Source organism: Rattus rattus, chromosome 3, assembly GCF_011064425.1.
Source record: "Rattus rattus isolate New Zealand chromosome 3, Rrattus_CSIRO_v1, whole genome shotgun sequence".
Classification (NCBI taxonomy): Eukaryota; Metazoa; Chordata; class Mammalia; order Rodentia; family Muridae; genus Rattus; species Rattus rattus.
The window spans coordinates 52,326,590-52,470,768 of record NC_046156.1 but is presented as its reverse complement, the minus strand read 5'-3'; the positions used below and the strand labels follow the sequence as shown (position 1 = coordinate 52,470,768).

The 144,179-nt window shown below is 42.5% G+C and overlaps 5 protein-coding genes across 7 annotated transcripts in view; 2 read left to right on the top strand and 3 right to left on the bottom strand.

Annotated features, from left to right (window-relative positions):
- The window catches only part of Kcnd3 (potassium voltage-gated channel subfamily D member 3), a 215,700-nt gene extending 203,092 nt beyond the window's left edge, over positions 1-12,608 (top strand). The window contains exons 4-8 of one of the 2 annotated variants that reach the window (XM_032897565.1): positions 3,695-3,796; positions 4,134-4,223; positions 5,644-5,700; positions 6,782-7,029; positions 7,688-12,608. In XM_032897565.1, coding sequence (XP_032753456.1) covers positions 3,695-3,796; positions 4,134-4,223; positions 5,644-5,700; positions 6,782-7,029; positions 7,688-7,889 — 699 coding nt within the window. In that variant the 3' untranslated portion in view covers positions 7,890-12,608. The remainder of the gene's footprint in view (positions 1-3,694; positions 3,797-4,133; positions 4,224-5,643; positions 5,701-6,781; positions 7,030-7,687) is intronic. The other variant, XM_032897566.1, reaches the window with a different exon arrangement.
- A 3,420-nt stretch (positions 12,609-16,028) lies between these two features.
- Positions 16,029-24,145, bottom strand: Ddx20 (DEAD-box helicase 20). The gene is made up of 11 exons (XM_032897564.1): positions 23,770-24,145; positions 23,286-23,380; positions 21,530-21,698; positions 20,856-20,970; positions 20,597-20,739; positions 20,334-20,472; positions 20,183-20,241; positions 18,628-18,710; positions 18,228-18,333; positions 18,024-18,125; positions 16,029-17,468 (listed from the first exon to the last, which is right to left on the bottom strand). The coding sequence occupies exons 1-11, from the start codon at positions 24,068-24,070 to the stop codon at positions 16,306-16,308; spliced, it is 2,475 nt and encodes an 824-aa protein (XP_032753455.1). The 5' UTR covers positions 24,071-24,145; the 3' UTR covers positions 16,029-16,305.
- An 18,534-nt stretch (positions 24,146-42,679) lies between these two features.
- Positions 42,680-56,097, top strand: Inka2 (inka box actin regulator 2). Its single transcript, XM_032897563.1, has 2 exons — positions 42,680-42,846; positions 54,806-56,097. The coding sequence occupies exons 1-2, from the start codon at positions 42,790-42,792 to the stop codon at positions 55,646-55,648; spliced, it is 900 nt and encodes a 299-aa protein (XP_032753454.1). The 5' UTR covers positions 42,680-42,789; the 3' UTR covers positions 55,649-56,097.
- An 11,103-nt stretch (positions 56,098-67,200) lies between these two features.
- Rap1a (RAP1A, member of RAS oncogene family) lies at positions 67,201-143,488 on the bottom strand. Of its 2 annotated transcripts, XM_032897559.1 has the most exons (8): positions 143,399-143,488; positions 86,946-87,028; positions 82,815-82,883; positions 80,031-80,087; positions 78,140-78,280; positions 75,991-76,134; positions 70,889-71,004; positions 67,201-67,883 (listed from the first exon to the last, which is right to left on the bottom strand). In XM_032897559.1, the coding sequence occupies exons 2-7, from the start codon at positions 87,000-87,002 to the stop codon at positions 70,918-70,920; spliced, it is 555 nt and encodes a 184-aa protein (XP_032753450.1). In that variant the 5' UTR covers positions 87,003-87,028; positions 143,399-143,488; the 3' UTR covers positions 67,201-67,883; positions 70,889-70,917. The 2 variants fall into 2 exon arrangements, with proteins under 2 accessions (XP_032753450.1, XP_032753451.1); XM_032897560.1 differs by lacking the exon at positions 82,815-82,883 and having other exon boundaries at positions 143,399-143,418.
- On the bottom strand, positions 97,315-99,509 carry LOC116896417 (60S ribosomal protein L21-like). Its single transcript, XM_032897561.1, has one exon. The coding sequence runs from the start codon at positions 97,828-97,830 to the stop codon at positions 97,402-97,404; it is 429 nt and encodes a 142-aa protein (XP_032753452.1). The 5' UTR covers positions 97,831-99,509; the 3' UTR covers positions 97,315-97,401.
- Positions 143,489-144,179: the final 691 nt, after the last annotated feature.

The window sequence follows — 144,179 nt, the reverse complement described above, 5'->3', positions numbered from 1 at the left end:
TTCTGACATTTTTACTTTTGTTGTACTGGGGGTTAAAACCCAGGGCCTTGTTCTCAGTAGGCAAATGTTCTATCCTTTAACTACACCCCCAGTACCACATCATTTATTTCTCAAGGAATATTTTATTGGAATAATTATAGATTCACACATAGTTCCATAAATAGACCTTTTATGTACTTTGGCCAGTTTTTGTCTAAAGCTAACGTCTTATAAAACTATACAGTACACACATGGCATGAGGCAACCTCACTCACCCGTCTTTAGACTGGCCCGGGGGTTTGGGTTTGGGTTGTGTTGTTGTTGTTGTTGCTGGTGGTGGTGGTGGTGGTGGTGGTGGTGGTGGTGGTGTGTGCGTGCATGCGTGTGTGTGTGTGTGTTTCAGTTTCTTCACCCATGCAGTTCCTGGAGACCCAGAAGCAGCATGACTGTGAGAACATACTCTTACTATGCCTTCCCTTTTCCTCTACTCCTGGGAACTATTTGTCTGATCTGCACCTATAAAATGCTTCCATTTCCAAGGAGTTGCATATGTGTACTCATTCGGCAAGTAACCTTTAAGAACTGGCCTTTTTCATTCATATAATTCCCATACAGTAATTCAAATTGTATCACTAATCCCTTAGTCCAGGTCTAATGGTACAGGCCTGTAATCCCAGATACTCAGAAGGCCGAAATGGGAGAATCATAAGTTCAAGGCCAACCTGGGCTACATCATTCAAAGCCAGCCTGGTTAACTCAATAAGATTCTGTCTGGAAAAAAAATTTTTTTATTTAAAATCCATTCACCAAAAATGTCCTTTCAGTTTTCCCCCTCAGTAGTGTTCCACTGGATGGTTCTGTTGAAGAACATCTAGGATAGCAATGGTTTCCAGTTATTACAAACAAGAGTGGCGAGCATTCCTGTGTTTATGTCAACATGTCTCAATGACTCTCTGATAAATGTCTAAGTGTACAACTGCCTGTGTGTCCATTTCTCTCTTGTCTTCCTTCTGCCCCTCTCAGGGCAAGATATACAAAGACTCATGTGCAGGCTGTCCCTGCCAGCTGCCAGCTAGAAAGTCTCAGTTGTTACAGGTTCCTCGGGGTCACCAAATGATCTTGATCAGTAGTGGTGCCTGGCTGAGTCCAGGGTTGACAGTGTTGTACCAGATCTCTCTCCTCCAACCCCAAAGTTCCATTTGTACCTGTTGAAGATTCAGCGTCCTTGGCTTTGGTCTGGAAAGTTAGAAACGTACCAGGATGAAGATGAGCTCGGGGAAGAAGGGGAAAGACACTTTGAGAAAGATGCTGTATTTGGCTTCCTAGTTAGAAGACATGAGCTGAATCCTTTCTAGTTCATTCTCTTAGCTTGGCTGAGTGGCTTGCCCCAATGCACTCCATGTTTTTTTTTTAAATCAATTCATTGTTAATCGGTTGGCCTTCGAAATAGCCCACATGGCCTCTACATTCTCTTATCTTCCATGGCGTCCTTATGGTCGCGGAGAAGAGTAGAAGCTGACCAATGCACACAGAGACTGGGTCCATTTACAATAGCTTTATAAGCAGACTTCCAGCCAACCGTGCTTGCTCTTCCTCCTTTGGCTACCACAAGCTTTGCTTGAACTCCTGCTCGGTGTTGAGCCTGCACTGGATGCTGGCAATAGAAGAATGTGCACAAGCCCAAGGCTCTGACCGTCAGGAACACAAAACCAAGCAGAGAGCACCACCCCGTTTTACATGGAAGGATACTGTTCTGCAAACATGCCTCAAACCTCTGAATCCCGCTTGGGAATGATTAAATGATACGCTATGTTTGATGTGACAATCTTCTACTTTAATAGAATCCAGAGTGAGATAAGATTAAAAGAAGTGCCACAGAGGAGGACAGGAGAACCTTTCATCTCCGGAAAGTAATAAAGACAGAGCCTACATATGAGAAAGGTCTGGCTGTAAGTGGCAATCAGATTATATAAGGCTATAATGAGCTTTACACAATTGGATTTCCATATGCAGCCTCAATACCTCGCCTTCCCCCAAAGTGACGGCAGCCAACTCCATGAGCTGTGAGGAAGTCACTTGACTATCAGCATCTACCATGGGAGGGAGGCAGCGGAGTTACTAGGCAGACTCATCCTAGACATGGAGTGAATGAATGAATGAATAAATGGTTCTCAGAGATGGGGAGTGACAGGAGCAGCCCATGGGCCTTTCTTTTGTATGTCTTCCTCTTCATTCTCTCCGTGAGAGCAGCCGTCCTTGGATTTATAGGAAGACCTTCCAAACTTAGTTCTAGCCCCTTCCCTACATTCAAAGACCAAGGAAAAGAGTTAAATTGTCCCTGCAAGGAGATGCTAGACAGTGGGAGAGTTGCCAGGAAACAGGGAACAGTTCATGGCCTCCTCTTAGCATGTGAACCAACCAAGGCAGGATAGTTGGGAGAGGACAACAAGAAATGAAAATTGCCACAACTCCCCAGTCTCCTTCTTTCAGAGTCCAGGTACATGTCATTGTACCCAGAGGCAGGAAGAGGATCATCCACTCCAGAGTAGGACTACAAATCTCATGGGCTCTTTTTCATCTTATAGCACTATCTTAGAGCTGGTTCTAGACCTACAGAGCCCAAGCTATGTACTTTAAGCCAAAGGACTTTCCTCCAGTCCCAGACTAGATGTTTGGTGCTCTGTTTTTTGCTATACTGTTGTTATGGCTAATGGTCATTAATGGAAAAAAAAGAGCAGCCAGCATATATCATATGCCCAGCCTTTCCTATTCCCTCAGCAATCAAGATGAGCTTGGCCCAAGATGCTATCAGCCCTTCTATGGGGTGGGGGTCAGGGGATTGTCTGTTGAGGGCTTTCCCAGGAAGGGTTCCAGTCATGGTAGGTAAAGCCAAAGTGATATACTGGAATACGTTTCTTTTTGCACATGCACACCAGCCCACCTCTATATACAGTATATCCTTCCCACTTCTGTGCACAGCATAGATGTATATTGATACATCCATTGATGTATCTACTAATAACTTCCAAAGTCAGTCGTGCACCTATAAATACACTTCTTAACTTTAAAAAGATCAAGAGCCTCCTGGTAACAAAGAAGGCAAACCACCTGCCCTCGAGAGCTTACGTTCTACCACAGGAGAGAAACTGTAGCAAGACAAGCAGGTATGCTGCCTTAGTAGTAAGTGCTAGGAGGAAACGGACAAGGCAGTTAAGAGGTGTGGCTGGTACCATTGCTCTCTTCACTTTTTTCATAATTATTCGGGAACCTAAAGCATGTGAGGAACAAACCACACTGGAACCCAGGAGAGAATCAGGACAGCTAGCACACACAGTCCTCTAGGGACTGTACAGTCTCATTAGGGACAGGAGATAATCGAATGGCATAAGCCATTGTGAAATACTGATTGGGAAAGGTAACAAATGCTTCAGGAGAGACAACTTGAAACTGTGGTATTCCTTCTACCAAGACTCTACCCAGGCTGAATGTTTGTGAAGATTCCTGGAGTCCTGACCATGGCTAAATTGCAAAAGTAGGTACACGGGTCTCAGATCCATTCTAGCATCTTATAGAGATGCATAAGGTGAGACCACAGGAGCTCATTTTCCCTTCTCAGACAATGCTGGGGCAGCTCAGTGGGCAGCTGCTGTCATGGGCTCTGCCAGGCTCGCTCTTCTCGTATCTTATTGTCTCTCTTATTGTCTGCCAATCACAGAAGGCCCGCCTTGCCAGAATCCGTGTGGCCAAAACAGGGAGCTCCAATGCCTACCTGCACAGCAAGCGCAATGGACTCCTCAATGAAGCTCTGGAGCTGACGGTAAGTGTCCAGAAGACCTGGCAGAGTAGATAAAATAGAAACGTGTTTTCTCATCCACACATACCAGCACTCCCCAGAAAGCTTCAATCTAGACTCTGACAGAGACATGTTTCCAAATGTTCCCACCAACATATCTCTCCCAGAAAATATCACTGCAGCCCATAAACCCACTGTTGACAAGGGCCCCCAGCCCAAGACCAGTATGTTTTATGGTGATAAGTCCTAGTATGGCTTATCAAGATTTTTCCATGTCCTTCTATCTTCTATGAGGAAATGGAGAGGCTGGAGAGAGGAGACGACATCAGCCACATCCTTGATCTTTTTTTTTTCTCACTAGGGCACCCCAGAAGAGGAGCACATGGGCAAGACCACGTCACTCATCGAGAGCCAGCACCACCACCTGCTACACTGCTTAGAAAAGACCACTGTGAGTTCCAGCCTACTGCCCCCTCAGGCCTCATCCCTGCCCTCCAAGACTGTATGCACATTATCATCCTAGGCCAGATAGTTTAATCCATTCCCTTCCTATCCAAAACCATAGTCTCTCAGCCTCTAGGATGAAAACCCTAAGAGGTGAGGCAAGGTCACCAGAGTGAGAGATCAGCTGTGTCCTACAGCTCTAGAGAAGAAGCCATTCCCATAGCCTTCCCATTCCCCTGTAATACCAACATGTGTTTTGATTACTGAAGACTAACTTTTGTTTTTCATCCCTTAGTTCTAATGGACATCACCCTCAAAGACTCAAGCTGAGCCTGAGGGTAGATTTTCATCCCACCCCTGTAGCTGAGTTGATGCAATCCATGGGCCCCTTTCATGCCTACATTAATGAAGGAGGCAGAATATATATTCTTTAGCCAAGAATTTATCATTCCCAACCCCACTTAGTAACTTGGCAGTTTTGTATGGAGTTCGGATTGTGAAAGGCCAATTGCTAAGGGGATCATGGCATAGGGTGCCCCAGCTGGAATGGGAATGATGCTTGTGCCTTATTGACAGCCTGAGAGGAAGGGCAGTAGGGCCAACCCTGAACCCTTGGCAAAAGGTGCTAGGAACCATAGGGTGGGAGAAGTCAGAAGAGAAAGCTGAAGTGAACATCCTCCTGCTCCTTTCCAGAAGTTCCCTGGACCCTAGAGTCAGGGCTCAGCACACTCTGGAAAGGAACTTCGTTAATTCCTAGTAGCTCATAACCTGGCCTCCCAGATGCTAGATACCCCTTACTCAGAGCCAAAAATGGATACCATGGATGACAGTTGAAACCCTATGAGATCTTCTGAATGGAAAGTGCTCTGTAAACACAGGTCCCAACATCTATGGTCAAAAACCATCTATGCATATCTAGAAGTTCTGAGGAAACTGAGCTTGCCAATGGGATAGGCCCAGACCCCACTGCCCATTCCAAGTTGCATGTGCTGGGTGGAATGTATACATTAAAAGGACATGGGTGAAAACCTTGGGGTTCGAAGGGCTGGAATGTTGGCATTGGGAGTTTAAGAGATGGAATGCTGGGGTTGGAGGGATGGAATGCTGATCTGGGAGAATGCTGGATGATTGCAGGGATGGGATATTGGAATGCCAGGTTTCAGGGAAGGAATGTGGGACCCCTGGGTGGAATGTTGAGATAGGAAGAGAAGAATGTTGGTGTGGAAAGAGTGAATGTTGGGTTAAGCAGGCTCCTATCAGAACCAAGGGGTGAAATGTTGGGACAAGAGCAGAATGCTGGCAACAGGGGCTGGAATGTTGAACTTGGAGGGTGGAATGCTGGGATTGAGAAATTGAATGTCAAGACTGGAATGCTGGAATGTACAACCAATGGTGTTTCTATCTTCTGTTGGCATGTTGTCCTGTAGGGGTTATCCTATCTTGTGGATGATCCCCTGTTATCTGTACGAACCTCCACCATCAAGGTATAACTTTATAAATTCATTTGTTCTTCTCTCTGACTCTTGAGTCTGTGGATCTACTCTGCTTACCCCTAGCCTGGTTTTCTGCATGTGCAGCTGATTCTTCCTGGGCTTGTGCTGTCTCTGCTGTCACACCCAGTACCAGCTCAGGCTCCCAGTGGTTTTGCACCCAAACTACCCAATTTCCTTTCCTATTCTTCCCTTTGACCTTCCCAGGGGCTAAGAGGGGAGAGTGGGATTCAGCTTCAAGGTTTCCTCTTGAATGCCAAGCTCTATGCTACCTCCCAAGTTTCCTGGAAACTCCTGGTATTGGCTGACAGGGGACTCTTTTATCTGAACTGTTCTTACACTTCTCTTTCTCCCTATTCTGACAGTCTTAGCCTCACTACCAATGCCACAGAGCTTTAATAACCTTAGCCAAGCAGCAACTTTCAAATTGTCCTGGCTTTAGCTACATACAAGCCACACTTGTGGCCTCCAGTCAAGACCCTGTTAATATTCTCTTCCCATGCTTACACTAGGGAATCCCTAGGACCTAGGGAATCCTGTACTGCCAGGTAGTTAAGAATCTGTATGCTATAACTAGAGGGAAAGAAAAAGATTTTTAAAAAAAATCTTAGCCCTGGCAATTTGACCCCTTTGCATTCAAGAACAATGTTCCTCCAACTCTATGAAAGGTCCAAAACATTTACAAACTTAGGTCACACCTGTAAGTCACCAGATGTGTAAAGATGAACTAGAAAACTCAGATTCAGTGACTTCTGAGCTTACTGAAAAAAATCGATTCCAGCTCTTATGATACCACTAGGTCTCTTCTCGTCCTTCTTCTCAAAGCTGTAGATGGAGTATATGAAACACAATGATTGAACAACTGTGTCCCTGCCCAATCTAATGCCCAGGGAGGCCAATCTGATTCTTTTGACGTTGACACCTGTGGAAATGGAACCCCTCCCAAACACTTCTCTGTAATCCAGGCATCTGGCACCCTTCATGAAAGGCCCCAAGCAGGCAGGCAGCCAGACAGAGACTGGAGCTCGGCCCTTCCTCCTTTCTTCTTTTTCACTTTCTCTCCTTCCTCCCACAGAACCACGAGTTTATTGATGAGCAGATGTTTGAGCAGAACTGCATGGAGAGCTCAATGCAGAACTACCCATCCACCAGAAGCCCTTCTCTGTCCAGCCACTCGGGCCTCACCACCACCTGCTGCTCCCGCCGTAGCAAGAAGACCACGCACCTGCCCAACTCCAACCTGCCGGCCACCCGCCTGCGCAGCATGCAAGAGCTCAGCACCATCCACATCCAGGGCAGTGAGCAGCCCTCCCTCACCACTAGGTGGGTGGCTTCCATTCCTGCCACCCCCAAAGTCTTGAGTCATTCCCTTTCCAGAATTAAACAAGCTCAGCATTAGAACCTCGGGGATCCCCTAGTGGCTCCCTTTATCTACTGCATGGGCCCCCTCTGTTTTCCTCCCCCACTTACCTTCTCCTGCACTAACGTTAATCCAGTGGTCTCCGTAGGCTATAGGATGATACTGTAGCAGTGTAGGTCAAAAGTGGGTTTAAGTGGTGGGGGTGGGGGACTCAGAACGAATTCAAAACTTGAATGATCATTTTCCTAAGAAAATACTTTTCTCGGCTGTGTGGTATATACGGCTAATCCCAAGCTGAATGTGAGTCACAAGTGGAGCTTTCCTTCTCTGTTTGTATTTAAGCCATTCCCCATTAATCCAAATAAGTTAGAGAGTTCAGAAAACGTAAAGATCATAGCATCACAAGTGATAAGTCCACTGGGCTGGGAATAAGTACTATCTGCATGATTTGGTAATTGTTAATAATAGTTAGAATGGCAATTAAAGGCTGATTATTAAAGGGAGAGATCAAGGGCCATTGAGTTCCTTGATAGAACATAGAGCAAAAACAGTGCAGGGAATCAAGGGAGAACTGGGTGCCTATAGCAGGAACCATTTTCACTTCACTCTTTTCTATCCCAGTCGCTCCAGCCTTAATTTGAAAGCAGACGACGGACTGAGACCAAACTGCAAAACATCCCAGATTACAACAGCCATCATCAGCATCCCTACTCCCCCAGCTCTAACCCCAGAGGGAGAAAGTCGGCCACCCCCTGCCAGCCCAGGTCCCAACACGAACATTCCTTCCATAACCAGCAACGTTGTCAAGGTCTCTGCCTTGTAAAAACACTGGACAGAGGGCCTGAGGGGGTAGTGGGGAGTAAAGGGGGCTGGCATGTTGGTGGGTGGCCACTGGGACCACTCCCTCCCACTATTTCTGCCTGCCCCATTGCACCTCCAGCACTGAGACCTGTGCCTGGAAGGGAAAGGAAACAGCAAAGGGTACCCAAGGATCCCCCTGCTGGAGTGGACATAGCCCTGTGACATTGCATCTTACTGGGGCCAGAGGAAGGGAGGGGGTGGGTAGGGGATTGGCCATTAGGGGGTGCAGGCTGCTTGCCTGGACAGGGCCTGGTGGGGGTACCTCAGACCAAATAACAGTTGTTTCTGGAGACCCCAGTGAGGAAAACACAAGACCAAGAGCAGCCCAGAGGCCGAGTCGTCACATGCAAACAGGAAGAAATTATAACACTGTGTATTTAAGCACCTTTTTCAAGGATCTTAATGGATAATATTTATTCATGGGAAAAGGTGGAAAACAAAATCATCAATGGATTTTCGTGAAATGTTTTTCTCCACGAACCCAACACCTTTAAACCAAAACAATGCATTTTGTGAGGTTGGTTTTTATTTTTCTTCTTTTATAGCAAAAGCTTTTAGGCTCAAAGTCAGTTACTGCTGAGTTCTCTCCCCATTCCCTGGATGGGTGAGGTCACCTTAGCCGGGCCCTCACTGCCCAGCTGACCTGCACAGAACTGTCAAGCAACCACACAGCAAACCTTCTGCTCCGTTGGTCCGTCCGTCTCCTTTGTCTCTGTACCTATCTGCTTCACCTTGGCTGTTTCTGTGTCCAACCATCTGTCTCGCCGTGGACAGTAAATCCTTCTCCGTCACTGCCAAGTACTGCAGACTTGTGCCTGGAGTCAGGCCGAGTGAATTCAATACAGAAAAGAAAGGAAGCCAGTGGGCTGAGTTTAAGGGTGAGGTAAGTCTATATTATGAACAGAGGTGCTTCCCTTTTAATTGGAACCACTTATCTTTGCAGTTTAGGTGGGGGTGGTGGTCTTGAAATTGAAATCAGCAACCTCAGAAAGCAGTTGTTTCTGCTATGCCCCAATGAAGACAGAAGCACCAAGAAGCTCCCACAGTTCCAGAGCGCCTTGCTGTGTACCCTCCTTTAGGATCCACCATGAAGTCCATGCGGAGCTCTGCCAAGAGGCTTCATGAGCATCTTCAAGTGAGGAGGATGGGAGGAGACCCTGGCTTACCACCCAAGGCAGTTCCTAAATAGAACTGTGAAAGTTAAGCCTGTGTATCTCATGAAGAATGTTTCAAAGCAAGAAAGCAAGAGGCTCTAGATGATCATTGCCTGGTCTGAACGATGCCTTGAGGTCTGAGCCCTCATCTCTGAAGATAGCTGATGTGAGGAACCACTGATGACCTCCACACAAATGAGGGAGTAGAGATTATATCCTGAAAATGTGGATATGTTTGCTCAAGTTATTTGCACGGTAGTGGGCCTGGGAACAGTGTTTCTGGAATCTTCCTAATCATTTTCACCACTTCACAGCAGAGCAAGTGAGCCTCAGGATTAGTGACAAGAGTCCTTTCCTGCCCTTCTCAACCCCAAATACTCTACTGCAGTCTCTGAAGCCTAGGATCTGAGGCACATGAGCTGTTTGGAATTTCTTACCCATTCTACAGCTGTTTAAAATAAAGATAAGCTGTTCATTTACAGCTCAAACTCCCTCTACCCACTACAGCCATCTAGATGAGTTTTAACTAGCCAGCGGTTAACCTGAGGACACTCCTGAGCCCCAGTGACCCTGAACGCAGAGGAGTCCTGGTGTTTTGAAGCGGTACAAAACCAGAAAGTGGCGTGAAGGGTGGAGAAAGGGGCCCTCCCTTCCGTGTCTGTCTCCCTGTCTTCATTCTCAGTGGCCCGACAGTCCTTTCTCCTGGACCTGGCCTCAAGACTTCCCCTTATCATAGGAGTGGAGTGGTTCTTCCAATCTAGTAACTTCAGACATATTTTAGCAGCCAAGGCATAGAGCCAAGCTAGACCCAATTTTAGCAGGTAGGCCAACTAGTAGAAAAGGATCTTCCTTTTGAAGGGTGGATCATGGAACAAAGGAATGTCTAGTTGCATGATAAGCCCTAAGAACTGAGTGGAATAAGGATAAGAGTTGAAAAGGAACACTTGAATTCTCATACAAACCACCGTTCTATTACAGAACAAGTCGTTAGAGATAGAATAATGACTGCTTCAACCAAGTATCTCCATGTCACTTGAACAGTGCACCAACACAGCATACTGTGCTTCTCATGAAAAGAAATATATTTTAAAACCTGCACCTCCAAAATTCCATTTTTATTGACTTCAGGGAACTGAATCTTGTGTTGTTTCTATTTCATCTCCAAAGCCCATATCATGCCAGCTCCTAAAAATAATCATTAAACTGTCTGCATTTTCATTCCCCCATTTTAGTCTTGACAAGAGATAAGGAACCCAACTCACCTATGCTCAAAGATACCAACCCAAGAAAACAGCTCACAGCCATATCTGCTAAAGTGTATTCACGGGGAAGCACAGGGCCAAAACTTGGATCAACTTAGTAAATCTGATTCATCAGCTGGTAAGGCAACAACCAGGATACCACGTTCTTCTGGAGACCAAGAGCTCTCTGATGCAATGACTCACGGTGTACAAACCATGTTAGGATATCAGTAAATTCCCCACTCCACCACTCCATTCAACCTTATTTAGCATTGGGGATGAAAAAAAGGACAAAAAAAAAAAAGACTAAGACTACACTCAAATAATAAATGAAAATAACTTGGAAACACAGTATTGAGCATATGAGAAATTAAAAGACTAATTCATTTTACAGTGTAGAAAGCTGAGATGCAGAGAACTTGACACCCTCAAGGCAATATAGTCTTTAAGGATAGAATAGGGACCAGAGCACAAGACTCTTTGGCTACTAGTCTAATGTGGTTTGGTTTGGTTTGGAGGTTTTGCATCACACCTCTTGCCTCACAGAGCTACTATGTTGGAGAAGAACCATCAAAGGTGCCATGTCATAAGGAGACACTCGTGTGTAAATGTCAACATGACTTGATATAGCTCTTGGAAATCACCTGACTGGACTAGTACAAATTATAAACTTAGAAACAGTGTTTCTTGTGTAGAGCCAGCCGTGGGTGATCACTTCTCTAAGTAGATAAACAAGGGAATGCCCAAGATCTTTCAGGCAAACGTTTGACTTTCTCAATGAGGAGGAGGCTTGGACGATGACATTTCAAAGCATACTATTGCTTCTCACTACAATCTGTGAGGTAGTCACCTTAGTAAATTTTTGACTCAGAGAGAAGAAATGGGCACGAAGAAGCTGGATGCCACAATCAAGGTTTCACGGCACACGAGTGGCAAAATTATGATTTGATCCAGGACTTAGATCCTGTCTTCTATATCCTGCTCCATGGCTCTAAGGCTTGCTCATTTTTAAAAGCCGGATTTCAAGAGTGTTGATTAGGGGAAGGAAGCATTCCTGAATTAGCAGGACCTCCTGAAATACACCATTATTCTGTCCTCATTCCCAGTTTTCCTAACTAGTCTCAAGCTCAGGACTAACTGTACAGAACCTCTTTCAAAAGACCAGTAGATAGTCTCAACAGTTGAACATTCCTAGTGTATGACCACATTGAGCAGATGTTAAGGAAGTGGTGGAAGATGTCAACTCTGCAGTTGACAGAAGTCACATACAGAACTGCGGAGGACTTTATACAGTTGTTTTGATTTCTCTGCAGTTCAGGATCATGACCTTTTCTTGTCCGAAAGCAAGTAGGGAAAGTACCTGGAAGCATTATATACCTAGACCATTTTCCTTGTCTTTTTAAAAATAGCAGTAGTGACTGAAATTGAGCTAGCATTAGATTTGAAATTGTTAATGGATTCTAGTGATTCAGGCTCCCTCATTTCAATTACTAGGTAACTAAGTAAGGCAGAAGGATCCCAATACTGTTCATTTGAAGTAATAGCTTCCCTTTCATGCTAGCTAGCATGGTAACCACCATAAGAGGAACAGGAGACACTTTTATATTTCCTCTAAAGAATTCTCATTACTTGCAAAGCTTTAAAGTGATGGGATAAAGGAAAAACAGTCATGACCCATGACACTTGGAGGCCAAACAGCATCAGGAAAAGCATTAGAACCAAGGGAAAGTGGCTTTGAAACAAAATGGCTTTTTAAAGGGGTTCCTTGTGGGTCTTGTTTTTTATTCAGGATATTCTACGTTTCTCATCAAATGTTGGAATGACATTTATCTTAGCAGGTTCTTAAACTGTGCTGGCTGATAACACATTAGCCAGTGCAGGGCACAGACCCAAGTCCTAGGGGACTCCTTGGACCAATGGACTATTTTACAAACCAGGGAGGTGGGAGGGATGGTATATTTTTGATAACCAGACATTCCAATGTTTTCCTTAGAGGTCATGCGCTCCCATTAATGTTCTTGTGGAAAACATCAAGTGTGTTCTTTTCTATTTTCGTATAATTATTGGGCTTTGCTTACCAACATCACACTGGCAAAGAAATACATTGTATAAAACTGCAGAAAGACAAATGTGAAAACTTTCTGTGGGGAAAAAGCTCTTAAGTTTCTTGTCTTCTTTGAAACTGTAGTGCAAATGTTATAACATGCATATCATTTACAGTATTGAGTCCTGTGCCACTGCTGTACCTGATGTATCCAACCTGGATTAAACAAACTATGTGCCACATGCTTTCAAGTCAGGTTTGCCTTTTTAACACCAGTGTTTTCCTTTCCAAAAGTACTGCCTCGCACCAGCCAGCTTTCCAGGCTGCTAGAGCAGGGACATAACCTTAGGTGTAAAGGCCTCGTCAACCAGCCCTGCCCCTCTTCTCCTTCCACGTAAGCAACTCTATTACAACTTCCTGGCGCTTCTTGCCTTCCTACATGCCTCAGACAAGTTCACTGTTTTAACAGCACAACACTGGGCTGAATTTGTTTACAGCTCTCTCTTAAGGACCAGTTACTAAACAAAAAGGTTTTTATATGTCCTCTAATACTTGTTCCACTTAGACCAAGGTCTCAAACAAACCCATCTCCCTCTCCCCCTCTCCCTCTAAGACCTGATGGGCAACAGAAGCACGAGCTCAGACTTGTCATATGTCTTCGACTCCCTATCAGTCACTTTTTAACTTCTTCCCTTCAGTTTCTGTCTTGATTTTAAAGGGGTTGGATGGGGACAGGGAGTAGTTAAGAATCTTAAAGATCTGCTTTAACCTTAACAATTCTGTTTATGTGAGAGAAGCAGCATTTTCATGTTCTGCCATCCGACGACACACATTTAAATCCTTTCATTCTCCACAAACAGATCCCAATGAAAACTGTAAAAGTGGGAGAATACAGTATGCCCAAGTCGACTATGAAATTCATTCTAAGCACTCTATTTCATTCTAAGCATTCTAATGCTCACATCCTTACCACCCACTAGGTGTCACTAAAGACCCATAGCTCAATAAGCTGGGCAAAACCTGGAAACTGTATTCAGCAACTCTCTGAGTGACATCAGCAATTCTTTTTCATTAAAAAGCATTCAGTGTGGGACCTGAAGATGGTTCAGTGCATAAAGCCCTTGGTTTGATGCTGAGTTTTGATACCCAGATTTACAGAGTAGGAGGAGAGAACTGACTTCTGTTACCCTCTGACCTCTACCCATGCACCATGACATGTAGGCACATACACAATTAAAATATAATAAAACTGTTTACTATGTAGCTCTGACTCTCCTTGAACTCAGAGATCGGCTTGCCTTTGCCTCTTGAGTGCTGGGATTAAAAGGCACGTGCATCTTTATGCCCATCTCCTAACAAAATGTTTAAAGCATTAAATGTCAAGTATCAAGAAGTGTACATGCACTTATTCAAAAAATACAAAATAAACACATTCTGCCCCAATAAGAGTCTTGTGACATTGTGTCAGCAATGGCCAGGAAAATTATATTTAAAGGGAAATGGAAAAAGCCCTTAAAAACTTCCCTTCCAAACCACTCTTTTATCTTAGACAAGACCACAGTAAGATCATTCTTCAATTATTTTAAGTATTCTGGAACTCAAGTTTACCTTGAAGATAGATACTTTTAAAAAAAAAAAAATAGTCACTAAAGAAGTAACCTGTGATCTCTTATGTTCTCATCATTATCCAGAGGGCTGGAGTGACAGCCCACTGGTTAAGAGCACTCACTGTTCTTCAGAGGACCCGAGTTCCATTCCCAGCACCCATGTTGAATAGCTCATGACTGTCTGAACTCCAGTTCTAGGGGCTCCAACACCTTTTTCTAGCCTCCATTGGTGTATGTGAGTACACAAATAAAAGAAAAAAAATTAAAAAAAGGAAAGGGGAACTAGCCTAAGAAGGTTTCACCAAGATCTCTATGTAATAATGAACACCTAATTCCAGCTTAACCTTGTTACAAGTCATGAATGGTCTGAAGATTTTGAAAATTCAGAAATTCCCTTGATTTATATAAAGACTCATTTACAAATTTGAATTATCCTCACAAAAGTTTCTCATTATGAATCATATAAAAATTAAATCTTACAAGGGACCCAAAAGTCTGCTCCAAAGTCTCATTTGATTGAGAAGGCTGGATTCCGAGAGGGTAGGTAACTAAAGTAATTTTCTAGCAAAAGAAAAAAGGGGAAGGGGAGCAAACAGAAAACAAACCCAGAGAGATCCAATTAATTTCTAGTCTAAAGGGTAGCCTCATCCCTAATTAAGATGCTGTGGTATCCTAATTAAAATCCCCTAGCAATGACAAACTGTGAAGTTGACTCTTGTGGGGGGGAGTAGTAGGGAAGAGTAGAAAGAGGTTAAGTTCAATTACATAGTAATGACAGGACCTTATTTAAGTGTGCAATTAAAAATCTCTGAAGCTTAGTGATACATTGGATCTAATCTAGGTTTGTTAAATTATTTCATGTAACTTCACAATACGTGTATAGTATTGATATGTCTGAATATGACCATGCCAAATCATGGAAGTCAAAGCTGAGCAGTTTAAGACTATATCATATTAAATGACAATGGCTATGGGTATTTGCTGACAACACTATGATAGTCTACACTGCTAAGTATGTACACAATGAAGAACTTTCCTTTTTAAAAGTGAATAGATTGCTCAATACATAAAGGAATCACTCACCTAAATGCCAGTTCACAGCAAGATCCCAGACTGACAAAAGAACACTTAGCTCCTAAATATAACTTTTCTAAATCCTAATTTTAGAGGCCCCACCATCTCAGAAAAATGGTAGATCTCCTTAGATCCTAGTATTCAAGAAAAAAAAAAAAAAAAGGAAAAAAACAGAAAATTCTCTAAGACGGATCAACATGATTAGGATATACTATGGTAAAAGTCAGAGCAGAATGAGCTCATCTTCCGTCAAACACTGAACACTCAGAGGTATAACCCTCCATTAGTCTACCAGCAACACAGTAGCACAGGTCTGAGCTATGCGACCCAGGTCAAGTCTCCACCAGGATGGCATAGATCCACCTCGGAAGGCCTATGAGCCCTCTGAAATGCTGTTTACAATCCCACTAAGGAATGAGAAATTTTCTGGGGTCAACCTATCTATAGCTTCTAAAAAGTTTAAAACCCAAGACACAAGAGGACAAGCTACCCCTTACATAAGCAGAAGGTAGCAACAGACGATGCTGGCCCACTTAACATAGTGAAATGTGGGCGTCTTCACAGCTTCATCAGGAAGACGGATGGAATGCATTCAGTGCATTTACCTAAATCTGTTTTCATGGCTAATAAAACTACCACTGGAAGCAGAGAATATTAAAAAAATTCCTTCCTGCCAAAACATCAAAGATCTACTATGACAAAATTTCCACAACAATGCAGCAATACAGAAATGTAATGCAAGTCCTTGAGAAATGGCTCAGGGGTTAAGAGTACTGGCTGCTCTTTCAGAGCAAAGTTCAATTCCCAGCAATCATATGGTGGCTTGTAACTATCTATGAGGAGATCTGGTGCCCTCTTCTGGTCTGCAGGATACATACAGGAAGAATGCTCTCTATATAATAAATCTTTACCAAAAAAAAAAAAAAAAAAAAAAAAGGAAATGTAGTGTAATCCTTTTGTAAGAAACTTGATGCCATTAAATTCAAATTTTAACTGTTTTTATTTTGTTTTTTAAGTAAGGAGTGGCATATGTCACCTTTTTAAAGGTTTCTTTTGGGACCAGCCTACATGAAGTGGCACCTTGGGGGGGTCTTTAGAGCCAAGTTCTAAAAATAATCTGAAAAATAATTGTGTCCCAGTAGAAAGCCTCAAGTCCTCTCAAGTTCCTCCAAAATGCCACTGAATCCTACTTGCTCTAGGTGAAGAATGTGTATCTAATGATCTGTTGACAGTCAACAGTCTCAGGCACATGCTAACCTCACTGGTTACCACGCATCATTTCTTGTAGATAAACTGTATTCATATGGTAGGCAGCCATCCAGCTCGGATGTCTCTGAGCATTCCAATAGTATGAATGGGAAGCAGCAGCATAATATTCTTGCCATGCCCTGTAATACGCTCTCCAGTACTCCTCATAATCCTGGTAGGGATCTGAAGAACTCGCGTTTGTTTCCCTGTGACAGTCATGCCAACCCTCTTCCTGGGCTTCTGTCTGTACTCGGTAGGAGGAGCGCCGTGGTGGGTTTCTCCGACTTGGTTTAGACCTTTGGTTAGCACCTTCTTTATGCCTTGCCTTTACCTGGGTTTCAGGGGATTCTTGATACTCCACTTGAGTCGGGATATCATTTCCATTCTGAATTTGTTCCAAAGACAGAGGGCCACCCACAGAAGTACATTCAGAGTCTTTCAACTGAGTGTCAGAAGAGCCTTCCAAGTAAGACTTATTGCCTTTGCTCTGGGAAGAAGTCCTGGAGCTGCAAGAGTCGCTCTCACTCTCTGAGTCTCCAGACTGGCTACTACTCACCAACATCTGCACTCTGTCTGCAGAAACTCTGTTTCTCACAAAACCATTCTGAGGATTCACAGTCTGAGCCCCAGGTCCTGTGTAGTGCCGGATAATTTCCACAGGTTTCTCTAAGCCCTCTTTAATATAGTGTTCATAATCTTCTACCAGTTCTGCAAAAGTCAAAGCACTCGGCTGATGGACTTTAAAGGAAGACAGACAAGGAATCTTAGGGAGTGACCCAGGTGAGGTCTCTTTGGCCTGGTGCTGGCTGGTACTGGAGGAGTCCTCAGCAGAGGTCTGAACAGAGTTCTTAACTTGCTCTTCTGGATGTGTGGTACAGCCCAACTCCTGTGGTGGAGCTGCCTTTTCTAGGATCCCACACTCTGAGTGGCTTTTCACAGGAAGCTTTTGTTTGCCATGCTTTGATTTGGCTGACAGTGTAGATACAGAAGTGTTTCTGGGGGAAGGCATATGGCTACCAGGAGTTCTTTGAGACTGGAAGGCTCGCTCTGGTTTTTGAACTTGCTTTTTTGGGGACTGGGTAGATATACTTGGTGAGCTGTAAGTGTGCATCGCAGCTTTAACTTCCACATCGCAATCCAAGCATTCTTCCATCAAGCCAGCAGGAATAGGATCTACATAAAGGAGAATGAGAAATTCTCAGCCCAGGCATGGTGGTGCACACCTTAAATCCCAGCACTAGAGGCAGATGAATCTGAGTTAGAAGCCACTCAAAAATAAAATAAAACTGCAAAAACCTGTATACAGTAGAATATTTTTCACGTGTCAAGTAGTTAGCTTTTAATCTCTACTTATCAGTTAACACTTTTACTTAACGTATATGTTAAGGTATGCCCAAATGTCCTAATCTACAAGACCCAGATTAGCAACACTATGTACTTCACAGGTTTGTGGTAAAAATTAATGAACATATAATTTTTATTATGTCTGTATTATCATTACAACTGTAAGAATGTCAAAACTTTTGACTAATGGGCATGGTGGTATATACCTTTAATCCCAGCACTCAGGAGACAGAGGGAGGCAGATCTCTGTGAGTTCAAGGCCAATCTAGTCTACATAGTGGGTTCTAGGATAGTCAGAGCTACATAAAGAGATCCTGCCTCAAAATAAATAAATAAAACAATAATATTATAATAAAAGAATGTCAAAAGGAAACAAACATATACCTGGTAAAGGGAGAAGGTTGATATTACATTTCTGGGCAATTTTCATCATCATATTTTCTTCTTCCCCTCTACAACAGTAGGTCACTGTCAGTCCCAATGTGCCTAAGAGTAAAGCATGACATAGTAACTCATTTCTACAGAAACAACAGTCTAAGTACCTTTCACATCAGTCTTGTTAAAGCACTAATCTTCCTTTGTCCTTACCAAAACGGCCAGCTCTGCCAATCCGATGCATGTAAGTCTCCCAGTCTAACGGCACATCCAGATTTACAACTAGATTCACCTTCTCCGCATCAATCCCACGGGAAGTCTTAAAGATAAATGTTTGTATTAGTTACAGCATGGCTACCAATGCACACTATGCTCTTCTGATATAACCCAAAGCCATATTTAAAATGGGCAAATATTTAGGATTCAGAGGAAAAGAAATCTATTTCCAATGAGTAAGTAGAACTAAACTTATTAAACACATTTTTATGAAAGCACTTTCCCCAGAACCTAAAAGATGATTCTTATTTCTGGTACCTGTTAGGTACCTACATGAAATAGGACAGCAGCCTGATAACAACACATGCTAAGACCAACAGTCACCCAGGAGCTTTACCAAATCTGTAGAAATGAGGACTCTGCAATGAAACTGCTTCAGTTTAGCCATAGCATCAAGGCGCTGATTCTGATTCATGTTACCTAGAAAGACCCCATCCCCAAAAACATTACTTAAAACACCTAAGCAAGCCAGGTGTAGTGGTACACATTTGTTGTCATCCTAACATTTAAGAGTTCAAGGCCAGCCTAAACTCTGTAGGATCCCATCTCAAGAACATCAACAAAAACTTTAAGATATATTTATCAAACCCACAATAAGATTCATAATTTTCAGTCTTCCCTCCCCCACCCCCCACAGAGCTGGGGACCGAACCCAGGGCCTTGTGCTTGCTAGGCAAGCGCTCTACCACTGAGCTAAATCCCCAACCCCATAATTTTCAGTCTTAATGTTTTACAGGAATATACCAGCCAATTAGTTAATTCTGTCTTGTGCAAATTTGAGTGCTAAAATCTAAAGTTGATATTTTTCAAAGTATGATTTAGGTTATCAATTTGAAAATCAAAAATCAATTTTAAATGGTAACATTACAAAGTCTAACAAATACTTAGGGGAAACATATTCTTCCCAACTATTTACAAATCTTGGTTTTAAGATCTGTGAGTTTGTGTGTGCTTGTGTCTCTGTGTCTGACTGTATGCAGCTGCCTGTGCCTATGCACGCAGAGGCCAGGAGAGGGCATCAGATCCCCAGGAGTAAGAATACTACCTGGCTTGTCATGTGGGTGTTGAGATCCAAATTCTGTGCACAGGATGGCACAGAGGGCTTTTAACACTGATTCCTCTTTACAGCCCACAAATCTGGTTTTGAAATGTGACCCAGAGTTAAGTAAGCTATCAGCCTACTAAGAAATAGTCTAACATACTGAGCATGCTCCAGCTAACAAGTTAAAAATTACACTACAACATATAAAACTGAAAGGATCTCACTGACCAAAAACTCTTTAAATCTTTTCTATTAATCCAGCAATTAATAAACCCTGTGGGTGAAGTGAGTTACTTCTGCCTTCCACAGACCATTAAGGCAAATCACAGCCAAGGTACAGCTCAGCAGAAGAGCACTTACATATAAAAGACCAAGTGTGATGGTGGGGGGAGAAGATGGATCAAAACCCAGCTAGTCTTGCCATGTTTATTTTCTATGCAGTCTATACTGACCAAAAACATAACAGGCAAATATGGCCTTACGCCCATGACCTTCCTGCCTCTGTTTCTTGAGCACATGCAACACCATATACCGTGTTTAATTTTTAGCATTTTAATAATGATTTGATTATATTGAAGAAACAAAATATGTCTCAAGACAATGAGGTGTATTTTATAGTACTAAATTCTTCACAAATATAATTCAGAGATTTTAATTAAAATGTTAAGTATTTCCAAACCCTGATTTTTCTAAGTTGTTACTATACACCAAGTTACTCCTTCAAAACAAAAGACACACACAAACACGCACACACAAAGAAAATAGGAGACTGACTTCACACACACATGTTTTTTCTCTCTTGACATGGAAGGCTTCAATATATTAAACAAAAACAAAGCGCTGAACTTGCCTGAAATGCATTCAGTAGGAAAACCTTTAGAAGAGAGGATATCAGCCAAGTGTTGAGCTCTACAAAAAAAAGAAAAAGGTTTACAACTTTCAACTACTGCCCCATGCCTGTTCTTTAGTTTTTTAAAGTTCCCTAGACTAAGTTATATTACCTGCTATGCAAATTAGAAAACACCAAAGCTTGATTAAATGGGATTTTACTAAAAAGTTCCTGTAAGTGCTGAGTCTTTTCCTCAAAAATCTTATGAGCCAAAGGGTAAGAGTTGACAACTTGGTAGTACTGCTTCAAACCTATAAAGAAGTCAAGAGTCCCAGTTAAAACAAATACATCTGGTAAATTCCAATAACAACTAGCCAATTAGACGAGGGAAAGCTCTAGAACATCAAAAACTGATAATGTAAAATCTATACATACCTATCAGACTTGGATCACTGGGATTCAATCTTACAAAAGTGGGATCTCTCATATACCTTGTCAAAGCATTAGCCAAAATTTCAGGGTAAGTAGCAGACACTGCCAACATTTGTTTACTGGCAGGCAAAGAGGAGTAAATCCAACTGTTAAAATATAGGAAAACACATACCGTGAAAATTATGCAGACAGCAAACACTCCCTGGAAAAGCTAGACAGATGCTTCGGTACAGCGTTTTTGTATTCAGGTTAGTTTTCTTACTTTATTTGCTCCTGGAAACTGCCTTCTTCTAAAAGCTTATCTGCTTCATCAAGAATAAAGAGACGGATACTGCCTGGATTCAGGTAGTCAAGTTCTATGAGCTGTTTAATTCTACCTATATGGCAGGAAAACAACAAAACCTGAAATATTTATGACATATCAAGTCTGTACAAACCTCAGGAGTGCTTTACTCTATTTATCCACAGGTTACACTGCTCAGTGTCCTCAGTGTAGTCACATACTCCCTCAGGATCTTAGTAATCTTAAATTCTCATCTTGTTTGAACCCATTCTTTTCCCCTCACTTGTCATCACAACAAACATGGAAAATAAACATGACTACTATCAAAATGCTTGGATCCTAGATTCTGATTCTGAGTGGTTTATGAGCAGATTACCAGAGGGAATAACAAAAGAAACTTCAATCCATGGCTTAAACAGGCTTCCTAAAGTCACTTCAGGTCTCAGAAACCGACCCATGTGTCTTCTCCCACACTCTTTGGAATGGAGATGAGTAGGTCCTGTTGATAACCCAGCCATGTGTCTCACTGGTCTAATGCTCCCCATTATGCTGAAGGTAATGATCCCCATCACCAAAGACGCCCATTTGCTATTGCCATGTTCACTGTTCTATCCTTCAAGAGCATTGGCTACCAACAGCTATTAGTGACTTACCAGGAGAGCCAACAGCAATATGACACTTTTTAAGTCTGGTTTTATCTTGCGATAATGGAGTCCCTCCAATAAAGACATGACATTCTAATCCTTCCATTTTTATTCCAATGGCTGTGATAACAGAATGTATCTGAACAGCAATTTCTCTTGTGGGAGCCAATATCAAAATCTAATCAGAAAACAATATTTTAACAAGTCAGAGGAATACATTTGAGTGATGCAATCATTGTGATGGTCTACTTTTCATTTTAAGACAAAAGAAAATATCCCATGTATTTATTCAGTTAACAACTATTAAGGGTGGTGGTACATGCCTTTAATCCCAGGACCTGAGAAGCAGAGGCACTTTGGATCTCTGAGTCCCAGGCCAGGCTGAACTACAAAGGTAGGTTCCAGGGCAGCCAGAGCTATTATACAGAGAAACCTGCCTCAAAAACAAAACAAAACAAACAAATAAATATATATAGGAGTGTTGGTATGCACAGGTGATTCTACTACTTGGAAGCAGAAATAGGATTGCCTCAAGTTGAAGACCGGTCTATTCCAGATTTCAGACCAACTAGGACAAGCCTGCCTCAAACAAAAAGATTTTAAGAGCCCTATAAGGAAGTAACATTTGAGAAGAAACCTCAATATCCGGCATAGAGCTAGTTGTGGAACACACTAATGCTTCAAGAGAGAAAAAGCAAACTCAAAGGTAGTAAGATACACATGAAGAACAGCAGGAAGGCCTGTGTACTCCTGCAAGGTAACTATTGGAAATAACATACTGCTTAAAAGGAAAAAATAGGAATAAGACTTTTTTAAAAAGTCCCTTAACTCTAGGTATACATGATAGATTTGGGGTTTTGGTACTTTATTCTCTTTTTCTTAATTCTGATTTTTCCCAATTATAAAAAATTATGTACTATTACTTTGTTACACACACACACACACACAGCCACTCATTATTTTAACAATATAAAGACCCTAGTTAAAAACACGAAATTTACTCAACTTTGGAATTTCATCTGCTGCCAACTACCACAAAGCCAAAACTTTCAAACACACTCTAATTTGCAAACAGGCTAGCCAATGTCCTTAAAAAGTATACTCAGTATCCCTCAGGATTTGGTGTATATAGAACTCAGATACTAGACAACAAATACAAGAATCCTGGGTTTAAAGGAACTATTATTGAAGATCCATCATCATAAAAGCCACTTCTTGAACTTAAAATGAAGTCAGCCATCACTACAACACTCCAGACAGTGTTAGGATCACATCTAATTCACTGTTTAACCCCTAGTGCCTACGATACCATTCATATGTAACACTGGCCGAACAAAGCTTTTTAATGACCCAAATCTACTAATTTCAGTAGGGTAATCTTAAAACCATCAGAGGCAACCTAGAAAATGAGAGATCAATACAACACACTAGCAAGGCTTTGAGAATAATCCGAAATTTCTGCCCTATCATAGCATATGATCCAGAACTTCTACCTTCTATGTCTAATCCCAATCCAGTCAGTAACAGAATTTTTAATTGTGTAATGATTCCAATTGACAAACAGTCAAGATGTACTTATTACAGAAAATTACAAGTTTAAAATACTAATAATGATATTCTTGGCCACCTCGATTACTTCTGTAACTTTCATGTGCTTTGGTTCCCGTTCATAAAACTCACCATCTGTAGGAGCTACTAGTTTTTCATGACTCTCAATAGAGTCCACGTGCTACACACAATCTTCTGGATCCTGAGTTAAACTCACCTGAGTACTATAGTTTTCAAGAATAAGAGAGTCCAGAGCAATGGTGGAGAATACACAAGTTTTTCCAGTGCCAGATTTAGCTTGAACAATTAAATCTGTTCGGAAGAAAAGAATTATATATGTATCATTACCGAGATTCACTGAAGCCACCAGATACCAGGTACCAAATAGGGGAAAAGAGAACGAACAGGTTCTTTCGTATGAGCACCTAGTTGCCACCTGTATTTTAGTTGACTCTCACACGTGCAGGAGGCGTGCTTGATACCTCAATCTCTTAACCACCGAGCTATTTCTCCTGCCCCTTGCCCCCTGAATCTCTACCGCTGATCTTCTCCAACTTGGACTCCAGGCTAGAAATAAGCATCTTAAGCATCTTCAAATTCAATTGCGCGCCTACAGCCTGGTCTGAGCCCTGCAATGGCGCGGACCGGGAGCTCTCTGGGGCCACGCCGCCACCTTGCCTCCGGCTGGCCCTGGTCCTCACCGAGCCCGCAGCGCCCCAGCGGGATGGCCTTGAGCTGCACGGGAGAGGGCCTCTCGAAGCCGGCCGCCCGCAGCCCCTCCAGCACCGGCCGCGACAGCAGCAAGGACTCGAAGTCCGCAGGCTCCGCCAGCACCACGTCCCCCGTACGTGTGCGCGGCCCGCCGATGTCGTGAGCGGTCCGCAGGTTCCACGGGGAGGCGGGAGTTGGCTCCGCAGCCGGAACCGGCACGGCCTCAAGCTCCGCCGCCATAGCGGACTCGGAGGTTGTAGAGGCCGGTAGAGCTTCAAACGCCGCCGCCATGGTAGCCGCGCCTCCAGATCTCGCGATATTTACAGTTGAGGCGGGGCCCCTGGGAGCGAGAAGGAGAAAAACTTTATTGGCTGTTTCCCCGAGAAGACACGGACACACCTGGAAGTGGAGGGGAAGAACGGAAGTCGGAGGCTGACACTCTAGCGGGAGAAAAAAAAATGTAGCCTGAGGAAGAAGCGGGAAGAGCGAGGGAAGATTAGGCTACCAGTGTGTTGCCGCCCGCGGCCTGCAGAGGGCGTCGCGTGCCCTTGGTGGGCGCGCCGCCCACCTCCCGCGGCTCTGAGGGACAGGCCGCGCCGCGCTGCTCCAGAATCGAGCGTCCACTAGACGCTTTGTGACGCAGCTCGCGAGTTGGTCGCCGCCCGGGCTGGAGTCGGCTCCCTGGGTCGAGCTCGACTGTAAGCCAGGCCGTCTTCGCTCTCCATAACCTTTCTCATGGTCCCTGTGGTCTCAGACAGCGCCCGGAAACGACGGCATTTACCACGCCAGCACAGCCCTGTCACGTAGGTGCCCCCGGCGCTTAGCACAGTGCGGAGCGCGTGACCGGAGTCGCCTAGTATTTAAGTGGAAGCCTGAACTGGATGCCAACCCCTAGGGTCTGCTTGATCGCTCGCTCGAAACCCTAGGCTAATAGACGTCTCGGGTTCAACGGGTCTTTTGTGTGCCCTTCTTCCGTTCTCGGGTGGGCAACTAGCACACCATTTACCCTTCCTCTAGACCCGCTCATGTCCTACCCTGTCAAAGAGGCCTTTCTTGAAATATTAAGTCGCTTCCATCCTGACTGCTTCTTGGGCTTTCCCATTATTCCCACCACTAACCCCATGTTTGATTATTTGGTTTGATTAGCATAGTTGGTGGGTTTGTTTTCTAAATCAGAGTCTCCCTATGCCGGCTCAGGCTGGCCTCACATTGGAAATCCTCCTGGCTCAACTTTTCAAATACTGAGATGACAGGTGTGTGCCACCATACCTGTCAGTTTCTTCATGATAACTACCTATGTTGATTGTCTCCCCCACTTTCCACGAGGACAGAAAGCTGTTCTGATTTGTTCTCTTCTGTCTGGTAAGAGAAACATAATCTGACACGTACTAAACAATACTGTTTTTTGAAAGAACTCTTAGAACAAAGCTTTAGTTAGGCTTCCAAATTTAAGCATATCTATTACTTTTCTCATTGACGATGATGGACTGAGCCTCAGAACCTGTAAACCAACCCCAGTAAATGTCCTTTAAAAAGTTGCCTTGGTTATGGTGTCTCTTTACAGCAATGGAAACACTAAGACAGATGCTGATGCTTAGAAATTAACAAAGCACCAAGCAAGCATCCTCTATCCACATGAAGAAGAACTAAAGATTTCAAGGTTCCTCTTAGTTACCCACATCTGTCACACACCTAATCCACAAATGACAAATCTGAGAAATCCTTTTTGCTTTGCCCTCACCCTCTTTTGTCTCCAAATGTTTCATCCACTCCTTTTCAATCTCCATAGTATCTACCTTGGTCTTTTGGTCATCCTAACTATTGCAAAACCCTTCTAGATTGGCCTTCCTATCCAGACTCTTTTCTGTCCAGACCACAAACCTCAGAGCCATAGAAATGACTTCTTTCCTCTTTCTTTTTCCTAAGAGTTAAACCCAGGATGTTGGCATACTAACTTTACTGTTTAACCACATTCCCAGTTCAAGAGTAAAACTCACTTCTCCCTTCCTCTCTTAATTTCTTTTCCTGATTCGGTGACAAAAGCAACTTTAGGGAAAAGGGTTTTGTTTTTGGTTTTCTGCACCATGGTTCAAGATATAGTCCTTTACGGTGGGAGAGTGAAGGCAGTAGGAACTTGAAGCAGCTGGTCACGTTACATCTACTTTCAGGAAGCAGAAGACAGTGAGTGTTTGCTAGTGTGAAGCTGCTTTCTTCAGTTTATACATGCCAGGATCCCATACCAGAGAATGGTCCTGCCCACGTAGGATGTCTTCCCACATCAATCAACCCAAGAGAGACAATCACCCAAGGGCTGCTCAAAGGCCCTCCTCCAGGACACTCTCGATCCTGTCAAGTGGATGGTTAATACTAACCGTTATATTTCCTTTCTCTTTTCAAGATATTGTCCCACGTAGATTTATAGAATCATCAGAAACAAGCTTTTTAAGGTGATGAACTGATAAATAGAGTGGAAGTTACAGTGGGGTAGTAAGCAGCTTTATAAAGGAAGGAAATTCAGGCAAATGCTATGGATGAACCTTGAGGACCTTCTGCCAAATAAGTTAGCCAGTTAGAGGAGAACTACTCTACGCACCCTCGTCTTATGTGAGGCTGTTGAGTGAATCAGATTTATAGATGTAGAAAATAGAATGGTTGTTAAAAGTAGGAAGAAAAACAAAAGAGTTATTTAATGGGTTCAGAGTTTGAGATTTGCAAGACAAAAATCCTGTTTCTCATCAATGTAAGTTAGCATTGGAACTGTACACTTAAAAATGACCAAGATACTAAACTTGGCAAGTGATTTGACCACAACTTTTTAAAAACATGGCTTTTAAAATTTTACAAAATTATGGAAGATGGCTCGTGAGATAAAGGTGCATGCTTCTAAGCCTGACTACTCAAGAAATCCACATGGTGGAAGGATAGAATTGACTCCTGCAAGTGATCTCTCTCTCTCTCTCTCTCTCTCTCTCTCTCTCTCACACACACACACACACACACACACACACACACACACACACACACACACACACACAGGCATATGCACATACCCACACAAATATTACATACATACATACATACATACATACATACATACATACATACATACGGTACTTTTTTTTAAATGTGTGTAATGAAAAGTACCCAGAAGAACGTATACTGTAGTAATAAAGGCATTTAACCCTAAGAAGTGGGAGGAGAGGATTCTAGTATTCATTTTTGTCTACTTTTATATTATTTGGCATTTTCAGAAGAAAAGACATTTTGAATGTAGTTTTTAAAACCACAAAAATGAGGTTAACTGTTTAACAGCTTGAATGGGCAGTGAAACAACATGTAGACAAGGCAGCTTGTACTTTCTAGTCTAGCACTTGAGAATCTGAGGCAAGAGGATTAGCACAAGTTTGAGGTTAGCCTAGGCCATATAATGAGTTCTAGACTAGCCTGGGCTACAGAGTAAATACATATCTGGGAAGGGTCATTGATAACGTCTTTGAAAAGATCATTGCTTGTGTCTTCAGGTATTCAGTCTGTGCCCTGTGCTTCAGAATTTTAACCCCAGAAAGCAAAACAGAGAAATGGGGTCCTATAAGCATGAATTTTGAAGTTCTGGTGGGATGCTCTGTAGAGAGAAGCAAAGCAAAGAGAACAGAGAAAGCAAATAAGAAAGGAGATGCCAGAGCGGTTGATGCTGGTGGAGGGTGATTATGATGGGATAAATGAGATGGTCATGATGATGGTGGCTGTGGTGACAGCTAACATCTATTAGACTCGCATTCCCTGAGGAGCTCCCTCCTCCAAGAGATGGGTCCTATCGTCTCCATCTTAAAGTTCAAGAAGGTAAGGCACTTACCCACCTGACACACCTATGACTCACAGCAGTGTTACGGCAGGATATCCATAAAGACACAATAGTGCCACTCCCATCACCGTGGTAACTCACAGCTGTCTGATTGGACTGAAGGCCCACGCAACAGGAGCAGAACCACATCTGGTACTAGAACCTAGCTCGACTTCCTGGGGCTAGTGAGGCGATGGATCTTAGAAGAGAACCTCCTAACACTGCTTTGCTAGACCAGCATAGTCCCTAGCTGCATTTCTAAATCTTATTCTTTAACTCATAGGCAAGTGTAGTTTTATTAAAGAAGCTTCTCTTAGCAGGATGGCAGTGGTGCATGTCTTTAATTCCAACACCCAGGAGGCAGAAGCAGGCAGATCTCTGAGCAAAAGAGATCTGAAAAAAGAGATCAAAAAAGAGTCTGAGACAACAATGACATCCTGAAGAAGAAATGGACTTCGTAGACCTGTGCTCGGCAATGGCTCAGAGACACTGGGAGAAGTCCTCAGCAGCCAGACAAATGCTCCAGCCTTCCAGTAGTCACAGGGCTCTGTCATCATGGAGGTAGGGAAGGACGCAGGCTGTTCTCCAAACAGGCCCAAGGATTTACTAGGCCTGCAATAGCTTTGGGACAGATAATGCTCACATCCTGGCTGTGCTCCATGCAAGGAGTGGCGATCAAGGGGGGTCCGAAAGATGGGAGACTTTTCCAAAAACTTGTTGGGTTGTTGTGGTCCAACCTCAGATGCTGCTCCTGCTGCCCTTTAAACACTACCTCAGACTTCACTCTGGAAACAGACCTAGTCCTGCCACGTGAATTGTTTACATTTTCTGCCTCACAATAAACTATCAACTTCTCAAGGAATTTTGTCACCCTAAGCTCTCCATCCCAGCACCAGCCTCAGGCTTTGGGAGACCTAGGAAATACTGAATGACTGACACATTCCTGCTGAAAGTTCTCTTCTGGACCTTGTGCATTTAGCAATAGTTCTGTGAAACTCATGCCAATCACAGTCAAAGAACCTGGCTCTTAACATTTTACACTTTTATAGACATTCTGTTAGTACATTTGTTGTTTATGATGTTTTACAGGTACAAATATTGCAATTCTGTTATTTGGGTTAAATTGTATTATATTTAAAAACAAGGGCTGGAGAGATGGCTCAGAGGATAAGAGCACTGACTGCTCTTCCAGAGGTCTTGAGTTCAATTCCCAGCAACCACGTGGTGGTTCATAACCATCTGTAATGGGATCTGATGCCCTCTTCTGGTGTGTCTGTAGACAGATGCAATGTACTGATATAAATAAATCTTTAAGTTTTTTTTTTTTCTTTTCTTTTTTTCGGAGCTGGGGACCGAACCCAGGACCTTGCGCTTGCTAGGCAAGCGCTCTACCACTGAGCTAAATCCCCAACCCATAAATAAATCTTTAAAAACAAGACAAAACAAAAAAAAATCCTTCAGGAGTTGAAATTTGCAGCAATGTTATGTCTTAAACACAAGTGCTCTAAGATAAAGCACAAAGGCAAAAGATAGTTGGAATGCAGATGGGATGTGAGGGTGACACAGTTAATGGGTAGATTGTGTCAGTCTCCTGGCCTCTGGCAGGGTCTCTAACTATCTGGGCTTCTCAATGGCATTGAAGTCTACCTACCTCCTGCAACCAGACCTAAATCTTTAATGTCTCGTAACTTGTAATGTCTCTGGTACTTTGTCCATGCCATGCCAGTAAAGACTCTCTAGGAACCCTGAGAGGGAGAGACATCTGTGAACTGAAGAAGTAAGAGAGTAAGAGTGAGACTTGGGCCCAGAATAGGTACAGAGATTCATGGTGACTTCTTCTAAGCCAAAGAAGAGGCTAAAAGGATCTCTCTGGTAGGATGCTAAGGAAGGCTGGTGTTGAAGCTGCCCCGGCATTTAAGGATCACTGGGGGAATGTGGTAAGCAGAGAAGAAAACTGAATTATTACAGCCACTTCTACTCATTTGACCCTCAAACCAACTGCAATATATTTGGATTAATCCACGCATAGTTTTTCATTCATCCACACAAATCTTCTAACACCTCCTACTAAGTATTCAAATGCTGAAGATGGAAAAAACAGAACAAAACAATTAGAGCCAATGACCTCAATGACAACAGATGATCTCTTTCCACTGGAAGTACAGGGTACTACAGAAGTCAAGACTAACCAGCTAACCAAGGTGTGGAGAGTTAGGAAGACCTAAGGGTCAAAATTAGGACTGATTGAAAATGAGCCAAGTTAGAAACCTTGGTCGGTAGAAGTTCATTCCTCCCTAATAGAGAAGTCCTGTGTCAAAGTAACATGATAGAACAAGTCCACAAATTTCGCATGTACCCAAGCTTCTATCCTGCTAACCAAATGATTGCTCTCGCTCCAACCGTGATATCTGCATTCCAGACGTTAGGATGAAGGAAGTGTCAAAATAGAAAGATAGAGGTCTTTATGCCAGGTGCCCCCTTACACTTATTTATTTTGTTTTATGAATATGACTGTTCTGCTTATATGTATGTTTGGATGCACCACATATGTGACCACTGTCCTGGAATAGTGGTCATATATTGGTTGTGAGCCGCCATGTAGTGTTGGGAGTCGAATCTAGGGCCTCTTCAAGGACAGTCTTTTAACTGCTGAGCCATCTCTCCAGCCTGAGAAAGCCCTCTTTTAAGAAGGAGTGTTCTCAGAAAGCTACTACACTTCTACACGAATTTCAGTGACCAGAACTGGCTTCAAGGGAGACTGGGAATTATATTTGTAGGAATCACTTCTTTCTCTCCATTGTGTGAGTTCTGGAAATTGAATTCAGATCATCAGACTTGGCAGTAAGCACTTTTGCCCAAGGAGACTTCTTGCTGGGCCCATGGGAAATATATTTTTCCCCAACAATCCATGCTCGTCTAACTGCAGGTTAGAAAGGAGTCTATGACTACAGAAGGGGATGGGGGATAACGTATGAGGCAACTGAGAGTTTTCCACCTCTTCCAAGAGTTTGTGTAATCTATAAAACTCCAGAGAATGAACAGAAGCTGTTGATCTTATCACAGGAAAAACCAGAGGCCTTAAGATTCAGAAGGCCACAGCACAACACACTTCTAATTTTCATGTTTACTGTGGTGTGTGTGTGTGTGTGTGTGTGTGTGTGTGAGAGAGAGAGAGAGAGAGAGAGAGAGAGAGAGAGAGAGAGAGAGAGAGAGAGAATGAGTGGGTGTTTTGCCTGAATGAGTATCTGCATTTGTGTTCCTGGTGCCCGAGGAGACCAGAACATGGTGTCACATCCCCTGTAACTGGAGTAACAGAGTTGCGAGCTGCCATGTGGATTCTGGACATTGAACTTGAGCAGTTCATGTCTTTAACCACTGAGACATCTCTCCAGACCCCAGAGCACACTCTAAAATGTCTTAGAATGAGAATGGAAGGAGAGTGAGTATTAGTTGCTTTTCTCATTGCTGGGACCTGACAGAAGTAATTCAGTGAGCTGAGATTTACTTCACAAATCCAGAGGGCGCTGTCTGTCCTGACCTGGGAGGCATGGTGTCTGGGGTAGTTGGAGCAGCTTTGTCTGGGGCATCAGGAGCTGTTGCTGCTCTATTTTTTCACATCTTGGCAAACCAGAAAGCACGCAGTAAGACCAGGAGAAGGACTGAGCCACCATCCCCAAGGTCCATTCTCAGCATCCCACATCCCCTCCCTACACAGGCCTCACGTCCCCCACCTCTCCAGAACTACACCACAAGCTGAGGACCAAGTGCTCAAATACATGAGCCTGTTGGAGACATCTCACATTTAAACTATAACAGAATGAGCTTTAAGAAGACAAGAGGGATGAGCTGAAGGCCAGGTTTTATTACCCAAAGAGACTTTTAATGCAATGGAAAGGAACTCCTTACTACCCTGTGGTAACCCCTCAGAAGAGAGTAACCTCGTCAGGATCCCAGAGCTTAGGCTTAGATCTGCCTAGCAGCAAAGCCCAGGACTCCTACTTCTGCTTGTCCTAAAAGAGCTGGCAGCCCAGCCAGGGGAAAAGATCAAGCATGAAACATGCAGGTAGCACAAGCTGGTGTGAAATCATATGCACCACTGACATTTGTCAGGTCCTCCGTTGCTCTGTGTGGCTGTCATGTGGGAGTGAGAAGTTCTTAGAAACTGAGGGAGACAGCATTGGGTATTCAGAGCAGCGACTTCCTTGTTCCCCCATCCTTCTCATCCTCGCACCAAGTCCAAGTGCTTTAAAGGATACATGAAACTCTGAGGAAAACTGTGCCCTTGACCCATTTCCCTATGCCCCGCGCTGAGGGGGTGGCATCAGTACCTGGAGTTGAAGCTGGTGTCCCTGAAAGGTGGGGCTGATCTTCTCTACTTCTCCTGTGGAATGAAGCTTCTCCCCCCAACTCCTCCTCAGGCAGTGGGGGTGGCAGGAGAGCTTAGGAGGCAGGCTGGAAGCTATTCTGGGTACTGGAACAGTCTGTGTAGGGGTGTGGAAACATGAAGAACCTCAATAGCTTAAAGAAGGTGAGTCCTTCAGTGTGAACGGAGGCTGGGGCGGCAGCAGTTCCGGGAAGTGAGGCTAGAAGGGATGTTTTGACTCCATCTTATGGAACGCCTTGTTTGCCACCACAAGGAATATAAAATGAGCATGTCATGGAGGGAGGGGAGTGTTATATAACAGTGAAGAGAAACGAGGTTGAGAATGAAAATGGGACTTGAGTCACAATAAACTGGAGGGGTTAGAACTTAGTTTGCAGGTCTGCATGCATCACTGAGGTTGCTGTCTGTTAAGGCAGATAACAGCAAGGCCAGTATGCACCTGGGTTGCATACCTGCTGGCTCCTGGGTCTTTCCACGTCCCAGCACTGCTTGTGTGCTGCTTACCCTGAACCTCAAGGCAGAGTTTTTCTAGCTTCTTTCCCCAGACTTCTCCACTTTTTTCTGTCTTATTCTTCAGTTCATGTGCAGTAGAGGAGCACAACTTTGCCTCAAGAAACATCACGTGCTCTCAAGGCACAAAATGTTTTGTGACCCCGTTCAATCCTGGATGTCATTTCCTAATATGGAGAATTAGCTTTTGACAAGTGCCCTATGGCCACATAAATGGCATTCTCAGTACTTCCTCAGAATGGAACTGGGGATGGTGATATATCCCAAAGGTCTAAGCCCCTGCATTCGGAATAGCCACCTCTGGCTATGGGAATTTACACGGCTGGCTTCAGGATTGAGGCTCTAGGCAAGCCTCCCACATATACCACATATACACGTACCAGATTCTCCTCTGTTCACGGCCTGAGCTGATTGATTGCCCCACTTAACACCACTGCCCCAATCTTTAGAGAGGAAGGCAGAATGTTTGCTCTTCTTCTGAGAAAGGGGCCCAATTCATTCTTGTCCCAGCAGCATAATAAATAACCTGTCCCTTTTGGCAGGGAGTTTATTAGAGACTGATGGGACATTTAACAATAACTGGGGGCCTGTGATTTATTAGCTAGGGAGATTTGTGGTGTCTCTAAAGACTGGGATGTGGAATTTAATTGATAAAGCGCCTGTCAGCCACTGTGAGATGTGCTCAATAGAATATGCATTGGAAGGGATTCTCTCTGGAGATGTCAGGAAGGGTTTCTGCTGGCCATATTCATCTCCCATGCATTGTGAGTTCTGCTAGATATCTGAGCGAGAGATAAACAGCTCAGAGACGAGCCTGGAAGGGGCCTAGAGATGGGTGTACCTGTCAGTTGCTGGGTCAATGGAAGAATATGACACAAATGAGAAAAAGCAAGGGGACTTCACCATCTTCAGTGAAGGATCCCCTCAAGCCCTTTGTTTTTCGTCTTTGAGCTGCTAGAGAGAGGGGCCTAGAGAGAGAGAAACGAAAGGGTCACAGGTCATGAAAGATTTATTTTGGAATTCTAAACTTTCAGTATCAGAGACAGCTTTCCCTCCTCCTTTATCTTGCCCTTGAGCCACTATCACTACTACAAGCAACGCACACGCACACACACACACACATGAGTGTGTGCGAGCACTCGCGCGCCCGCCCACACCGTGACCATATCACCAGTTACTTCACACTCCAGCATACCTGAAAGCCCTGGCTCACGTACGCCTCCTGTTCTCTTGCCAAGAACAGAGCCACAGAAAGTAGGCTGGATGGAGCCTCACCTTGCTACTGTCATTGTCTTCTACCCCCAACTATCTCAGAATCTGGGCTGAGAACCTGGACATGAGTGCTGGTGGGGTGGGATAGAGCACCCGACCACCTGTCTGCCCTTCCGCTCCAGTCTGCCTGCTGTAAGGGAGATATTTCCACCAGAGAGAGCATAGCTCTGTCCTCAGGCAGCCCTGAGCCTTTGCAAAGCAGCTCCGCTCACATTTTGTTCTCTCCCCACCCTCTGGGTTGCTGCTCAGCCTTAAACAAGGCCATGTAAGGCGCGGAGAGGGGCTTTCTAGGGCCAGAGCCTGTTCGCCTCCTCTGATCCTCCTCCATCTATTCTTAGGTCCCGGCAGATTGGTCTGCCCCCTTGCTCCCTCCAGGGAAAGGGAGGGAGGGAAGGCAATGGCCAGAAAGGAAATCATTGTCGCTGTCTAATCTGAGCCTCAGTGATGACACTGAGGGACCTCTGAGAGGATGGATACAGCAACTGGTTTGATTAAATCAACCTTCTCCTGCAGCAACCTTGTTAAATTAAACTGACAGGCTCAGAGGAAGAGGAGGGGAGCGGCAGAATCATCGCCTCTGGCGGGGCGGGGCGGGGCGGGGCGGGGCGGGGCGGGGCGGGGCGGGGCGGGGCGGACACTGGTAAGAAGATCAGATGACGCAGAGCATCAGTCTGCTTTCTCTTATTTGCTGACTGGAGAGAGGTGATGGGATTTATAGATGTGCAACGCTTTAGGACCTGTCTGAGCGCAGGCTGTGGAAACTGATGCAGAGGCAGACGGCTGCCTCCCAGGAGGCTTGGCAAATTCCCCTGGCACTGAGGCATTAGGCACATTTAGAACACTTCTTTTGACATTTCAAAGGGCCTTCACATACTTTACCTCCAAACCACAGTAAGATTGCTGCTAGCTCTGCTTTGTTGCTAGAGAAACTGAGGCAGTAAAGACTACAGGGCTGACTCAGTCAGTCCAGGAACCTGGGTTTTTTGCTTCCTAGTCCTGGAGCACACTGCCTCTAGTTTTGTACCATATGGCAGAATTTCCTAGGATTTAGTCCCTAGAGATTAAATGCCTTCTCTTCCACCCACTAGAACCTAAGCTGTATGGCTTGCACTATTGGGCCACCAGGAAAATGCCAGTTCCCAAATGGCCTCGTGCAGCCTATCTGCAAAACACACGCCTTGCTTCCAAAGATTCCACTCCAGCATTCTTCTATCAGCTGCCCGCATGCCCGAGCCCTTCCACGTCATTTCCACTCAATCTAATTGTAATTAAGGGCAGGAGGTGAGGTGGGAAGATATTGTTAGTGAGCCCAGCAATCAGCAAGAGGAGGAGAACAGCAGTGATACCCTGCTGGCTTCCTCACCTGTCACCCAGTTCCTCACCTGCCAAAGCTAATCTTCTACTCACTAGTAGGTGTGAGCTCCTTCGGTGTCAGAGCCACACATAGACTCTCACTCATGCATACAGGCAGAGCACCGTTGTGAATAGAGCAATGCCTCATCCGCAGGCCGCTGTTCTCACCCCAGATACACACCAATGATGCTATTGACACATCGCCCCTTCCAATCTCTTCTTCAGTAGGGAGCACTGGGATGGGGATTCTAGCAAAGGTGGCGAACACCAATCAGTGAGTACAGCTGGGACCTTGTCACACCTTGCCACTCGGGCTTGCTCATTACACACCCCAGGCTGCACACTAGTTAATGAGCAGCCTCTACACACAGAGGCGGTGGCAGATGTGCTTAGACAAGATGTCCTAGCTTGCTTTCTGTTGCTGTGATAGAAATTACAACCGAAAGCAACCTCGGGTGGAAAGAATTTATTTGGCTTTCGGTTTTCATTCTGTCATAGAAGAAAGTCAGGGCAGGAACTCAAGGCAGAATGGAAGCAGGCCACAGAGGAACACTGCTTCCTGTCTTGCTCTTCATGGCTTGTTTGGCTTTCTTGCTCATACAGGACCACTTGCCCTGAGGTGGTATGGTCCACAGTTGCCTGGGCCCCCCAGATCAACCATTAATCATTTAAAGGCCCCACAGATTTGCATGCAGGTTAATCTGATGAAGGCATTTTCTCAGCTGAAAGTTTCTTCTGGGATAACCTAAGCTTATGTCGAGGTCGTTTGCCATAGAAGACAAACAACTAGAAACACCATCAAGGGGAATGTATGTGTGCCATAGTAGGTCTACACTGAGTTCATCTCATGTCACTATTCATGACATGGAAAAGGCTAGCAGTATCCAGACAGGTTGTGGATACTTAGACAAATACCATTGGCCTCTTAAACTCATCCTTCATGTTATGCCTGAGCACACTCTACCCCAACAGCATCAACCTGTCTGAAAACATTGAACAGGACTCTTCCAAGGGAAGGAATTAGAGACCTCTAAGACAGTGGTTCACAACCTTCCTAATGCTTCCTAATGTTTTAGTACAGTTCCTCATGCTGTGGTGACCCCCCAACCATAACATTATTTTGTTGCTACTTATAGCTGTACTTTTTCTTCTGTTACAAATCATACTGTAAATATCTGATATGCATGATATCTGATACATGACTTCCAAAAAGGTCATGACCTACAGAAGCCCTGCTCTAGAAACATCTGGCAGGAGGAGATAGTAGGGAAGGAGGTCTTGTCTGGGGACAGTGGTCACAGATCATTGGCCCTGACTCCTGTGCTAATTCTATCATTAGCAGCACAGTGACCTGGGGCAGATAACTAACACTCTGTCCCTCACTTTCTTGACTGGTAAAATCATGGGCTTGGTCAGGAAATGCAGAGTGCTAGGAGTATTTAAAACTGTAGCAATCATAGAGGACAAAAGGGAGACCCAGAAAAGTTACCTTATCGGTTCAAGGCCATACAATGAGTAGCATAGTTGAGAGGGTAGATTCTGGAGTCATAGCCAGGGCCAGCATCAGTGGGTGTATTTAGCATTCCCTGGGTATGGCCTGAGGCACATGTCAGGTATCTTCCCTCATATCTTCCCTCTCTCATCTGCAGAAAAGAGAACTGGGGGTGTACACATCTATGGATTCAGGGCTTGACACAAGGAAAGCCTTCTTTCTATACCTGTAAAGTCAGGACTGCTTCCAACAGCATACTAGAGACCCAAGACTGGTTATCATCTTCCCCAGTGTTCCCATGAACTCACAAGCCTTCTTTTTTTTTTTTTTTTGTTTTTTTTTTTTCCTATAAGGTTCTCTGCAATTCCAAGATTCTATGTTGTACATCAGAAATCTCAAATCGAGTTATTTTCAAAACTCTCCATGCAGAGGCACAAACAGCCATTTGGAGAGTCATTATTCGTCCCCCGCTGCCCCTTCTTTTTCTATGGATGATGAGTCATGGTGAATGATCACAGCAAAGGAAGTCCGCCCGATGTTGGGGAGGAGGCTGTCAAACTCCGCAGCGTTCAACTCCTGAGTGTTCTCGGCTCCCATGCTTTGGTGTGCATATCCATTTGTTAAGTGTGATGCTATTGGCCTCCTGCCTTTCCTATCTGGGAACCCGAGTCTCTTGGTACAGACAACTGCAAACTCCAAGAAGAGAGTTCCGCCTGTCCAGCTGTCATCTTTGGCTCTGGCTCCTTTCAGGGTGCTCTGGTTGACATCTCTACTGTACCCCAAATTGACAAATGATCTGTGCTAGCACAGTTCTCTGACCCCACAAAACACCAGAGGAGGCTTAGAAGCCAGCCTATTAGCAGCCAAACCTGAGAAGTGACCTCATTTTCTGCTTACCTCAGAGCCTCGGGAGAAGCAGATAGCCTCCCTTAATCTCTTGCTAACAAGTGTCTCCCTGGCGAGCTGGCAGCTGGCAGCCCCTAGTGCTTGCTTACAGCCGGTAGAAGGGGCCAAGTAGTAGATAGTTAAAGAGCTTTTGCCCCGAGTTACAGGGCCTGGTAAAGTTACAGAGAAGCCAGTGTGTACCTCTAGAGGCCCAGACATTGTAGAACGTCCTTGGGGCGTCCTGGGGGCAAGCCAATAGCCTTCTCAGTACAATGGACTTCTACCAGCATTAAGTTTACACAAAACCCGGAAGTGTTTCCCTGAACTAACATTCTTCATTTCCCTAACATTCTTCAGGTGTTCTTTGTTGAGTTTCTGACAGACAAATATTTACAAAATGGAAATATTTGTTCCCCAGGGAGTGAAGAAACTGCAGCTTAGGCACTGTAAGCATTAAGCCCACAGCTTCTAGTAATTCCATGTCATGACTCTCAGCCCACAGACTAAATATGTGTTACTTACACTAGCTTAATTGTTTACATCCCTAATGAGCGGGCACAGCTGTAAGCTCAACATTTTAGAAGCAGAGGCAGGAGGATTGTTGCCTGGTCTGTGTAAGGAGCCCCAGGCCAGGGAAGCAAAACAAGATCCTGTCTCAAATGACCACCATAATAACAATAACAAGAAATCCCACTGAATTGTCCAGGTAAAGGAGTGGAAAAGTCATTTGTACATGTTTACTGAAAAACAAAACAAACAAACAAACAAAAAACGGTGCCTTTTCTTCCTCTAACACCTGCCTTCTGTTCCCCTCCCATAAGTATTAGCACCTGCATGGCTAATCGCATGATCATAAAGCCATGTGGCTGTGTGTCAGCACCAGGGGAAGTTTCGTGGACAAGAACTTGCTAGGACCTCCTCCTTGGATGGCTGTCATTTTAGTGCACAGCCCTTAGGGCGCACCCTTCTTTCTTTAGTTGTAGCAGCAGGATACCACATTCTATTCTCTCCTGTGGGACTCAGTCCTCCTGCCTGTAACTGGGGAGAATGGATGACTGCCCTCTGCTTCCTGACTGTGGATACAATGTGACTAGCTGTTTCAGGCTCCTGCCCCCCTGCCTTCCTGGTTATAATGGACTGCATCTTAAAAATAGGAGCCTAAATGAATTTAGCCCTTCATTAAATGACTAGATAATTGCAAACAAGAATAACGGCACTCTTTGAGGACACTTACAATTTATGAGCCCAGAGGCAGTGGTGGCAACGCCCCTTTAATCTCAGCACTTGGGAGGCAGAGGCAGGGGATCTCTGTGAATCCCATGCACAGAGAAACACTGTCTCAAAAAAACCAAATGAATGAACAAACAACAACAACAACAACACACACACACACACACACACACACACACACACACACAAACGAAAAAAGAAAGAAAACTTACAGAGCTTTGGGACTAGAGAGATGGCTCAGCAGTTAAGAGTAATGGCTGCTCTTCTATATGTCAGACTTCTCATGTCTCATGTCAACTCCAGGGAGATCTGAAGACTCTGTCTCCCTCAGGCATATTCAGACAGGCAGGCTGGCAGGCACGAGTGCGTGTGCATGCACACACACACACACACACACACGCACAGAGAGAGAGAGAGAGAGAGAGAGAGAGAGAGAGAGAGAGAGAGAGAGAGAGTAAAAATAATAGACCAAATCTTTAAAGTTTCCTTGTGGCGCTTTTATTTCCAATGCCTTTGGGTCATTTACCAAGTCATAAAGCATCCAAGAGGCTCTCCCACTGTAGAAGCTACTTCACTGTCTCTGCCCTTCCTGGCAACAGGAAGCCAGTCCTCCATGTACAGTGAACAGAGGAAGATGCCATGCTAACAGAAGTTATCCTCTTCCAAGAAGAGTCAAGTCTCTGTCTAGCCTACCCCCTCCGTACCTCAGTGTATTTAAACATAGACACCTCTGGGGCAGCCTGTGAGACAAGTCCTTTCCCTGGAGAGTTGCTGTTCTGGAGTGGTATCTGAACACATTCCAACAACACATGTTTATCTCTAAGGTCAGCCCTTCCTGTTGATGCTCTGGGGGTAGGTGGGGGGAAGGGGCTAATGGTCTCTGCAGCCACAGGAGGTGAGGAATGAGGACAGCAGGGACACACCTCCACCCTTTGGGAGGGTGCTATTATGTTACTGTTTCTAGAACATGTGTGGCCATGTATCTCCCAGCTCTTCTGTCGCCAGTGGAGATGAGAAGTTGGGCACCACCTCTTCCATAACTGAGCCAGGACCTGGTGGGTGGGGACTTTTCAGGTGGGGCCACAGGATCTGAAGCCAGGAGAATGGCAGCATTACTATTGTTTAGTTCAGGATGCTCTCTGTTGGGACACAGCTAGCTCTGCCTCTCCCTTCAAGCTCATCTATAGGTGCCAGGACCTTCGGGCTCTGGCAGCAGGACAAAGGGGGGCACCCTCCCTCAGCAAGCTGGGTGCAAATGCAGAGTGATTGACACCTTTGGGCCTGGTCCCAGAAAATGCACCCCCACCCTCAGGAAGTCTACAGACCACTTATCCCCATTAGCTGGGAGCAGATGCTCACAAGCCTTTCGAGGGGTCCATGTCAGCACTAGATGCCTTTGAGAAGGATGCCTATGGCCAGCCTCAAGACCTCTGACCCCTTTAGGATTTACGGTCAACTGAGATAGCCACAGTGTCTCTCTAGGCTGAGTTTCAGACGGTGGGAGGATGGTGGCTGAACCATCTGATTCCTCTTCAGCAAAACTGAATCATGTCCCCCCAGCCCCCATTCTCAGGCCAGGAATATTTACCCATGTTTATATAACCATGGCAACAGGCTTTATTCTCTATCACTTAGACCCTTAAAAAGGGAAGAAATAGAACGGCAGTTCGTTTCACGGCTATTGCTTTCTGGAAGAAGTAGAGATAGTGAGAGGAGAAAAAGAGGTAGGAGGGGGCACCTCTACTCTCTTTAGTGACACCGACCTCAGGCTCGTGATGGCCCAACATCATAGAAGGACTTCAGAGTTGCTGGGACACGTGTTCCAAAGTCCTCGGGAGCCATATAACAATGCGTGCATCCCTGGTTCGTCCGGAAGTCCTCTTGTGACCTCTGTACAGAGATTGTGTTATCAGCTCTGTTCTTGCCATCTCCTCCATTTTCAGAGCGGATGGCGTGTGTGCAGCCTCTGCTAATGCTGCTTTCTTCACCTGCACAATGGGGTATGCATTCCTACGTCTTGACTATTTCACGGGTGGTTGTCAAAAGTCAGTTTTGTAGGGCTGGAGAGACAGCCTAGTGCTTAAGAGCATTTGCTGCCCTTCCAGAAGACCAAAGTTCCATTTCCAGCACTCACAAAAAAGGCGAGTCAAAATTGCCTGGAAAGAGCAGCTTCAGGGGGAGGGCGAGGGATTTGTACTTTCTTTTGGCCCCCCAGGGTACCTGTACACATGTGGCACAGGCATAAATAAAAAATAAATCTTTAAAGAGAAAAAGAGGTTTGTAAGGAGTATGATCTATTAGACTCACATAAGTTTAAGTGATAAACAGGAGGAACTGAGGCCCAGGAAAGCATTTGAGTTGTAGCCCCGACCACAGTGCTAGGTTCTTGTCAAGAGCTCACAGACTGCTTCTTCTGGCGTTTCAACCACAGCCAGTACCTTAAATTCCAAGGGTGTTCATGCCCAGGTTTCAGGGATGGAGAAAACCACAGATCTGCAAATGTTTACCGAGAGCTCCTTACAACCGGCTGCTGTTCTGCAGGGTGGAGGTCTAACTGTACAAAACGGGGGCCCTTCGGAGTGGGGAACCCACCTCCGCTGCCGAGGAGGGTCGCAGTGGAGGATGCTGCTCTGACTCGTGAACTTCTTGAACAGATTCAACAGCACCAGCACCGTTCAGCCTAATGTTCTGAGTGACACATCACTCTGAAGAGGAGTGAGAAGGGAGTCCAGGAGCGCGGTCAGTCACCAGGTTCTGCACCTACCTCCTCAATTTGTTTTGCAGAAATAATCTTAGCTGGCATCGAATGAATGCCCACAGTGTCTGCCTTCTCCCTTAGCGCCTTCTCTTGCGTCCTTTTGCTTCTGTCCCACGCAGACCACCAAAATCTTGCCAGGGGCAGACTTTCCCCTATTAATTTTCTTGAAACAACGCAAAGCAAATTGCCCTAATTACTCTGGCGACCGAATGGCAAGGCTTTTGCTCACCAAGGGTAACTCGAGTCGGGCAAGCGTCCAGGAGGACCGCTTTAGAAGTATCTAGTTGGGTTGGCCTGCAGAAGCACCCCATTCGCTGTGCCCCAACTCTGTCTCTTAGGTCCCGTGGGAGTTGGGTACCAGGGAGATGCCTGTCGACTACAGTCAGAGCATTTTCAAGTCCTATTCTTCCAGATTCAAGAAGGCCAGCCCTAGGGAGATCTAGGGAGGGAAAAAGGCCTGATTCTAGAATCCCTGCCAACTCTATTGAAACAGCTCCCATCACCCCATCTTTAAATCTTCCATTAAAACTTGCTCCCTGAAGTGACTATCCACATATTTACTTGTTTGTCTCATAGTTCCTTCTCCCCCACGATAAAAGTTTTGGAAAGCTGAGACCTTGACTCTCTCACTCTATATCACCATGTGTACCTTGGACACAACAGACTGCCACATGGGCTGAGACCTAGCGGAAGCTGCTTCCTTCCGCAGGCGAGGAGTGGGCCCGGGGTAGATGAATTGGGGCTGCGCGCTTCCAGGATCCTCTTTAGAAAGAAAGGGCTTCTGAGGGACTTCAGGGGGAAGGTAGAGGAGAGCTTTTTTCCCTCTGAACGTAGTTAAGAAGAAACACTGTGACCCTTCTGCCTAGTCCTAGACCCTATGCCTAGCCCTAAAACTGCGTTCTTTCTTTGTAAGAGCTAATGCACTTGACTAGGGGCATTGGCTGTTCCATTGCCCCACAGAACCCACAGAACCTAACTAAGACCTGCGGGTCCCCCAGTAGTTGCTGCTGGTGGCTGCACAGCCCTTGACAGACTTACTCGGGTCGCCCGGCCCGCGCACCCCCTACCCCGACCACTCTTCCCATTGGCCGAAGATACCCCTTCTGAGTTCTCATTGGCTGCTGCACTTTTCCTCCGCCCCTACCCCGGGGCAGAGAGCCGCGGCGGCGGGGGACGTTGCTCTAAGTCCCCACGCTGGAGCCGAGGCTCAGCACAGCGCGGATAGGGGCGCGGAGCGCACTGAGAACCCTACTTTCCCTTGAGCCCGAGCCCGGCAAATGGGCGAATGAAGAAGGAGAGCAGGGACATGGACTGCTATCTGCGTCGCCTCAAACAGGAGCTGGTAAGAGCGGAGCAGGAGCGGGGGACAGGGAGGACTGCTCCACCCAGACCTAGGTACCTGGCTTGGGCCCCGCGCTCCTTGCACCGGGCGGACGCGGAGAGGAAAGGAGAGAGGATGCCAACTGGTAGGTAGAGGCTAGGGCGGTCGCTCAGAGGCAACAAACTTTAGTAAAGATTTCTGATGAGATATGGGCAAGTAGCAGGGAGTCAGAGCACCCAGCCAAGTTGAATGTGACAGAACTGAAGAGAAAGGAGGGCACACCCAGAGGGGACAGGCACACAGACGGAGTAAGGCTCGAGTGCCTAGAGTCGCAGGAATGACAGGCACAGGCAGCGGGCGACAGTGGTCGGGTGCTGGGCTCCGGCAGCGCGCAGACGGATCCCTGTCTTGGGCAGGAGGTCAGTCTGGACTGCTCGCTGGTGGGGAGCTGGCACCGCCCGGGGCCCCCAGCTCTGCTGGGCTTGGCAGAGCTGGCGCGGCTGCGGGGGCAGGCTTGGCCGGCTGTCTGCCCAGGCTTGTCTGCCAGCAGGGAGGGGGGTGGCAGCTGTAATGACGGGGGAGGAGGGGTGCCGCCTGGCAGATCGCGGAGCCGGAGTTGTGGAGGCTCGGCCAGATGTCAGGTCTGGGCTTGGGGAGTGCGCTGGGAGTGTGCGGGGGGGCCCCGGGGTGCTGAGGGTGAGTATGCTACCCTGAGGAGGGGGAATGAATCACTGAAGAGGGATAAGTGACTGTTAAGGCTGTGTTAGGGAAGCCAGGTGGATTCTGATTTCTTTCTCTCTCTTCTCTCGCTCCTCTCTCTTCTCTCTCTGCTATCTCCCTCCCTCTCTCCCTCCCCTTTAGTGTTCCTTTTACCACCAGGATTCAAGCAGATAGGTAGGTAATATGCATCTTTGCTCTGCCCATCCCTTCTTCAACTAGACTGCCTTAGCTTCCTCCTCCCACTCCACCTCTTACTGTCTTTCATTTTATCTCCCATGGCAGTAGGTCCTCCTGTCTCACTTTGCTCCCATGTTCTTTTTCTATTCAGAGTCAGGCCATCCAGGCACCAGACAGCAGATCTGGATCCAGAGAGTGCCCAGCTTAGGGTTCTTAAGATCCCAAGATAGCCTTTCCAGTCCTATCTACAGGGAGTCCACTCTTCCTGCTTGGCAGTGTCTAACAGGCAGGCGTTGGTGGTCGTAGGGCAGAGAAGGCAAACAGAAGTAGCAGGTGCCCTCACTGATGCTCCCTGACCAAGATGACCTGGCCCAGCCTTGTCTGGTCCGGTTCAAGAGACAGCCCTTTCAGGGTATGGTTCACTTCTCTAGTCCTTCCTCCTGAGCCCTTTCTGTGATGACTCGCAGATATGAAAGTTAGGAGACCCCCAAACCTCTTCTTTGGTGATGTCCACTGCTGAGCTTCTGAACTGTACCATGCCCTGCACATTATCGGAGTTCATATGCACGGCATGCTAGTTTGGGATGATGGTCTTGGCCCATAAATATCCCTCATGTTCCCACTTCATGTGGCCAGTACTGGAAAGACCAAGATCATCATGGACAATGGCTGAGGATCAAAGCCGAGAAAAGAATCTCATAGAATCCTCTTTGTGCCTGGAACCTGGGACCATGCCACCTACATCAGGAGCAGCATCTATTGAGGGTTTGTGGGTGTTCCTGGCATGGGGATGGATTTTTCTAACTCTTAGTGATTTGCATTTTACGTCACTCTAGGTGGGAGGTGGTGAGGGGAGGAAGACAGTCTGTGGATGTCAAGAGAATTTTTTAAAAAAGAAGAAAAATCTGCACTGAGCTGAGCTCCCAGATTTTAATCTGCAAACTCCCACCAAGGCCTTGAGCCCCCATGCCTGGGAGAAGGAGAGACTAGAGTCACCCACTCCCCTTCAGCTTTCACTTGGCCTTTTGTCTGAGCATCTCCAGCCTTTGTCTTGGAGAGGAAGCCAACTGCCTGGCCTGGGTCCCAGAATGACACTGGGATGGCAGAGTTCTTCGACCCTGTGGTACTCTGCTCCCTCCCCAGTGCCAACTGAATAAGAGTCCTGGCAGAGTAGCGGGCAGGGCTATCAGCTCGTCCACCCTGTGATACGTCACCTCAGTGTCTAAGTGGAAAAGCTGAATCTCTGGGTCTCAATATCCCCGAGAGGAAAGCAAAGCGCTGTTAGCCTGGGCTACCCCTGAGTTGCCTTCCTCCATGGACTGTAGGGACTGAATTCGTGGGTCTTGGCTTTGGTGGGAACAGGGAACTTTGGGTTTCTTTATACTCTCAGGCTGTAGTAGGGTATCACACACATTACATACAGGCTGTCTGCAGTTGGTTCACTCCAGACGGGATCTTCTGTGCCATGCAAAAGGACTATTTATTTCCTGGTTCTTGCCTAGGGATGCTCATGGAATTCTGATTAAGATCTACATTTGCTTATTAAATTCCCTTCAAGAATGTCCTGTAGACACTATGGGATGAACCTGCTGCAAAAGGCAGTCTAAACAGGTTGTGAAAATGTCTTTGTCCAGGGCATTCTGTGTTTCCTCTTTTATCCAGTTCCTTCCACGGCACTGAAATTCAACCAAGAAGAGTTGTTCCTTAAAAAAAAAAAAAAAAACCAACATAGCCAAATGGCCAAATTTCCTGAAGCAAAAAGCATGAACTGTAATAATGCAGGAGGGAGGTTGAGAGTTCAGAGACCCTGGCTCAATTAACTTGGTAGCTAGAGCACTGGTCCTTTCTCCTTGCCTGGAAGGGGAGGAGGGTCGAGTTTCAGGAATGAAATGTGGCTGAGAAAGTGGCAGCAGCTGACACTCTTCTAAAGTGGGGGTAGGGGCTGCGAGGTTTGGTGCTTCCCTTTCTCTCCAGCTGCCAAAGAGGGGCCTGCCTGGACACAGGCCTTGGGACCAGCTGTTCCCTAAACACGGCATCCATTCACAGTTCCAACAAATGTATAGACACAGGACACAGGAGACGCAGACAGAGGATGCTCACGGGCACTTCCAGTGAGTCCTGATCAATTCTGAACAAACCGAATGCACAAAGTTTGAGTGATCAGAGCTCATGAAGTTCAGTTAGGCTGGGAAGACTTCCTGGAGGAGGGGAATGTCGTAGGAGGACATTATGAAACGTCCATCCTAGTTGAGCCCTGGGGAAGCACCCAGTGGACTTCTTTCTCACAGGCTGGGTGAAGTCCTTACACAGAACTCCCAGAAGGCAATTCTTTAGTCACTCGTGGCTACAAGTTTAGGACGTCCTAGCATATGACTAAGGAATGAGACCTAAAGGCAAAATAAGGAGAAAAGAAGGGTGTGGAAAAGTTATAATTGGAGCTTTCAAGTCTTGAGCAAAGCAGCTGCCCCCCCCCTTCTTTTTAACAAAGAAAAGCTTCTGCAAAAACATCTCATTCTCTGTGTGCAAACTCCACCCCTTTTTCTCCCCAGGGGAAGAAAGAGAGCTTCTGGGTCAGTTAGTCTGGGGTAGGTAGGGACATGGAATTTGGGGTCAGGTCAACCTTGACCCTGTCTGACCCTGGCATATTAGTGGCTTTTCTCATCTTTAGAATGGATTATTAAAGATACCTATTTCATATAGCTGCTGTGAAGAGTAAATGACAATATAAGTAAAATCTGGTCTTGAACTCGAAAGTCTACTTCTCCTAGCCTCCCAAGGTCAGGACTAAGCTGTGTTACCAGACCCAGTCTTGGATGAACTTGATGTCGTGCTTCTCAGACTGGTCTGCACAAGAGTCAGACAGCTTTACTGAGTTCATACTGGCTTAAGGCACTGACCAGACACAAGCACTGTGTGTACATACAAGTAAAAACATATGCAGACTTGGTCTTCGGGGAGGGGATAGTTATTTAGTAGAAAAGAAAGCGTATATGGATATCGATGTTAAAGTATCGATGTTGAAATATTAGGGCTGTATAGTGACTGAGTATAGAGCACTTGCCTAGCGTGTGTAAGATCCTGTGTTTAAGCTTCAGTTCTGAAAAAAAAAATACACCAAATACATAACACCATCTAACTATTAAAACAACTATGAAGTTGCATTTTTACTATTGTCTTCTCTTTGTCTTTTATTATTATCTGTCTGTCTGTGTCTCTCTGTCTGTGTCTCTCTGTTTCTCTGTCTCTGTCTCTCGTGTGTGTGTGTGTGTGTGTGTGTGTGTGTGTGTGTGTGTGTGTGTGTGTGTGTGTTTGCTTGCTGGTTTGAGACAGAGCCTCACTGCCTAAGCTTACCTAGACTGACTGCGATTACAGTGAATCACTATGCCCAGTGTAATTCTCATTTCTAAAACAAGAAAATAGAGACTGGAAAAGTTTAGGCGACTTGGCCAAGGTCACAGAGGTGATAAATAGTGAGGGTTGGATTCAGACCTAGACAGATGATGACAGAGCCGCTGTTCCTACCTGCTCAGTGGGATGGGCAAGGATGTTCAAAGATGGGGAGTTTATGCTCTAAGGGGCATGGTTCAGCTCTCTGACAAAGGGGCAGCAAGTTTTGTGATGCACGTGCTCTGTTGCAGAGAGACAGCACATGCACGAGACCATGGAGATCGATGAAGACTCACACAAAGGTGGGCCCACAATGAAACATAGGCAGATGGCACAGAGGCAGAAGTCGTGTGGGTGTCTGAAGACCAACTTGAGTTTGCTGGACTGAACACTATATGTAGGGAAATCGTGGGTGGAATAGCCTTGAGTGTTGTTCTAAAGACTGACACACACACACACACACACACACACACACACACACACACACACACACACACACACCCGTGCACCAGAGAGCAGCCTGGTCAGAGATATGTATCCTGACTCAGGATATCGTATGAGGGAAGGAAGCGACTGAGGAAGAAACACGATTTAGAAGAGGTCGGGAAAGAGGGTGTGATGATCTGAACTAAGGAGGAGAGTCGCAGGCAAGTTCTCCAGGTTCCTTAGCTGACTGCAGGAGAGATGGGCTAATGCTGTCAGAGGAAAGAGGCCTGGCTAAGGCTGAGAGGCCAGCTTCCCAGAGCAGGCAATATTGGGCCTCTCTCCCCATCTGCTTCTTGCCTGACCATGTGATCCCCAAAAGATGGTTCTCTTGGGAAAGTAGGCTCATCATTTCTCACCCTTCACTTCCTCCCGTCTTTACCCTCCTCCCCGCTGCAGCTCTTGGCAGAGTTTCCGTGTTACCTTCCTGTTGAAAGTTCTAGCCAAGAGTCAAGAAGGTCCCTATTCACTGAGCTGGAGAATGGGTCACTTGGCAAAAGTGGGGCTTTTCCCATTTCCGGCCCAGAGCCTCCTCCTAGCTTCCCCATGGGTTGAAAGGAACTGTGTGGGGATTTTGTGAGTAATGGGGTGGGGAAGGGAGGCAGGGCACACTGCCAAGTCCATGGGCAAAGCTGAGCCTGTGTCAAAGGATTTCAGCTGAGCTCCGAGAGGGCGTGAGATGGATGGAAGGAGGGCACAGCTGCAGGATCAGTCAGGGGCCCAAGGCAGGACTTGGGAAGGGAGCCGAGGATGTTGGCATCTCCATCTAACTCCTCTCCTCCTCCCACACCACAAAGGGCCAAGCCAGTGCTGATGGAAGGGTCTGTCTACAGACAGCTGACCCCACAACCCCTTCCTGCTCCATGACTCAAGATGGAGGGATCTGCTGTCCAATGGCAGGCAGTTGCTTTCTCCTCTTAGAAGCCCTGAGTAGGAAGAAACAGAACTGGGGTTTGGAAACCCTCAGACCATGGTTTCTCCATGCTTCTTCCTCATCTGATGGTAACTCCTTCTTCCACTTCTTATTGACTGGCCTGGCTTTCCACAGCACTCCAACTGGTCTACAGGAAGGGGGGCAACCTTTGGATCCCAGTTCTCCTACCAGAAAGCCTTAGGACGGGAGACATAGTACATGTATTCTTACAGCTCCCACCTTTTGATGGCCTATGTTATACTTCTCATGCAAAATCCTTTATAAACTCATTGATTATAACAACATTAGTAGATTTACGTAAAACATTAAATAGAAATTTAAATAATTTGAAGATATAATGAGTGTAGCCAAGGCTTGGAAAAGAGTGTTTGGGTAACAGTAGCTCTAGAAAAGATGATCTGAAGGAACCCCTAACTTCCTAAATCCATCAAATGGAACTTCTTTCTTCTGCCTCACCAGCTACCCAGAGCAGTGGCGGTGTTCGGCAATGCAACGAAAAGGGTACATACCTAACACAGGAGGGTTGACATTGCACAAGTTTACAACCTAAAGAACATAGGTAAAATCTTCCCAGTGACCTAAAGACCACAGGTGAACCTTCCCAATGACAAGTACCAAGTGTGTCAGGGCAGACTACAGCACAGGACTCTTGACCACACCAGGAAGACGAGAGTAGATTACATCTAGAGAGACTAAAATTTGATATGCAGAAAATGTATTGATAAAAATACAAATCCTAAGCAAGGCAGGAGATAAGCAATGAATTGGGGATGATATGAGGGCAAAGGTGTGGGTGAGGAGACCTTTGAAGCCTTTCTCAAAGAGATTCCATTAAGAAATGTTTAAGGAGTTTGTATTTGATGGTGTAGAGCTGCCGAGGAGGCAGGGCTGTTGGATCCATGTCTACTCAGATGAGAACCAATCAGATCTCAGGATGTTACCAGTTGACTCCCAAAAGCAAGTAGGGGATGACTGGACCCTTGCAGCTCTGAGATACTGAGAGGCTGCAGCATGGAGATTAGTACTCAGAACTATTTATTTCTGGTTGTCTAAGCTAACCCTGTCCCTTAGCTCCCACCCCACACTGCTCGCATCCTCCCACTTTGGTCCTAAGACAAGAGAAGCCCTGGGATCCCAGATGGTCCCACGCCCTGAGTGAAGAGAGCAGCACAGCCTCTGGCTCTTTGTCCATGGATGACATCATCCCCTTGGGGTTGGTGGGAAAGGCTGTCCCCTTGGCTCCCCTCACACAGGGCCCAGAGGATGCTACTGTTTGCACCGCCCCTGGCCCTCCCAGCTTCCCACAGCTTCCTTCTTTTCATCCCTCTCATAGCTGCCTTCCCTTTAGAGACAGTTTGTCCTCTGCCTGAAGCTGGGCTCCCGGAAGTCAGTGTGAGTGGTCAGGAGGAAGCTTGTGCTTCCCCTTCCTCCCTTCCTCTGCCTGAGTAAGGCAGGTTGAGGAATGAGGAGCTGGACAAAAGAAGTGTTCTCTTTGGTCAGACCATCTTTTGGTCAGACATGGAATCCTGTCATCATTATGTGTGAAGATTCGCAAAGGAAGAAATATTTTGAAGGCACACTGGAAGCCTGCATCGATGCTTTCTTTGGTCCATGGAGGAAACTATTGCCTCATCTAGTCTGCACAGTAGCTATCGGAGCAGAGACTACTATTCCTACTCTAGAGAATGGAGACAACAGTGCCAACCAACCAGAGCTCCCAGGGACTAAACCACTACCCAAAGACTATACACGGACTGACCCTGGGCTCCAATTGCATAAGTAGTAGAGAATAGCTTTGTTGGGGCACCAGTGGAAGGGGAAGCCCTTGGTCCTGCCAAGGGTGGGCCCCCAGTGCAGGGGAATATGCGGGGGCAGTAAAGGGAATGTATGGGGGGAATACCCGTATGGGGGAGGGGGAGGGGAGGGGAGCTTATGGACAGGAAACCAGGAAAGGGAATAACATTTGAAATGTAAATAAAGAAATATATCTAATAAAATTTGTTTAAAATTTAAAAAAATTAAAAAAAAAGAAGAATGGAGAAATAGAGCCCACAATAAACTTCAATTGTTCCAGTGCCTGCCTACTACAAAGCCTTGGGTTTGATTCCCAGCTCTGCATAAAACTGGGCGTGGAGAGCATGTCTATAACCTCAGCACTTGGGAGGGGGAGAGCAGGAGGATAAGATTTTCAGGATCGTCCCCAATGACTCTGAGGCCACTGGAGAAACTGAGCTGGGTGTGCTAGCTCATCCTATAATGTTAACGCTCAGAAGGCTGAGGCAGGAGAATTGTGAATTTGAATCTGAGATGGACTGCATAACAAACAAGACTTTGAAGAAAATAGAACAAATTAATAAATGACATTACCCTATAGAAAAATTAAAATACAGCTACTACATGACAGACCTGGGATTTGAACCCTGTTCCTTTTATTTCTAGACCCCAAGTTCTGAACCAGTACAGAATATTTTCAATATGGATACAACTTCAGTCCTTGTTTTCTTACAAAGGAGGCCCTGTCTTATGGACAACCCTGAATTTATACATTCCCACACACATTCATTCCCGCTGGAAAACTGTACAAAATGTCAGCCTTATTTCTTATGGATTTTTCCACAGTGGAGGAGACTGAATGGGGTCATTTCATTCCTCCCACCACCTCTGGTCTGACTGTGTCCCTCCTTCTGGATAAAAGCCTGCCAGTTTAGATTCCTTGTTGCTTGGTGAAACCTTGGGAAATGGCCCTGGTTAGATTCGCTCTCTCTCTCTCTCTCTCTCTCTCTCTCTCTCTCTCTCTCTCTCTCTCTCTCTCTCCCCCCACCCCCTGTCTAATAAGAGACTTCAGGTAGGAAACAGCGTATAGGGATGTTGTGGGGAGGGGAGTCAGTAGTCCCATCTATGGTTTATGAGTGTAAAGTGTCGGGTGGGCTCTGGGATGGTACAGTGACATGCAGATCTCAGTCTCTACCTCTAAACAGTCGCTACTCAATAAATACTTCATGAGCAACTGAACATTTAAACTGTGGATGGTTAAGACATAGATGGATCCAGTACAGAAGTAGGACTCTGGAGACACGTACCTCAAAGATCTAAAAGGATGCCCTGACAGGAACACAGTGGAGACATACGGGACATGGATTCAAATTTCAGGAATTATAATTTTTATCATGGGTCTTGTCTGGAGGTCACAACAGTTTGGAGACTCATAATAACTGAGTTTCGACAATAGAGAGGTAGCAAGTGAGGTGACAGGATGGAGGTGGGCATGTGGAAGAATGGCAGACACTCATGGGTCTGGGGCTGGAATGGAAGTGTGGAAGAACCTTCTGCAGCATTTCCCAGCACGGAAGGAAAGAAGCAGGATATCTCAGGAAAGAGGACTCCAACCGAGCGCAGGAACAAGTTACATGGGAACACAGTGACTGAATAGAGATTCCGGGTGACAGGGGAGTAGATTGGAGTGTGGGGATCGACAGGGCAACTGGAGGGAAATGCAAGGAAGGAAGGAGCTGAGCCAGGCTTGCATCCCAGAGTCTGGTCTACACCAGCAGCAGCTGATGTAAATATGTAGTAAATAGATGTGTGAAAGAAGGGGTCAGGACAAGGACTACCAACGACGGGCACAACTACTCCATGGGTTCCTTGTCTCCTGTCACTCGAGTGGCACATATGTGCCCCCAGCAAATCCCAGGGCTCTTAGCCTGTGTCAGTTCTCTCCCTGTCTCGGGAGAATGCACAAAGCAAGGCAAACTCTGCAGCCCAGAAAAGGCCTCAGGCCCTCGCCCTCGGGCTGACAGTCCTCCGCTGACCTTTAGTGCTGCTGGCTCAAAGGAGCTTGGGCAGATCTCTCCCTACCAGGCCAGGGTTGGCAGGAGATTCAACCTGGAAGCCAGAGAGGGCCAACTGACAGCCCACACTGCGGTGCTTCTGTGTCCCCCACTATTTTAGTCCCCCACTCCCCCACGCCTTGGACTTAGCTCTGGGCACTAAGGCAAGACTGGGAGGTAAAATGATCCCGTGGGTCTCTGGGGGGGCTTAAAAAACAGATGGTTCGCGCACAGAGCCTCACTGTGAGTAATTTGATCAGGATGGAGGCAGGGAGCTGGCAGGCCCAAGGCAGCTTGGGCACAGGGGGTAGAAACTTTGTGAATGTTATCAGAAGCAGCCTCTCCTCTACAGCCAACAAGTGGGGCCCTCACCCAAGTCAAGTCAGTCCAGATGGCACCTAGGACATGGGGTTAGGGGAACCGACCCCAGAATCCCTGCTTCTGGTGTGACAGAGTCAGCGAGGCTTAGAAGGCAAGAATGCTGGAGCCAGGCGTGAGGGAACAGGTGCTTGGTGGGGGTAGAGGGCTCTGGCAGGGCTGGGCAGGGGTTTCTGGCACAGAGGAGTCCCCTGGTCTCTCTCCTGACCAGTCATATGTGAATAACGGTTAGAAGGAGCCCCAGGCCTATGCTTTCTCTGGAGTGCCCCTTTCCTCTCCCCCCTCCACTGTTCCATAGAGGACACAATAGCCTTCAAGTCTGGCCCTCTTGCCCAGCCATCTGCGAGCACTGGTTGCTGATGAGACAGACCTGGGCTGAAGGCCTGGCTCTATGAGCTGTGTGGTGTCGTGTCCCTTACTTCCCTCCTGCTACAGCTTACTCACTCAGTGTAGAGAGAAAAGCAACCGTCTGGGGTTTATAGAGACTGAAGGAGACGAGATACCTAGTTTCTGCAGTGTGATTCCTGTCACGTAGTAAATACTCTCAAGTGTTTATTGCCACCATTATCCATCAGGGAGCAATGTCACAGAAAGGACAAGAGTGGCTACTATCATTCTTGAAAAAAAATTTTTTTAAAAAAAATTTCACGTGCATGGGTATTTGGTCTGCATATAGGGCTATGGACTGAGGAAGCCAGAAAAAGGTGTCAGATCCCCAGGAACTGGAGTTGCATATGGTTGTGAGCCACCATGTGGGTGCTGGGAATTAAATCTGGGTCCTCAGTGAAGAGCAGCCAGTGCCCTTAACCTCCAAGCCCTCTCTCTGGGTATGCTTCTGTCACTACAGCCTTAGACTGAACTCGGTTCCACCTTTTACTGTCTAATCGCTTATGGGCCTCAGTTTCCTTACCTGTCAGATGGGAGCAATAACAGTACAATCTCAAAGAGCAGTTGACAGGATTAAAATAGGGTAATCTATTAATGTAAGTTAACATATACATACACATATGTACTTATATACATTTCTACCCACTCACACACACACACATACACACATACCAGCCAACTAACCCAACAAACACATAAAGCATTAGTCCCCAGCTTGATGACTTTTGGACAAGGCATTCCCATAAAACCATTTTAGATTTTTCTGTTTGCTTGTTTGTTTGTTTGCTTGCTTGAAATGAGTACCACTCTATGGCTCAGGCTCGTCTGGAACTTACTACATATCCAAGGCTGTCCTTAATCTCAAAGTAATCCTCCTGCCTCAACTTCTATTTGTACTTCAAATCTAGTGTTGGGAATACAAGTGCAAGCCGCCATGGCTGTCCGTCTCTTCCTCCTCCTCCTCCTCCTCCTCCTCCTCCTCCTCCTCCTCCTCCTCCTCCTCCTCCTCCTCCTCCTCTTTCCCCTCCTCCTCCCTTCCTTCTCCTCCTCCCCTCTCCCTCCTCCTCCTCTTCTTCCTCCTCCTCCTCTTCTTCCTCCTCCTCCTCCTCTTCTTCCTCCTTCTCCTCTTCTTCCTCCTCCTCTTCTTCCTCCCCCTCCTCTTCTTCCTCTCTCTCTCTCTCTCTCTCTCTCTCTCTCTCTCTCTCTCTCTCTCTGCCTATGCAGTGCAGTAATGAAGTCAATACTTCATTATTAGGCAATGGGATTGTATTGGATAAGCTTTCCATCTGTAGGATGATATAAATTCTGAGCACTTTGACATAGTTTAGACCAAGCTGTGATGTTTGATGGCTTAGATATACAGAATGCATTTTCAACATAAAATTATCCTTTCAGTGTACTGTGGATTTAGCAAGTGGTAGAAACGCTGAGCAGCGTTTAGAACAGTGCCTGTCTTGGTTAGTTCATGACTGTTAATGTTAATTCTCTTATCTAGCAGTATTCAGATCTGTCCTCTCCTGACACAGGCCTGCCCTGCAGCAGACTGAATAGGTGAAGTTCCAATGGCTGACTTGGAAGCCCCTAAAAGTGTATGTTCAGAGGTTACAGGTTGAGGTTCCAGGCTGTGAAGGGTAACCCTCCCTTGCAGCCCCAGCACTCAGTGACACTGTGTTTTCTCTCTGTACAGATGTCCATGAAGGAGGTGGGGGATGGCTTACAGGATCAGATGAACTGCATGATGGGTGCACTTCAAGAACTGAAGCTCTTACAGGTGCAGACAGCATTGGAACAGCTGGAGATCTCTGGAGGCGCGCCCACCTTCAGCTGCCCCGAGAGCTCACAGGAACAGACCGAGTGCCCTCGCTGGCAGGGTAGTGGAGGGCCTGCTGGGCTTGCTGCCTGTCCCTCCTCCAGTCAACCATCTTTTGACGGCAGCCCCAAGTTTCCATGCCGTAGGAGTGTCTGTGGGAAGGAGCTGGCTGTCCTTCCCAAGACCCAGATGCCAGAGGACCAGAGCTGTACCCAACAAGGGATAGAGTGGGTGGAGCCAGATGACTGGACCTCCACGTTGATGTCACGGGGCAGAAATCGGCAGCCTCTGGTGTTGGGAGACAATGTTTTCGCAGACCTGGTGGGCAACTGGCTAGATTTACCAGAACTGGAAAAGGGCGGGGAGAGGGGTGAGACTGGGGGATCCAATGAACCCAAAGGAGAAAAAGGCCAGTCCAGAGAGCTGGGTCGTAAGTTTGCCCTAACTGCAAACATTTTTAGGAAGTTCTTGCGTAGTGTGCGGCCTGACCGAGACCGGCTGCTCAAGGAGAAGCCTGGTTGGATGACTCCTATGGTTTCTGAGTCACGAGCAGGACGCTCGAAGAAAGTCAAGAAGAGGAGCCTTTCTAAGGGCTCGGAACGGTTCCCTTTTTCCAGCACAGGAGAGCCCAGACATATTGAAACCCCGGCCACAAGCAGTCCCAAGGCTTTAGAACCCTCCTGTAGGGGCTTTGACATTAACACGGCTGTTTGGGTCTGAATTCGAGAGATGCTCACTGGACCTAAAATGCAGACTTGTGAGGGCCCTGGGGGAGGGTGGGCAGATGGCATGGTCTTCAGGCCAGATGCAAGTTCCCATCCTCAGAAAGAAAGCAGAGTTCTTAGTCAGGCCTCAGTAGAACAGTGGAGAGAGGCTGTCACAGGCCAGGCTGAGCTGAGTCCCTGGAGAGAATGTGTGTGTGTGTGTGTGTGTGTGTGTGTGTGTGTGTGTGTGTGTGTGTGTGTGTATGCGTGTGCATGCACTGTTGTTGTTAGAGGCTGGATGTGACAATAATTGGGAGAGGCAGGATAGGAGTCCAGGACAAGCCTATGATATTCCTCCATTACCTTCCCCAAGACCTCATTTGAACATTCTATATGGAAAGGGGCATTTAGCCCTCAGGTTTCCCAGAGGAACTCCCAATAAAGACCTGTCTCAGGGACCCCCAACCATTTTTTAATGGTCTGCTTCCCTGACAAGGCACTGATGCAGGCAAGGGGTTTGTTTTTGTTTTAAGGGTTGGTATCCCAGAATGGAGCACCAGAAATAGGAAAATCCCTATTTACAGCCCTTCCTAGGACCAAGATTTCACCCATGGCTGGGTGCTGGGGACCCAGAACAAGCAGAGGGGTGCGTGTGCGTGCATGCGTGCGTGCGTGCGTGCGGTGTTGAGGAAGCCTGAGATGCTCCCAGATCTCTTAAAGTGCAGAGGAGAAGCAATGTGTGTTCACCCTGGTGATTCCATAAAGCAGCCGTCTCTGAGAGCACACTCGGCTGCCAGGAGGAAACAGGTCAGGCCAATCTCGTGGTTATCAATGGACCCTAGAGTCGTACGCTGCCTGGTCCAGCAGTGAGAGCCGATCCTGACCCCCTGTTGCCTGCCTTAATGCTCCTGCAGGGCAGCAGATGGTTGGGGTGAACCCAGAGATAATACCCGTACATTGAGAACATTTCTTAGTCTACATCTCATAGTCATTTAGCGAACTGGACACATCTACCCGAATCACCCTGGAGGTCAACAGGGGACCCTCAGGGTGGGGCTGATGCCAGGCACTTTATATAGTGAGCAGGTGTGCAAGCCTGGGACCACAGGGAGTCCATCTCAGCCCCCACCCCTTAGCCAGGAGAGAACAAAGTAGGCCCCTGTTCAAGCCCAGCTCGGAGGCTGCCTTAGCTCCTCCTTCGCCCTCTCCTGCAGACCCAGCTCAGCTTGATGGGGTGTGACAACTGCAATTAGAGGCAAGCCGCCTGCTGCCCCCAGAGCATTAAGAGCAAATTAGAGAAGAAAAATCACAAGAGAAGCTCTTCTGCCTGCAGTCTAGACTCCCAGGGGACTGGGTAGAGGAAGGAAGAGCTTAGGGCATAGGGATGAGGAGGTAACAGTAACAGCGGGAAGGGTCACATGCAAGTTCCCATGCAGTTAAATGATAGGTGGCCTTTTTTTGTTTTTTTTTTTTTTGTTTTTTTTGTTTTTTTTTGTTTTAATCTGTAGCTTTTTGCCAGGCAACGTGCCTATCTCTTTCAGAACGATTAATCAGTGGGGTCAAAGGGCCCTGCCATGCTGGCTGCCCCCATCAGGCTACTGAAAAAGGAAAGCAGTTCCAAGCTCCAGCCTGTGGGCATCAGGCCTATCTGCCCTGGCCTGGTGTTTATCAGCTAGGCTCGCTCTTTCTGGTCAAACGGGTCCTCGTCCATTCTGTCCCCACTGAACTTCTGTCTCTGGTGAAGGAAGGTAACTGTAGCTGCCTCTGATGGCTGCTGCAATGTGTGTGGAGAATGAACATGTGAAAACCCCACACTCTGAAGGGTGGCACACGCGACACATTTACTCAAGAGGACACGGGACTGGGATGGTGTAGGAAGCCAACTCATCTGTTTGTGGACTAGTCACAGTTCACATCGTTTACGTCGACTGACGCGACAGACTCCTTCTTTGACTGGGCACTGTGACAGAAGGAGAGAACTCAGCGATGGGAAAGCTGGCCTCCACAGCTACCAAGGCACACAAAGAAATGCAGTTAACCATCACCTGGCCAGAAAGGGGTCAAGGGACCAAAACAAAATGATTAGCAAGTAATTTTGGCTTCTAAGAGAACCCACAGGTGTCTGTCACCTTGGCCTTTATTTTTCTTATTTATTTTTCTGCTACACCCAGGAAATGGTTGCTCATTTTACCCAGTAGACTCGGAGAAGTTAACGCTTTCAAGGTCACACAGTACAAAGCTGGGATTGAAACAGTTTGTAACTGACTTCCAATCCTGTGTTCACGCTGCCTGGCAAACTGTCCATATTTGCTCCACAGCCAGATCCAGAATAACATTTGTCTTCTGAGATTATTCATGTCTCCTCATGATTGATAAGCGGCGTGCTCATTACCCATTGGAGGAATTTTGCGGGGGTCTCAAAGGGACTGATAGAATGTCCCAACTACTAGGTCACGCTTGGCTGACGAGAGCTTATGGAGACCCAACCTCACAGAGCTTTTACTTTCTGTCCACCTCCTCGGCTCTCGAGGAGACAGTGATGGAGAGTGCTCACTCTGCTGAAGTGAAGAGGTGACTAGACATGCTCTGGCCTTAGTGATGCTCTGGCCTTAGCGATGCGGCATGCAGGGCCACTTGTCAGGGAAGGAGATCGTGAGAATAGGCAGAAAGAAACTGACAGCTTAGTTCTGCCTCTCGGGCTCCTTTTATGGTTAATTGGGACATGTGAATAAGCTGGGAGTGCCTTTAATACCCTTCCTGGCATACAGGCCTGCCCCACACCTGGCCTAACTCCTTGGCAGGCCTCTAGTTGGCCTAGGTATCTTCTCAGGATCTACCTGCCTCTCTGTAACCCTGTCTGTGGTCAGTCTGTAGATAATCTCCAACCACAGCATCTACTGGAAGATCCCTTCCCTGCTGGGCACAGTTGGTAGAGCCTGCCAGATCTCTGTTTCCTCTTTACCACTTCTCCCCGTGCTCTTCTGTAGCCTACCCTCAGGGTGATCTCTAACCCAATCTAATCTTGAGGAACAGACACTTGGCTCAGCTCCACCTACTATCCTCACCTGTTCCCAGAGGCGCCATAGGAGAGGCCCTTTCTTTCTCATCACCCCAACATTCTCTGCAGGATAAAATCATGAGTCCAGCCTGTCCGGGGGGAAATGGGGCCTGTCTGCAGCTTCCCCGGAGAAGTGTGAATTCACCCCAGGTGATCTCTCCAACCAGGACACTTAGGTGTTTTGGCCAGTACCAGTATTTCTATGAATTCCTGATCTGGAGTCAAATAGATAGGAATCAAGACCCAGGCTTCTTACTGTGAGAGCCCGAGCGTGTGGCCTGACCTGCTGGAGGCTCCTCTGCTCTTGTATGTAGCAGGAATGCTGTCAGGCACACGGCACAACACACCAGCACACAGGTTCCACAGAAATGGCACTATTCACCTGTCCCCTGCCTAACCATAGATAAAGCTGAAAATAAACAGTGCTTACTTTGAGCCCTGGTGTTCTGCTAAAAAGTACACAGTGACTCTCACTTTATCACAGGATTGTGGCAAGGATTAGAGGGGCATAAATGTGGTTTTGTCCACTTCACAGATGTGGTTTACCTGGTCTGTTTTGTCAAATGGTACACATACTTTTTGTCAAATGGGGAAGGATAGTCTGGGCCAGGCTAGGAAGGTACTTGGGGCTTGTACTGCCTCAGGGCCTTCCCCTTCCCTAAGGATACACCCAATGTCTTATGGACCCAATGTCTCCCTCCCTGACAACCTGGAGCCTCGGTTGCAGGCCAGGGATAGAGTTGCGCGAGCCAAATTCTGCTGACCAGATGTTTACCTTCTTGGTCACATCACTCCTTTTCTCTAGCCACTTTGGGCGAGAGGGGTGTCCCTACGAAGCCTGAATTTGACAAGATTCCCTGCCCTTTGGGCGACCCATCCTTTCCATTCAGCTCCTCCAAGACCACTGTACACCCATGCAGCCATCACCAAAGAGTCATCTTTGTCTCTGCAACAAAGTTCTTATTCTTACATTCCAGTCTCCCACTGGAGTCCTCGCTCCCTCACCACCCCCACGGTCCCCTGAAAGCATCTCTGTGCTGGTCAGAGGCCTTGAATCAGTGTCTTCCATAGCTCGGGGCCAACCTCTCACAGGGGATCTTAATCACTTTAAATTTTCCTTTTCTCTGCATCTCCTCAAGCAGGATCCCTGACTGGATTCTACCCTGTGTAGGGACAAGAGGAGCCAGTGTTCTGTACCTCTGCTATCTGTAACTCTTCCCAACACTGCATCTCCCTTCTTCTGGTCAGGCAGAGTGGTTTTGGGTCAGGGCTTTGTAAGGATACCAGTTGGGTGTGGAATCTGTGACTTGATTCTGTCTTCCTATCTGTCCCAAGTGTCAGAGACCTAATCTTGCTCAAGTAGACCTCCAGCTAGCTTGATTGGCCTCGTTTCTGGCATTTCTCACCCACTTTACCCACCAAGGAGATGGGTTACCTTAAGTGTTTCAAGTTTTGGGTCTGCCTGTACTGTCCCAACAAGTTCAGTTCCTGCTCAGACTGCCTTTTCCCAGTTTGAGAGCCCCTCTCCCCCGGCCCTGTGTAGGTCTTGTCTGTGCCTTGGCCTAACCCTCAGTGCTTACTTGGATTGGTGAGTGGCTTCTGCTTCTGCAGTACTCTCCTTCTCCTGCAGACCTGTGGCCACCTCCGAGCTAGTGACTACTCAGCACCTTTGCTTCCGATACTGAGCACAGGGTTGCTGCCTGTGTGATCTCCACTTCCCAGGGAGCTCTGAGCTGAGCCAACCTTTAGTTTATCCTGTTTAGGAACGGCCAGTGGCCAAGCCTTTCTTAGCTGACCCCCTCCTACTTTGCTTTTCACAGCCCCGGAAGTTCATTTCCCAGAAAAGAGGGGAGCCATGACCAGTTATTGTCAGAGCAGGAAACAGTGGACAGCCCCCTCCTCAGGCTGTTGTACAAAACTGTCCCTGCTTGGCTTCTCAAGCCAACTCTATTTATATTCTGGCTGGCTATGGAGTCTACCTCACCTTCTGTTGTCACTGGACTGCTCAGGCCTTTCAGGTGATTGTCTACTTTTCTCTCAATAGTTTCTGGAGAAGTCCTCTTTTGCTCTAGCCCCCCGATTTCCTCCCTTTCTTGCTTAGCCTCTTTCCTCCAGCCTTCTTGACCTGGATCACCTCCACAGAGGTCCTTTTTTGTTTTTATTTAGCATCAGCATCTGGTCCCAGACCTTCCTACCCCAGGATGTTTTCCTAAATTGCCATGCTCTAATGGGAACACCAAGCTTGCTAGATCCTCCTCCCCTTATTGTAACTGTTAAGGGAGGGGTGGGGTGAGCAGTGTAGCAGGGAAGGAAACTGAGAGTTGGGTGGTGAGCGCCTTCTCTACCTCCAGGCCCACCTCTGGCTACACTCCAGGCATTGTCTCCCCACCAGGCCTTGCTTGCCAGAAAGGCAGAAGGTCCACAGGCACTTGTGTGGAAGTTGTGCGAGAGGGGTGGTCATCAGAACCCTACATAGGGTAGGGTGTGTGTGTGTGTGTGTGTGTGTGTGTGTGTGTGTGTGTGTGTGTGAGAGAGAGAGAGAGAGAGAGAGAGAGAGAGAGACAGAGACAGAGACAGAGAGACAGAGAGAGAGAGAGAGAGACAGAGAGAGACAGAGAGAGAGAGAGACAGAGAGAGAGAACGAGAACTGGAATTAACTCCCTGGACTTTCACTAGACCCACACTGCCACTAATCCACCACCTCCTCCCTAGGCCTGCATCAAGTACTTTGGGGATAAAAAAGCAAGAAAAATTCTTCCAAATGAAATGAACCTGTGTACCAGCTCCCTGGCCACCTCAGACCATGTCCATGTTCAAGTCACACCCACCACTGGCCCAAGGACTTTGGTTATCATCACAGAGCCTTAGGCCAAACTGAGTGAAGCAACTTTTCAGACCTTCTGTTGAGATTCCAAGCATCAAGTAAGCTCAGATTCCAGAAAACGGTTAGTTTTCCAGCAGTGGCGTCAGGGGTCCAAAGAACTTCAAAGCTTTTTGGTGTAGGCCTTCAGACTCTGATGGAAATATAGGATCAAATAGTGTCTTCCCCCTTCTGTTAGCTCTACACCACTCACGAGGACGGGCAGGCTTCACCCCCACAGCTCCAAGTCCTACTTTTCAAATTGGGAAGGCTGACTGTCTAGCACTCCCTCATCCCAGATGTTCCTTGGGCAAGTTGGCCAGGAATTGCATTAGTAGCTGTGGCCTGTGGATTTCTCACCCACAAGAAGGGCCTGATAATGGGATGTCAATGAAGAAGCTGGTACCTACCAGACGTGACTAAAAGCTATGACAAAGCATAACCCTAGACAGAGGGGTTGCTGCTTGTGATGTAAGGACAGAGAGGGAGAGCTAGCACCTACAGAACACCCAGAGTGTCCTGCCTATGCTAACCTGAGGGGAAACTAACCATGTCAGTTAACACAGAACTAAGGGGTCAGAGCTTTTTTTCCCAATCCTCTCTGACAACTTTGTGAGCCAAATTGTCGGGAGCTGGTGCCTCATAAGGAATGCTGAATATATGAGTGTTTTGTCTTCATGTATATATATTCACCTGTGTGCAGGGCAGGCCCATGAAACCAGAAAAGGGCCAGTATCCCCAGAACAAGAGCTGCCATTTGGGTTCTGGGCCTTCTTCAAGAGCAACAAGTACTCTAATGTACTGAGACACACACACACACACACACACACACACACACACACACACACACCAGCCCACAACAGTGTTCCTGATGACATAGTATTGATTCTATGTTGTGTTTTTTGTGATTTTCCTTGTCTATATTCAATCCAGTGAATTCTATTATCTACAGTATTCTTCCTCTTTTTCATTGTCCTCCAGCCACGTTGACCTCCTCGTTAGTCTTCCAACATGCCCAGCACATGCTCCAGTAAAGCACTTGCTCTCATCCTTTCCCCGTGTGACAGCCTTTCTCCAATGCAGTCCCATGAGCTCACATTTTCAGTTCTTGCTCACATAGCCAACACAAGAACACATAAACCTTCCATCCACTCATTCCTCCCCCCCATCTTTATTGAGTATTTCTTATTTACATTTCGATTGTTATTCCCCTTCCCGGTTTCCGGGCCAACATCCCCTTAGCCTCTCCCCCTCCCCTTCTCTATGGATGTTCCCCTCCCCATCCTCCCCCCATTACCGCCCTCCCCCCAACAATCACGTTCACTGGGGGTTCAGTCTTAGCAGGACCAAGGGCTTCCCCTTCCACTGGTGCCCTTACTAGGTTATTCATTGCTACCTATGCAGTTGGAGCCCAGGGTCAGTCCATGTATAGTCTTTGGGTAGTGGCTTAGTCCCTGGAAGCTCTGGTTGGTTAGTATTGTTGTTCATATGGGGTCTCGAGCCCCTTCAAGCTCTTCCAGTCCTTTCTCTGATTCCTTCAACGGGAGTCCCGTTCTCAGTTCAGTGGTTTGCTGATGGCATTCGCCTCTGTATTTGCTGTATTCTGACTGTGTCTCTCAGGAGAGATCTACATCCGGTTCCTGTTGGCCTGCACTTCTTTGCTTCATCCATCTCATCTAGTTTGGTGGCTGTATATGTATGGGCCACATGTGGGGCAGGGTCTGAATGCCACCCACTCATTCCTATTGCCCTCTGTACCATACAACTTTTACAGTATTCGTTGTAATAAACACGTGGGGGTTTCAGCAGTGTTATCTATCTGTATGTGTGGTATGTGTGCCATGTGCACATGTGTAAGTGTCAATGTTGAGTGTCTTCGTCTATTGCTCTCCACTTTGCATTAAGATGGAGTCTCTCGTTGAACCTGGAGCTCCCCATCTGGCTAGATCTGATGGACAGTGAGTTCCTGGGAGCATCTGTCTTCACTTCCCTGTGTTGGGATTACAGTTACACTAGGCCTCACCTTTCATACGGGTGTGAGAGTGTAGAAATCTGAACTCAAGTCCCTATGTTTGCACAGAAAGCACTCGGGGTGTCCTCTCACTCAATTCCCCAGCACGATCTTTTGCCATTTTCTAAAGATTAAAAGTCTACAAGGGAAGGACTTTGCACATGGTGATGTACACCGTGAATTCAGAGAGTATAAATACAGTAACTGTTGATAGGCACATAAAAATCATGTTCTTCTCTGCTTTGAATGCCCTCAACTGTATGTAAGAATTTGAACATGGGTAAGATTAAAGAAAATTATTGAAAACATCAGTTCGAAGTAAGAGCCACACAACTGTTTAAAATGGGAGGATTTATTAAAAATTTTCCTTTATGGAAACAACCAGTCTCTTGCACAAGCAATTAGCAGCTGGGCCTAGAGCTATAGTTGTCTGCTTAACAAGCCCAAAGCACTTGCAACTCCCAAGCTTCCTTTGAAGGCTGTTAATATCTGGAAAACAGGATCCATGTTGCCTTCCCGAAAAAGAACTAGGCAGCCAGTTCAAAGCCTCTAGCTGTCCTTACAGGACATTTAAATATGATAAAGTGAAGAGGACTGCACAGTCAATAGATCCAAGATGAAACTTCAGAAGAGCAACCCAAGATGAACCTAAGAGCTGCACTGTATTGGAAGAATATCCATGTTCATATTCTGAGTGTCATTAATGCTAATAGCTGGGTAGTCAGACAGATCCTGTCCTGGATGAGCAAACCAAGGTGTCCTTTGAGGCGGGGTGTAGATGGCTGTGGGGCTACTCCACTACAGACGCAGCACCAGAAACAAGTGCAAGACCCAAACAAAAGCCCAATTCTCCTCCTCTGAGTTATGAGCGTTTCTTCACATGTGGATTTCAACACAGAGTTTATACGAGCCCATTTTGTTTTCTAACATCCTGAGTATAGATCAGGAAACAGTACTTACCCATTGTTTCTCCTTCTGACCCTTGGTTCCTAAACCCAAACTCAGACATAGGACTGACAATATTTGTTGTCCTATGTAGGTACACAGGGTGGCTGGACTCAAGGCATGCAGAATATTTTATTACTATTCCAAGGTGAGAAAAATTACTCTAAATTACTCGTTTTAATGAAGTAAACGAAAAAGTACATTACAACTTCAGAAAAGGAGACTGTCTCACTGAGGAGTGAAGGGAGCTTCTGACGATGGCAGATGAAGATGACAAACCAAGTTGAGCTGTGGGGTGATGGCAGTTACATGCCAGCAGCTACTGCCTCTCTACACATTAAGAAGAGTAAATACCTAAGTGGCTGCAGTTCATTAAATTATTGGTATTCATACCTTCCCAAATTTCTGTGTATATTTTGTGCCTGATTAAGTTGTAACTCCAACTCCACGACTCTGTATGGAGAAGCACATGCAGAGTACTTTGGATACAATGCTGGTAGAAAAGCACTGTAATGCTGGAGCGCCCCCTGGTGGAGGGTAAAATGATGCACTTGTATTTACTGTTCATTCTAACACTAGACTGGAAGCATCAAGTCAATAAAATTGCTTGTGGTCTACTTGGGAAAAAAAAAAGCCTATCAATTGTGGCATCAAGCTTCCTTTAAATTAAATTGTTATTCACAAACTAAAGCTATTATACTTGAAGCAGCCACAAACACCACTATGTAATTTGTTCATGAATATGCAGCATGAGATTCAAACTAATACCCTAGAGACTCTCGGATGTCTTGGCTATAAAAAATGCAGCTTTCCTTCAGTCACCCTTCCCAAGACAAAGGAGTTTACATGAAGACACTATAAAAAGATAACCCTCTCTCTTAACATTACACCTTTCCACGTTGCTTGGCAAGTACATGCAGATTTCCATTGAGTAACGCTGCGTCCCTCTGGCTTGAATATCCCTGGATGCCAAAAAGGTGTTTTTCTTGAGTTTTACCTTTACCAAGGGGAGAGTTTAAGATGTGTCAAAAGAACCTGATAAAATCAGTCTGTGCTACTGGTGAGACTGTTTTAATAAAAACCTACACAACCCACGTGACATAGTATTGAGACATTTTAACTGGTTTGTGAGAGGTCTGACTGTCCATGAGTTTAAGTCCAAAGAAACATGTAAGATGTATTTCAAAGCATAATGATGTTAGAGGCCCTTAAAATAAATGTGGTATGCCTCTGTCTAATTGGTCACACAGTGATAATACGTTCCTGTAGTCCTAGCTACTTGAGATCTGAGGCAGGAGGATCTCCTAAACCCAGAAGTTTGAAACCAGCCTGGGTAGTATAGCAAGACCTCACTTAAAAGACAATCAAACAAAGAGCCCAGCTTCTCTCATTGGGACAAATGGACCCTCTCCTTCCACTTGCATTTTAGTTTAGTTTAAGGCTTGGCCCCTCAGTCACAGACATGCATAACTGGATAAGAGAAGGGAAAAGTTAAGAAGCTAAGTTTATTAAAATATCAAAAAAATACAATTTCCAAATTTTCAAACAGTATATTTTGACATTTCTTCAGATTGGTCGGATCTTACATTTGAAAGCTGACTTAGTAACTGAAGGGCTGTCCACACACCTGGCAAATCTCAGCAAGGCGTGAACACCTTCACACCTAGCTGCAATGAGACCACATCTAGATCCCTGAGCAAAGATTTACTTTATAGAACTGGTCTCCTGGATTTTCGGGGACAAGGCACAGGGTTTCCTAATCTTGCCGTCTGCTTTTTTCTCCTGTGTGCACCTGGCCAACAGGCCAGTTGCTTTCCCTTTCTCCATGGAGAACATGCAGCAGTCTCACCCTGGGTCCACTCCCTTTCTCCATGGAGAACATACAGCAGTCTCACCCTGGGTCCACTCCCTTTCTCCATGGAGAACATACAGCAGTCTCACCCTGGGTCCACTCCCTTTCTCCATGGAGAACATACAGCAGTCTCACCCTGGGTCCACACCCTTTCTCCATGGAGAACATACAGCAGTCTTGCCCTGGGCTCACGACCTACAGAAGCCCCACCTTTGTAAAATGCAACTGGGAGGGAAAGGAAAAGCACCTCTGTACGGCCAGCAAACTAAGGTGTAACCATCTTCATACCATTCCTGCTGTATATACTGCTCATAGTCAAGTCACGCATCACTTTTGTGTTCTAACTTGCAACCACTGCCCTCAGGTTCTTCCATCTATTAGAGAGCCAGTTTGAAATTTTCACTGAACACTTCATTGGTGGACTCACACCAGCAAATTAACAATGGCAAGGATTCCCTGGATGAAGTTACAAACTGTGCAGGATTTGCAATAGTCAAGGTCAAACCCTGATACAGTGTTAAACTTATCTTTTCACATATAAAAATAATACAGAGTGGGACATTTATTCAGTAAGATACAATCTTTAAGGTCACGAGAAAATATATAAAACTAGTCTATGTCACGTGGTGCATTTTACTGTATAGTAGGAATAAATCTGTCTAGAGCAGGAAGTGCGAGGCCTGTTCCTAGAGAGATCACCAGTTAGTGCAGTTTAAAGCCCAGTACTCGCTCTGCTGAATCCAGGCAGGCCGGAAGAGCTCCTGCTGCACTTTACACAGTGTGGTCATTATAAAGTAAAGGACTCAAGTCTACAAACAATAACGAAAAAGACACAAACCAAATGAAAATGTACTAAAATTTAATCATCCATAAAAGCTGTAATTTAATCTGACAGTAAACACAAGAAGCAATATTAGAGTTGGTTTAGTATAGTATATATTTTAGCTTTGAAAGCCATAGAAATCAGTTATCCCAGTGTTTCCCTATAAAAGACCCATTTTTCCAAAGCATTATGCACAAACAATTTTAATTAGAATATAATGACAGATGATATTTTCATAATTTTTAAATATAAAATGAAGTCAATGACTCAAAAAAGTTATCTGCTGCAATGAGTTTGAGGGGAGATTTCATAATCTATATCATTACAGATATAAAGTATGATGGTTCAGCTTTTTAGTGCTTGGCAGGGAGGAGTCATGATAAAAACGTCAATATGAAATCATTTGATTATAGTATAACATCTAACATTTGAAATGCATCCATGCTCTTCTGTATAATTGTATTAGAGTCAAGTATCTTATTTCACATCTGTTATAACTGCTATTGCAAAGGAGAAATACTATGTCTTATTTCCAGGAGATATACACAGAGCAACTTTTTCTCCAGGGAATTTGTGCAAACCAATATAAGATCTAAACTCTTCACATAATATATAAAACAGGAGAAGCCTCTTCAGATTTAGTTTTTGAAGTCTGGAATGCTGGCACTTTCCAATTAGGCAACAGTTCTTCATTTCTGTAATCTGGAACATTGAAGACACAGACATACATATATAGAGTTTTCTCAGTATCAGAAGGTGGCAGTCAATAAACAGATATCTAGTAACACATGAGTGATGACACCAAGTACTTCAGTAGAAGAGCTATTTTACCTTCCCATTAAACATGCTCAAAAACAAGCTGGGCATGGTGGCATGATCGCCAGAAGTTTAAGGCTGACCTTGATTACAGTTTGAGGTCCATACTGTCTCAAAAGTTCAAGGTCAAATATAAAAGACTGAGTTCACCAACAACAATTAGTGATCAATTTTTGTCTGTCCCTGCTTTTATTACACTTAGTATTTTCATATCTTATCTACCACCCTATATAAAGAGGCAGACAGTAGTACTTTGCTTGTATCCCATTACCTTACTTTTAAAGTTCCACATTTATCTACATACACTCTCTGTGGGAAGTTCAGCCACTTTCCGATAGCACATTAGGAACTATCACCTCTAACACAGCTGGCCAGAGACAGCGCAGAGAACCCATCTTCAAAGGCAGAAGAGTCAGCAGACCTACTGCTCAGCAGAAGCCAATTAGTTTAGAGGGCAAACTCCTGGTGATAAATTTCTCTGAGGTCCTTAAAATTGGGATATTTAAAAAATTTACATGTTTTAATACAATTCTACTTAAAGGCTACAGATATATAAGCTGCCTTTGACATTCAAATACTCTTATTAAGATACTGTAATTGTTATTTAAATCTAACCCATTATCTTAGAACTTTTCGGTCCTAGTCTTGCTGTGTTGGCCAGGATGTTCTCAAATTCCTGGGCTCAAGTAATGCTCTGCCTTAGCCTCACAGGCAGGGACTACAGGTGGTGCCCCACACCAAGCTTCAGCTCCAACTGCAAAGTATTTTGGTTGCTAAGGCTTCTATTACTGGGCGTTACCGCACACCTATAAGGATCTCGGGAAACTACACTGTCAACTGAACTGTGTACACGTCTAAAGACTGATGCAACAAATATGAATGGCTTATTTCTACCTAGGCAAGATTTCTTTTATCTAAGGTAAACTTTATGCATGAATAAATTTTAAAATCACAATAGGCAAAGTGGTACCTTTTCCTTTAATATAAACTGAGAGAACGTTTTTTGAGAATACAAAGTTAAAACTCATGTTTGCCAAAGTAATGTCAATAAGCCATTCAACTCTAAAAGAGTGTAACAATACATTACCAACTGGAGCCCTCAGTTTTGTCTTTGTACCATTCCTTAAACACACAGATACACAGACACAGACACACACAGACAGACAGACACACACACAGACATCTTAACAAGAATTATTTCCAGGAAACTAATGACAAAATATTTCAATCGATCTGTTTCAGTCAAAGGCCGCTCAGCTCTTCAGCACCAGCAGCCATTTAGGCAGGAGCTGACCTTCCGAATTTGATCACCTTAGACAATCTCTATGCTTTTCCTCCTTTCTAGTTTTCCTTTAAAAAAGAGTTGCAGTTACTCAACTGTTTTCTAAGAGAGACAGCTATTCATCCCTATCTCTAAGGAGTACAAATTAGCCCATCAGGAGTGGGAAAGCAGCAATCTACTAATCAGGCCCCAGAGGTCAACAGTCGTTAAGAGTCAACAACTTAAGTTAGGAGAGTTTGTTCTTCTGACTCCATCAAGCCTCAAACCAACCATACAACTGACCGATGAAAGCATTTTGTTTGGGTTTAATAGCTGACAAAGAAGGAACATCAGTGGATTTAAATACGTAATTAAAGGAAAACAAGTAACTGGTTCACAGGGCCTGGCTTCTTACCTAACTGGCAGTACAAATGCTGACATGAATTTTTTAATGAAAGCTGAAGTGAATGCTACTTCAAGTCAACTACTACTTGATGCAGACTGGCAAAGTGTTTGTTGAAGAAGTCACTCTTGAGAAGAACTGACATTCAGAACTACAATGATATGCCACCACACACCATACAGAATGGCTCAGGTTTAAAAACCCTGAAAATACCAATCTTGGGGAGGATGTGGAACTCATGAATTGCTGGTGCATATACCTTGGTACAAATATTTGGAACCCATATGTATGGCATATGAGCTGGCCATTATGTTTCTAGACACATACATGTGCATAAATTATGCACACAGCTGCAAACTATCCATATATTTTGCTGGCTTTAGTTTTAAGTCAGGGTCTTATATAGCCCTGATTGGTCTGACTTTGCTATGTAAGGGAGGCTGGCTTTGAACTTCTAATCTTCCACTTCATAGTGTCTGGGATAACAGGTGTGAGCTGCTAGGAGAGGCTCAGTATTGTCCATGCTAATTCCTCAAAAGTACCTCAACAGCAAAATACCCTAGTCAAATAATAAACTATTGTCATAAAATAAGCTGGGGCTGGAGAGATGGCTCAGCCGTTAAGAACACTGGCTACTCTTCCAAAGGACCTGGGCTCAATTCCCAGTACCCACATGGCGGCTCACAGCTATCTGTAGCTCCAATTCCAGGGGTCCTGACGCCCTCACACAGACAAATAAGCAGGAAAAAAACCCAAAACCCCCAAAAAACAATCAATGCTCATAAAATAAAAATAAATAAACTAAAACCATACTACTGATGTGTGTGTGTGTGTGTGTGTGTGTGTGTATACACACACACACACACAAACATGGACACTTCTAAAAAAACAAAAACCACAGCTCTGGGTTGAGGGATGGCAGTATATGTTTTTTGCTTATGCTAAGTTCACAGAGAAGCGAGCAGACAGGGCAATACTGATTAAATGCTCTTCCCAGCCTTTAGCACTATTTCTCAAATATCCACTCTTTGGCAGGTGTTGGCAACATGGTGGTGAGCGAATCACACATGGTCCTCACTCTGATCTTAGAGTCTCCTGGGAGGAAATAAATTACCCAACAGACCCAGGGACCTCTCCAAGTCCTCGTGCACAGCTACAGCAGCTCAGAGATACAGAGAGTGAGTGCAGGAGAGAGGAGGAAGCGTCTGCTCTGCTTAAGCACCTTACCTGGCTCAGAGCTGCTGCTGACTTCAGGTCTAGAGCAGCAGACATGATTTCTTTTTAGGCTTCTTCTTTTCCACTGGTGTTTTTCTATTTATCTGTCTGACCAGGTCATAAAATATCTAGGTAAAAACAGCAATACAAAATGCTGATTGATTGGTGCACAGAATGACTTTGAAAGTACTAAGCATTATTCTGCCATTAGATCTGCTTTACCATTGTCTTCTCAAGTCAAGTTTCTTAGTTCCCCAAGCTAACTCAGAGGAAAGAAGGACTTACTTATTCATGATTAAGGACATGTACCTACTCTTACAGTCAGCAGTCAGTTAAAAAAACAATAGTGAGCACTTAAAGTTATAATTAAAATTATAGCACCAAAATTACAGCACTAACAGCAAAGCGCCCTCTTCACCTCATTTTTCCTGGATCCAAGTAATAGCATTTTGCTGCTTCTACTTTACTGGTTCTTCTCTTTCTCTCCAAACACATTTACTTTTGAACCATGAGATAGTGACATGGACCCTTAAAGGGCTAAACGTGTTTCTCCCAGAACAAGAATATACTCTTGTGGTAACCTAAATACAGTGCTGGTCCATAGGGTTGGAGAGATGGCTCAGTGGTTAAGAGCACTGACTGCTCTTCCAGAGGTCCTGAGTTCAATTCCCAGCAACCACATGGTGGCTCACAACCATCTGTAATGGGGTCCGATGCCCTCTTCTGGTGTGTGAAGACAGTGACAGTGTACTCACATCCATAAAATGAATAAATAAAAAGCTGATCACAGTAAGATATTTGAGCATCGATACCTTTCTTTGTATTGTCTTGAGCGTAGACCCTAACATGGGCAGAATCTATGAGGACCCACACTGCATTCTGTTTCTTGATTCTGCGGCACCTATTTGTCTGTCTCCTAGTATTTGCTTATCTGTTTGAGGTAGGGCCTCATTTCCAGCTCAAGCCACTTCAGACTTACTGTTAGTCAAGGCTGGCCTTGACCCCCTGACTGTCTTGCCTCCATCTCCCAAGTGTTGGGATTATAGATGCATATACTCCCTCATAAACTGCTTTCAGCCTTGCAAACTGGGAATAGTTCTTTGGTCTTTGTCTTTCGGGGTTTTTGTTTTCTTATTTCTAAAAATAAGTCTAATAAATGTATATGTATATGGAATTTACCTTAATCTTTATTTGACATTGATGCAGATTTTAGGCTGGGACAGGTAAAAGTGTCTCTCTTCTGGAACCCAACATCAAGTCCATGATGTCTACCCACTATGGAATTTTTTGTTCTTGTTTTTTGTTTAAGGCAGGGTCTCACTATGCAGCCCTGGCTGACCTAAAACTCACTTTGTAGACAAGGCTGGTCTTGATTTTAAGAGGTCCACTTGTCTACTTCCCTAGTGCATAGTCAAAGCAAACAACACAACAACAGACAGGAATAATCCACTAATCCTTGACTTGAAGTGACAGAGAATACAGTAATAACTGTGGAGATTCATCTTTGGAAGAGTAAAATCATCAAAGACAAAAATACAGTACTTCCTGTTTCATGAGAGCGGATCCGTTACCTGTCGTGTTTATGTGTAGTTCTGCCGTGTTAAGTATCCCCGTGTGCTAAAACAAGTCTGGTCCTTAGCTAAGAGTGCGGCACTAATGGCTTGGGATGAAAGCAAAGGCCTCAGCATCCTCACCTGAACGCCTACCTGTTCTGCAGAACTGGCTTTAAGGAATGCAGTAGGGATGAACTGGCAACATTTTCAACGCATGCCAAACAAACTGTACTGAGGGCTACTTTCCTTATTTTGCTTTTATTTTGCAGTGTTGGGGACCAAACTCAGGCCTTGCTCATGTAGGCAAACACTCAGCCGCTGAGTTATATCTTTAGCTGAATGATTTTAATAATTGTGGTTTTATTAGAGAATGACCCTAACAGTTATTTTCCATGTATCTATCTGTGTGGGTGCCTGGAGTCCAGAGTGGTGGACCTGAGCTCATGGCCTTTCACAAAGCTTATGAGCTCTTAACCAGAGCCATCTCTCCAGCCCAAGCATGCCTTTGATCCAAGGATAGACATACTAAAATAGAGCAGAGCAAAGAAATATGGTTTCCACAAGTGCATGGCAAAATATTAACAACTAATGAATCTAAATAAAGACTAAACAATATTTCTCTTGTTCTTTTAAATAAATTTCAGAAGAAAGACACTTTAGCATCATTGATTTACATTCATTTCTTTTATTAGTTTACAGTAGAGGGGAATTAAACCCAAGCCTGTGCATGCTGGGAGCATCCCCCACTACTGAACTATATTCTAGTTTGCGTGTTGTTTTAAAGCTGAGAAACGGACTATACATTTCTTTAAACTGTTACTTTTTCAAATGGCTCAGGGATTATGAGGCTAAACTGCTGAAAATAAAAAGAACAGACCCATTACAAAGTTATAAATACATTCTTTTCTTCCTTCCACCCATCCGATTCCCATTTTCTAAAATCATTCCACTTTCTACAATTTTATTTCTAAATGTTAAAAACTACAACATTTATAAGCAAATTGATAGCTGTTTTCACAACTCTAAAACCTTTGAGAACTTAAGTATATGAGTCATGAAAAAGTTTTTATTGTTGTGCAAGGCTTAACATGCAAGCTATAATGCAAAGTAACAAAAAGATAAATCAGAACAGTATTAACGAAACACACACCCAGTTCCTATTTCAGTTTCTTCCTACCAGCCAACTTGCAGCTTCTGGTACACAGAGACAGATTAACTGATGTTTTGCAGTATTACGTCTTTGGTACACACAGAGACAGATCAACTGATGTTTTTACGTCTTTGGAAAACATGGCCTACCTCACAGCAGCGGGTGGTTCAGTGATGAGGGCAAGTTCGAACTATAATATTTGCTTAGAAATGCTGAAAGTTCCCAGCCTAGGTTCGTCCTCATCTCTCTGAACTATAGAAAAATCTAGAGGGAACACAGAATAGAGTTTCTCAACCCCTCTCCCATTCCTAATTGGGATGTCTTTATTCCAATCATTACTCCAGCCTCAGCAAAGAACAAGAATCTGGGGCTAAGATTGCGGTACCTCCAGTGCACTAATTACTACTTGTAGGACAGAGAGAACTAGAGGGCTCTGGCCAAGCACTGTGCCCTTGTCTGTTTTCAAGTTTAAAGTCAAGAGCTGAATCTTGTGAAATTATTATTCCCCTATCTTCATGCATCCAGAAACTATACAAGCATTTATACAGCGGCTTAAGCTGTCTGAAAAACCACAGACAATCCAAGGAATTCTGCAGCTGAATTCTTAGCCTATAAAAAGTGAGATCTTAAAAAAAAACACCTCAAATTATATTCTCATTTCTAGCATGTAGTCTGTGTGGTTTCTCAAACAAGTAGAGACTATTATGATGACTATGGCATTTTATTGTTTTTTTACACCCCTATGTAAAGCTTGAACAAGACCGCTAGGAAAGTCAATTCTGCTGCATTAGAAACTACAACCCAGGAAGTTTAATAGCCTGTATAGGTTCCACATTCATGTAAAGACAGAAGAAGAGGAATACTTACTTTCTCCCTACTAAACTCTGGCTCCTATAGGAGGGGTCTTGTGTGATGGACTTTGGTCCAACTCAGCCTGCACCCTTGATGAACTTGGAAGATGGACAGCAGTGAGGCTGACAGACACCGTAAGGAACCAGATTCCAAAGGTCAACCATCTTTCATAAGGTGACACTGCACTACAATTCTGAGGCTCAGGGGCATTCACCAACTGTAATGTATTCTTCATTAAAATATTGTTAGTTCACTTTAGTTAGTGTCTTGTAATATATAGCCCAGGCTGGCTTAGAACTCACTGTCCTGCCTTGGCCTCCAGACTGCTGGGACCACAACTGCGTGCCTCCATATCTGGGTCCGTTCATTCCTTTAAAAAATACTACTCTAAACCTTAAAATCTTATTATAGCCATATCTAAAAAAAACAATCTCTAGGAAATCCTAATTCTATAACAAAGGAGGATGAGTGACAGCTGTCAATTTCTTTTCACTGACCTAGCATGAGTAACAAATAGCTATATGGCAGCGTTCAGTAGGGCTGGCTCCCCATCTAGGATGTAAACATCTTAAGGGCTGAACTAGTTCTGTCTGAGTGACTGCCACTTGGGTGCAGAGTAAAGTGCAGGCACATGACAGGCACTCAATGTGTTTCCCAGATAAATGGAGTTAAAAGATTTTTGTATTGTTAAAAGTGGCTTCACCTAAAAGAGCAAGCTTTAGCATTCTTAATTATGTATAAGAAACAGAATGTGTAGTAAGCTGGTTTTTTCCCTTACCAGGTGTTGAAAATAATATCTGCAAGCAGAGTCCTGAAAAGCATTACAGAACCAGAGGCCAGAGAGGAACGGAAGTGCATCCCTCTCTCATTCCCGCCTGTGTCCAAGCACCTGCGATGCTACACTGGCAAGTGCATCGGCCAGAGAAGGGGACCGGAGGCTTACTCTGCCTTTCTGCCCCATTTATTTCAAATGCTTTTGGTAAAGTTCCAAAAGCAAAAGGACTCTCATGGGTTTGCCTGATGGGTGGTAGCAAATTGAGAAATGAACTAATTTTTTAGGGGCTCGGTCAACTACTGTCTCTTTAAAATGAGGCACATAGCCTATTTGCAAAGCCTTCGGGACCACAGTTAAGACCTTAAGATCGTGAAGAGCTTCATTGGCCATGTGCATCCAGACTACCAGCCTAAAGGATGGATTATAACAGCAAAGTTAAATTTTTGTACTTTTCTATTGGACTTTACTACTTATTTATATTTGTCTGGAAAGGTAACTTATAATAAAAGGTGTTGTGTCAAGTTTCACATGCTAGTTCTGGCATATCACTGAAAAGTCTTAGCAGGATTTTATATACAGCCTGTGGCCATAAGGTAACATTAGGTGTTTGCATTGCAACTCTAAGAGAATGACATCATGGAAGCCAAGGAACACAGAGTCTAGCAATTACTATTTTTTTACAAGGTGATAAAATTGAGATTGCTACCATTTTTTTTTTTCTGAAAAATTCTGGCTATGAAAATAAAAAGGCACTTGTTTGTACTGTCCAACAGTTGCAGGTTACCTCATTAACGTTGATCTTTGACTTTGCAGAAGATTCTAAAAAGGCACAGTTACACCATTGTCTTGCTAAATTCTGGCCTTGTTCTTTGCCAACTACCCGCTCATCTTCCAGATCACATTTATTGCCAACCAAAATCATTGGAACCTGCAGGAAGGAAAAACCACCAAATGAAAGACATTCATGACTTCCCTCTCATGACAAATGAGCAATTACCTGCTACTAAGGGGGACACAGCAGTTTGCAACTGTATGCATCACTAAGTGATTAAACCGTGCTGTGTGTGTGGCTGCCTAGGACTGAAGGAGAAGGGAAGGGGATGAGAGAGCCAAAAATAGCGAAGAACTCCCACTAGATTCATACAACAAATTATTTTAAAGAATATAATTCCATTTTTTCTTAACGCAGTATATGAATGTTAGGCACTATGTTCATGTGTCGTGCCTGGGGAGGCCTAAGGCGCTGCAGTGCACTGTGAGATGCCATGTGGGTGCTGAGGATTGAACCCTGGTCCTTTGGGAAAGCAGCAAGTGCTGACTACTGAGACATCTCTCCATCCCTTAATGATTCTAAAATTCTCATGTGATCACTACAAATAGCTTAATTTAAGTAGGAAACTGAAGGAAATGGTACTCCCTGCTATATAGCAAGCAGTACACTCCTCTGTCCTAAGTGGTTTAAATGCTTCATCTCATAGGACTATAAATACCAAAAATGGAGATAAGACAAAAGATAATCAGCAGCTTCTACTATGTTTAGCATTAGACTTGAAGGCTGTGTAGGTGAGATGTTAAGGAGAAGTAAGAATAAAAATAGGAATTGGAAAGACAGCTCAGTGGTCAAGAGCACTTGCTGCTCTTTCAGAGGACCTGAGTTTAGTTCCCAACACTCCCATCAGATGGCTCACAATCACCTGTAACTCGGCTCCAGGGAACTAACGTATGTCCTCTTGTAGTCTTCCTGGGAGCCCCTCAACACATGGAATACACACACACACACACACACACACACACACACACACACACACACTCACACACACTTACACACACACACACACACACACACACACACACACACACACACTCACACTCCACACACACTCACACACACACCACACACACACACACACACACACACACACACACACACACACACACACACACACACACACTCACACACACTTTAGAAAAGTGCCATCAAGCAGTTGTGTCTTTCCTTCTACTCCACACCAGAGATGTTTGACTATCTTAAACACAACATCCTACTTCCAATAAAACACACAAAACTGTGTTAGGTTCCTCAGCTAAAAGTTCAGAGAACAAAGCCAGGAGGTTGTAAGGCAATGGTACACACAAAAGAAAGAATGTTAGGGATGTGGTGAAAGCTTTCACCCACACAGGTTACATTAAACCGTCTAGACATCTTCAACTCCATCTTTTTCCTCTTACTGATGGAATAAAGGACACAGCAGTATCAGAACTCATCGATCTCTATCTAACTCACCGATCTCTATCTAACTGTGAAAACAGAACTCTGAGGAAATCAGTCATAGAAAGGAAGACAATTATTCATTAAAGGCAGTCATGGAGTCATATGGCACAAATACCTCTTACCAACAGTGTTGACAAGGTTAAGGTCCTGAGCAGTTGAACATGCTCCCATTAGAAAAACACACCAAAACCAGGAAGGTGTAACTGAAAATTTCTATCTTAATTTATATCATCGAAAAGGAATTTTCCCATAACCTCAAGTTCATGTAATCATGTAAAATATATTTTATTTTTTTACAAAAGATAAGAAAAAAGTATCTGTTACTAACAAAGGTAGTATATGCCTATAATCCCAGTACTCAGAAGGTAGAGACAGAAAGGTTAAGAACCCAAGGCTAGCCCTAGGCTATATAGCAAGATACTGTGGTAAAACAGCAAAGCAACACAAAGAACATGTACGGAAAGAATTTTAGAAAGAGTTAACACTCATGGCTCTTTGAATGTCTCACGCTCACAGTGTGAGTCCCACACCTTCCCTCTTGAAAGCTAAACTGTATTTTCAGGGGCTCTTTCCCTCTAACCCTTCTAATGACGAGAAAGCAGACACTCTTACTCGGCTATGGAGAAATAGCGATATGCTTTATAGAGAGAAAAATACTTACATCTTCTGTGTCTTTAACCCGTAAAATCTGTTCTCTCAAGTCTTGTAAGTCATTAAACGTAGACTGAGCTGTAATTGAATAAACTAGTGCAAACCCTTGGCCATTCTTCATATACAAATCCCTCATTGCTGTAAATTGCTCCTATAATAAAAAAATCCAATTATAAATATTAATTCATTTTGAATATATGCTGCAATAATTTAAAAAAATCTTAAATAAGAACCTACATTTAAATTACATATTGTCATAAGACTTCTTGCTAGTTTCTAGAAACTGAGGTGAATGTCTATGTTTACTGACACAATTCCTTTAATATACAAACCTGAGTTTATTTTATTTGGAAGGTTTATATATAATCACCACCCAAGTAGAACAACCCAAGATGCAAACCTAGTTGAGTTAGTCATCCAGCACGGCCAGACTGGTACATTACCAACCCTAGACTATACTCTTTTGAAAGGAGCTTGTGCGTATTTTTTCCTGCTCCCTGGATTTCAAATTCTTAGAAAGGACCTGAGAACAGCACAGTGACTGTTTACTTCAGAGTCACTGACCATCAACGCCAGCCACAGTCGCACTAGATACACTGACTATTATTTTAAGAGTCACTAACCATTAACTTGGTCATAGTAGTACCAGATTAAATGTTTTCTGTTTACTTGAAACTCACTTTCTCTTCTTTGGAGAAATCATTATTGCATGCTATACCCATAGATAACAATACAGAATGTCTAAAGAGTTCTTGAACTTGGTATATATATATATATATATTAAGAAGGCACATATAGCAGAATATTAAAAATGCATTCTTTTGGTGACCTCTTTATTATTAATCATACAAACCCACAAAGCTTTATAAACTTTGTTTCTTTGACTTGTCCTTTCCCACTGTTGCCACCTCCATTCTGTTTACTATACCCAATAGTTCTACATGTTCCCGCCTGGCTGCCCCACTCCATCTGCTACTACAAGATGTCAGCTGAGCTAACCTTCTCTACCTCCCAAACTTCAAGTTTTGTCTTTCATACATTTTTCTGGATTTTTCAATTATAGACTTTATTAGAAATTCTAGCACTAGTGTACCTTCCCTGTTCTTTGGGGACTTGCTCTCTGCTAGCTGTTTATTAATACTGTAAATACTGTAAATACTGTAAATACTGTACTGCTACACTCAGGGCTGGCTCTTACTGAGGATCCCAGCCTCCTTCCTAAGGTATTCCACAAGACTCATCAACGCTGTTCAGCAGGACCAACATACTGATCAACACAAGAGGCACAAGTCTCTCAAGGAATGTACACAGAGACAAACAAAAATAAAGTCTAATGCTACAGAGAAAAAGAATTTTTCTTTATCTGTTTTTCAGGGTTATGGGCTGGAGTGTGGAATAGAAGTCTACATTTTAAAGGGGAAGGCACTTAGAGGGAACAGGAGAGCAAGGAGGAGGAGGTTAGTATGTGCTCTTATAATATGTCCCAGGCAGAAACCAACAAATACACAGGGCCCAAGGAGAACCAGTGTTGGAGAAGCTGCAGCAACCAGTTAACTAGAGGGCTAAGCAGAGAGGACTAGGCAGGGGATTCCTATCTTAACTAAAATTCTGAACTTAAATACCTTAAAAAAAAAAAAAAAGAGTACTTATAGCATATATCTAACTTCAATATAAGACTGTCACCCGCTCCCTCCAAAAACCCTTTAGATTATTCAGGTGAATAAAATACACAATTTAGCTATAATATGTGGGCATCAAAGCATATCACAAAACAATTGCATAAAGAAAATGAATAAAGGATTACACTTAGAGAATTAAAAAGATTCAGAGTAATAACTTTATTTAGGTAAGAAATCATTCTCACAGACTAAAACCTGTTGAAAGAAAAAAGGAATGCTTACTGTCCCTGCGGTGTCCAGGATTTCCAGCATACACTGTTGGCAATCTACTTCGACTTGCTGTGACAGAGCAAAGAAGACAAGTGAAAGAGCAAAATCAACATGTTTTCCCTTTACCCCTTCAAAGCACTTACTGACAACTACTGAGTGTTTTTCTACTTAGTACCACAATAAAGAACAGGGGTCTTCAATCACACTAGCAGTAATCCAAAGGCCAAGGTGGTTAAACCTGAGTGTGGCTATTCCCTGCTGTAATGATGTTCTTATTGGAAGGCAAAAGAACAGGCTTTGTAAGTTAAGAAAAATGGTACATACAGTTCTAACAGGAAAAAAAAAAAACTGACAGAAAAACATGAAGATTGTATTTTTGAGGAAGATCTCTCTCTCTCTCTCTCTCTCTCTCTCTCTCTCTCACACACACACACACACACACACACACACACACACACACACACACACACACACAATCATCATGGAAAACAAAGAATTAAAGAGCCCAAGCTCCGTGTAGATTTACCTATACTCTCAGCACTGGGGAGGCTGAGGCAGAAGAGATTTTTATGGACCTATGGGGTGACACTGAAAGACACTATTTCCAACAAAAGGTTGGGCTTCACTCTACCACCTTAAATGGGTCAAATTGTATGCAAAAAGATTTTGAGGAATGGAAACGTTCGCAATTTACTATATATAAGTTGTTAAAATTTTGCTAAAATATTCACGAAATTTGCAAAAAAGAACTCAGAAATGTTAAATAGCAATGAGCTATTTATTCCTTAAGAATATACACATTTCTTAAAACTTTAAGGGGTTCTTTGGGGAAAAAAACTGGGAAGAAGGTGAAATATAAATATACCAATTCTATTTCCCAGTCTCTAAAAGAAGACTGGCCTAAAGAAAGTATCAATTATCAACTCTGTGGAAACTTTTTATAGACGGGACTGAGGAAATTAGTCCTCCAGCTTAGGGACAGCTCTTGCTTTACAGTTAGAGACGTAACCAGCAATTTATGTGGAAGAAATTTCAGTAGAGCAACTCTGTCTCCTAAGAATAAATATAGCACCCTCCAGGTTCTTTTGACCCTTGCCTCCCTGTCAGTATCGAGAGGGAGTGCCAGGGGTGGGGTGCACAAACTCATCATCCCACCCACAGTGGGGCAAACAGTTAACAGGCCTGCAGTTTCATAGGTATTTAGAGCTCAATTGTGTTAATTTGGAAGAGAATGAGATCATTCTGCCAGTACATCCTAAAAAGTTTAATTCAATGAAAATTACAGTGCTATCAAAGAAACGATTCTCAAAACAGATAACCAACAAAGCAATCCTTTCCTCTGTAGTGACAATTCTAGAACTGTGTTTCTTCAAAAAAACACAAAAATATTATAAGAATGGGTGTTCAGTTTTAATCCCAGGTGCAGGAATGTGGGGCTGCTTTGGATTGTCCACAGCAGCTGACTAGGATCTGCCTCATGCTCTAGCAGAGGCATGGTTTTGTCAGCTGCAGAGTTTCTTCAAGTGTGTGATGTTTGGAATTCTGGGAACTTTTCAGAGGATACATAAATGCTAGGTCACCAAGAAGTGGTGTTGGTTGGTGGTTGTTTAGGGAGGCTGGTTGCAGTTTGTTAGTAACTGTGGTCAAAGAAGAAACAAAAGAAAAAAAATTAAAATCAGGGAACACCCCCCTCCCCTTTCCTTTTTCCTCTTTGTTTCTCTCCTATTCAGTGTTAAGGGGTAAAACTGGGGGTATAAAATAAAGGGTGGCAGACAAAACCACCCACAAAGTAGCAAAGACCAGCTACACCTCTCTGGTGAGATGTAGGTTTAATCTCTGGAAGGAGGGGTGACTGGCTCTTTTACAGTACTTTGTTACACGACCCTAACACTGGACACCTAAGCTTTTCATAGCTCTACCTAGTCTTATAACAGAACGTATTTTTGTCAAGACCAACTATTTTGCTTCTTTTAAAAATAATTTTAGTCTTTCCCTAAATTGACTCATTAATTAATTCCTCCTTCCCTCTCTACCCCCACCTACCTGTCCCCCTAATAAAGATAGTGTCTCTGTACACTAGGTTGCCCTTGAACTTGTGGAGCTCTCTCTGCCTGTTTCCTAGATGTTGGGATTAAATGTATGTACCACCATGCCTGCTCCAACTTCACTTTTTTTTAGAGAATTTTGGGTTCACCACAAAATTAGGGAAAAATAGAGATTTCCCACATTATCCACGCCTGTACTATATACAGCTTCCTCGTCTCTCTTATCAATTCCCTGAAGCAGAGTGGAAATTTGTCACAATCAATGAAGCTACAATGACACACAGTTTGTATTACAGTTGCTTTTAATATTGTATGTTCCACAGAATCTGAGAAACATGACAGGTGCTTCCATACAGTTTTTTAATACTTTTGATAGACTAAAAGGAAGTATCTAAATTTTCTATAAGCCAAGTAAAAAAAGTTAATGAATGACTCCAATCCAATAGTAGGTTTTGTTAATAAGCAGTAGTGAAAAATATGCCTATTACTCATTTGTAATATTTTTCTACTTAAATGTCCCACTGGGAAAATGTACACAGCAGACAGTGACAGCGCAGCAGGGCAGCGGCAGCACACATGAGTGCTCTCCTAAGCAGGATCCAGTGAGGCTTGTTTCAGCCTGGCTAAACTTCTAAAAACAGCACAGGCATATTTCTATTATTTCTCAAAACTATTTAAAAAAGCAATTCCATGACCAAGTTTGAAAGTTGTAAGCATTACTCCCACACGCGCACACAGTTTTGCATTTTACCTTTCTGTAGGAATCTTCTATCGTTGGGTCATATTTTTCAACAAAAATTCCCTGAACAAACTGAACTGTCTGAGAGGAGAAAACAAACAAACCAGAGTCAAAGACTTGAAAGAAAACCCAAATTGTTCCTAAGTATTATTTAACACTAAAAATTGTAAAGAATAAATGGAATTGTGTTGAAATTCTGGATAAACACAAACGCAAATCATCAGGATTATATCTAGTAAGAACGCACACATAAACTAAGAACACATCTGTTACAGAAAGAAATGGTCATGGTAAAAACTTGTCAATAGTGCTACTACACTGCATAACTGTGATCACATTACATCTTAAAAGACAGGGATACAGACAATATTACATAACTCATTAAAAAATATGTAACTTCCTGCCCGAAAGGAAAGAAACAAAGGTTCTAACTGTTTATATCTTTTAAACTGTAAGGAAGAATTAAGGAAATTTAATGTTACTGAATTATCTGTTTGCCTCAATTTTAGATTACAATCACATTTAGGTTTCACTTGTACCTAGAAATACTTCCGATTTGCCAGCTGAACTTACATCATCTTTCTGATTCTTAAAGGTTTATTTATTTATTGTATGTATATAAGTGTTTTATCTGCATGTACACCTGCATGCCAGGAACTGAACTCAGGACCTCTGGAACGCAGCCAGTGCTCTTAACCGCTGAGCCATCTCTCCTGCCCCATCTTTTTGATTCTTAAGTCTTACTCTTTCCAGTGGAAAGTATTACCTAGTCACAGAAAACAAGGGCTATCTAAGTAACACCAGGGAAAAAAAAGTGACTAGGTGGTGTATATATTTGAGTATACACAATATTTAGAATTTGAATTCAGAACAACTCATGGCTTCAAGGAATCAACTGCCCTTTGGGACGTTCGTCTGCAGTATACTGAATGAACGTATCTGAATGTATATTAGAAAGAACATTGTCACCCACTAAATGGCAAGTACAGATGGTAATCCTGAGATAGCCTAGGCTGTTTTAAAGGCCTATAAACAAAGGCAAATATGCAGATTAAGGTCATCTACAACATAAATTATTAAAGGGGCGTCAGTATATAATCACAGTAAAATATTTAATCATTCTCTCCCTCTTTTGATTCCTGTTTTGAGGATATAACCCAGGACCCCAGACATGCTAGGCAAACATTCTACCATGGTACTGTGTCTTTACTGTGTGTGTTCACACATGTGTGTAGAGACAAGAGGGCACTGGATATCCTACTCTATCACTCCTAGCCTTATTTCAACATATAGCTAAGGCGCATGCGCGCGCGCGCACACACACACACACACACACACACACACACACACACACACACACACACACACGCACACACACACGTACATGCTCATCATTGGGGTTACAGATGCCCACACCTAGGTATGAGTGCTGGGGAATTTATTTAAACATAGGTCTTCATATGTACACAGCAAGAGCTCTTCCCCACCAAGCCATCTATCTCCTCAGGTGCAGTCTTTTAATCCTCATTTTTATCAAGGGTTTAATCACTTTTTATTATGACATAACTTAGATAGGAAAAGGTCTAATATGGCTTTCAAACAAGTATAGCCTAGAGGAGAGGTTCTCAAAATATGGTCCAGGGTATGACATTCTTAAGGTGCATGAGGTCCCAACGCTAAGGTGCAGCGCCTTGCTCTTTACTTGTCCTGCACTGTTAGGAATGCTCAGGTACAGGTGGCATGGAGGCCTAAGCACAGCCCCCAAGCTGGACATTACTGGCACCTGTGAACACTAACAACCAAGTTTACTGGTTTAAATAACTGAAGTGTAGAAGACACTCGGCACCTCTGTTTTATGATGTGCAAGCTTTCATTGTTTCTCTCAATCTTGCTTCTCATTCCTCAAGGATATCTCACTCCTTTGTCTGTTTTCATTTTATTCCTATGATGCCCATATTGGTTCTGCTCCTCCTTCTCCCTCATGCCCTATCTTCTTTTCTACTGATCACCGTCTCCAAGATACGAACGTTCTCTACTACTTCCAATCCCCAAACCAAACAGAGAACTCCTTCTAACCCCGTATCCACTGAAGCTTCTCTCCTTTCTCTGTTCGCTCTCATACTCAGGCTGTAACTGTCCACATGGTGCTTCCATTTCCTCGGCTCTCATTTCCTCTTCAGCTCTACCCAGCATGGTTGTGGCAACATCCCCAGACCAAAGCTGTTCCTTTTATGATGTGCAACCATCTCCACACACCATTCCTCTTCCTCCCTTGACTTCTGAGCAGTCAAGCAGACACATCTATGTATTCAAACACAGTACAGAGACCATCTTCTATGCTGGATATTTCAATCCTATCCATCCTCAAACAGGTGATACCAATTCAGAACTCAGTCCTGAGCTGCTCTCCCTGGACAATTTTGTTTGCACCTATGGAATTCAATTTACTTCTTTATCCGATTACCACCCTTGTTTCCACCCACCCAATCTGTTTACAGCAACAGTCCATGTATTTCAGAAGTCCCTCTTCTCAGCATTTCTAACTTTTTAAAAGTCATTTCAATCTTATTTACATGTGTTTATGTTAATGTGTATGAGCCCACAGAAGCCAGAAGAGGGCACAGGTTCCTGCAGGGCTGGACTTAAAAGTGTTGAGAGCCAGTCAATCGGGGACTGATAACTGAACTTAAGTTCTCTTCAAGAACAGGATTTTCTCTTAAGTGTCCAGTCATCTCTCAAGCCTTGATACCTATAGCTTTTAGAAAAACCAATCATAAATGGTAGCCCAACTAGCACCTTTCTTCCCTATACATGCTCCATCTTAGATATCACAGTCAGTACATACAAAACACCATATACATACATACATACATACATACATACATACATACATACATACATACATACAATCTATCTTTTTAAAAAAGTCCAGAAAGAAATTGCTAGACTGAAAGTTACATGTAAAGCCAAGTGTGATAGTACACATTAATTCTAGCATTTGGGGAACTGAGGCAGGAGGATTACTAAGTTCAAAGCCAGCCTGGGCTAGCACTGAGATCCTTTTCTCCCCTGCCCCAAATTACATGCATTTGAAAACTCATTTCCATAGAGGTGTTAATTTATATTCCTAAAAGGCTAACAGTAATGGAATTCTCATGAAACTGAATATGACTGATACATTCATGGTAATTAATGTTGTATCGCAATCCCCCTTTAAACTCCTAAGGATACATTTGTGTACTTGAGCAATCAAGGATCTTGTAAGTATCAGACTTTGCACTTCTATTCCTTCACTCTCATGCCCTGCTCACCAGCCCAGCCTGAGTCTCAGGTCTACCTCCTCCTATTTAATTTTCAAGCATCCACATGTCTCTTCTTCACTGCCATGGCCTTATTCAAGAGCCTAAGCAACCTAGTGTACTTAACTAGTCCCCACCTTTCTCCCACTCTTCTAAAGGACAGAGTTTAAAGTCCACTTGTTAAGTAAAACACTCGGCCAACTCATCTGCTTCCTAGCACCCCCAAGAAACCCTACCCTGTTTCAGTCCTGTGAGCTCCCACCTTCCTGTACCTCATTTTCTCCCACTTACTAATGCCTAGCTAATCTGGCCTTTCCTGCAGCTCTCAAAGCTAAGGGCCATTTGCCAGTCTCTCCCTTAAAAGTCCGAATTTTTCTTTCAGAGCATCAAGTAATTCTTTAATTGTGCGTGATTACATCTGCTTTTCTACTATATTGTGAGCTCCATGAAGGACTTTTATCTGCTGTTGTGACCCCAGAAGCTGGCATATTACCTCATATATGCAAAAAGTAACTCTCAGTCCATGCAAGCTTGGAGTCAGGCAAAGGAGAATCTACTCTGAGATAATCTATAACACTTTTCCCCAATGGAATATAAATTTTCCTGACAATAAAAATTATGTTCCACTTTGAGTCACAGATATTGGTGGCCAATAAGTAGCTGGCATAGAAAAGTGTAAGTGACCTGCCAGTCAAAAGCTATATACATCTTTGGCTACAAATAGCAGGTTTATAAAGAACAAAGCCTCTTTTTTCCTTACTGACTAGAAGCAGGAAAGCAAGCCAAAGTCCACATTCTATATATTAGTTAATATTGATGATCTATAGCTGGGTGGTTAACTTACCAGAGCAGACTTTCCCACGCCTCCTGAACCAAGGACCACTAGCTTGTACTCACGCATGATGTGGTCTGTTTAAATATTGACAACTGAAAAACAAAATATAAAAATAAAAACTCACAAACTTACAAAATAACTTAAAAATGTAGCATCAAACACAGGGTTTTGCTTTTTAATTTTTTCCATTAACATTATCTAGTCAAAACAGAGGCAACTGTGCAAAAATCATACAGTTTTCAATGACGACTTCATAGGACCAGTCCCAGACTCTTATTTACTGAAGATGATCAATGACTAGGTATCAGTCATTAAGCCTGTTCATATTACTTTGAAAAGTGTTCAGAAAACAGGAAATTAAAATCAACTATAACCATGACCCTACTTATTTGCAAAGCTATAATCTGGAGAAGCACATGAGCTTTAACATAGTCAACATGTTACTTTACTTGTCCAAAGCATATAGTACTTCTGTAATGTTTTAGTCATTGTTATTTTATAGCTGAATGGTATAAAATGTCAGCTTGAAAATTCTTAGGATATAAATAGTAGGTGAAAAGACGTTGTTAACATGTATCAGCAGGGATTAGTAAGCACTACCCACGATCCAAAGAGCTGCAAAGAATAAACAGATTATAAGCTTATCTTACAAAGTAAAAGCCAGAAAATAATTTCCAATGGTAATTATGGAGCAACAAAGGTAAGACTTTCTACTCTATAGAAAACTGCTAGAACACTGGGGAAAACAAGATAATTATTTTAGACAGTAGAAAATAAACAGTGAGGATGGAAATGTGTAGATAAGAAAGACTAACATGCTCACAACTCCTTGGCTTTCTATCCGAAGTTACTTTTCAGGCTGTGCTACAGGGAGAAAGAGTTCAGGCAGCTTTGAAAATACACCAAAGGAAAGGGAGCTAGGCTCTGACTATCCAGGAATCTCCAGAGGAATCACTTGAGTTTGGGACCAATAGAAAGTCAAGCTCTCAGTCAGTGACTAACCAGGGAGTGGATAGGTACTTGTCAATATACCCAGTTCTCTGGTCTAGATGCATGTTCTATACAGACACTGTTTTTTCAGCATGACTAAATTCCATGTACTATCAAGAGCAATTCACTTGAAAATACACTTCTTAGAAATGTACCAAAAGGACTACCACGCACGGAGACTGAACTATATGAGATAAGGCAAAGAACATAGTATGAGAGAAAAGAATATATGTTGCTGCAGTCTCAGGGTTTACATGGTGATAAGAAATAGCATTGCGGGGTTGGGGATTTAGCTCAGTGGTAGAGGGCTTGCCTAGGAAGCGCAAGGCCCTGGGTTCGGTCCCCAGCTCCAAAAAAAGAACCAAGGGGGGAAAAAAAAAAAAAAGAAATAGCATTGCTTCTTGGTGAAACAGCAGGCATCCACTAGACACCTCAAAAATTTTATACATTGGCAGAAAAACCTAACAACCTCCTTAGTGATAGTCTACATGTTTTTCAATATAGGGCTGAAAACCAAAATCAAAATGAAACCAAACCAAAAACAACACCACCACCACCACCACCACCACCACCACCACCACCACCACCACCACCACCACCACCACCACCACCACACTATGGCTGGTGAGATAGTTTACACCTTTAATCCCAGCACTCAAGTGCAGATCTCTGTGAGTTTGAGGCCAGCCTGATCTACATAGTGAACTTGATATCAGCCAGCGTTACATAGTAAAAGCCTGCCACACAAAGAAAAAAGTTATGGAATGTGAAGCTGGGCATAGACTTGTGCTTGCTAAAGGCACCTGTCCTATTAGAGTTTACCTTTTACCTAGATATCTAAAGAGAAAAGAGTTGTTTGTTTGTTTGTTTTAAACTCATGGGTGTTCTGCTAGCTTGCATGCCTGTGCACCAAATGTGTGTCTTGTGCTCACAGAGGCTAGAAGAAAGCACCAGATCCCCTGAAACTGGAGTTATAGATATTTGAATCAAATCTGCGTCATCTTCAAGAGCAGCCAGTGCTTTTAACCTCTGAGCATCTCTCCAGCCCTGACACAGTGATTTTTCTTCATGTTATTATGGTTACATTTATATTTACATAACATGGGCTGACGAACATGAGTAGTTCCGTGAGACCTGATGAAGACCTCTACGGTGGCCTTAGACTGAGAAGGGGACTGTGCTCTTTTGAAGGTTCAGGACTCTAACTGATGAGAGGTGATTGATAAGGAGAAAGAAGAAAGACAAACGTAATTCCTAGGTGTCTACTTTGAGCAAAAAAGTGGCTGTTAGGGCACCTGCAAATGAAGCAGGTTCGTTGCTTGAGGAAATTTGAAATTTCTGTGGGAAAAGCACATAACAGAATTTGATAGCTATTTTTAAAACTCAAGTTTGAAAGGGCCCAGAAAATGGTAGCAATTCGAAGCACAGCAGTATTCGAAATCGACTGAGGAACATTCAGTGAAAGAGAGGAAAGCTAAGAGGAGGACTTGAAAGTAACTACATGTTATCAGAGACATGAGAATCAGGTGGGGTCTGGTAAGCTTTTGCTTGACAAACTTGTGTAGGTGTCCTACCTATGTATTAGGTGGTTCTCTCACTTACATGAGAATAATGCTGATGCTGGCATACAAGAGCATCATACTGCTTCCTGCACAAAGACTGTTCCGTCCTTACCCAGGCCTCTCAGGGGACTGCAACCATTATGTGAACTCTAATCAGTACTCTAGTTCAAGTATGTATCTCTCATGAAGTAGTCACAATACAGCAAACAGTAAGCTTGTTTATATTCCCCAAATGCTTCCAAATTTTCTAGGGGAACGGGAATTAGGGAAAGAATTCAGAGATGATCAATTTACCTGGGTCAATTTTCCAATAACAGAATATTTAGTCTCTGTTCCTTAACAAAATGGTTACTATATCCAACTTTCAAAGTCTCTTTTCACATACTGTATGTACATAACATGGATTGTGAATATGCACACATAGAAGCACATCTATAAAAATAATTAATAGCTTGTACAGCAAGCACATACATAGAAATATCAGTAGGAGTAACTGGAGTTCATCTTTCCCTCCTTAAGGGAGTTACTGCTAACACATCATTGCCAAGTAAGGAAATAATCTATCTTCCAAGCAACTGTCTTTGTGGAGACCTCCTGTGTCCTGAGCTCCCAACAAACAGCAGAAAGCACCTGACTTTGGCTGAGACTGCTGGCTGACAAGTGACAGACACAGCACTCTAGTAAAAGTTTTAAGTCAACATTGACTTTTTTTTTTAAAGAATACACACACACACATACACACACACACACACACACACACACACACACACACACACACACACACACACACACACACACACAGTAGCTGTTTTCAGACACACCAGAATTAGGCATCAGATCCCATTACAGATGGTTGTGAGCCACCATGTGTTTGCTGGACCTCTGGAAGAGCAGTCAGTGCTCCTTTTTTTTTTTTAAACATTTATTTATTATGTATACATCATACAGATTTCTGCTTGAGTGTATTCCTGCAGGCCAAAAGAGGGCACCAGATCTGATTACAGATGGTTATGATCCACGATGTGGTTGCTGGGAATTGAACTCAGGACCTCTGGAAGAGCAGACAGTGCTCTTAACCTCTGAGCCATCTCTCCAGCCCCCAGTCAGTGCTCTTAACTGCTAAGCCATCTCTCCAGCCCCAACTTTGACTTCTTAATGTTATGATTCAAGTTCTAAATTTTTTTTCTTCACTCTTCCTTCCACAAAATTAGTTTTAAAAGTAGCATAATTTGCTTGTCTCTACAAAGCAAATAAATCCTAAATTAGTTTCCTGTGTTTTAAAAATGCATAAACTAAAGAACTATAGACAAAAGTTTTCCCTGCAAATTGAACCTAAAATTCATGGGTTGGAGAGATGGCTCAGTGGTTAAGACCACTGACTGCTCTTCCAGATGTTCTGAGTTCAAATCCCAGCAACTACATGGTGGCTCGCAACCATCTTTAATGAGATCTGATATCCGTTTCTGGTGTGTCTGGAGACAGCTACATGAACTTATATATAATAAATAAATACATACATACATATTTAAAAATATATAAAGGAAACTAAGTATTTGACTAGGATGAGAAATTAGACATTTGAACTAAACTGTAACAGTAGGAACCCCAAAGGTGCTGTCCTAGCAACGGCCTTTATCTGTAACCTTATTCACTCACTCATTCATCGACAGTCTCACTATGCAGTCTTGGCAGACATGGTCCAAGTTATGTAGACAAGGTTAGCCTTCAACACAGAGATCTGCCTGCTTCTGCCTCTGGATTCCTGAGATTAAAAATGTGTGCCACCATATTCCACCACATGCTTAAATATTTCCTGAGAGCAACAATATCATTTATTTATTCATTTTTGAGACATGGTTTCTCCATTATGTAGCCCTGGCTGCCCTGAAACTCATTATGTAGACCAATTGTTCTCAAACTCAGAGATCCATCTGCTTCAGTCTTCCAGCTGCTGTGATTAAAGGTGTGCACTACCATGTCCAAGCCATTATTTTAAAGCAAAGACTGGAGCTTACTGGTTGAACACGTGACATGCAGCTCTTTATTGGCTTTTCAGCACTGTAAAACAGACAGAACGAAACTCTGGCAAGTGGCCACAACATGTTTTAGGGAGGAGGAAATGGAAACAAAAATCATGACAAGATTTAACTTTCTAAAACAAACAACCATCTTAACACTGCAGGTTTCTGATATGAAACTGTGTGGTAACTATTACCTCATTGAAAGCATTCATCTTGAAGCCCTCCTCTCTACACTGCAGTTTCTAATACTCTCCAGACTAGTACACCAGGGGAAGGGAGTGCATATACAGAGCCATGTGGTGGAAGAGGAGGAGTGGGTCTCAGAACTGTTCTCATGCTCACCATGTACCAAAATCCAGATGCTCAAGTCCCTTACATAATACAATATCTGCACGTAAACTACATATACCCTCCTATATACTTTAAATCATTTCTAGATTACTTTTTTATTCAAAGCTGATTGAAGCCCTGAGTACAAAACCTAAGAGTATAGCATGTCAAATGTATTTCATCAAACTATATATCCTAAACAAACAAACAAACAACCCTGCTCCAGTTTATCAGAAGAAATACTAATATATCTGGAGGACTAAACAAAAAGGGTAGAAATGTTAGAGCAGAACATAAGAGAAAAATTAACTGCAACTGACTACTGTTAAACACTTATATCTGTTAATACTTTTAACCCACACAACATTCTTAGTATCTCCAATTTTATCCCAATTATCCTCATTTTTTAAAACAGATTTAATTTTATTTTCTGTGTAAGGATGTTTTGCCTTCCTGTGTGTCTGAGCACTATATACATGCAGTATCCAAGGAAACCAGAAGAGGGGAATAGATCCCTGGAGCAGGGGTTATAAGCAAGTGTATTATCTTTAGTTTTACAGATGAGTCAGAGACGCTAACATTAAGCAAGCTCACAACAGGTGGAGGGGTGATTTCATTTAGATGAGAAAAGATAACCACAGATCTGAGAGAACTATTTCAGAGACAAAAACGTTTAAGAGAATAACAAAACCTAAAGAAACAATTGATAGACCCTGTGAGGATATTTAAAGACGTTTTGGGGTTATACTGTTTATAAAAAGATCTATTAGAGATTTACAAACACATGATTATCTCTATAAAAAGGTGGTAGATAGGACGAAGACAAAGGCATGGTTTAAAATAAAAGCAAGCTGCTCAGTCTATAACCGAGACCGGAGTGAAGAAGAAAAGCAGAGACAGGGAACATACATTGAGTGAGTTCTGTGATTTGAGTGTCTGCCGATCTCATTGTTGGAAACGTAATCCCCAAAGTTGACTCTTAAGAGTATAATATTTGAGAAGTGGGACTGAATCATGAAGGCTTTGATCATTAACAAAGAATCACCAATAGTCTGAGGACTGGCTTTGTTATATAAAGGTTTTCCTTTTGCTTGGGAAAAAAAAAGTAATAATGAGTATTTCTCTATATACATGGAAAAATTTCAAGTTTAAATAACTATGGAAAATAAAATGTCAACCAACTAGATGAATATACTTTTGAAATCACTAGGAAAGGTACCAAGGCTTAATAGAAAGTAGGTGCTGCACAAGCAAAAGGACCTGAGCTTAGATTCCCAGAGCACACAAGTAAAAAGCCAAATACAATGGTGAGGGTCTGGTGGTGCATACCTGTAACTCCAGGACTGGTGAGGCAGGGACAGGTGAAGGGGAGTTGTGGTGGGGGATAAGTGGCAAATTCTAAGGGCTGCTTGGCCAACCAGTTCTACAAAAACAGTGAATTCCAAGTCCCCTCTATATAAGGTGAAGAACAATAAACAGACATCTGACATCAACTTTTAACTTTAACATATATAGGCACACTTGCACCCTACACACACCCATATCTACCCCATAAATTAACACACACACACACACACACACACACACACACACACACACACACACACACACACGGTGGCAAAGGAGAGAGGGGGGGGAGGGAGAGAGGGAGGGAGGGAGGGAGGGAGGGAGGGAGGGACGCATGCACACACACATCATTAAACAAGACTCAGTAACTGAAAATTCAACAGTGTTAGGTCCAAATCAGGCCCCCAAAATGACAAAGGTAGTGACAGTATCCTGAATGAAAGGATTCTGACAGGTAAGCAGGATTGTTATACTGGGTAAACAGAAGCTTTCCTCAGAAATCTCTGTAAGGCAGCTTTCTATTTACTAGGAAAACCATGACCTCCTTTATCTGCCCACAATGGTCAACTACTTCAGACAACATTATTCATCAGCTCAAAGATTCCCCCCACCCTGCTAACTACCATAAAAACCCACTTGCTTTCCAGCAAACCATTATTCTCAGAGGCAGACTGGCAGTTTGCTCCCCAATTAAACCTTTCTTTCTACCTACCTAGTGGTCCAGTTCGGTGATTTCACTGCACCCTCACAAACAATAAGAGAGTGGTAAGCAAAAATATTAAGAACAGTGAAAAAAATGTCAGTTATCACACACAACACAATGAAAAGAAACCCTGACCCCAGCCAACGCTGACAAATACAAAACCTAGGAAATAATACACTTAACTTAGATGTGGTGAATAAAGAACTGGTTTGGGTTGGGATTTTTTTTGTTTTTGTTTTTGTTTTGTTTTTGTATTTTCCTGCTTAAATATTAAAACATAGAACCTCTTTAATCACAAGCCTCCTTCAAACACTACTGCATGCAAATTCCCACTCTACTTCTGGGCAACTGAGCTGTTAGAAGTTCTTTCTCCATTGCTCTGGGTCTTGTGGTGGCCACTAGCTGGCTTCAGTTCTGTCCACTGCTATAAATACAACAAAGAGAATTCCTCCTCCATTTCTAGACTTCAAGCATTTGAACAGGGATATTTTTTCTTTCTTTTTTTTTTCTCTCTCAACCTCTATATGTAATCATCTGCACTCAGCAGTTTTCTTTTAAAACACGTTTCTGTTGCTGCTCTGGTTTCTTCTGTAAAGGCTTCTGTCTCTCCCGCTCCTTTTACACACTTTGTGCCTAGGATATGGCTTGATGGCAGGGTAATTTGCATACTATTCACAAAATACTGGGTTCAATACCTGGCAGCACTATACAAACAAAAACCAAGCCACCTCAAAACTATTCCATGGTTGCTTAATACTATTGGAAGTTACCAGCTTTACCAAAAAAGGAGATCACTATTACCTCAATGCATAATTAAGTCACTTTAGTATTTTCCTCTATATTGGAGACGGTGTCTTCATTTTTGGTTTTAGATATTATAATAAAAGTACCTATCTGCAAAGTGCTACAGGTTAAGAGTCCCTCCTCCAAGTATCTGGGCACAGTGGTGCTTCAGACTCTGGACTGTGGGTCTGCACCTGTGGACTCTGGAGCTCTGCTACTCAGTCCTCCTAACAAAACTGGCCCGGGAGGACATCAGCGCCTGTCTTCTGCAAGCTGTTAGGTTGAGAGTAGAGTCTATACTATAAGGACAGTGACTGTGCCTAGGTTTTTGTTTTACTGTTGCTATTAGATTTTTGTTGTGGTTTTTAAGGGAAAAAGCATTACATTATGACTCATTCCTAGTGTCAACACTTTGGTCCAGGTATAGAACTCTTAGTAGTTTCCAACAATTCTTGGATTCAAAGCTTTTCTGTGCATTTTCCTTACATACATATTAGCTAGAAACACAAATTACATTGTTTTAAAGAAATTTATCCATCTATATAATCTAAATAAATCTTTGTCAAAAACTTTAATAAGAGACTGGGTGTGGTGGCATATATCTTTAGTCCCAACAATTAGAGGCAGAGGAATTTGGATTAGAAGCCACTTGGTCTACATAACCAGTTGCAGGTCAGCCAAGGTGAGATCCTGCCAAACAGACAAACACCATTTGAAGGTGGTTAATTCATTGTTTAAATCCTTAGAATTTTCTAAATATTCAAGTTACAGATTTCCAAAGGTAACAGTAAAATTTCCGTTGAGTTTGACAAGTGGTCTTGAAAGCTTTAATATATTATTGTGACAATAAAATAATTTATCATTGAATTTATTCACTAACCAACAAAATGGAATTGTGATAGTTAATCTTGGTTGTCAACTTGATTGGGTTCGTAATCAACTAAGAGACATACCACTGGGTAGGTTAAGGTTAATTTCCTAGAAGGATTAAGTAAGGGAGGAATCCTCCTTCCCATGAAGTGGACAGTACCTGCCAGCAGGGGCTCAGATGTACGGAGGTTCAAATGGTTGCTTCTTACCTGCTCCCTTTGCCCCTCGCTGGCCGGTACACAGACTGCCACTGCCACCTTGCACTGGCATTGGAACTCAGCCTCTTGGACTTCTACATGCACTGAAGACCAGGGGCTCTTCAGGAATCTTCTAGGCCTTCATGACAAGTTGGGTCAACCCTTCTAGATTGATCAGCTATAAGGCTCTCGCCCTCTCCAATACCTAAACAGACATAGCTGGACTGCATACCATGTATCATACAAACCAATCTAGTCAGTCTCTTTTGTAGTATATATTCTTCTACTAGTTTTATTCCTCTAAAGACTCCTAATACAATTTCAATCTCTCTCTTTCTCTCATATTTTTGTCCACCACATTTTTTTTATTGATGTATTTATTCTTTTCAACCCACTGAGTGTAGTTAGGACTGGTTATAGGGGTACAGGAGAAGGCTACACCACTGAAGAAAGTCTCCCCTTCCTCAGCAAACATGAACTGGCTAGAGTGTTCATGATTGTTTTGCTCTGTAGTGTAGGCTGACCTACTCATAGCAATTCTTCTCCTCCAGTACCCAAATGCTGAGGTTATAGGATATGCCACCATGTTTGGCCCCTTCTCTAATAATGCACTCCTCATCAAGCATCGAGGAGTATTTATCTCTGCATCTTACCTTCTGTGATCTTTTCTTAGGATATCCAGTTTTTGTTTTAAAGGCTTTGCTGCTCCTCATTACCACTACTGTTGGAAGACACTTCAGCTTTAGTAGATGAGCCCTCAGTACACTGCCTATTGCCTGGGTTTCTATTTTCCTTTCACTAAGTCAGCTGCTGTAATGGCAGTTCTTTGGAAAGTTTCCCCCTCTGGCTATTCTGACTGTGGTTTTAACTGAGTGTTTAGGCTTAGATCTCTATTTAGCTTGCTTAGGATCTAATGTCTTCAACTGGTGTCTATTTAGTACTTTGGAAATATGAACTTAATCTCCTTAAATATTATCTCTATTTGATTTTCCTCTTACCTGGAATTCTGATCAGACAACTGCTAAACCTCTCCCTGTATTAGGATGGAGACTAAGCTGCTCTAATGAGAGCATCTATCATCTAAGGGACTACTCAAGCCTCCCACCCCCACTCACACAGTCCAGGGCTTCTTTAGCAGGTTAGAAATACGTGAACCGAACTTTTATATCTTATTGTGTCATCCTCAAAGCACTACTTTCATACAACCCTTAACCCCCCACAATAGCTCACCAACCACATTACATTCTTTTCATCCACGGGATGGAAGACAAGAAAAGAAAGTAATACTCTTTCTCCTTATTCATGACCTAGAAGTTGCACAGTTTTGCACTTGTATCCCAATTGCTCAGAGCTTATCATAAGGACAGAATTCACTTGTTAGAAGGCAATGGCAGGGAAGTGCTGGCTAGACAGCAAAGCATTCAGTCAGCACACCCACCACCCATTACTAGAGGGACAAGCATCAGGAAAAGCATTTTTTCTGCCATAATTTCAAATATTTTCTTACATTTTTCTATCCTTGTCTTTTTCAGTTAACCTATTTTTTTTCTTTTTTCTTTTTTTTAAGGAAAAGACTTTGCAGTCCAGGTTCTTTATTTCCTTTGTGTCCATTAGGCCATGAATCCGAATGGCATGGGCTCCAGCAGCTCAGGCTCCTTCCCGTTAGTCCTCACAAAGTGGGCTTCTCTGAGTGGCGTAGGCTGGCGCTTCAGCTGAACCCAGGTGCCCTTCTCTTAGGCTTCCTTTTTCTTCTGATCGTTCTCCTTCACCCACTTCAGGAAGCTGTCTGCTCTTTGAGTGCTTGATTTGCTCAATCCGCACATTGATCCTCTTGGCCAGAATCTTGCCTTTAACTTGCTTGTTTACAATGATGCCCATGGCATACTGGGTGACATTGTAGACTCTTCTGGTTTTGTCGTGGTAACACTTATGGGGCATTCCTTTTTGAACAGTGCCCATTCCCTTGATGTCTACAATATCACCCTTCTTGTAGATTCGCATGTATGTGGCCAAAGGAGCGACTCCATGTTTCCTAAAAGGTCTAGAGAACATAAACCGAGTACCTTTCCTCTTTCCTTTAGTGTTCATCATTTTGGCAAGTTACTGGAAGATGGCTGCCCCGGCGGAAAGCAGTTAACCTATTTTTCAGATCAGTTCCTTGCTCACTAGTTTGAGTGTAAATTGTCCATTTAAACTTATTTTTATTTATACAAATATATTTTTATATAACAAATGTATATATCTATGAACACATATTTAGTTTCTAAATTGTTTTCCCTTCAACGCTAATAGCAATACTTCATCATCTCATTTTCTTGTTCTTATGTAGCACAGTGAAACAGTTAAAAACAGCTAGAAACACTGTCTCATCTACTAACCTTGCCCATATTACTTCCTCATTTTGTGCTTTAGTTATTCACCTATAAGTGGTCACTGTTTCACAGTTGTGAGAACTGACTGAATTAATATGTATTAAGGATTAGAATATTGAGAGATTCACAGAAAGTTCTACAATACTAAGTATCATAATGCTGCCATTCTGATATTTTAATTTAAAATTTCCTAAACATGCTGGTCTACATATAAAAATGATAAGGTATAAAGTCAGTGGGAGGATCCAATTGAGCCATCTGTTGTTGTGGTTGGTCCTTGTTTTCAGTATCTTTTTTCTTTTTTCTTTTTGAGGAATTTTTTTTAAACTATGACATGCATTTGCTTCTGTCAAGGGCTATCTCTGGCTGGAATTACTGTAAACCATATTTCATTTTTATCTTACAACTATTCACAAACTGACGTAGAGATGTAAATCTCACAGAGATAAGGTTATAACTATAAAATGTCAGGGAGTAACTGCTCCCCTCCCAACCTCCCCCACCACTTCAACTCATTTCATTTTCCTTGTAGTTGTCTAGGGTTGGGGGGGCCACATAGACACACATGATGAGCTATTTTTCCTAACAGGCTGAGTTAGTGTCCTAATTGTATGTCTCCAAGACAATGTAACCAACCTCAAGAGTTTAGTAATGGACCTCATGACAGAAATAGGTTGTGGTAGTTGTTCTAGCTTTCACTTCCTAAGCCTGTACAGAGCCATGTCCGCTAAAACACCCACCCTGGGGCTGAGGGTGAGGCTGGGGCTGGGGCTGGGGCTTTAGCTCAAAGGTAGAACGCTTATGTAGCATGTGCCTAGATCAATCCATACCACCACAAAAACAAACAAACAAAAGGTAATAATAAATTTTAAAACAGTTCCAGCTCTTAGATACATGAAAACTACAGTATTTTCTGCCTTTTAAAGTTATTTTCATCTGGGGGAATAAAGGAACGTAGCTTATCATTTAAACATGAGTCCCTAAACTTTCCCTTCAGAACCTCTTTAAGTATCTCTAGGTGGTAGCCAACTAAAAGCATGCACGCTTGCTTCCTGTTGGCAAACGCTGCAACAAGACCCTCTGGGACTTCTCAAACCTAAAACGAGAATGGTAAGTTTTCTTGGTGAGGAATATACAACTAGAAGAATTGCATCCCTTTGCAAAGAATGTGTTGTAGATGTCTAATTTCAGTTCTAAGTAGTTTGTTTAGGATTACAGTTATAAAAATCTATCTTTGCTTACAAATTCTATGTGGTCAACATACAAGAATCTATATCTAATGAAAATTCCTTTGTAATATTCTGAAGATGAAACTATGCATAGTTGATATTATGAAATACCATCCTAACGCGATAATTTCATCACGAAGCAGTGCTTTTGCATTTTGTGTCACTTTAAAAAAAAAAACAAAAAACAAAAAAACTTTTGTCAATTCACACCTAACACCGTGGAGTTTGGGGCATTTTCATCCCCTATCACCCTCCCCCCTGCTGATGCCCTTCTTCCCAATAACTCTTCTTCCTATGTTAATGCCTTTATTGGGGGTGGGGGGTAAGCCAGAATTTAATTAGGATTGCTTACACAAAAAGCAGTTATTTACTGAGACAGGAGCAACTACCCACTCCTACTGAGGAAAAAGACAGCCCTTCCTTCAGTACCTATCAACCATCCATAGGCCCTTAGTGAGAGGTGGTCCAAAGAGCCCTTCCTGCATACATGAGAAGCAGTGATGAGCCGACTCTGGCAGTCAACCATACAGAGTCCAGGTGATGACACTGCAATGAGGTAATGGATACAGTGACCAAGTCGTGTCCAGAAGAACTGGCTCTTACATTCTTCCTGCTCCCTCCCTCTTCTGCTGTGCCACTCCCTTTTTAAAGGTAATAAGGGAAAAAGACAGCAATGCTAGAATTACCTGGATCAAGAATTGGTTACCCTCCAGTTATAGAACCTATCTACTTAATTTTTCTTCTAAGACATAGTCTTAAACAACCATTATTGTTCTTTTAGGACTTCTGAAGCTGCCTCATAACTAGGTCATTGTTGCTTAATCTCCACAGCATATTGGCTCTACACTGAAACCAGAATGATCTTTTCAGGATATATGTGTGTGTGCATGCATCTTACCATGGTCATTGTTTTAAGATTGTCAACTTGACATAGCTTAGAGCATTTCAGTGGAAAGCCTCCATTGAGGAATGACCTATATTGTCTGGCCTGTGGCCATGCCTGTGCTGTAGTGTTTTATTAATTGATGCCCAGCCCATTGTGAGTAGCACTATTCCTGGACAAGTAGCTAAGCATGCCCCTGTGAGCAATCCAGCAGCATTTCTCTGCAGTAAGTCACTTGGCTGTGAGTTTTCTGGTTGAAGGCAATGATGCCATGAGTAGTAAGGTGTCCTGCCTCCAGGTTCCCACCCTGAGCTCCTGCCATGGTTTCCCTCAATGCTAGACCGTGACCTGAAAGTGAAAAACAAAACGAACCCTTTCCTCCATACTGCTTTTGGTCACTGTTTTATCACACAGCAAGAGAAGAAACTATGACAGTTACCACCCTTCTCAAGGAATCAAATGGCTTCTTTTGAAGCTCTTAATAACTGAGCCCTTTGTACCCTATCTTGCTCTGCACTCTTACTTGTTGCCAGGCACCCTGGGTCTCTCTTCAGTTCCAATAATCTGACATGCTTGCCTTTACCAAGGGATTTTACAAAAGCACAACTATTTGTTCTCCCTGAAATGCCTTTGATCTTCCCTCTCAGTTAACACTAACTGTTATCCTTAGATCCCAGCATACCTCTTCTATAAGATACACATTCTAGGGCTGAGGGCAAAGAGCTTGCTGTGCATTTCCATCCCCAGGATCCACATACTGTATCCATCTATAATCCCAGTACTTCTATAGTAGGACAGAGGACAGAAAGAGGAGAATCCTGAAGACAGTGAGCCATCTGACCTGGTGTAGCCTGCTCAGAGACAACGATGAGATCTTGCTTCAAGCAGGGAACAAAGTGAGAGCTAATACCTCCACCTGTGTCACACAGTGAGACCCTGTCTCAGAGAGGAAAGCAAAACTTTTAATCTCATTCTTAAATAAAGCAATCCTATGGCATTGTTTTTAATAACTAATTCTAGATTTGAATGCAAAGACGTGCTGCATGGCTGAATGTTGTACCATATCATATCCAGACCTAAAACAATAGCTTTTTTTAATCAAGTAATATAAATTTTAATTTAGTGAGAAATTCATCATTCTGGATTTTTTTTTTATCCCTGAAAGACAACTAAGAAAACATTTTTATGAAACAACTTTAAACAAGCATGTTTTTCCTACTATGAATTTTCATGCTATGAAGCAAGTGAGTTGGCAAGACTGGTCTTGCCAGTGTTGGTTTGTCTGCTTGTCTGAAATGACTTGCAACCTATCCTTGTCTGGCTTCAAACTCCAGGTCCTTCTTCAGCCTCCAGATGATGGGGCTACCAGTGTGCATCACTAAACCTGGAGACAAGCTGGCAACCTCAAATAACACCGAGATGGATTTAATAACTTGAAAAATAGAAAAAGAAGAAAAAAAGAAGGGCTGGGGACACAGCTTCATGCCAAAGTTTAGATTTGAACTCCAGCAGGAGAATGGAAAGAAACTATATTATTTCTCTTATGCTTTGTTTTCGTATGTTAAAAAGTATCACCTATTAATGCAGTTGTTCACATTACAGTAGGTGATCAAGGTTTCATATTGCATAATTAAATCACTAGACTGCGCTGTCTTCTAAAAACAAAATACTTTCAAAATGAAAATCTCAAATGTACTTTTTACATTAAATCAAATTACTATTCTGAAGTAAAACTTACTTCTCGTATTTAAATGATTTAACGTTCATCCTGAAGGGATGATCTTTGTTAAAGTTTCTATGACTTTAACTTTTCCTTCTAAATATCTAGTACTAGCAATGCCTCTAACAGAAGGGAGAACAGTACCATATCCAAAAATATCCTGTACTCTGCCTTTGGGGACAACATGTGCTCTTGGATCCATGAGCTATCAAAGCCTAGTAAATGCCTGTATCCTGTTTAGCAACACAGGAAATCATCACAAAGTGTACGGCTGAGTGATGGACATGGAGATGGGGTACTGTCAAATATGACATTATTAACCAGGCTGAAAAAGCCTTGTGTGCTTAGTGTGTGAGAGCACATGCATATGTAAACAACAGGTTAGTGCTGGGTGTCACTGCTACCACATGTTCTGAGACAGGCTCTCTCTGAACTTGGGGCTTACTGGTGAGGCAGGACCAGCTGGCTAATGAACTCTTGGGATCCTATTTAGGATTCCTCAATTGGACTAAAGGTGTCCTGGGTACTGGGGATCCAATTCAGGCCCTCATGGCTACAGGGTAGGCACTTTACTGAGTCACCTCTCCAGTCCTTAGTCTAAAAAATTTAAGATTAATACTTTCTAGGTTGACAAAACATTTTTTTTTTTTTTACATTTTAGAAGACACACTTGACCAGGTTAACTAAATTCTGTAAAGCACAGCTAAATGTGTCCAATTCTGGAATCCACTAGCAGATATACTTCTATAAATGGGAGTTTATTTGCTCTAATTTTGTCCCTTGGCAGTACTGCGAAATAATCTACATATGTATAATCTTAAATAAGGAAGCTTGAGTTTAGAGTCATTTGGGGGAAAACAGAAAGATCGCTATTGCAAAGTTTCTGAGAGATTTGTGTATTTACTGTTTTTTGGTGCAGGTACAGCTTGATCCTAAACTGAGTTCTGGTGTCCTGAGTGCTAGAGATGCAGGCATGAACTACTACAACCAGACATATATTTTTAATAGACCTCAGTTCTTCTATTCAGCTAAAATGTTGTGCCCTTGAAAAGTGAAACCATGTGCCCAGCAGACTAAATTTTATAAAGCATTCTGTCATTTACAAAGCTTTTAAGTAATCAAAAATTTTAAAACATATTATTGTCCCCATTATAAAGGGGAACCACAAAAGGGTTTTACTTGGGTTATATGATTTAAGCATAAAGTAACTAGAAGCCATAACCCAACCTGCCTCTAGTGTTTAAATGACATTAGCTTTCCGATATATTTGGTTTTGTTACATAACATCAACAAATAATGCCAGCCTACATTTCCTGAATGCTTAGTAGATGGCTCATAGTAAGAGGGCGGAAGGCATAGCTTAGTAGCAATAGATCTGCTTGGTGTAGGCAAGGCCACTGGCTCAACCCCCAGTATCATCTGGGAAGGAGGAAGTCATACTAAGCTTAGGAGGCAGGAACTAATTAACATATAAAATGTTAAAGAGTCCATATCTAGAAAGAAAAGGCATGATTCAAACTCAAGCAATTTGATTTCGGAGTTCACTGGCTAACATGCCAACTTATCTCTACCCATATATGCACACACATAAATTTGTATTTATGCATAGGTTCACCTTTGGAGGGAGATGGGGGAGAGAAAAGAATATATATCACTGTGTTTTATATGTATTATTTGAAGGCCAGGAGAGGAAGAAAGTAGGAGTAGAGTATAGCAGATGTAGAATTCCAAGGGGGATAAAAAGCAGATTCAAGAGACCTGGAGTAAGCTAGTAAGCTTTTACTATGACAAGTCACGTGAGGGGAGGAACAAGCACATGGTATTTGTGCGTCTGTATGAGTATACGGCATGTGTGCGCTGACACACAGAAGCCAGAAGGTAGTGCTAAAGCCTCTGGAGCCAGAGCTACAGGTACTTATAAGCTACCTGATGCGGGTGCTGGGAACGAACTCTAGTTCTCTGCAGAGATAGCAAGCATGATTGGCAACCAGGCCAACCCCCTGCCCCAGAAGGATGGCTTTTAACAGCAGGCTATCAGGGGCAGGTGGTCGTTACAACATCCTAAGAGCCCAGAACATTTTATCACCAGGGCACAGCTTTACAGCAGGAACCCGAGAAAGAGCCGTATAAGCACCATGTAGAATGCAATCAGGAAATAAACTGGAGGAGGGAGACCACAGGAAATTAAGGAAACTATTTTTCAAGCTGCCCGCTAATAATATATTTGTTTTTAACAGCTTCAAGGTTAATATCTACTCCCTAAAATGTAAAGAAAGATACCATCCTAGCACCCCAAACAATACTTGGGAATGGTAGATGTTCAATAAAACTTTACTGCATGAAATAATGAAGGCTGAATTCAAAGCTAGATTTTATCAAACATTAATGCCTATGACCTTCCTGCTGAGTTCCTAGCTCAATAACCTAGGAAGCGTTCAGAATTGAATGAAACCGAGGCTGGAAAATGAGATAACGGTTAATCTTTACCAGTTCAGCAACACTGGTGTGAACAACAAAAAGGTAATATACACATACCATTCGGCAACACTATGGATGCAGGAACCCTAATACCAGGCAGCTCTAGGATGCACACTGACTCTTTACATTGAAAGGTACTGAGTTGGTCTGAATTGAAGTGGCCCTGGCCTGAGCTGATGTTGGGAAGTGGAAGGCACTTTGCTGCCACAGCATAGAGGGTGGCAAAGGAAGTGGCAACAAAACCAGGGGACATGGCTAGTTGGCTTTTTTGAAGCTGGAAAAGCAAAACAAACAAACAAAAAACAGATTGCTTGCAGGCTGATTTGGCTGGCACTCGGCTGACTGACATAATCCCCTGTCTCTGCATGTGTAAGTGGATCTAAAACATCTTCAGGATATGGAAAAGTTTATTTTGCCAACTGGAGCTAATAAAACCCAGGGCAGATTGCAAGGGCTACATTGGAGAAAATTAATGGTCTTCATTTTGGGTGGAAAGAAACCCCAAAACAGGCCTGGTTATACAACATGTTAAGACAACTAGGCAAGTGGCACTTTAGGGAATATTCTAGGTTCTCTGATTATCCTCAACTATTTGGTGGTGGTGTTGAGAAAACATGTGGTACAGAAGTTGACCTCAACCTGGTAACAATTAGAAACAGAACAGACTTGTATAAAAGTACAGATAGGCTTCTAGGGGTAGCACAAGGTCGTGGGTAAGAACAACACTTACCAGCCTCAGTGTACTGTGTAACAATAAGGAACACAAGAAATGTTCTCCACACCAACAGTCACTCTGAAGATCACAAATGGAGCACTTCAGTAGTCATCCAGACTAATTAATAAGTCAGCTGGAAGCTGCTTTCTCCCTTGTACCTACAAGTACTTGGAATAACTCAAGATTCTGGTTTGCTGTGCTGAAGATCATGGTGGTTGGGCAGGACTGGTCTCCTGGCCCCCACTGAATCGCAGCCACCGAGTACGTGTTCTCTTCTCCTTTGGAAATGACCTCACACCTGTTCTCTCTCCTACACACTCAACTGGAGAACAGCCACTCTTCCAGAACTCAGGTCATACTTCCTGTCAGCACTTTATTACGTATGGTTTATTTAACAATCTGAAACTGTAATGTTGCCTTGGACTCCAAAATAAAGGGTGAAAACAAAACCAAAGTCTAGCTCTAATGTAAATGAAAGTTAAATAAGAATAATTAGAGATGCTTGATTTTACGCTACATGCTCAGAAACATATAAGGACACAGAGCTTTCTAGGATGTATATTAAAGATCTACATTACATCAGACATTCTATATTCTCAAAGTAGAATCAAAAGATTGTATACAATTAGAAAGCTCAGTCTGATGATTAGAAGATAAAAATTGCTAATTAAAGATGTTTATAAACATTTCATTGAAGGTTTACTGCTCCAACATTCTTCTTACATGGTCATTAACAACCTGCCAAAAACTGACACCTAAATCTGGAACCAACTGTCATCTGATTGCAGCAAACTCCACCTTTCCCTGAGGCAGTTGTATTTAGAATGGCCATTGTAGGCTCATATGTTTGAATAAAGTGTCCCCAGGTGGTAGACCCAGTTTGGGAAGGATTAGGTGTGCCCCTGTTGGAGGCAAGTATGTTACAGGGTCAAAATTTGAGGCTTCAAAAACCTCTCATTATCCATAGTGCACTCTTTATGCTTGAGATGTGAGCTCTCAGTGCTGCTCTAGCCAATATGCCTGGTGCTTGCTACCACACAGTTCTGTCATGGTGGACTTTAGCCCTCTGAAACTATAAGCCCAATTAAATACTTTCTCTTTTAAGTTGCTTTGGTCACAGTACTTTATCATAGCAAAAAAAAAAAAAAAAAGAAAGAAAGAAAAAAAGTAATGAATACACCCCCTCCAGTCTATTCCCCATAAAGTAGCTGAGATGATTTTCATAAGATAACAAATCAGCCACTTTAGCAACTATCTCCTTATAACCCTCCAAGCAAGTAATATGATTTATTAGTGAGCACCGTTACCTTTAAATGTAAGGATGGAAATGCTAATAAGGCCAAAAAGGGAGTATTATAATTTGACTCTAAATCCTACCCTGATTTACCTTACAATGTGCCCCCTCTGTTCTCAACAGTCCAGCAGCATAATTGGCTTTCTTTCATTTTCTTCAGTGTACCATATTCTCCTCTGCCAGAGACTCCTCTACAGGTAAAGTGCTTTAGTGAGGACATGGGGGTATGCATGCTCAGGGCCTGGGTTTGAATCCCCAGTAATATAAACACTCTGGAGAATAATGAAGCAGCAAAATGGGAAAAGGAGTTCGTGGAGTACGTGGTTTAAGTTTTCAAAAGCAGTATTTGATTGTGTAAGGGCTAGGGGAAATTAAAGAACAGAGCTGTGCAAAAGAGCAGGGTAGCAAGGCCTCCAGAAGACTGGCAACTTTCATAAAAAAAGAAAGAAAGAAAGAGAGAGAGAGAGAGAGAGAGAGAGGGGGGGGAGGAGAGGAGGGAGGGAGGGAGGGAGGAGGGAGGAGGAAGGAGGAGGAAGGAAGGAAGGAAAAGAAAAAAAAAAAGAGGGCCCTAAAACTGAAGAGCAATGGGGATTAATTACCAGGAGACTCTAAACAGAGCTAAATCCAGCCTTTCAGGCCATGGCAAGGACTTGGCTGTTTGAGACAGGAAGCCACTGGATGACTGAGCAAAGAGGATGACAAGCTCCTCTAGCTGTGACACAGATAAAAGGCAAGGCAGGAAGAAGGATGAAGGTAACCGCAAGCACCCAAGACAACATGGACCAAAGCAGCTGCAGTGGAGGTGGCGAGAATTAGTTTCCAAATATAGTTGAAAATGAAGCCAGGCATAGGATCTGGGAAGAGGGGGAGACTACTAAAAAAATAAACAGACAGGATAAACACTAAACCACAAATTCAGAAAATGCAGAGGATACCAAGTAGGGTGAACATAAAAACATCTACTTGGGCAGATACTCAAACTGCAAGCAAATGAAACAAAGAGGAAAAAATGGCCAAGTAAGCCAGAGGGAGGAGGAGCTAGGGTAAGAATTACATCAGGATTCTCTTCCAACCACAAAAAAAGAATATAAAATGAAATGTTTAAATCATTCGGAAAAATCTGCCAAGCCACAATTCTGCATCTAGGTCAATTATCCTTCAAATTGAGAGAGAAAAGACTTCTACAAACAAAAATTGAAGGGATTTGTCATCAACAGGTCTACCTTCTAAGAACTGTGAATTCTTTAGAAATGACAATGGTTTAAATCATAAACTTCACTTTTACTTTTGTTGATCTAACAAATAGCATTTTCTGGAAATGAATACACAACATACCAAAATGTATAGAACAAGGAGACCAGGAACAAATCTCTCACATTTGCTTATAATAATAGTACTGTACTGACAGATAACAGCACCTGTCAGTAACTGACAGATCTAGTAGGCAAAGCCAGTAAGGACAGAGTTGACTCACACTTAAAGACTATTCCACCAACAATAGAATATACATTAGTTTTCAGGGGATATAGAACATTTGCCAACATAGTAAATACTCTATATATAAATACAAGTCTCAATAAATGTAAGGGAATTTAAACCATACAAAATGCCTTTTGTTCTCCACCAAACTGCTGTGTTCTGCTGTGGTGAGCCTGTTCCTCTTCCCCATCCCTTTTCATCCCTTTTCAATTCATTTCGAGGTTTTCTGGCCTCGTCTTTGTAACTGATCCCAGTGTGAGACAGCTAACATCCTATTTCTAATAGATGGTGCTCTATGTAAGAAAGAAAAACTGTCACAATCCAGTCCCAGTTCCTTTTACAGCCTGACTATGTCAATGCTAAAAAGTTTAACTTCTGAAGCTTGACTTAATAGTTCATAAACTGTATTAGAATAGACTGGGGGAAGGAGTATCTATTTAAATATTTAGGCAGCATTTCTACAATGATCAATACTTAAACTTGTTTTCTTTTCCATAATATAAAAGAGTAGTCTTCTCTCATCACATAAGCAGCACTAGTAAAATTGTTTTTTAAGGCACTGAAACAATAGTTAGTGGCCTACATCCTGTATCAATTCTATACTTTCAAATAAGTGAACTGTAAAAATTTTAGTTTACTGACTGTAATAACAAGTCTTTATGTTTGTTATTTTATATAACTTTATTTATTATTTTCTCAGTACTAAGCGGTATGATCTTTATTCTTTTAAGAAACTGTGTACCTAATATGTATATAATAAAAAGGTAACAGCATGGAGCAAAATATATTCTGATAGAATCAAATTTAGAATCAGTAGCAAAGATATCATGAGAATCTCCAATTATTTGGAAACTATATTTCTAATATCATAAGTTTTAAAAAATAAATCAAAAGAGAAGTTAGGATTTTTTTTTTGTTGTTGTTGTATGAATATATGAGGCAAGGTCTTTTTATGTAGTTCTGGCTAGAACAGAACTCACTATGTAAACTAGAAGTCATCCTTCTGCCTCAGTACCTTCCAAGTGCTGAGACTGGAGGCAGGCACCACCACATCTGTCACAGAACTTTATGCTCTCAACAGTGTACAAATAAATATACAAATACACCTTACAGAATAGGGACCTCAGAAATAAATCTTCACAAACACAGCCAAATTGTGTTTTACAGGAGACAGTCAGGAAAGAACACACTTTGAAGAAAAGAAAAGTTCTAGGAAACTGGATGTCCACATAAAAAAGAATGATCCTATTCTGTATATTAAAGCTGACCAAATGGGGATCACAATCCAAACAAAACAGCTTAACTAAAGTTCCATGGAAGAAAACACGAACAGAAACAATATGACATGGGTTAGCAATAACTCTGGAGGCATGACACTTGAACACAACCACTAAAAGGAAAAAAATTGGACATCAAAATTCAAAACTTTTATGTATTAAACACACACCAACAGGGTCTCTGGGATGGCTCAGAGGGTAAAGTTTCTCTTGCCGCCAAGACAGAGTTCAGTCCTTAGACCCCCTTCCCATTGTTGTTTCCTGTTCCATATCGCTCGAATCCTGCTATTCTCTTGCCAGACACTCCAGCCATGGTCTCTCTCTACTTTCCTGGTTTCTGTGATTATTCCATGTTTTACATTTGGATTTGGAGCTAAGAACTACAGGTGAGAGAAAACATGTAGTATTTCTTTCCAGGTCTGGGTTACTTTACTCAATGTAATTTCCCTAGGTCCATCCACTTACCTGCAAATGTCATGATTCCACTTTTCTTTACAGCGAATAGTAAGTATTCTATTGTGTGGACATACCGAATGTTCATTATAAGCTCATCTACTGAGGGACATTCACACTGCTTCCACTTCTAGACATTCTGAGCAGGGCAGGAATGAGCACTGCTGAGCACGAGGCTGTGGAGCCCGAGGTCCAGGTCTTGAGCACAGGCCAAAGACCTGGGCCACAGGGTAGATTTATTTCTAGCTTTTTAAGGATTCTCCATGCTGATTTCCAGAGTGGCTGTACCAATTTGCATACCCATCAACTGTGAATGAGGATTTCTTTTTCTCCACAACCTCACCAGCATTTGCTGTCAGTTGTTTTGTTGACCTAAGTAGTCACTCTGAGTGGGGTAAGATGAAATCTCAAATCTGTTTTGATTTGCATTTCCCTAACTGCTAAGGATAATGAAGCATTTATTTTTGTGGAACTTCTTCTTCTTTTTTTTTTTTTAACCATACCACGAGGTGTGTTTTATTTTCATCAATCATACAAATAATTTTCTATAATATCCCAGGGCAAACCGGTGAAATTTGGCAGTCCGATTAGTGGGGGGGTCCCCTTCAGAGACCCACGGGCCGGTGGCATCGGCGCGGAGTGCCCGGGTTCACAGTGCAGCTTGTGGCTCGCGTCCATCTTGCAGGTGGCTCTTCCTCCACATCACGAGGGGGTCTTGGAGATGAAGGGGTGGGGTGGGGAAATCTTCCTAGGCTTTTAGGAGATTTCACTCCTCTTTTCCTGTTCAATGGTCTCTTTGGTTGGCAGGGTGTTCTTCTCCCTGCCTCGGTTTCTTCAGCTTGGCCTTATGAAGCTGGCGATTTCCCCCATGTCCGCTTGTCTGCCATTTTCTTACAACTCGTGGATTCTCGTTCCGAGCTCGCGCTCCAGGTACTCCTACTCGCGTTGCTGCAGCAAGAGACCTTTTGTGGAACTTCTTAACTATCTTTATTTCTTCTACTGAGGAATTCTGTTTAGATTCCTAGCCACTTTTTAATTGGGTGATTTATTTCCTTAGATTCTTTGTTTTTTGAGTTTTTTGCATATTCTTGATATGACACTGCATACTTTGGACACAGGACTTGAATTATTTGAGCTGGATTGAACCTGAAAGCCTCCTTCCTACAGTCTAGCTTCCAGACCTGAAAATACTATGCAAGCTGTCAAGGAAGAAAAGCAATTAATAATAGTCCTGCTAAGCTGAGGTACCTATGACAACTGAGATGGCAAGATATCCACTAAAGGTGAAATAAAAGGGACTCACATCTTGGTAGTAACCAACTGCTAAGTGGACTTAAGGTCAATTCAACAGGAGAAAAACCATGTCTTGTACCAGTAACCTAGCCAACTTCCTAGAGCTAGTCAAGTCATCTGTTCTTCCAAAGGACCCAGGTTCAATTCCTAGCACCCACATGGCACCTCACAACTGTTTGTAACACAAGTTCCTGGGGATCTGCCATCCTTACACAGACATACATACAGGCAAAACACCAACCCTCTAAAACTGTAAACAAGCCCCCAGTTAAACATTTTCTTTTCTAACAGTTGTCTTGGTCATGATGTCTGTTCACAGCAGTAGAATAGCAACTAAGAGAGCTTCCTAATTGGTTATCCAAATACAACGTAGTCGGCCCTGAAACCATATACACACAAACACCAAAAACAGACTCTGCAGGTTGTATTTATATATTTGTACTTATATAATACATATATTTGTTCCTGCATAAAAGAAAAAGAGGCTATCAATTTGGGAGTCAGGGCATGGAAAGGTAAGACTTGGGATAGGCTGGAGGGAGGAACAGGAAGAAAGTAATATAACTATATTTTAAGAAGTGTGTAAAAATATATATGCAGCTCACTACAGGAATTATATGACATAGTGCATGGCAGTTTTGAAAACTGTCATTTCTGTTTTTCAAACTGGACAGTTCAGCAGGCAGTGGAATATACCTATAATACTAATAAGATCCTGTCCCAAAATAACAGAAAAGAGATGGGGGAAGTCAGAAAGCAACTAACTTGAGTTACTTATCTAAGAGTGTTCTAAGATAGCTGAGGAGATTGCTGAATCAGTAAAACTCTTGCCTTAAAAGTACGAGGACCTGAGTTTGGATCCCTAGAACCATGTAAGTCAAAAGTACGACATGATGGAGAACACCTTAACTCTTGTGACAGCAAGTCGGGAGGTGGAGAGAGCTGAGCCTAGTCTAGTATACTTGGAGAAGCTGCAGGCCAGTGAGACCCTATGTCAAAAAAAGAAAAGGAAAGGAAAGGAGAGGAGAGGAGAGGAGAGGAGAGGAGAGGAGAGGAGAGGAGAGGAGAGGAGAGAAAAGGAAAGAAAAGAAAAGAAAAGAAAAGAAAAGAAAAGAAAAGAAAAGAAAAGAAGGAAGATGCCTAAGGATGTCTCTGTCCTTCACATCTGTGTGCACATACACAGACACAAAACACATGTGCGCGGTGTGCGCGCGCACGCACACACACATACATGTACATACATATATATAGCATCTTTTGTGATTCATAATTTTACTTAGAATCAATTAATTGTTAAACATCATAAAATTTGAAAACCTGCTGAAATCAAGTATTTCTGAATCTTAAAGCCATAAGGTAAAAATTATAGTCAAATAATGTGACAGAACTTACTGTCTCTCTTACTTGATATACAGTCAAAACCAACAAAAAGGGGATTCTGGCACACTTTAGGGCAGTGACGTCACTCAATACAATACTGCCATGTACACGGCATTGTCACTTACACACTTGTTAACCCATGGACAGAAGATGATCTTGTGCGGTGTCACTCAGTGACAATGATGAGCCGTGTGCTCACCCACCAGACCAGGGGCTCTCCTGGGCACTGTTGACAATGGAGGAAGAGGTGCAGCCAGCACGGAGAAGCTTTGTACTGGATGCTCGGTTTTGCAGTGAACCTCAGATTAAATCTTTGTAGGAGTAACTATGCGCAGAAGCTGTGCTACAACAGAGTGAAAACTAAGAAACGGCAGTTAGCTTCCTACTCTAGCGAAGCTCCCTGTCAGCGATGCTATCTGGTTTGCCTTTCACAGAACTCAAGACGAAGTGAGACGCACTGTCATACACAATGCAGGAAGAATTGTAAACCAAGACCAAATTTTTATAATTAAAGTAAATATAAAATAAGTATAAAGTACAAACTTTTATAATTAAATTATAAATAAAGTAAGTATTAAACCATTTTAATAATTAAAATAAGTATAAATAAAGCAAGTATAATTCAAGTAAGTACAAAATTAGTATAAACAAGAGTCCTCTGGGTCTTCATAGTCATAACAATTATTTTTCCTGAGTCCTAATGACATCAAAGAACATTACAGCAATTAAAAAAAAAAACCTTCTAGTAGAGGAATAAAAATCAGCAAACTGGTTTCATAATGGCATAAGGATTAATCAAGTGCATAAAAGCATCCAAGCCAATGCTCCAGCTCATAGGAATCTAAGACAATAATCACTTTTAAATATTTAGTTCACTCTAGGAAAAAAGGAATATTATTTCCTATATTCTTTAAATATTAACTGCCTACTAAAACTTTTATGAGAAGCAATCAATTACTTCATATACAAAATCAGAATCAGAAGTAAAGTATTGATCACCAGTAGCAAAATAAAGGAACTTTACATAGACCATGATAATTTATCTGCATGACCCTAATTTATATCAAGTTTCTAACTGACTCATAAAAACTGTTCTGATTTGAGAGATGCCATGTGATGTTTCAATGTGTACTATCCCTTCAAATGTTTGTTATCTCTGTGGTGAGAACATTTAAATCTCTTTCTTTAGCTTTTTAAAACACATCATCATTATCTTCGGTCTGGTATACCAGGGCTTCCTGTTTAACTATAATGTTGTGCCATTAATTTACCACACTGTCCTTCTCTATGCTGGACTCCTCCAGTCTCTGGGAAACCACCATTATACTCTCAGCCTCTAATAAACTAACGGCTATATTCATGTGTGGGTAAGAAAATGCAGTACTTGTCTCCCCAAGAATGACTTATTTCTCTTTACATAAGAATTGCTGGTCCAGAGACCAATTAATAAAACAGTTTATCTGCAAGTATGACGACCTGAGTTTAAGCTTCAGAAAAACAAATCTGCCACAACAACAAAACCACAACCACCAGTGTGTGTCTGAGAGAGTTGGGGGAGAGGGAGAAGGGAGAGGGAGGACGAGTGCATGCGTGGTGGCTACATGTATGGATCCTGCAGCAGGTTAGTGGAGACAGATTCCTGGGGCTAAGGCAAATAAGTTCCAGGCAGCAAACAACTCTGACTAGAGGGAAAAAGCGGACCACGGCCCAAGAAAACCACTAGAGGTAGTCAGTCCTCTGGTCTCCACAGACAGGCACACTTCAAAGAATCTCCACTTATACCCAATCCACAAGTAACAAGACTGCACTTTTTAATGACAGTTCTCATATTTCACAGCTAAAAAGCGTGACGCTAGGAAGCAGTGTGAAGTGCTTAGAGTCCCAGAGGAGCCTCTCATAATTCCAGCAACTGAGACACCGAGGCAGGAGAATTGCCACAGTTTGAGACCAACCTGGGTTACAGCTTTAGCTACAGAGTAAAACCTTGTCTCAAAAGCCAGTGAGAAATAAAGGAAGGAAGGAGGGAGGGAGGGAGGGAGGGAGGGAAAGAAGAAAGCAGGGCTGGCTGCCAGGAAAGAAAAGTATCTTACTAAAGACCACCCACACAATAATCTATGGAACTGGGATCAGAAGCCAGCAACAAAACTGGTATGCGCAGGCTTGCCTTAAACTGCATCTAACATGCTATCTTTCCTATGGACTACTTAAGTTAAGTAGTGTGTTCACTACCATATCATTTTCTACAGTAGGAGCAAGACAAAACATAACGCAAGAACAAGGTATGTGTGCTTTCACTTTCATTCTTTAGCCAATGGCCAGAAGCTAATAAAAACAGTACTTAATAAGCAGAACCCCACGTAACAGAACAGGCTGATCTATGAGGTAATTCTTCCTACACATATTCACTCTCATTGTCACTTCTATGGTCTCTTAAAGCTCAAAATTGGACCTTGTTTCAGTAGGTTTCTTTGTTCACAATGACTGAATTCTTTAAATAAAGCCCAAACCAATGACTTCAGATCTGTTTTCAGTGTGGTTGAAAATGTGCTACCATTCTTGCTAAACAGAATACATTAAATATTTGAAATATTGTCTATTGGTAGAAATAGCACCAGGAGATAATTTGTATATATTCAGCTCTACCTATTTTCATCAACATAACCAACTCCCCTACCTCCACTTTCATTACCATGACTGTTTATGTTACATCAAGTCTAGAAAATGAGAGACTGTTTGCAAGCATCAATAACAGCCTCTTAGAAAATGTGATTCTGAGCACATTTTTAAAAGACATTTAACCATGAAAATTACTGAGTAGAACACTTTGGTTAGAAGTGTTTATGATTAGAAATAAAATGTGAACCCTGGAAAACACCTGCTTGATGAAAATATCTCTTTAATCACAGTATCTAATTCTAGTTCTTAAAAAGTTGGTTTTTTTTTTTATATTAAGTACATTGAGTTGGCCTGTTAGACTGCACTCTGTGCAGTGAATGCAGAGGCCACAAGAGGGCATCAGATCCCCTAGGAATGGAGATAAGGGTGATTGTGAGCCGTCATGTGGGTGTGTGACCTGAACCTGGGTCCTCTGGAAAAGCAGTCAATACTCTTAACCACTGAACCATTTTGCCAGATCCTAATTCTAAAAAGTTCCATTTTAATGAACTGTACCTTTCTTTCAACTAAAAAGAATACTAGACAGCAGTCTGGGAATTTAGCTTGGTTACAGATGCTTGCTTACCTAGCATGTGTGAGGCCCTTCAGCCAATTCCCAGAATGATGGAGAAAATTAGATTGATGAACACAAGACCTTGTATCTGATAGCAGTGTACTGGAAAGCAAGGGCAGAGGGTCACAGACATGCAAACACCGGGGCAGTGAGACGGCTCCGCAGGTGAAGAAGACACTTGTCACAGAGCTAACAACCTGAATTCCATCCTGGGACCACAGAGTAGAAGAGAACTGACTCCAGAGTTGTCCTGATATTCACGCAGCATGTACATACATATATACAATAAATAAACTTAATGTTTTCTTAAAAAACATTCAATCAATGAAGGACACTGAAAGTGAAAAAATATCTCATAAAAAGTAATTAATGGGGTTGGGGATTTAGCTCAGTGGTAGTGAGCTTGCCTAGCGAGCACAAGGCCCTGGGTTCGGTCCCCAGCTCCGAGAAAAAAAAAAAGTAATTAAAATTATAGACATAATTATGAGAAAAGCAAGTATTTGTACTTAAAAGTACTCAAGATATATTTAAAACGTATAAAAATAAAATGTAGCATATGAGAATACACTCTAAATTGCCAAGATTATTTTCATATTAAATGACAAAGTTTAAGCATATACACATAAGCTCTACTAAATGGAAACTATCTCCAATGAGTAGTGACATTGTTATTATATACATTTTAAAGAATAAGGATTATAAAGGAATTGATATGTGAACTTAGTGCTGGACACTAAGTAGAGCAGCTATTTTCAATGAAGAGCAATGTGAGACTGGCGCTAAGCTATTTCTACAGAGTTCACTCTAAAACACTGCTTTCGATTGTTTACTCTTTGTTGTCTCTATTCCCACTGTGTTCATAAGGACCTCACCATTTCTTAACAAAATTCCCCAAAGAAAACCCAGAGGGGGAGAACTAAGAGTGCACAGGGAAGCTGGAAAACTAACGGAAGTGATAAGATGTTTGATTTTCTTCAGTGTACAGACTTACATCTCTCAAACTATCTTCTAATCTAGAGTCATGTGTTCAAAATGTAGCTGGCCACCGTGAATCCTCAGCTGCCTTCCTCACACACTATATTTTATCTCCCCCTCCCCCTCTCTCTCTTGCTCTCTCGTTCTCTTTCTCTGTTTGTAGTCAAGTACGCACTTTAGGAAATACAAGAACCGCTTACAACCTTTGTTTTTAAAGCACAGGAATAATTTCTGGAAAGATTAGAGGGTCCAAAAGTTTCAAGTTTCAATGATGTCTGTGAAGATGTCAGCTCATAATTTTACATGTTCTGGACCTGGCTTGGGTCCCTATCAGTTGACAAGAGCTGGAGAATTTAGTTACATTATTTTTGCACGTCTATTGTCCCTCTTGTCCCTTTCTTGATAACAACAATATTCTCATGTTCTATTGGAAAGCAACCCTTATCTCCATAAATACAGTTTTGATGTGAATGTCAATCAAGGTGTCCTTCTCTGGACTGAACAAAGGAATAGGACCTAAATTCAAAGTAAGGCCCTTACAATGAGTTTCCCAGGAAGCTTAATCTTAAGAAAAATTAGAGCTTAAAAATGGCTAAAGCCGGGGCTGGAGAGATGGCTCGCAGTTAAGAGCACTGACTGCTCTTCTAGAGGTCCTGAGTTCAAATCCCAGCAACCACATGGTGGCTCACAACCATCTGTAATGGGATCTGGTGCCCTCTTCTGGTGTGTCTGAAGACAGCTACAGTGTACTCTATACATAAAATGAATAAATCTTTTTAAAAAAAAATGGCTAAAGCCCATTAATTTTGACTATGGAACACCTTAAAAAATGAGAAGAAAACCACTTGCACAGTGATGTCAAGGACCCACGCCTTCCTGTTCTAGTTCCTCTTGGGGATGCTACCTGTTTATTTCCACTTAAGATCTGTTATTCTGTTATCCTTCAGTCCAACATATTTTTCTGCTTACATTATTCATCATTTCCAATAGTTGTTCACCTTTGTGAACAATAAATATTTACTGAACTGTTTGACAGTTGTGCCAAACTGTCTAGGTCACGATACTCAGTCTTTCAAACAGGAATCTCATCTTGGTATTGTTATCAAGTAATTATGTAAATGTGGTTACAGGCAGTTCACTTTAAGATGCTATCCTCAATAATGTAGGTAGGCAACATCTAAACTGCACAAAAGCCTGAAGAAGCAAACCTGAGGTTTCTCAGAAGATACAACTTACTTAAAGTTTCTGACCTACTGTTGGTTGGATCCACAGTTGGTGAAACTACAGATACGGAAAGTCAACTATACTAAAGAGACCCCATGGCCCTAAAAGTCTAAAATATATAGTACCTGCTACCTTTTAGGGGGGAAAATTGCTACTTCCTGATCTTATTTATTGAAGCAAGCATTAATATATTGTCAGGGGAAATGGATAAGAAACTGGTAGAAACAGTAGAAAATATGATTTAGAATAGAAAGAAAAGAGATTATGAACAAAGGGTGATTGCTGTGATACAGAGTTTCAGTATGAGGAAGGCTGAGGCGGAGAATTACAAGCTGAAGGCCAGCTGAGTTATACAGTAAGTCCTTGCCAAGGAAGAAATTAACTGTAACCATTATTTATTGCCAATTTACCATGTGCAAAACTGTGTTTAGAACAATGTTTGTGTATTGTGTTTTCAATCCTTGCAATATTCCTATGAAGCAGAGATCATTATCCTCATATTAGGTAATGAAATTAACTGATATCCAAGGTGAACAAACATAAATCATAGAATCACGATTATAATCCACGCAGTTTGGTTCTGGCATCTGTGTGGTTAATCTCAATATCATACTGTTTTATCAGAAATGATCAACTTGTCTATATAATTTGCATTACACAAATAATGTTGATTTTCTTTGGAAATAAAGTATAGTCATATATCATTTAAGGGCAGAGATATGAGAAATTAAGTCACTAAGAGACTTCACTGTGAAACATCACAGTGCGCTTGCACATGCCCTAGATAGCATAACCTACTGCACATTTTAGCTAAATGGTGGTAGTGGTGGTGGTAGTAATTGTGTGTGTGTGTGTGTGTGTGTGTGTGTGTGTGTGTGTGTGTGTGTGTGTATGTGTATGTGTGAGATTATTTATTGTTTCTGGGACTATGATGGATGAAATAAAAGATTAAACCAAACAAAAAATAAATGATTAATCAAGAATTAAGGTGAGCATGAGATACATGGGGCAGCAGCCAGCATAATCTTCTTTTACAGTAAACACACATAATTTAAGGAGGAAGAGCACGGATCGTGTCTGGAAACTTGACAACTTGTCTTTGAATGGAAGTATAACTAGAATGCTGATTGTGGAACATTCTACTCCTTACATGTAATCTCTGAGTACAGAGTAAGAAACATACACCAGTAACAATCACTTATTGTCATTAACAAGTCTTATCTACTAGGAGTTCAGGGACACCAGTCCTCCTATCTCCTGCTGAACTGTGGTGCACACACCCACTCTCTCTTTCTCTCTTTCCAGCCTTGAAGTTCAGAAAAATAAAACGTTAACCCAAAATTTCTCTTTTTCCTCTTCTTCCATGCACCGCACCTCTGCGTGTGTGCCACAAACATATGAGCAAACAGTAGAGTTACAATGTCATGGTTATGTTACTTATTACTCTATATAATAATCCAAGGAGACCATTGTTAAATACAAAGCCATTGTATAGTGCCTGACTAAATCACAAACTGTAGATGAGCCAATACTGGAATAAATAATCAAGTTTGCAATGGTACATTTTTAAGAGAATGAAAAACATTATAAAAACATCTGCCTATCTATATATCTACATACAACTTGCTGAAGAAAACCATGGCACCATGGACTTAATCACTGTCTTACCTTAGGTTTTATACTTTTTGGTGTTTCACTATATCTGTATTTTTGTTTTGTTTTGTTTTGTTTTGTTTTTTTTTTTTTTTTTTTGGTTCTTTTTTTCGGAGCTGGGGACCGAACCCAGGGCCTTGCGCTTCCTAGGCAAGCGCTCTACCACTGAGCTAAATCCCCAACCCCTTTTGTTTTGTTTTTAAACACAGGATCTCACTATGTATCCCATAATTTGAGGTGTTTTTCCTGCCTCCTAAATCCTGGGATCATGGGCACGTGCCATGTACTATTACACTAGATTTCCAACTCATACTTGATTGTATAAGCTCATGAATACACAAAGCTAAAATAGAGGCTGACAGCTGAGGATGCCACGTGCTCGTATCCTCAGCATTTTGGAGGCTAAGAAAGGATCTTGGGTTTGAGATCAGTTTGGGCTACACAGGGGACCCCTCTCTCAAAAGGCCATGGTCTTGCCTAGGATGCACAAGACCCTGATCTGCTGTCCTACACTTTCAAAAAATAAAGTAAAATTATAAAGAATTTAATGCATATTTTGGAAGAGATGTTTCAGTGGTTAAGAGCATTGTCTGTTCTTCCTGAGTAACCAGGTTTGATTCTCAGAACCCATATGGTGGCTCACAACCATCGGTAGCTCCAGTGCCAGGAGATCTGATGCCCTCTTCTGGGCACAGCACATGTAGTTCATGGACATACATGTAGGCAACATAGTAATAGTAATAATAATAAATAATAATAATTAAACATTTTTTAAAATGTATATTTTAACAGAAGTTTCTCTAAGGACATATGACAAATTGATAACCATTTTATTTTACTTGTAATCTTCTACACTTTCTGATTATCTATACTTACTGTTTTTGCAATTTATTACTTCATAAAAATTAACCTTTCTAAACTGATTTAAAATTTTTCATATTGCTTTAGTGCTAAACTGAGAAATTATTATTAAAAGGGCAAGCAAAAATGAGAGTAAAATTGGGCTTCTGCATATTATTAGTACTTGATACTTTTCTGAAAGACAACCCACTTTTACTTAGAGTACAAAACATAAAAAAATGAGATCTCCTGATTTCTATAAGCAGTGGAGATGTATTCTCTGAAGGACTCATTAAATAATTCTTACTATCATGTGGCCATTACTAACTAAAGTCCTATTGGTATTGACTTACCACAACACTAAGGCAATAATTACACAATAGTAAGGCAAGAATAAATGGAAGAGGGATAAGAAAATGGAAGTATTTTAAGTTTTATAAAATACAAATTTCCACTATACATTCTAATGTTTGTAATTATTTTTAAAATAATTTCACATATTTTAGCTTAAACTTAAGTTAAAATTGTATATCTTCTTTGTGATCACTATCTATTTAAATTAGTTTGCCATCTTACTATCCCTCAATGTTTAAGAAACAAAGTAGGCAGTTGGTGGGGTAAGAGCATCCCCATGGTTTGGTGGGAGTCTGGAGTCATAATGAGAGAATTCTCAGGCAGAGCTGTCATCTGTGACTGTGATGCCAATATAAAAAGCAGCTTTGTGGGAATACTTACAACTCATGAAAGCCGTATCTTGTACCAAAGCATGCAATCCTCAACTTGGTCAAATGGTAAACCGCAGCCCATAAATTCACAATTAAGACGTCAATTTTCTATAACCATTCTATTAAAAAACTACTACTAGCTGGACAGAGCAGCAAGCCCCCAGTGACTTGGTAGGGCATGGCAGAGGATGAGAGCTGAAGGCAACACAGTGAGACTCTGGTCTTAAAAAGCAAAACAAGACCAGACAAAACAAAACAAATTACTATCAGGGAAGTGGCTGTTTCACTTGTTAATCAGCATTAACACAAATCAAGATGGGCTTTTTTAAAAAAGAGGGATTTTCTTTTACTAGTTTTAACTACATGTATGTGTGTGGTTACGTGCACCTGACACAGGTACCCGCTGAGGCCAGAGGTATCAGGTGCCCAATGTGAATGCTGGGAACCAGACCCACGTCCACTGGAAGAGCACTGCTTGCTTTTAACCAACGAGCCATCTCTCTAGCTCCAGGATCAGTTTTTCTATAATGAACCTAGTTAACCTCGTAACCACTCAATTCCAAGAAAGTCTGGTAGTGCTGGGAACAATCCTGTCTGACCAGTGGAGGAGAGGGTGTACATTATGCATTGCAGATTTACTACAGCCAGCCTTTATTCAAGGTGCGAACATGCCAAAACACTAAGAGTAATTAAAATCTCGCTTTTAAAATAAAATATAGCAAGGTCACTATATAATGGCTAGCCTCAAACTTTTATTCCTCTTGCCTCTCCTCCACTATGGTGTGTGAATTTATTTGAAAGATCTTTTTTATTATACTTTTTATTATTTAAAACAATTTTTAACTTTAAATATATTTTGATCATATTCTTCCCCTCTCCCAAATCCCCCCACATCCTCGCCCCTTTCCTATCCACCCAACTTTAACCCAATACAACAACAACACAACCAAGAAAACAAAATAAAACACCACCCCAAAACAAACAAAAAACACCCAACTGTAACCAAATCAAACACGCACGCGCGCGCACGCACACACACACACACACACACACACACACACACACACACACACACACACACCCCAACTGAGAGTCCGTAATATTTTGATCAACTATTCAACTATGCTGAACATGAGGCCTGCCCTGTAGTGGTTGATATACCCAGTATCACTCCATTGGAGAAAACTGATTTTTCCCTCTCTCAGCAGGATGCCTGCCTGCCTGCCTGCCTGCCTGCCTTTCCTCCTCCTCCTCCTCCTCCTCCTCTCTCTCTCTCTCTCTCTCTCTCTCTCTCTCCCCTTTCTTTTATTCATTTACTTTTAAGAAACATATAACAAAATAAATTATAGTAAGATAAAACAAAAACTGTCACATTGAAATTGGACAAGACAAACCAACAAAGGAAAAAAGAGCCCAGTAATCTCATAAAAACACTGAACTGGAAGCCATAATACAGAGGACCTGGTGTAGCCCGTGCACTCTGCTTTCGTCTCTTGAGTTCATATGAGCTGTTTGCTCGTGTCCACTGAGAGGACCTTGTTTGCCTGGTGTCCTTCATTCCTTTGGGTCTTACCCTCTTCCTTCTCTTCTGCAGGGTCCCCTGAACTCCAAGGAGAGGGGTTTGATGGGCTATCTCATCTAGGGCTGTGTTTCAAGGTCTCTCACCCTGTAACATCTATCTGGCTATGGGTGTGTGTGTGTGTGTGTGTGTGTGTGTGTGTGTGTGTGTGTGTGTGTGTGTGTGCTCGCGTGCGCGCGCGCCATTGAGATCAGCTAAGAAAATGTGCTTGAGGGTGTCCTTTAAAAAAAGACTTCCACAGGCTGGGGCACAGTGACACATATCTTTAGTCCCAACACTCATGAAGCAGAGTCAGCTAAATCTCTTGTGAGTTCAGGGCCACCCTTCTCTACATAAAGAGACACTGTCTCAAAAAAAGAAAGAAGGAAAGGAGGGAGGGAGGGAGGGAGGGAGGGAGGGAGATTATAGCTAATGTAATTACTAAAAGAATCTGAACTAACATTCAAAGTATTTAAAAATGATACAAGTAGCTAAGTTTATATAGGAGAAATTAATCTGAAACAAATGAGTATATTTTTAAAAACTAAAGACATTTTTGTTTAAAACACTAAAATATAGTTTTTTGAAATGTTTACTGATTTCCCATAAAGAAACCTGCTTGAATCTAGCAAAGGATTAATTACATTAAGATTGTATTAAAAAATACTGAGTCACAAGTATCACCTAAGATAATTCTATTCTGGTATAGGTTCATTTATGAGAGGGTAAACCTTAAGAAAGTATAGGCAACACATCTATAACTCTATAAATAAACCAATACAATACAAGATGCCTAAAATAAACACCTCACTAGAAAAGGGAGGGGAGGATACATCTGTCTTTAATGTAAACAAATTCCAAAACAAAGACAATATAAGTTCATAATTCTTCAATCAATAAACTAAAGATTAAAAGATATACGAAGACAGTATGTTTTGCTTTCAGATATCCTCAAGAGCGCATAGCCCTTTTATTTACTGTGCTCATAAGTACTATAATACAGATAACAAACTCAATGGTAGCTTTAGAGTTCTGAATTATGATCAGGCACTGAAAAGTTATTAAGTACATGTACTATTCTAGTCTAGTATATAATACACATGCACACATACTGCTTAAAAGTAATTTTTAAAATTAGAGCCAAAATTAAACTGTATATGAAAATTATACAGACACATCTGCACATTTACAAAATATTTTCTATTTCTTTACTTAAGGACTACAAAAATATTGCAATAAAAATCTGGTGCCAATACCAAAAGAATGACACAATGGAAAATGAGTATATAAAGCACTTTCAGGGCTGGAGAGATGGCTCAGCGGTTAAGAGCCCTGACTGCTCTTCCAGAGGTCCTGAGTTCAATTCCCAGCACCCACATGGTGGCTCACAACCATCTGATGCCCTCTTCTGGTGTATCTGAAGACAGCTAGCTACAATGTACTTATATATAATAAATAAATAAATCTTTTAAAAAAATAAAGCACTTTCACTTCTTAAGTGATCTAGAGACTTTGTTACAATCAGGAATTTATGACACAAACAGAAACAAAGAGACAGGAAACAAAAGATCCTTTGGCAGAAGAAGAGACACTGCTTTAAAGAGTAAAAATTATGCACATGGAATGAAAACATGACCAACATACCTTCAACAAGCAAGCACTCGCCTATAGCGAAGCTACAGTCTACTTTCTGGTCTCAGGAACACAGTGTGTAAAACTGTATTTAACACACAAGGAAGGGCTGACCAAACACTCTAATGGTGCTTGTCTTTGGAGACAGGAACTTTGACTTTCTAAGTCATATGTACTAAAAATATTAAAATATATACAATAAATAGTTCTTATTTTTTTAAACTATCCTGAGGATGTAAGTAAAGATACATAAAGGGAAAAAAATCAACCAGATTATTCATTGAACAACTTTTATTTTTAAAAAAGTGTGATGCCATAGGGAATCATTTAAATAACAGTCATGCATTTATGTTACCTGTCTGTTAAATAGGAAGTTAAAGTATATTCATTTGCCATGAAAAGGGGAACATGAAAAATTCTATATCTGATTTGGCTTCTGTAGACAAAAGAACTACATTAAATAATTTGGAGAATGTTGTTCACCAAAATATTAATAGGCAAGAAGGTAAAGTTAAAGGTTTTTATTTTCTTTGTTTTCTTTTAGCTCTTTGAATCCATTCTTGATGGCAGATAATTTAGCTCTCTGGGGCAAAGAGTAAGTCCTACTTTTCCTATATAAACCACAGACACACAGAAAGCAAATATACACTATATCTATGTCTCACTGGTATGTTCTTTTGTTTTTTTTTTCCTAATGACACAGGGATGGATCTCCCAGGACGTACTGCACGCTCCACAAGTATCCTACACTGAGATCCATCTCCAACAACACTTCACTTCTCAAAATCACTCTGGTCACACCTGAGTGTAAACCACATAATCTATGCACATTTAATAAATTTATAAGGTCAAAATGAATATACAATGAGAAGTTGGCATCATTAATTCTTATTGTGAATATAAAATGTCCACTTTTATTTCTATAGCTTCAAAAATAAAACAACCTGCTGGGATATGGTGGCTTGTGTCTACAATCATGATGACTTGGAGGCTGAGGCAGAAAAATCCCAAGTTACAGACCAGTCAAAGAAACAATGAATACCTCTCTCCCCCCAGCATCAATGCATACATTTAATTCTAAAATGGAAACCATGGAAAGAAAGTAAGTGGAAGAGTGTCACATCACTACCACCTGAGGAAGACCAGAAATATAAAGTACAGCTGGCTTCCTGGCTCTACCCCAGATCAGATTCAGAGAATGAGTACTTAAGCACAGAAATCCAGCGCTCTGCCTACACTGTTACAGATTTTCCATGTTAAATACTTTACTTCTAAAATGTTAAGATACGAATGTCAAAGACATATTTTATACATTAACTTTAAAAACTTAACCTGGGGGTTGGGGATTTAGCTCAGTGGTAGAGCGCTTGCCTAGGAAGCGAAAGGCCCTGGGTTCGGTCCCCAGCTCCGAAAAAAAAAAAAAAAGAAAAAAAAAAAAAAAAACTTAACCTGCCTAAATGTAACCGCCAACTGCCCTACTCAGCCGATGGGGAATGTCTGAGGACACAGCTAAGCTGGTAAAGTGCTCAGCATGGAGACGGGAGACGGAAGCTCAGATCCACAGGTGAGCTGCAGTCAGCTGTGAGAGCAGGAGAGAAGGGTAGATCCCTGAAATGTGCTGGCTTGAAAGGCTAGCTCAGTCAGTGACTCTAGGTTCAGTAAAGAGACGCTGCTGAAAATAAATGGGGGAGGGAGGCACCTGATACTGACCTCTGGCTTCATTGTATGTTCACACACACATACAACTCCAGTCTCTAGAGAACTTCTATTCTAGTGTCTGAGAGGCATTAATGCCAACTTTTGGTAATAAGAACAGCAGTGTAGAGTTTTAAGTGCTTTTCGTAGGTCAGCATACTTATTTAACTTTGAGACATGAGTTTAGATACCATGCATTTTTCTATTCTGCAGAAGTGAAAACTGAAAATGAAGGAGGGTAAAAACACCTACCATGTATTACATGCAAATTTTTGCCCAATGTTCTTTCTGTTGGTCAGAGACTTGGCATACCACTTAGAAGAATAAAATTAAGTTCTGTTATTAACAGTTATCTATAAAGTGGTGAAAAATCAATGTAACTGATCAATCACAATGATAAAAGTTTCCAAGGCATGCTATCTTAAGCACTTCACTTTTCTGGATCTCTCATTCCCTACATCAGAAACTAGAAAGTCAATTTTGCTTCTGTTTAGTTTTACCACAAATTCTAACCATATAAAAATTCTCATAATTCTACTTCAAATGATACATTTATTATATTATACAGTGTTTAATTCTATCTGAGAATTTTCACCTTTAAAACTAATTTCATTAATAAAATTCATATCAGAGCTTTTATTTTCTGAATATAAAATATATAAACAGTGCAATGTGTAAAGCTCCTAAAATAAAAGGTTAAGGGATGTAATGAGGCAGGGATGGGGGAGTGCATGACTGGACTGTCAGCAGGTAGGAGGATGAAGGATAAGGACTTCCAGTTCAGGCCACTGTGGGCTTCATGATGAGACCGTGTGTTAAAATAACTGCCCATAACCCCATGATTTGGAGGTAGTAATTTAAGACCTTTTCTTATTTGTCTGCTGTGCGCTACACTAATACATACTTCACACATAAGGCTCTGAAAACCCCACAAGTGCTGATCATCTGCTCTCTCCCTTAACAACAGAGACGCTTTATGGCGTGCTGTACAAAACACTGTGACTTATAGGACCAAAACCCTAACTTAATATACTGTGAAAATTAACCACAGGATGCAAGGAAGGAGGGAATGATGGTTCGTCATGTAAGGACAACTCTTTTACAATTATTTGCTTTTATTTCTAAATAACTTTTTCTAGCTTAGGCACTTTTAAAAAAGTATTCACATCCCCATCTTCTGCATGTCAGCACACAGGGGACACTAAACAATAGTCATGACAGCATTCTGACTAAAGGTCAAGGAGTGAGAACTCAGCCCAGCATACATGAACCTAAACAGAGCCAGCTAAGAGACAATAAAGCAATGACTCTTTGTAGCCAGTATCTAAGGCCTACTATTCCTTACACACACACGTAAGCAGATGGTACTGAGTGGTGACGGGAGCTCAAGCTTGTTCTACTGGTGACAGCAGTCCAAGTCTAAAGCACAATGGGAACAATGGGACAGCACATCTGCTAAAACTGTGCTTATCTGCTGCCCCAAATGCGGGCTGGAGTTAGAATGCTACTGAATTATAATGCTGATATTCTGTGTAAAAAGTGTAACATTGACTAAAAGGCTAATCAGAGGTTATTAAACATTTACCTAAAAGTCAAGGTATGTTTTACTAATGGAGTCTGCCCTAAGTTTTGGAACTATCAAAAGTCATAGGAATGTTTGACAAGATTAATCTGAGAGGATAGCACACACTATCATCGTGCTTGCCTGGCAACAGAAAGAACAAGGGGATCTGTTCCTCAGCACTGACCAATTAATTCTGAGCTTCTAAGTCCCAGACTTCTCATCCGAGGAATGCAAAGAAGCAGCATACATCTAACACGAAGATAGAAGCAGATCCAATTACTTTAAGATTCCTCTTCTCACATTACTTGCCCACAATTTTCCATAAATTAATGACATTCTTACATTTAAACTATGAAAGTTGTATCATTAAAATTCAGATACATAGCTATATAGAAAATGATACTTGAATTTACATGTGAAATACTTTCTGAAGAATGAAAACTTCCTATCAGAAAGCTACATACCACTATTAAACCACAGTAGTAGAGTGAAAAGCTTTAGAATACAATAGCCTAAATAACAAAGTTGGCTTTTTTTAAAATTACAAACAAAATCAAAGGAGTTTTTGTTTTGTTTGTTTTCTGAAACAGAACCTGTCTGGCACTCACTATGTAGACTAGACTAGTCTCGAACTCACAGAAACCCATCTCCATAGCCATCATGTGCAAAAAATGCTGGGATTAAAGGCATGCGCCACCACACATCTAGGAAGATGCTTTTGTTTTTATTTACTACAAATACTAGGATCTAAAAGGCAGATTAGAAATAAACTCACAAATACTTCATTAATATCCACTAAACATTAGTTCAGCAGAAAATATTGACAATACCCAGAATCAAACTATTATAAAAAGTTATCTTTTAAAATGTCAAATTATGTTAGTCCTTGGCAAAATAAATAAATAAATAAATAAATAAATAACTTACTTTAAAATTTTTCTTTCTTTCCAAAAACAAACTTTCTCACCCTGTCTAGGCTTACTGCGCTCCCAGAGAGATGGTGCACCCCAAGAAGCTGTGAACATTAGCATTGCTACAAATGAGGGCAGATGATCCTCATCTCCCTGCAGGTCTCAGAGAGCTACTGCAGCCCATACAACACATGCACCTCCTTCAACATCCTCCTACCTCCTCATGGCCGGCTTTCGTCAGTCTCATTTCTGCTTTGTAAAAATAAATGATTTACCTATATCTAGAAAAGCTACTCTCTCCCATGCCAAGCGTTCTCCTACAGTAAACCCTCTATTAATATCCCTTCACTTCTCCAACTTTCCCTATCAACTTGCTTTAGTTCTAGGTGGACATCCATTCCTTAAGATTGAAAATAATGATAAATTTGTTATGCGATGTTGGGTTCGTTTCCCTGGGAGGCCTGTTCTTTTCTGAATGAGCAGAGGATCTGAAGATAGGTGGGAGGTGTGGATTGGGAGAAGAGGGGGAAACTTCAGTAGAGATATATTGTATGAGAGAAGAATAAATAAAAAATAAAAAGAAAGTATCAGATTCACCGCCCTCAGGAGTTTTAAAGAACATTTTATTATAAGTAATGTAAGTCTCACTAGGGAGAGGGGTAACAGAAAAAAAGCTGAAGCAACCTTTTTCTTTTTTCATATATTATGTGTAAGTGTTTTGTCTGCATGTAGGTACAAGTACCACATGCATGCAGTTCCTACAAAGGTCAGGAGAGGGCATCAGAGCCCCTGAAACTGGAATAACAGCTGGTTGACAGGCAGCATGTACATGCTGGGAATGGAACCCAGGAAGGACTTATGGAAGAGCAGCAAAGCTTTTAAGAGCTGAGCTACCTCTCTGGCCTGACTTAGTCATTTCTGAAGAAATGTTCTAGACTTACCTAAGAGGAAAATGGTGTTGTTTACTAAAGAACAGATAATTGGTACAGAGATAGTTCCTTGTAACTTAGTCCTTCTTCCATGTTTTTAAGCAGAACATATATAATTACTGAGCATCTTTTTTTTTTTTTTTTTTTTTTTTTTGGCCTTATGCTACTCATCTTTTGGGAAGCTTGGTATTAGCATAATAATATTTAGAGCTGTGTGAATTTTCACAAAGCATACAATTACCTTTATTTTAATCACTTACAAGAACTGGACAATAGGGTTGGAGAGATGGCTCAGTGGTTAAGAGCAACCGACTGCTCTACCAGAGGTCCTGAGTTCAATTCCTAGCAATCTCATGGTGGCTCAGAGCCATCTGTAATGGGGATCCGATGCCCTCTTCTGGTGTGTCTGAAGACAGCTATAGTGTACTCATAATAAATAAATAAATAAATCTTAAAAAAAAAAAAGAAAGAAAAAAGAACTGGACAATAACAGTGTTCTGGTTGATTGTTGTTTTTGTTTTTTCCAACTTGACACAAGCTAGAGTTATCTATGAAGAGAAACCTCAACTGAGAACACACCTCCATCCAGACTGCCTATAGGCAATTCTACCGGACATTTTCTTGATTAATGATAAATGTGAGTGGTTCCAGCCTACAGGGGGACTATGCCATCCAAGAGGAGCAAGCCAGTAAGCAGTATTTCTTAGTGGCTTCAAGTCTGGCTTCAGGTTCCTACCCTGACTTCCCTCAGTGATGGAGTGTGAGCTGAGAGTTGTAAGCTGAAATAAACACTTTCCTCTCCAAATCACTTTTGGTCATGGGCTTCCTCACAGTAATACAAAACTAAGACAGAAATTGCTATTAGATCACTGGGTACTGCTGTGGATATAACCATGTGTTTTTGGGAGGATTGCAGAAAGAATTTAGAAGTTTGGGTTAGAAAAACCACTCAGTGTTTGAAACTTGGTGAACTGTTCATCTGGAGAATAATGCTAGAGCAAAGCAGATGAAGGAGGCCTGACTTGACATTTCAGAGGGAAGAAAGATGCTACTGAGGCCATTTGTATGGTATTTTATGCTAAGAATCTAAGTGGGACTGAAGCATCCTCACTTGGGCCTTCCTTCTCCTTTAGCTTCTTAGGGTATCCTGGGGATTCTGTACTTATTGGCTAATATCTACTTATCAGTGAGTATATACCCTGCATGTCATTTTGGGCCTGGGTTAACTCACTCAGGATATTTTCTAGTACCATTAATCCTGCAAAATTCATGATGTCCTTGTTTTTAAAAGCTGAATAGTATTCCACTGGGTAAACGAATCACATTTTCTGTATCCATTCTTCACTTGAAGGACATATGGGTTGCTTCCAGTTTCTGGCTATTACAAATAAGGCTGCTATGAGCATAGTGTAGCACATGTCCTTGTGGTATGGTGGAGCATCTTTTGGGTATGAGCCCAGGAGCAGTATAGCTGGGTGTGCAGGTAGAAACTATTTTCTGAGGAACTGTCAGGAAGCACTGATCCAACAGTGGCTGTACCAGTTTGCAATCTGACCAGCTATGGGGGAGTGTTTGTTCTCCTTTCTCCACATCCTTGCCAGTATATGCTGTCACTTGAGCTTTTTGTTTGTTTGTTTGTTTATTTATTTATTTAGTATTTGTGAGTACATTGTCACTGTCTTCAGACACACCAAAAGAGGGCATCAGATCCCATTACAGATGGTTGTGAGCCACCATGTGGTTGCTGAGAAGTGAATTCAGGACCTCTGGGAAAGCAGTCAGTGCTCTTAACCATTCTGATTGGTATAAGGTGGAATCTCGGGTCATTTTGATTTGCATTTCCCTGAAGACTGAGGATGCTGAACATTTCTTAAGTACCTCTCAGCTATTCAAGATTCCTCTGTTGAGAATCTTCTGTTTAGCTCTGTATCCCATTTTTTAATTGGGAGATATATATTGAGTCTAACTTCTTGAGTTCTTTATATATTTTGAATACTTAGTTGAAATACTCAACAGTAGGGATATGGAACCTGAAGAGACCACTTCCAGTAGTTAGACAGGGCCCCCAGTGGAGGGATGGGGATACCAATCCACCTTCAAATTTTCTGACTCAAAATTGTATCTATAAGAAATGCAGGGACAAAAATGGAGCAGAAACTTAACAAATGGCTGACCAGTGACCAGCCCAACTTGGGATCCATCCCATGGGTGAGCACCAAACCCTGGCACTATTGCTGATGCTATATATTGTGCTTGCAACAGGAGCCTAGCATGGCTGTCCTCTGAGAGGCTCTACCAGCAGCTGACTGGGACAGATGCAGATACTTATAGCCAAGCATTGGATTGAGGTCGGGGATCCCTATGGAAGAGTTAGGACTGAAGGAGCTGAAGGAGATTGCAACCCCATAGGCAGACCAACAGTTCAACTAATCTGGAGCCCTGGAAACTCCCAGAGACTAAACCACCAACCAAAGAGTATACATGGGCTGGTCTGAACAAACTCCACCCCCCCACGTCCCCACCCCCACCACCCCCGACACCCCATATATTGCAGAGGACTGCCTTTTCTGGCCTCAGTGGGAGAGGATGTGCCTAATCCCATAGAGACTTAATGCCTCAGGGAGGGGGGAGACTTGGGGGGTAACCCTCTCAGAGATGAAGGGGATGGGGGAAGAACTCTGCAAAGGGGGCTGGGGGGTACAAAATTTGGAATGTAAATAAATAAAAGAATTAAGAAAAAGAATCTGTAGTCTCCTATAGTGGTGGTATTCATCTTTAATGCCAGGCAGATGCAGGTGGATCTCTGTGAGTTTGAGGCCAGCCTGATCTACAGAGCTAGTTCCAAGACAGCCAGGGCTACACAAAGAAATCCTGTCTTGAAGAAGGAAAAAAAAATCTGTAGTCTCTGGTCAGCTGGAGCTGTGATTAACAAGAGACCAGCACCACAAGTGAAACTTTTGCTTTCTGGGTCAATTGTTGTCATTTAGCTGAAGCTGAGAAATCAGCTTTAATTAATGCCAGAATAGCTGAGGCAAAATCTTCTGGAAAGTGTTTCCTCACGTTCAGCACACAGAAGCTACAGTCTATAGAGTAGAGTAAGGCTTTAGTTCTGACGGCCACCAAAATTGCTAATATAGGAGTTTTGAAGGCGCCATCAAGGGGTTCTGGAGAGCAGCTAAAGCATGGCACTATGAAAAAGGTCACTTGTGAAGGTGAATCCTCAGCTGCAGTAGAAGCCTCAAAACGAAGACAGCCCCATAGAGAGAAGTTGAGGTCTGGTACCATAAAGCTGGCTTAGAGTACTGAAGAGATCCCAGGAGAGGATATTAATGAAGGTGCAGCCCAGTTACAGGGGAGAGCCCAGTACCCTGTCAGCACTACTACGGACAGCAGCAGTCTCGGAGTGGATGGCAGTGATCCTAGGAAGCAAGCTTTGTGTGCTGCAGAAGGTGGAACCGGAGAAGTGGTCCAGTCCTCTGAAGCCCAGAGGTACACAAGTAGGTCCCAGATGTCCAACTACTGAACTCTTTCTACTGTGGAACTTTGGTACTGCTTGATTTGATTGTGACAGTACCCTGGTTCTTCCCCCACAGAGAAATATGTAACCCATTTTTGATTTTATGAGAGCCCACAGATAACAAGACTTTAGAATTTTAGAGACAGAAATCTGACAGACTTAGAAATGTGAGAAAAAAAGTGGATATTTTAGAGAAGTTCTGGATATTTTAGAGAGGCTTAGAACTTTAGAAGACAATATATTAAAGAGACTGAAATTTTAATGTGAATTCTTTAAGATTGTAGGCTTTCAAAAATTGGAATGTTTTATACTGTGATAACATTAAGTGCCCTTGTTGAGTGAGGGTAGTTTGTTGTTATTTTGTCAACCTGATACAAACTACAGTTATCTAGGAAGAGGAGCATTAAATGAGAATAATACTTCCATTTGGACTGCCTGTAGGTAAGTCTATAATGTATTTTCTTCACTAATGACTGATATACAATTTTATTATGGTTTTTGCAATGCTAAAAGTAATTTATTCTGATCTCTGTAGATTTCTGAGGAAAACAATGATGTATTTTAAAAAATTTTTAAAAAGTGATGTATTTTACAGGGCCTGGGGGGAGGGCTCAGTTGGGCAGGTGAAAGGACCTAAGTTGAACCTCAAAAACCCACATAAAGCTGGACTGGGCGAAGTGTCTCTGTAATCAATCCCAGTCCACCTATGGAGGAGACAGGCCAGCTATCTTAACATACACTGCAAACACGAGAACGCCACCCCAAAACAAGGTGGAGTGGGAGGCCCAGCACCAATCCCACCTCCACACACCAGCCATGGTTTGTGCCAGTGCTTGTAACAGGAACACACACGCACGCACGCACACGCACGCAGAGGGGGAGGAGGGAAGATTAACAGACAAGAAACTGCTGTTTACCCTGCAGATTTGTTTTTAGCTAGTATTCCTAGTAAGCTGCCTTCAGGCCCAAGTGTTACATACACTTATCCATAGAGGCAAAAAGAACCCAAACCAACTCAAAACAGACTCAACTGCAATCGTCAGTGCTGTGACAGTAATGCAGAACTATGAATACCTGAGGTCTTTCGGTAAATGAAATACCATCTAGTTTAGTAAATCTGAAGTTTTGCAGTTTCACAGACAAGAAGTATTTGTCAAAAGCAACAGCCACAATTTCTAACACTACTGTTATACTTATGGATTTAAAGTATTTTCAAAGATACCTTTAAAAGGAAGAGAACTGAACAAAACTTAACAATGAACTAAGTACAGCTCAGTGATGGAGTATTTGCTTGGCCATAGGTGCGCCAGGGTTTTAATTCCTAGCATCTTAAAGATTTCATTTCTGAATTTAGACATTATTTGGAGGAAAAAACACTAAGAAAGAAATGAAAACTGGTTTAAAAATATAAACATCTTAAAACTGCCTGAGAGTTACTTGAGTTTCAACTGTATAATACTGAACATCTGATTCGCAGTTCATATGAATTTATTTTCAGATAGATTGATATCAAAAGTCAGATCAATCTTGCATACTGAAAAGTCAAGTACTAGAATGACAAAAACTGGATCTGAAAGCTTATTTTAGAAACAAACAAATAAACAAACAAACAAACAGAAAACCTGAGAAAGGAAGACTGGGAATCTTAAATACTTCTTCTACAGGTCAGCTCCCCATGTTGGAGCTGCTCTCTACTTCACTGCCTGCAACTTCCAAACTGGTGCTATACTTCCTCTGCTTATTTAACTGGTGCTTTCCAAGTCTCGTAGCATTTACAAGGAATTTTAAAAAATGGAGTGGGGTGAGTTGAGAGTTGTCTCAGCAGTTAAAAGCCCAGACTGCTCTTCCACAGGATGTGAGTTCAAGTTCCAGCACCCACATAGCAGCTTAAAACTATACATAATTCCATTTCTAAAGGATTTAATGCCCTCTTCTGACACAACAGACAGGAAGACAAAACACCCACACATATAAAATAAAATAATGAAAAAATTTAACCCATGAGAAAGCATTTCACCATACAGTGAACAGTTATTTTACAGTATCTCCAGAATACGAATATAAACTGAGACTTCCCTCTTAACTAAACTAAACACTTCACAACACTAAAGAAAACTAAATTTCTGCACAATTGCACATTTTAGAAAAACAAAAATATTATTATTTGGCTGGCCTAGAACTAGCTATTTAGACCAAGCTGGTCTTATAGAGCTGTGCCTGCCTCTGCCTCTCATGTGATTGGCTTAAAGGTGTGAGCCACTACACCCCGGGAAGGTTTTTTTATGTGTATGAGTGTTTGCCCACATATATGTAAGTGTACTACATGCCTGCAGTACCCACAGAGATCAGAATAGGGTACTGGGTCCCTTGGAACTAGAGTTACAAGCAATGTGGGTGTTGGGGACCAAACCCAAGTCCTCTACAAAAGCAGCCAGTGCTCCTAGCCACCAAGCATCTCTGTGGCCTCCATTTCAGTAAGTGTGTTTATCCAGTAATAGTCTTCACATTAAAACCTCTATACAGAATCAAGTCTTCCCTTCTCAACTCCATACTTGGTGCCTTAAAAAAAACCCTAACCTCACATGGCCTTACTTCTACATTACCTCTGTTAAATTAATATCCCATCCTTCATCTTCTGAACTTTCTGACTTTTCACATGCCATTCCTGACACAGAGTATCTACCATTCTCATTCTCTCTCTCTCTCTCTCTCTCTCTCTCTCTCTTCTCTCTCTCTCTCTCTCTCCCCTTAAGTACTGTACACTATAGTTCATTTATACCTCTATTAGTTAATATAAACAAGGTCACAAAAGTGAGGTACCTCCCCCTTCTGAAACTGGCCAAAAATAATTAATAAATTAGCTGCCTATTAAGTTTTATTAAATTTTTTATTAAATGTCTATTATAAGCCAAGCAGTCTTACATATTATTTCAAACCTTTTCAACAAACTTATGATATAGGTAGTACTATTATCATGATCCTTTAAAAATAAGAAACCAAGGTTTAGAAATACCAAATCAAGTTAGTAACATGGATTTCATAAGTGGTGAAGCAAGGTTCTGGACCAGACTTGCCTAACTCCAGGGCCACTAGTAAATATGTCTGTCTGTATGCCTGTCTGTCTTTCCCTCCCTCACACCCTCCCACTGTCCCTCTCCATCCCCAGTCCAGCTTATTTTTGCAAAATAATGATGAATATTATTTTTGTAAAATAATAATGAGTTTGTTCATCATTTTAGGAAAAAAACTCTCAAAAACAAAACAAATAGAATGTACAATGCTCAGATTGCAACTCCATTGTCTATTTTGCCACAGATCACTTTCATCTAAAATATTTTTAAAGAAATTAAACTTCAGGGCTGGAGAGATGGCTCAGTGGTTGAGAGCACTGACTGCCCTTCCAGAGGTCCTGAGTTCAATTCCCAGCACCCACATGGTGGCTCACAACCATCTGTAATGAGATCTGATGCACTCTTCTGGTGTGTCTGAAGACAGTAATGACAGTGTACTCATATAAATAAAATAAATAAATCCTAAAAAAAAAAAAAAAAAAAGAAATTAAACTTCAACTTTTTCAAAAGAACTGTAACTTTCCACTCTTACAAATGATAGTGTTCCACATTCTTTTTTTTAATTTATTTATTTATTATATATAAGTACACTATATATATGTACACACACACACACACATATATATATATATCTTCAGAAACATCCCATACAGACAGAAAAAGTAGTAACTAAATAGTATAAGGCATAAATCTAACTTTTATAAAAAGAAAAGTCTGTACACACAGAGGGAAAACTGGGAAAATTCACACTGAAAGATGGTTGTGGTTTGCTCTGTGTAATGGGACCATTAAAAATGTTAAATTTCTTTTTTCACCCTTATTTTCTTTTCAAAACTTGCTATATGTAATACTGACACTCTCTCTCTCTCTCTCTCTCTCTCTCTCTCTCTCTCTCTCTCTCAGAGGGAAGTGAAGGAGGTGTCAGATTAGTTGGAATAGGAGCTACATTTCTCAGTCTCGTTTTGTTGCCTGGTTCTATTACGTCCATAGTTACTTTTAGATTGTATAAAGGATGTTATGTGAAACTCAGTAGTATCTATGATGCTACACAAGGCCTATCATTTAACGGACAGACAAAATCCCAAAAGAAAGCACCACAGTTAAGCAGATTTTCTATGTATGACTGTTGAAAGTGAACGCCAAATTAATCCAAACACACATGCAAACTAAATATACTATTGTTTCTTATAAGCATGTCGGTTAGGGCTGAGAAGGAAGGAATTTGAAAATAAAAGCTCACTGAGAATGCACACTGATATATTTGGTATCCGCACATCCATCCTAAATAAATTATTTTAGTGACACAAGATGATTTTAATTGATGTGGAGAAAATATTAAAAATCTATTCTACAAAAAAAAGAAAGAAAAAAGGAAAGTCTCAAACCTTGACATTAAACATAGATTAAAACTGATAGCTTAACAATGAAACAACTCCAGGTGTGTGTGTGTGTGTGTGTGTGTGTGTGTGTGTGTGTGTGTGTGTGTGTGTGTTGAATTACACCACAACAATCTGCGTTTTTATTTTACAATATTTTTGACAACTAAGGAATAGTATTTATGAAGCTTCAGAAAGCCTACCATTTAAAAAACAGCCAAGTACTAAAAAGTACTACTGGCAAAAAAAAAAAAAGAAAGAAAGAAAGAAAGAAAGAAAGAAAGAAAGAAAGAAAGAAAGAAAACATGAAATATTACACATTTAAATGTGTCCAACGAGAGTTTAATTTTGAGTCATTCAAACACCTCGGCTGGTGAGACGGTGCCTGAGTTGCCCTGAGTTGATCCCTGAGAACTGCACAGTAGACCCAACTCCTACAAGCTGTTCTCTGACATCCACATATGCATCATGGCATGCGCATAATAAAAACAGATCATAAGTATGGTAATAGAAAAACCTTTTAGGGGCTAGAGAGATGGCTCAGAGTTTAAGAACCCTTAGTGCCCTTCCAGAGAACTAGAGCACCCAGCACCCATGTTCCCAGCTCCCAGCACCCATGCACTAGCTAATAACCATCTTAACTCTAGTTCCAGGGTATGGGGCACCCTCTTCTGGCTTATTTAACCTGGCACTCATTTGGTACACAGACATACATGCAGACAAAACACCCATACACATAAAATAAAGTAAGGTAAAATAAAATAAATGTATACTTAAGATATTGGTTCAATGGCTGACTAGGTCTGTTAATGAAAGTATACAATACTTTACATTTGAACTGAAAGGACAGTTTCAAACACATCCAATAGATTTGTGCTAGACTATAAACTACATAAAATTCTAAAATCAGTGCTAAATGCCAACTACTACAAGACAACACAGAATCTGTTGTCTTAATGTTGCATTATATCACCGACCTATCTGGAACAGAATGATTTTACTTATAAGTGAATTTAAAAATATCACTGAAAATAAAGTGAATGAATGGGCTTTCTAGTCAACGCGTCTGGCAGTCTGCAGTAAGGTCCATCAACACCATCAGGGTTCTGTCCAACACTGCACCTGGTTCTTTCTACCTCTGTACAAAACTAAACCACCATCTTATCCTGAGCAAAAAAATTTTTCACACGCACAATAAGTCAGTATAAAACAGCACTGGAAAAACAAACAAACAAACAAACAAACGTGAATACGGGGCAGGAGAATGGCTCAGCGGTTAAGAACACTGGTTGCTCTCCCAGAGGCCCCGGCTTCAATGCCTAGCACTACATGGTGGTTCACAGCCAGGTATAACTCCAGTTCTGACTTTTCAGTTCAAAGTGAGGCCCTTTAAATTGTTAATTAACTCAAACGTGGTTTTATCTGTTATTGGTACTTTAATATTCTTAGGAAATATAACTGAATTGTATTATATTCTGAAACCAAACATGATTTACATGCTTTATTTTAAGCTTTGTTTACCCTATAATTATGAGCTAAATAAGCTTAAAAAACTGGCAAAAATTAGAGTGACTTACAAAAAGATTCTTTCAGATTTATCTACAGAAAATTGATATGCCCTAGGTAAGCTAAGTGTTCTTTTAAAAAAGTCATTCACTTGTATAATAACTAAAGTTTATTTCACAAAGCAGTTAATGTCCCAGGTGTACATCAGGTACTTCTGAAAATACTACTAAAAGGACTATTTTTATTCCTCTTATGAAAGTACACCATTTCTTATTTCAGTTTTACCTTAATAATCACACAACTTCCCTTTTTATATCGGTGCATGTGTGAGTGCAGTCGTATCCCTCACTCTGAAAGGCCTATTTTCAAGAAGAAATGAGAGCACGGCACAGTTCTTTGCTGAGCTGCTTTGCCAATCAGAACATAATAATGAATAAAGCTAACTTTATATGTTTAACTTTAAATGATCATCAGGATCATTTAACTTTTAAACAAATTCACCAGTCATCTCAAAACTGTATGCCCAAGGAAGGGAGGCCAAGATCTCTCACTGCATAACCATAACCACTACTATAAAAAACTCAAAATGTAAATTAAGTATACGAAATACTAAAAGGCACGTAAAAATTATTACTTGTGATATGTACACACACAGGCATACACAAAGGATTCTTCAACTTCCTCTCATTAACATATAAAAGCTTACATATTTCTATTTAATGCTAGTATTTTCTACATGATAAAAATCTACATTAAATAATGCAGTAATTTCCACTACAATATTGAAATAAGCATAAAATACTTGAACTATGCTTTCACCAGTGATTAGCTTGATTTGTAAAAGAACATCAAGGGGAAATAAGTTTAAGTTCGCAATTTTAAATATACCAGAATAAGAAGATATAAATGCTTTGTACAAGTCATTTCTATTGACTGTCTGAAATGAGAGCTGTTTGGAGCCAAGACCCTTGAGCACTGAGCTCTGTGAATACTCCCTGGACCTCTAGCACATGCTTCACAGTGTTAGGTGCTTTCTGGGAACTCAGCTGTCCTCCCTCCCTCTACACATGGCACAGTTTTGGCTCAGACCAAGTCAAGTCATCTAGATTCCAGAACCAGGAATGCTGAACAAAGCCTTGGTGGTATAATTTTCTATGAAAACAAACTGGTATCATTCTCCTCTTAAAACTAAATGTCAAAGATTCAAAGCTGGCCTTGCAGAACACAACAGCAGTCTATTTTCTGAATAACAGGCACTACAATTTCAAATTCAACTGCTCTTCACTAAGGTCTACTAGATATAAATTACTGTCAAACATATAAGATTCTAAAAACATCATACAGAACATAAGCAAATTATAGAGGCCAATAAAAAACTCCTTATAGAAAATTCCTTATAGACAAAGTAACCGCCAGAAGGAACAACTAGAAATTTATTTTATATAAGACCATCAACCACCCACAAAGTTCACAGTAGTAGAAAACACTGCCAAGGCTCAGTTATTTCACTATTAGATTATAAAACACAGACGAATGTAAAAGTCCCCTGAGAACAAGGGTCCTCGAATTCATCCCTCTTTTCCCCAACAAGTAGCACTCTGTGGTTAATGCTGAAAAGCAGAGGTGAGCTAAATATAACCTGTCTAAAAGAATCTCATTTGTGACCATAACAATCTTTTGTGTTGATAACCCCCAATGAAAACTAAATTGCCATTGACACTTAATGTTAAAACAAGATGACCAACTATTTAAGTCTATTCATATGGTGACTCTTTTAGAAATAAATCACAAGGAAATACTCCAAAAGAAAAAAATGTTGGCTAGACTATGTGAAATGCCATTGTTATTTTACTGGGGAAGGGAAGACACCTACGTGCCCAACAGAAAGAAGATGGACGACTTCAACATGGCTGAAAGGTGAGAAATGAAGACATTGGGCAGGAGGTAACTTGGTTATTGGGCATTTGCCTAGCAAGTGCAAGGACCTGAGTATAACCCCCAGAAACTAAAGAGGAAAACAAAAAAAAAATCCTACTCCAGTCTTCCTTCCCCACCTGAGTTGACTTCCACAACAGTAGTCAGAATGATGTCCATAAGCTTAGGTCAGATAAGGTCTCTCTTCTACACTAAGGGTTCCCCCATCTCATTCAAAGTAAAATCCAAAAGTCCTATTACTGCTGAGCATAAGGGCCCCAGTTATTTCTCTAATCTCAAGCCCTCCTCTCTCCCTACTTACTGTTCTTACCACACTGTCCTCTTAGCTGCTCTCAAAAGGGTCACATGTACTCTAGGGTCTCTGCCCTAGAAGGCTGTTCTTCCTGTGATCTTCTTGTGTACGAGGAAGCACACATCCCTCCTGACTTCCTTCAGGTCTCTGCTCCAGTCTCAAGTATCCTCTGCCAGTGTTGTTCTCTAACCCCTCACCACTCCTCACTCTTCCACACAGCTCTACACCTGACACTCCACATTTAGTTGGTTATGGTCTGTCCTTCCTGACTCAAGGGAGGACAGCAAGAACTCTTTTTTTACAGTAACATTCAATTAAGTACTTATTGAATATCGCATATTTTCACAATTAACTACATGAAGACCACACATAGGAACAAGCTTGAGAGAGAAAAAGAAGAATTATTTGATTTTCAAATGCTCATATTACTAAAACAGAGAATATCTAAATAAAAGCCTGCCTAGTCTGATTATGGGTTTAGGGGACCAAAAGATTCTAGGGAGTCTTGGTTTTAAAATGGCTACTGGTTAGAACTGGGAATACAGCTAAGTGGCAAAGTGCTTGCCGACCATGCTTGAGGCTCTGGGTTCGATCCCAAAGACTACAAACAAAATGACTGCTAAAAGTTACCCACCACGCATGAAGCTGCGATTCATCCCCAGCGCCACATAAGCCAGGCAGTGGAGCACACACCTATCCAAGCACCCTGGAGGTAAAGGCAAGAGAACTAGTAGTTCAACGTCCTCCTCAGTTACACCACTGAGCTACATGAGACTGGGGGGTGGGGGTGGAGGAGGGGGATACTGAGAACTTTTCCTTATGAAACTGTAATCCATTTAAACTTTGTTCCAAAATCCCCAGAATTTAAGGTGAAGACACAATCACACCCGAGGCCACAAAAAGTGTGCACTTTTGAAAACTTTTAATATAAAACTGAGTAACATCGGTATCTCAATTCACTTTAAGTTGACTGTCTATGGGTGGCTTTAGAGGAGTCCAGAAGCTGAATACAAAATTCTGTGCATAAATGCCTGTTTTGTTTTTCCTGGACATAGGAGGAGTGAGTCCATATATTTCACCATATTCTAGAAATGGTTAAGAATGACATTTTTATAATGCAAGTGGAATGCAACATTTAACATAAAGGTTCCTCTGAAAAAGATAGGAGATGTGTAAATGGACCACTCAACTCATTCGACAAACATTAGGACAGATAAAATCCTTGCTAATGAACACAATCGTAACAGAACCTGAAGTAGCAAGAAACTAAACAAGATTCACTGAAACACCATACTAAGAAAGAATATCCGAAAATGTAAGTTTAATTTTGAAACAAAGTGTTACAGAAAAGCGTAAAGACAGGAAGGAGTCTGGGACCTAATCTAGTACTCATTATATCAAAGTGTTACAGAAATCAATTACATCAAAAGAAAAAAAAAGTACTCATTGGTATGTCTACCCCCACACATTCTGACAGGAAACTCAAAGAAAGTTTCCAAATCCTGTTTCCAGCATCATCTCTTATAACTGCCTGCTTTTGAAGACTAACTACCCTGGTTAATTCTGAGAGTCGACACTTTGACTCTAATAAAAACAGTATCTTCAGCCACCCAAGAAGCAGAAAACAGTGGCAGGTACCTGTAACGCTTGGCCCATTAACCTCCTGCCCTTTTATACCATTTCTTACACAGTACTTCCTTCAAAGCAGTGACAAAATGATTTTCCCTTCCCAACGGCAATACACTCACTGTTTCTGACCGGTTAGCTCTTTTCCCAAGGGATGAAAGGTCCCCTAAACTCAGGATAGTTTTCTATCCTGTGAGGAAATCACATATGGGAGGGGGGAGGACGCGGGGGACACAACTGTCCTTCCTTGCTCTTCTCCTTACAACAGCAAATTACACAACTCAGCAGAAGACACTGTTCTTAACTTTCTGGGTAAGGAGACAAGCCACAAGCCCACCACCTCGACACTCCTCACACGCCCTCGGTGGAAGGAAGACAAGAATCACACCGTGGCCTCTTTCCTGACAAAATTCAGGAGAAGCAGCAGAGATCAGAGTCGAGAGCAACGCTGCAAAGGCGAACACATGGCAAGCCGCAGAAGACAGAGGGCAGGGAGGGCGGGAACCGGGCTGGCGGCGGAGTGGGACGCAGAGGTGTCAGCGCTCGGCGGCCCGGGCAAAGGCCGCGCCGAGGGCACCGCACCTCCCTGGCTGCGGGGACGACAGCGGAGCGGGCGCGGACACGCGTCCCATCTCGCGGCCCGCCCCTCACGGCCGGTCCCGCAGGCCCCACCGGGCGGCCTCGGTCCGCGGGCGTGGCTGGCTCGGCCTCCAGCCGCGGCCCCTCCCGCCCGCCAGGCCCCGGCCGCCGCCCAGGACTCGCGAACCGCTAAGAAGCGGGCACCGAGGTGCGGACAGCCCGCGCCCCTCACTCGCACCCGGTACTCACCCCGCGGCCCGGCGCCTCCTCCACCTCCTCCTCCTCCCTCCTCTCGGCCGCGGCTCGGGCTCGGGCTCGGGCTCGGGCTCTGCACGGCGGCGGCAGTAGCAGCGGCCTCGGGAGCGGCGGCGGCGCCTCCGGAACGCGCACGCACGCAGCACGCAGGTCCCGCCCCCCGTCCCGGGCTCCGCCTTCCCGGTCGTGTCCGGAATCTACTTAAGGGAGCCGTGCTTCAAAGGGTCAGGAGGAATAGTGTGTGCAGACAGGAACTGGGGCCTTGCCTTTGAAAAAGTGATTAAGGCCAACATTGAGATGAAAAAGGACAAAAAAAAAAAAAAATTAAGAAAGAATTTTGAAGGGATGCAATCCTGGGACAGTTACTAGTTGAGTGCCTAGTAGGTGCTCCATGCTGTTCTAGGCATATATAGGAAAAGTCACTTTCTAGAGTTTTCATCCTCGTGACCTAGGAGAGGGAACATGAACAATAAACAAGTAAAAAAAAAAAATTCACAGGTCACCAGGGAGGGCTTTGCACGCCTTTGTTCATGCTCTGAAGAAACAAGCCTAGACAACAGAGGCTGGATGAGAGGAATACTCCTGGGCTGAGAGAATATCAGCCTCAAACACAGAGGTGGGATGTGTCTGCCATATTTCACGAATGGCAAAAGGCAAGAGAAAGGATGGATGAGCAGAGTCCATGGTCAAAGAGCAGAGTAGTGAGGCGCCGAGATCTGGACAAATGGCCCGACCCTGTGGAGCCTGTGGACCATTGTAACGAACGGCAACAGGA

What these genes read in the sequence shown, in the direction of transcription:
- Ddx20 (XM_032897564.1), bottom strand. Translation starts at nt 24,070, where the DNA reads ATGGCGGCGGCGTTTGAAGCTCTACCGGCCTCTACAACCTCCGAGTCC. An exon ending in TTGAAAACTATAGTACTCAG is followed by an intron (nt 21,699 to 23,285) that starts GTGAGTTTAACT and finishes TTTTCTGATTAG; the next exon opens with ATTTTGATATTGGCTCCCAC. An exon ending in TGGCAGAGCTGGCCGTTTTG is followed by an intron (nt 18,126 to 18,227) that starts GTAAGGACAAAG and finishes CTTTACTCTTAG; the next exon opens with GCACATTGGGACTGACAGTG.
- Inka2 (XM_032897563.1), top strand. Translation starts at nt 42,790, where the DNA reads ATGAAGAAGGAGAGCAGGGACATGGACTGCTATCTGCGTCGCCTCAAA. An exon ending in GTCGCCTCAAACAGGAGCTG is followed by an intron (nt 42,847 to 54,805) that starts GTAAGAGCGGAG and finishes CTCTCTGTACAG; the next exon opens with ATGTCCATGAAGGAGGTGGG.
- Rap1a (XM_032897559.1), bottom strand. Translation starts at nt 87,002, where the DNA reads ATGCGTGAGTACAAGCTAGTGGTCCTTGGTTCAGGAGGCGTGGGAAAG. An exon ending in GCGTGGGAAAGTCTGCTCTG is followed by an intron (nt 82,884 to 86,945) that starts GTAAGTTAACCA and finishes TTCTCCTCTCAG; the next exon opens with ACAGTTCAGTTTGTTCAGGG. An exon ending in CAAAGATCAACGTTAATGAG is followed by an intron (nt 71,005 to 75,990) that starts GTAACCTGCAAC and finishes GTTTTTACCTAG; the next exon opens with ATATTTTATGACCTGGTCAG.
- LOC116896417 (XM_032897561.1), bottom strand. Translation starts at nt 97,830, where the DNA reads ATGATGAACACTAAAGGAAAGAGGAAAGGTACTCGGTTTATGTTCTCT.